Source organism: Micrasema longulum, unplaced genomic scaffold, assembly GCF_059751315.1.
Source record: "Micrasema longulum isolate JH-2025_06_02 unplaced genomic scaffold, ASM5975131v1 h1tg000723l, whole genome shotgun sequence".
NCBI lineage: Eukaryota > Metazoa > Arthropoda > Insecta > Trichoptera > Brachycentridae > Micrasema > Micrasema longulum.
The window spans coordinates 16,876-161,054 of NW_028277919.1; the positions used below are offsets into that span (position 1 = coordinate 16,876).

General features: G+C 32.4%; 1 protein-coding gene across 1 annotated transcript; it reads right to left on the minus strand.

The window, feature by feature from the left end:
* Window positions 1-1,140: 1,140 nt before the first annotated feature.
* LOC148279455 (uncharacterized) lies at window positions 1,141-92,495 on the minus strand. Its single transcript, XM_088229915.1, has 11 exons — window positions 92,198-92,495; window positions 28,553-28,701; window positions 18,664-18,790; window positions 16,374-16,517; window positions 13,977-14,096; window positions 13,163-13,325; window positions 11,249-11,510; window positions 9,583-9,721; window positions 3,977-4,116; window positions 3,115-3,312; window positions 1,141-1,578 (listed from the first exon to the last, which is right to left on the minus strand). Exons 2-11 carry the CDS (start codon window positions 28,668-28,670, stop codon window positions 1,424-1,426), a joined length of 1,566 nt encoding a protein of 521 aa, XP_088086041.1. The 5' UTR covers window positions 28,671-28,701; window positions 92,198-92,495; the 3' UTR covers window positions 1,141-1,423.
* Between the last annotated feature and the right edge of the window lie 51,684 nt (window positions 92,496-144,179).

Consider the following 144,179-nt stretch of genomic DNA (forward strand, 5'->3'; position numbering starts at 1 on the left):
ATGGTCACATGTGATGCTACACAGAAATATGCCATCGTATGTGGTAAAAAAAGCTTTAATTGTACAGCAACGGTGAAAACAGAACAGATATATAGTTTAATTCGTAAATAAAATCCAGTTTATAGAATAAGTAAATAATAAGTTATATTTTTTAACACATTTTGACAGCTGCCATCGTATGTCATTTCTATGATAACGAGGTGCACAGAAATAAATATCAACTGAGGAAATATGTACATCTCTTTCTTATGAGCCTGCCACACACTCGACGAGTGGCATGGGAAGTAGCGAGGAAAGGAGGCAGAGACGTAGTGTGGCAAAATTACTCGTCATGCCGCACATCATGCTCCTCGTCGTGCCTACCGCTCCCTATTTTGTCAGTTTTTTGAGCGCGAGTCAAAGGACCGGCAATATGAGCGCGAGTTGGTGGCCACATAATCGCGTGGTCGCAGTACGCATCGAGTGCTCGCACAAGACGCACGCGTCATTTTTTTAATTATGTATATTTCTTTGTATGATATTTTCGAAATTTAAAAAAATTATTTTTTTGGTTGTTTTACTTACAATATACATAAGAGGTGAAACAAAGTATTAAAAAAATAAAGGACAATTACATTGTAATGAAATACATATTAACAGTAAAAATAGTAATCAAAAAAACCCACAAAGGCATGGCCTGTTCGTGGGTAGACAAGAAATGTTTATTTATTTTAGCTCCTATAATAAATAGACAGGTATAATGTTTTTGTGTAATATAAGAAAGAGAAAAGAAAATATTCTGTAAAAGATTACAAGGTACTTTTTTATTTTATAGTAATTAAAAAAGGAAATAAAAAAATAATAAAAATATTCCATTATTCCATATTAAAATACATTGATATAAATAGCTGTACTAAAAATGCATAGCGCGCACACTGTCACAGTTTCATTGTCCATTGTATAGAAAGACAAATGACAAGTGCGGATCGTCGCGATTAATTGTGCGAGTAGAGCAGTGTGTGGGCGGAGAGGGCAACATCGGGCGAGAAGACAGCAGCGCGAGAAGCATGAGCATGAGCAGCGCACGGAGCATAGTGTGGCGGGGCTATTATATTAATGAATCACGTGTATTGTGATAAAGCACTGCATTTTTTAAATAAATTGTTGAGGGCCATGCGATATCTTAAATGTAGCCAGTATACGAGTAACGTGTCTAATTCTCATAAGTCAGTGGGTTCTAAGCCCTCGAAATATATAATTAGTTTATTAGAATAGATTACAATCGCCATATAAGTTGTTTTTACTTTGGTCAAGGAACACAATGTGATCCTCAAATTCTCCATTTATCAAATCCATCAAACAATTCATACTGTTTGGAGAGTATTTGGTTTGGAATACCAATATTTCTTAACTTAATATCAAATGCATTATAATTTTTTCTTGACTACAATCGGCTTGTTTCTGATAATCTGATTGCTCGGGGGTCTTCTGGAGCGAATGCAGAGTTGTCGTGACCGACAGCCTCCATTTTGTTGACCTTGTCTGGAGTCGGCTTCGGACCATCCATCAGGAACATTGTGAACAAGAAGATTATAGAACCTGAAAGGAGAGAAATATTATTTAGTTAAATATTTAAACGGCCAAAAAAGGCTGAAGGATTTTGTAAGATGTTGGAGATGACAAAAGTAATGATGTTGATGTTCGATGCGTATTTATTACATGGTGATAACTGAATCAAACTGGATGATAAGACTAGGCGAACACTGAACTGAATTGAACTATGTTATCATGCCCTGTTATCATTTTATAAGTCATGTTCTTTTGTTTTGCACGTCTCTATAGCGGGGATGAAGTTAATGTACTCCGGAGTTTTGTACTGGATTTGTCACCTGATTTTGTTATTTAGAGTAAATGACCTGTGTGTAAATAAGTTGATCTTGCACAAAACAATGTATTGTATTACACAAAAGATGCTAAGTTTCTTTCTTCAGTCAACGTTCTTGATTTCTGGTAAAATAATTTGGCGCTTGTGGGCTTGTATTACAAAGTTTATGTTTATAAGAAAAAAAAGATGCAACTATAGTGTACTTAAATGATTATTCTGCATTTAGGAAGATTAAGAATACAGTTTGGTGCGTACTAACAGAACCAGAACCCCTGACTGTGTTAGACTAAATGGCTATTCTAAAATAAAAATCATAAGAAAGAAAATCGACTGGAGATAAGTCTGCGTCGTTGTGTAGAGGTTAGGGTGTTTGCCTACTATTGTTGAGGTCTTGAAATATTGGTTTTAATGGTGGTTCTACCCTGCAATATTTCATTCTTTTCTTCGAACAGAGTTAAGAAAATAATGAAATATTGTCTTTAACAAGTCTTTTATGTAGGTAATTTTATATGTAAGTCACGCCTGTTCCGGGGAAACTAAAAGATACTTGACTCCGATGGTACAGAAACGTTAACATATGGAATTACCATCAAGTGGTTAGACTTGCGCTGGATATCTCCACTCAAGTGAGAGCTCGAGGTCGTCCACAAGCCACCTGGTGGACCAATATTGAAAGAGACTTGAGGAATGAGCAACTGACCGGTGAGATGACACAAGATGGAAAGAATTGGAGATTGCGTACCAAAAGAGTAAACCCCAGATGAACGGGGAAGAGACAAGAAAGAAGATGAATCAGTATGTAAGCGTGGAACGTCGAAGAGAAAGCTCTCTGTTCTAAGTTTTTTTTCTGATGGGAGTTTCCTTGCTAAGCAATAAATTCATACAAGGCTAATATTTTCTTATGCAGGTATGTTCCTTCTAACACTGTTTTGACTACTGTATGAGTATCATGTGGAAGGTTTGGCTGTGCACTTCTCCGCATGTTTGCTTGATGAATAGGAAACTACAGAAAACACATGTATATATTTACTGTACAACTTATATTTGCTTATAAAGATATGTTCCTTGTAACTGCTCTAACTATCATGTGAGGATCTGGCGGAAGATTCGACTGTGTGGTGATGTTGTGGTGAAATGGACTTCTCCCCATATTTGCTTAATTAATAGTAAACCACAGCTTAATATAATATATGCCAAGGGAATGAATGATTTGTTTGTTTTTGACATTGAAGAATAGTTGCTTAACTTACTGATGCCGTAGAAACCGGCGTAGAAGATCATGAGTGACTCCCTGTAGCCGATGGCCTTGGAGACAGGTTCTACGACGATAGGAAGGTTCCCTCCGATGTTGTTCATGACGAAGAGGAATATACCGACTGTTGTAGAGCGCACTCCCAGTGGAACGATCTCTACCAAGATGGCGAACACTATTCCGAACCACATCTCCGCTGTTTAAAAAAAAAACCAACTATTTAAGACTCTATTAAAATTGTGTAAATTATTTTACTATTTTATGATTTGACCTATTAACTCATGTCAATTATTTAATTTTTTTATGATTTTTCCTACTAACTTATGTCAATAATTTTATTTATGAGTTATTTTACCCATGAATTCGCGAAGATTATTTTCCTTATAGAATATCTAACCTATGAACTCATGCAAATTATTTCACTAATAATCAATGATTTTACATTAATACGTAAAATAAGAGTGCGTCAATTCTCACGTAAATTTTTTTTTACTCATCTTATCGTTTAGATTTTAGATCTATATAGATATAGATATCATATAGATTTTATTTCTAGCAAGTTGGAACACGAATACAAAAACAAAGTCATAAATTTGTTTAAAATAACTGAAATAAAAATAGAAAAACTTTTGTGGTGTGGTCATAAATTCAAATAGAGATAAATATTTTTTTTTGCGTAATTGAGTAATTTATAAGGCTTAATACGGTAGCTTTAATAATAATTAAAAATGTTTAACATGTAAATAAATAATAAACATCAAATTGGATTGTTACAAACAAATTTTAGTTCGTAGAGGGAGAGATATTATTTGATAAGATATATTTATCTTTCAAGAGAGGAGTAGAATTGAGACACTTACCGAAGAAGTATGAAATGGCCAAGGTGATCATAGCCCATAGGGGCCCAAAGGCAACGGACCCAAAAGCGGGTAAAGTTGAGATCAGCTGAGAAATGGCCAAAACTGCTACTCGAGAGCGAATTCCTAATTTAGCCACAAATCTGTAAAAGAGACAAAACATTGATGTATTAACAAATCAAATCACAAAAACAATTAGGTATGTCTTGACAAAGCGCGTGACAAAAACATTTATGTCTTAACAAAGCAAGTGACAAAAACATTTGTCTTAACAAAGCAAGTGACAAAAATATTTATGTCTTAACAACCAAGTGACGAAAACATTTATGTCTTAACAGAGCAAGTGACAAAAACATTTATGCCTTAACAAAGCAAGTGATAAAAACATTTTCGTCTTAACAAAGCAAGTTATAAAAACATTTATGTCTTAATTCTTTACAAGCGGTAGTAAAAAAATAAATCCCTTGCGCGCGGTGATGTAACATCGTGTCACCTTAAGCAAAAGACTAAATATTCTAAAGTTCAGACATTTGAAAGAAAAACATGGAAACTTACTGTTTAGAATTTCCTTTTCCATAATTTATAAAAATGAACTTATAATTTAGGCCGGTTATAGAAACAAAAAAAACACAAATTCACCGTGTTCTTACACGTGTAAGTCCCACCACTGTCAATGACCGACTGAATCTGGTTTACACAAACACCGGCCACAGAACAGCGTCTCTCTTTCCTGTCATGAGTTTTATCTTCATGCTCTCTCTTATACAGATTTATTGCTGTATTGGCGTCACATTAATTCTTCGCATGGCAAAGATAAATATTTTGTAGCATTAAAATCCTATATACCTACCTATATAATTGAGGGTATTAGAAGCGAACTTAGAAATCTCCATTGAAGGAGTTACTGAGATATTTGTGGAAAACTTTGAAAAAATAATTGTGAAATTTCTAATTAAGCTTCACTAACTCAATGGAGAATGCTTATAGTCCTTAAAATGTATCATGATTAGAATGACAGTTGTCAGAAAAAGTGACGACATAACTTTGTAGTAACGTCAAAGGAGTTATTTATATTGACACACGAAAATCATCTGTATCTGGGCGTGTTAATTATTTTTTTTAATACAATGCTTGAAACATAAATCAACATTAATATTTAAAATCAGCTTCAAAACTAAAATAAACCTAATTATTAACGACGTTCTTACAAGGTTACATCATTTTTCAAAAACGTTAGAGATGGGACAAATTGATCAATGTAAATTAATCATTTGATGTTGTTCATGAAAAAAGTATAAATGTCTCATTTTTTTGGTGAATAACTGTGTTAAACACATTATAATAGTAAAATAAAATAAATAGAACAACTTTGTTTTTAACCACAATTTTTTTGTATAAATAAATAGATCAACTTTGTTTTTAACCACTAATTAAAATTAGTGGTTAAAAACAAAGTTGTTCTATTTATTTTATTATAATGAATAACCACAAAGTTAGTGCTTCAAATATAAAGTTTACATTATAATAGCCTTGTTTTTGCGTTTTTTATATAAATTTTCGGAAACAGAGTTTCATGATTGCATGAAATGACTGATAAAATCGATTTTATCAGTGATCAGTAATTTCCCATCCCTAATGAAATTAGTTTGACAGCTGTCAAGCTATATTTTAAGGACGATAGTTTGCGGTGTTAAGTAATATAATTGAAATCTGTTTTTGTAAGATTTAGAGGCGGTTTTAAATTAAATTATTGTTATCAAAAACATTTTTTACTTTGTGGTATGACATTTTACACTTATTTGTTTATAAATTTTGTATAAACCACTTAATTTTTTTAATTACACTTCGACCGGTTTCGAAGTTACTACCTCATCGTCAGGAATTTAATTAACTTATAATTACACGCGTTGCCATTTATATAATAAAATATTGTATGAAAGAGACAAATTACGGTTTTAAATTACGCTATTATTTAGGTAGGTAGATTTTTATGTATAGTTTATTTTGGCATCAATAACAAATTTTCCGTTTTTGGTGGAGATTTCTAAGTTTGCATCTGATACCCCCAACAATTGTGCAATAATAAAATTGCGTATTGAATAAATAAAAAATATATTCATCTATTTCATTTCTCATCGTCTACATATGTTATCTTTACATATATAATTATTCCGTACGTGTGATGTCACTGAACTCCTCTTAAACAGCTTAATCGATTTACGTGCGGTTTTCAGCGAATCATAGATTTTTGCGCTGCGCGTGTTCGAAAATATTAGAATTTCCAATCGAATTTGTAAAAAAAAAAGTTTGAAGCATAAATCTTTTTTTCATTGACCCACCAGAGTTACATTTGATGTGAATGCATATACAAAAAACGGAAGAATGTCGTTTTTTGTACATAAAAAATACTGTTTTTGAATGTTCACAAATAACATTCGCTTTTTGTGGATCCCTATCAGATTCTTTCCTTAAATTCCTTATAATTTCTACCCATTTATTTCTTTTTACTGGATTTTTGGTGATACTAAAATAATATTAACTGACATTCAGTACATTTTTGAAAATCGTATTCCTACATAACATGCACCCCTGTTGGTGAGAAGAGCAGAGTTTGACATTTGCAAAAAGAATTCTATATTTGAACATGAATTATTTGATGTTTTGAAATTAAATCATACAAAAATACCTAGGTACCTACTAAATAAAATTAATCATTTTTAGCAGTCAATAAGCCAACATTCAGGCAGGATAATGTCTGTCAGGTCCGCTGTATTTAATATAATTAAAATTATTGTCTTCGGTGTAAACATTTTTTTTTGTGTGTGCATGGGTGTCTACACTAATATACAAATAAATAGACAATATATTTTGTGCATACTGTTTGTTTACCCAATAAAATAAATCAATAATTCATAGAGGAATATTCACTTTCGAGTACCTACGTAGTACCTAATAACTCGAAAACACCGATTTTTTTGTTGTGTCTCTTCAGAAATACAAGTTAGATGTAGCTAGTTTAGGAAAAACGTGTCTATTCAGCAAACCTCAGTGGTTTAGTGTGTTTCATTCCAGTTCTTGCAAAAAACGTTTCCCATTTTTTGCATGTTTTGATAATGACTTGCGTAATTATTGATCTGATTCGATTCGCAGTGTATTGTTAATTTGAATAAATTTAAAACAAATGCAAAAAGTCTTTTATAATACATATTCCAATGTCGTAGGTAAATATGTTTTTACAAACCCAATTTTAATCGCAGATTATTTAAGCCAGCAACAACGAAAAAAGCGGATTAAGAATGTCGATTAAATTCATTGTTTCTTTGTTAAAACTGCCGACATTGCTAACATGAACATTGTATTTTATTAACATACTAGCTGACTCGACAGACGTTGTCCTGCCCGAACGTTGGCTTGCCTCGGGAAAATACTTTTTTGATAAGTAGGTACCTAGGTACCAGGGGCGAACCGTGTATAGAAGCGATTATGCACAGCTTACCATTATATTTGACTAACCATAATAATGTTTTATTGTAACTTTATTTACAGAAAAACAAATAAATAATTACCATTTATTTTTAATCATTTCCACCGTTCGTATTTTTATCCTAATATAAATATAAATATTAATAAAGCGCGTCAGCGCCTGCAGTGAGCCAAGAAACTAGCCGAATATTCCTTCTTATTTTTTCATACAAATAAGTATACTATATTTTGAATGTACTAACCCCAGTGCGGGTTTTTTCTCCTAGATTAAACTTGCAGATTACACAAATTATAAGATTCTAGATTTGGAAAACAGTATTTAAAACATTATTTCTTAATGGCTATTTTTCTTTGAGATGGTACTTTTGACATAAGACCATAATAACTTTCATGCGTCATTTTGCAGGACATATAGCGCTCCACGCAGCCGTTTTTAGCACTATTAATTACTAGAACAATGCGGCCAGTAGACATTTCAATTGAATACCTAATATCGACTGAATTCATAGTGGTTTTTTTTTATTTTTTATGAATTATATATTAAAGTAATGGATAGTATAATATAACGAAGTTACATCGTTTGAGTTGATTTCATGGATGAAAGTTGTTGTATCACACAGAATCACAGAAAAATATCAATTTATAGTATATATTACTTGCATTATATTATGTACCTCCTATGTAGGTACAAATATATATTATACTTTTTATAGCTTACCTGTAAATAAAATCACCATTCGCCACTGCTAGGTACTTGTTTATGGTTGAATTTCAAAAGATAAAATAAATATTTTTTCAAATATAGCATTCTTTTTGCAAACGTCAAACTCCGGTCGTCTCACCAACAAAGGGGTGTACTTATGTAGGAATACGATTTTTAAAAATGTATTGAAATTAATATTATTTTAGTGTTACCAAAAATCCAATAAAAAGAAATAAATGGGTAGAAATTATAAGAAAAGAATCTGATTGCGATCCACAAAAAACAAATGATGTTTGTAAACATTCAAAAACAAACTTTTTTGATACACAAAAAAACAACATATTTCCATTTTTTTGCAAATGCATTCTCCTTAAATGCAACCCTGGTAGATCGATGAATAAAACATTTATGCTCCTAACTTCTTTTTAAATATTCGATTAAAGATTTTAATATCTACGAACACGCACAGCGCAAAGATCTATATTTCTCTGAAAACCGCAGGTAAATCGGTTAAGCCGTTTAGGAGGAGTACGGTGACATCACACGTACAGATGAATTATATATAAAGAAGATACGGCAAAATTGACTTCTATAAAACTTATAATATGAACATATTTGGTTTAATATTTTTTTATTTATTTATTAACGGACATTTTTTTTTCAAGCCAATCAACAGGCTTAAGTAAGCCCCAATAGATTGGCATCAATGAGTAATACTTAATGTAAACATTCTTAAAATCTATTTAAATTAACAAAGTGTAATATTATCAAAAGGTATGAATATAGCATAATCTAGGTGGAAATGGCAAGTGTGACATCGCGAGTCAGGAGAGACAACACCGCTTGCTTCTTAAATGCCGGCCCTTGCTTTAGGAACACATCGAGATAAGTGAGATTTGTTCACTGTTCTGAGGATCCTTGGCAGAGGGGAACAAATCCGATCCGACTCTAGTTATGTTTATACCTCAATGTAAATTTGAGGTAATATTATTTTTAATTTTAATTAAAATCTAGTAAAATAAATAAATGACTCGAAATTATTAGGAATTTCAAGAAAGTATCAAATTGGGATACATAAAAATCGAATGTTGATTGACAACATTTGAATACAAACTTTTTATCGTTGACGTAAAAAATGATAATATTATTTACCTGATTGCATGAAAAATCATTAGCTCAAAGTCGGGAGATACTAACGGGAGTCTGGGAGAAGTACTAGAAACTTCGCTGTTCACGCGTGTGACGCGTAAAATTGTCTCTCTCGCTCCCGGATACACCTGTATTATCTGGGAGCAGCCTCCGAGTCAAACACACTAGTCTGGAATTCTAGTTCTGTTTCACACACACACACACACCCATAGCTGTATTCTTCATCCGTCTGGACACAGGCATGGACATGGCAGTAAGTATTTAAAATTCTTACTTATCAGACACGATGCCTCCCACTACGACGCCGATAGAGCCTACGCCCACAGTCACAGCAAACAGCCACCAGCCGAGATCCACGTCGGGGAAGTAATCTCTGTAGTACAGATCGGCATTGTAAGCGAAGCACATTCCGCCTAGAAGAAAAGTCTAAATATATATAAAATGTAAAATATATATTTAACAAGAATTTCAATAGTCTAGATCATAGAATTAAGAATAGTCCAGAAGCCTCATACGCGCATTAAACAGAAGGCCACCAAACTACTCTTAAACGAATAGTTTTACGTTTTGACCCATTAGTTTCTTTGTAGACGTTGTTCATTCGTTCGTACGCAACTCCCGATTTGAATTCAACTATGCCGTTTTGTGTCATTTTAAAGTGTAGAAATGTGCTGGTATCAAAAGGAAATATGATAAGATCACGTTTTATGTGTAAGTAGCAAATGCACTACTAATTTTTTTATCATTTTTCCACCTGTCAGATTGTCAAAGAAAACAAAATGGACATTTTGTTAGTGTTGCCAGGGTTGAGCATTTTTTTAGGATACTTTTTATTGATTAGAGTATTGGTTCTTTGCTCATCTATTACGAGAACTAACAAAAATTGGACCTTTCGGATTTAACAACGACGTGGTGGAAATTTGACCAACATTGTTTTTAAAACATCAAATATTATTAAACATGACAAAAATATTAGTTTAATACAAAATAAAATTTGTTTTATTTTTTAAGTTGAAAGTTCATTAATTCAATTACTCTTATTAAATGACCCTTTACTTATATGCTCTGTTGTGTCATTCACTGTTTCCGTGTGTACAATAAAAGTATAGAGAGTCTTTCAAATTGCTTTTTAAAAAATATCTTACATTTGTGGTTATATTTTTCGCGATCTGGCAACATGACGCGGCGACTTCAAGCATGCGCGCGGCGAAATTGGGACGAAGTGGGGGGATTTTTGGACACAGTCCGATGTATTCAAATAAGATTCCACACTACTTCTGGACTATGCTTAATTATAGAATTAGGGTTTAGATATTTATACTTTATTTCTTGTCATCCTGTTTGTTGGATTCATAATACATTGATCGATAACTAAATCATTTCACCTGAAATAGTGCGACGACTGTCAGCGTTTTATATTGAATACAATACAATATAATAAGAGCGATGTCCTACAGTACATTTACGCCAAAGAGACATGAACAAAGGAACGTGGCCTATAAAGAGACCACAGGGTGTGGCAACGCCCAGTCAGCCCAGCCAGTCTAAAGACTCAGCTCAACGCAGTCACTCAGTTCCAACAAATAGTTCAGGTGCAGTCAGTTCATCTTCTCATCGCCGTAACACTCGCGTGACATAATTCATTATTTGTATTCGCCATGTAATAAATACGCATTAAACAGCAACCTCGTGTCTTCTGTCAACCTCTAACTGGGGTAGAATCTCCATCAATCCTCATGCCTGTACTGTAGGAACACATCGCTTTTTGCGCCATCGCATATAAACATTTAACCTGTGCAGTTAAAAAACAAACATTAGGATGGACATTCAAATAAAAAAATTCCTGGTACGGTTCATACTACAATTTAGAACGCTATCTTTCTTGTACTCGGGTATATAATTTAACATAATTCAATCTGAGGTTAAAAGTGTAAAATTACCGCAATGCCTGATGGACGCAGCGATACATAGCAGCACGATTCTCGGCTGCATGAGTACTTTCCATATGGACACCTCCGCCTTGGGGGCATCGGCTTGCGAGGCCTGCAGGGCCTGCACCCCGTGGGCGCCCGGCGCCCCCGCCCCCGCGTGCGCGCTCTCCTCCCCTATGGCCAGGCGCGGGGGTTCCCGCAGTGTGAAGTACGTCAGGGCTGCTAGGATGAGGCCCACGACACCGGCCCCGAAGTAGGAGACTCGCCAGCTCTGGAAGAGAGAATGAGAAGATGACTAAAATGTGAAACTAATTATTCATACATGTCGTTTTTATCATTTTTTATTGAAAAATTAAATTTTTACGTTTATTTTCCATGGAAATATTACAAAACATGGTTTGCGGAAATTTTAAACTATATTAATTGTAACAAATACCATAACGATAAAATTAAGGTCATTTTCACAAAATGGTGTGCAAAACAAAAAATAAGATACGTTATTTTTTGTCGCGTAGGCCTATGTATTCTATGATTAAGAATAGTCCAGAAACCATACGCACATCAAACAGAAGGCGACTCAACTACTCATAAATATGTAGGTTAACGCTTTGACCCATTAGTTTCTTTGTAGACGTCGCTCAGTACGCAACTCCTGATTTGAATTCAACTATGCCGTGTTGTGTCCTTTTAAAGTGTAGAAATAATGCTAGGATCTTAAAGAAACTGCTAGGATCTTAAAGAAACAGGATGCAATAAATGTGTACCTATATAACAAATGTATTACTTAAAAATTGAATTATTTTTCCATCTGTCAGATTGTCGTAGAAACAAATGAATATTTCGTTAGTGTTGCCAGGGTAGTATTTTTTTTACCCTACTTTGCTCATCTAATGAGAGAATTAATAAAAAATGGATCTCGGATTAAACAATTCTGTGGTGGACATTTGACCGACATAATCTTCAAAACATCAAATATCATTTAACATGATATAGAAATATCCGTTTTATGTAAAATAAATTTTGTTTTACATTTTCAGTTTAAAGTTCATTAATTCAATTACTCTTATTTAATAACCCTTTACTTGTCTACTCTGTTGTGTCAATCGATATTTCCGCGTGCACAATAAATTGTACAGAAATTAACAGATTGCTTTTTGTGCTATGATTTTTTTTCCCACGAATGCGCTCGCCGAAAGTAGGGTAGTGTAGGGGAATTATTGGACACAGTTCAATGTATTCAAATATGATTCTACGCTCCTTCTAGACTATTCTCAATTCTATGCACGTAGGTTATTCAACTCTTGTAGAATGCCAGTACTTCTGTATGGGTGGAAATACACCTGATGCTTCTTACCAAAACTCAAAAAACGAAACTGAGTTTTGAGAGCTGGTACTCGAAGGGAATATTATTACCAACATTGAAGTCTTAAAACGGAAGCAGTAGCCTCCAATAACGAATGTCTTGAAGGTGTGACGGTGGGCCTGGCTTGATCATGTGCTGCGGAAGCCTCAGGAGAGCCAGAACCCAAGTTTCCTCTTCTTCACACCTGCGGTCGTCGATGACGATCTCGGGATTGCCGTGGCAGGAGGCGAGAGTGGTGGATAACGATAGGGTCTTCTGGAGGCGTCTGGTGATTTTTCACGTTTTCCAGTGTTCACGCTTTTTCTCATAATTATCCTTAGGAATGTTCCACCTAAGTATCTTTAAAAGCTGATACTACGTACTACTTTTTTTTGTATTATTACAAAAGCTTAGAGTCTAGCGCAGTTTTTAAAGTTACTCAGAAGTTAAGAAATTGGAGAAAAAAAAGAACTTGGAGGCAACTGGTGATGTCCAATGTCCATATGCTCCACTTAGAAGCGGTGCGGGAAAAGAATAGGAAAAGAAGAAAATGCTAATTAAATAACTAATTTTTCACTTACCAAACCCCAAGCGTTTATTTCAGGAACGTATCTTCCAACGGGGAAAGCAATACCATATCCTCCATAGATACCCCAGTTGAAGATGGACAAGACTAGCGCTCTCTTGTTGGCGGGGAAGATGTCTGACAATATTCCGGTCGCCAAGGGGTTGCATCCGGACTCCCTAAAATACCCAAATAATTCATAATCTTATTTCAATAAACATAAAACTACTAGTGGAGATTCGTAAATTAAAAATGAGCGTTGTAAAAGTTGGATTCATCGTTCCATTAATACATATTGACGCGCCGTGAGCCCTTTAAAATAATGACACTTAACTGATGCCCAAACGCTCAGTGAGTCGTTCTTTAACTGCCAGCTGGGCGTGTCGTGAGCTTGACTGAAAATGCCTGCTTGTGTCGTGAACGCGTGTAAAAACCGTTTGGTCAAACTATGTAAAAATAATGCGGTAACCTTTCAGATTAAGTGTTTGTTTATAAGTGATTGACAAACCTTAAAATAATTAATATTCAAATTAATATAAGTATTATTTATTTTATGTCAAACTACGCCTGGCGGCACAATAGCGAAGCTCTTACTGGCAGAGATGCATTGTAGGAATACGTTTTTGAAAATATAATAATATGACATAATATTATTTTTGCGTTCCCCAAAATCTTTAAAATTTGATGAAAAAATCAGATTGAGATCCATTAAAAACGTTTGTAAAGAATTACATTTGGATGACTCTCGGTTAATAACTACCGCGGCTAAAAATAGACAAATTTTAATACTAATGTTAATATTTAACTATTATTTATCATTTTATATTTACCCGGCAGCCATGATCATACGAAGGACTACAAGATGCCAGTACTCCTCTACTAATCCCATGAGGATGATAGCAATGGAGAAAACGAGTGTGCATACTGACAGTACTTTCACGCGATTATATCTGAAACACAATCAAAACGCCTGTTATTTAGGTTCACAATTGAATAGAACATTAAAAAAAATGTATTCATTAACACAGTTACATAATATGATACACGTTTTTTTTTCTATTATAATAAACTAAGTATATATTATTATATATTTAGTTATCTTATAACTGTAACTTTACAAAAAGAGACTAGCTCTTGTGCTTGAATTAAGACTAATACTATTACAGCTATTTAGTTGTTTGAAGTTATATAATTTCGAATACACACGAGAATTTTTTTTTTTACTAAACAAAGATAAAAACAGAATATAGTACTACAGTAATACTAATTAATATAGAATGCTGTTTTTACTCGGGTTCCATTTTGTTTTTACCTTAAATTTATTTAGTTGTTTAATTGTGTGAAATTTAGAAATTTTTATATTATTTTAGTGTCCGAATGACATTCATCTCAAATTAATTTATTTTTTCTTCTTTGTAAATTTGTATAATAGAATTTATTTTGTAAATAGTGTCTAATTCTAATTCTATGTACCACCTAGATTAAGCAGAACGTCTACAATATTTTATTGTCAAAATTCTCGAACGGTAGTTCAATATAACTCACCTATTGTTAGATTACAGAATACCGGGAATGAATATGCATCACATTTTGATATATTTAGTTTATCTCTGCCTAACTTAAAAATAAAGTGACCAACATATTTTTATCAAAAAGAGCAAATCATCTTCAGAAGATTGGGTTGGAATAGTTATAATTTGATTGATTAATGTATTTTGTTATTGTATAATTTCTTTAAAATATATATGTATTTCAAGTAATGAATAATGTGTACAGTACGAGTATATTAATATTTCATACTCGATTTTTTTTAATATTTTTATTTTTAAGCACTCTTTATACCACATATATGTAAATGGCAGAAATGCCGTATATAAATAAATAAATAAATAATGTGAGAACTTTAGATAATATATTTATTTTTGAGGGTTTCTTCAATTTTTTTCATTTTCTTTAAAAGTAATTTGATATTTAATCTTTGTACTATTTTAAAATTGTTTAATATGTTGGTATATCGTCGCTTTAGTTCGTTTTTCTCCAACATACCATTTTGAACAAAATTAAGTAAAGTGTAGGCACTGGAGTTCTGAGAAAGCCTTTATTTATAAAATTAAAATGATAAAAATATTTGAACAAAAATGTTTAAGGGGTTTTTTAACGAATTTTTTCTATGCCTATTCGTTAAAAAAAACTTTAAAGCTCTATTTCTGCAGATTTGCGTTTTGGTCTGTTGGACAAAAACGAACTGAAGCGACGATATGCACCACCATGTCCAAATGTTTGTACACCGAATTGGTTTAGCCAGATGAATCTCACCCACATGATAATGGTTTTAGCTTTTTTACTTCACAAAAGTCATCAGATGAAAGAGTTTAGGAAACGTGGAAGTTAAATAAAGGCAAAATGATGAATGTTAAACAGTGTGTAAAGTGGCCACTTAAATCAGCCAACGACAGGTTATAAGCCATGTAAATGCCTGGACTTCCATATTCCCTTCTCAAAAATGTTTTCCCTCTCTGTTGAAATAAATTTAAATATGAACAACTCCCTAGGGAAGAAATTCAGCCAGTCTGCAAGCATTTGGACATACTCAAACATTGTTAACTTACTATCTTAATCAGATCCCTTTGATTGCGTTTCTTCTCCGGTGGGAAACGAATTCCTACGCAGATGCGGGGCGAGAAATATCGAGGGCGAAGCCCTAGGGCTTCAACAATATAGTGGACTGTATTTTAAATTTAATATAAATAAATGAATATCATTCTATGCGGTATGCAGTGTTAATCAGTCACATCCCCAACAAATGAAATGAATCAGGAATGGAAGCCACTAACCTGCTTCGTTCTTAATGGAATTGCTTGAGTCCGATGGTTTCTTGAGAGCGGCACCAGCACTAGAGCCAACACCAATCTGATGCTCAACACTGGTGGTTGGTGGAAACAATGAGATTGATGCGGCACACGTTCAACGAAATAAACGCGAGATTCACTACCCGAAGTCTCAATGTGGCGGATGATCAAAGGGTACTGGCGGTGGGAAGTGTAAGGATGTGGGTAAAAGGATGTTGAGTTGTGACAGTAAACATTGTTAACAATGCATACCCACATAATTCGCAACCAATCTCTGTTACAATACATTAAATCTTAATTATTCCTGAGGGAGTGAAATCCAGCCTGTCTAAACATTTGGACATACTCAAAACGTTATTGATTAAAATTTGAACTTACTTATCAGCAACTACGCCCAGAATAACTCCAACAATAGTAAAGACAGCCATGTAAGCCGGCCCTGCCAGAATTTGGTAATCTATACCCAGTCCATTGTAATTCCATTCACAGTACCGTGTGCCATTGAATTCGAAGCTTTCACACCTGAAAAAGACATTATAGCAATCCAATTATGCACTTATTTTTCGATCAACATGGCTGCCATTCTGGACGGTATAGCGCGCATATAGAACGCTTTGTTATTGCTATTTAGTACGTAAAACGCGCTAAAAGAACGTTCAAAAAGTCAGTGGAAAAGTGGCCAAGTATAGAATGTCACTGGTTGCGCCACATGTACCATAAAAGCATACAACTTGAGACAGTTTTTAACTTCAACTGACTATATCTTTTTATATATTTAATATTACGCTTTCAAATTTTAACACAAATTTGAGTCTATGTGTCAGGTTACAGAAGCATACCACATGCGTGAACATATTAATATCCTTCATTCTTCTGTTGTTGTCCTAAATAAATAAATAAATTAAATAAAAATTAAATAAAATAAATTGGTAAATTGTTACCTGCAAATTGTTGCAAACATGAGACACAATAAGAAAGTCGTAGTTTACCATGTAGCATTTTACTGCTTTAACCATGAGACAAAAAAAATATATTAGGTTTCCACGAATAATATTGTAAATATGTGCATGAGCACAGTTAGAGAAATTTTCAGCTTTAAAAGCATAATATAATTTGAAATGCTTACGTCATCAAATAAAAAAAAACGATCAAAAACAAAATTAAACCTCTTTCAAAAATCGTAAAAAAAAAAAATTAAAACTCAAAATTGAGACTAGAGCAATAAACTAATATTAAAATACATGCACCATCTTCACAGTCTGTACTTTTCTGTAATAAAATAACTACTGAAACGTACCTATTTATAAAATAATAGAGTTTTCTTAACGTAACGTATTTAACATAAAACTTTCAGAAGCGATTTGAGACAATTTGAGACTTAGCAATTTAACTTAAAAAAAAAAAGATTCATTTCTGCTAATTTTTAGTTCCACTCTACCAGGCGCGTGCTGTGACTTTTATCAGTAAGGATGCTGACAAAGAATAATCATGTTCTTAATTTTCGTAGGTTCATTCACAATTATTTAATACGCTATATAAGTTGTTCATTAGAAGAATAATAATTAATAGTTGACAATGAATCAATTGTCAGAAAACACCTAAAACAAGACCCGAGACAATCGTTCTTAAATTGGGCCAAGTGTCAATAATGCGCTACTTCAAACATTATGATAAACGTTATTGGAGTCGTTTTTTCTTTGAACTATACAATTTGGATGCTTCTTGTCTCTCCGAGTCTCGAAAGAGAAATCTAAATCCTTATGAACCTAAAGCGCATGCGCGAAAATTTGTAACTAGACGCAACTCGACAAGCAGCATCCCGCGTATACAACAAATACTATCAAGAACAAGATACCTAGATATTCAGTACGTACGTTGATATAGGAAATACGCATAACAGGTAGTTGGGTATGTATACTAAAGATATTGTTTGAATCGCGTGCACATTCGTTCTCAGTTGAAATTTTAGGAATACATAATTATTTGAAGGTTTTATTTCGTTTTATAATATATTTTTTGTAAAATTCACGTTATTTATACACCGCATCCACAGAATCTATGGACAGAACGCGCCTGCACTCTACCAACCTGGAAGTGTCAAACATGGCGTTGACTTGTTTACGGAAAAGTGCCTCACGAGATCGTATTATTAAATCGATTAAAATCAATCCATTTTTTTAAACCAATAATAGAGTTTCGAGGCATGTGTAATTTAGAAATATATTTGAATTAAAAATCGATGTTAATTTCTCAATAAATACTACTTACTTTATCTAAATTTCCTCTTGACAGCAATTGTACGTTCACAAGCAAAAACTTTGGAAGGACACTGCCAGTGCTGCCTGAGTAGCAATGACACCACATGTAATATTATGTGCCGCGGAAGTTACGTCTCAAATTATATTCAAGTCTCATGTTTTATGTATTAACGGTACTCTATTTCTAAAGATGATACTCGTATATCACATCTGTTGTCATGTCATATTGAATTTGTTATTTTTGGAAAAAGAAAAATAGGCATATCCCTAATAGCATTTACTGTTGGTGATCAGAAGGCCTAACGTGACCCCACGTCACGCGTCGGTCGGTAAAACAGCAAATTAAATGGACCAAGATTTGACACAAGAATTATCGTATAAGATCTTAATTTTAATATGTTTATGCTTACACTTCACTCGAATTAGCGTCATCACACTGCGTAGGAACTTGAGTCGTGTAAAAGAGCTCTGATGCATTAAACTGGCAGGCAATATCTCCATATTTTAGGTCCACAGCCGTCACTTTCGAAGTAGTCCCTAGAAAAATAATGACAAAAACATATTTGAAGCAATTGATTCACTAAATGCGATCCCTCAGGCGAATGTACGGAAAAACAATGTATGATAGGTGCCCTAATGTCGAAATTAGAGCAGAATGCAAGGCTGAGTTAAGCATTATCGACAAAATTAAGAAAGGTCTTTTGCGATGGTTCGGTCATGTGGAGCGAATGAATGATGAAAGAACGGCTAAAAAGATTTATGATGCGAATGTGTCTGGTTGTAGAAGTCGAGGAAGGCCGAGAAAGACATGGCATGATCAAGTACAACAAATTCTTGAAAGTGGTCATGTGAAAAGTCGGAATAATCGACGTGCGTGCATGAGAAGATGTATGAATGTGAAGGGAGCAAAGGAAGTGTGCCAGGACAGAGTGGTGTGGCGTTCTATCCTCTCTGCCTACCCCTCCGGGGAAATGGCGTGATGGTTAGTTAGTTAGATTCACTAAAATATTATCATAATTTGAACACTTATTTGTTTATACATTTGTATAAACCACTTTAATTTTTTTAATTACACTTCGACCGGTTTCGATGTTACTACCTCATCGTCTAATTTAAGGGAATTTAGGGAAGGGATGAAGGAAATTTCGGAAGGGAATTTATAAATTAAATTGTTTAAATTGCCCAAATTTCAATATTGTAAAAACTCCACGTAAATTTAAAGTTGGAATCAAAGAACATATAAGTTGTCTGAGTAATAATAATTTTTCACAATTCGCTAATCATCTTATATCCGAAAACCATGAATTTAATCAAGAAACTGGTGTAGAAATTTTGCATGTCAATAAAAATGGTTTTCGTTTAGATAATTTAGAACGATTAGAAATTAATAAAGCCATTATTCAAAAACTTCAAATAAAAAATAATCAGTTAAATTCAACTTCGAGTCCTCTTTTGAAACTATTCCCGTTATGATTTATTTTATCTTCTTTCTCTCTTTTTCTTTCAATTTTCTGTCTCTTTCATACAATATTTTATTATAGAAATAGCAACGCGTGTAATTATAAGTTAGTTAAATTCTTGACGATTAGGTAGTAACCTCGTACCGGTCGAGGTGTAATTAAAAAAAATAAAGTGGTTTATACAAATTTATAAACAAATAAGTGAAAAATGTTTTTGATAACAATAATACATAATTTGAATATTAGATGTTTGCAACCTATACAACCTTATTGTATTTTCGAAATCAATATAGATAGATATTCTGAAGAAATGTTTTCAACATAAATGTAAAAAAGAAATTTGATACAAATACGTTGCTAGAAAAACGCGACACGTTTGGCCTTGTTAGTTGTGAAGTAAAGATTCGTGAAATAAATTTTAATGGTCAGGAACAAATAAACACGAATCGTGACGTATTCGGGGCGTGGCCAATGGAATTACCGTTTTTGCGGAATTCAAAATTACAAATTTAAAAGTATTTTTTATGTTACTAATGATTAGCAAAAAAAAATTTTTTACTCATAGTATTTCATACACTTTTATTACTTTAAAAAAAAAAGTGATATTTTTCAAAAATGTTTTGAGTATGTCCAAATGCTTGCAGAATCGCTGGATTTTCTCCCTAAGGAGTTGTTCATATTTAAATTTGTTGGAACAGAGGAGGAAAACGTTTTTGAGAAGTGTGTAAAGTGGCCACTTAAACCAGCTAATGACAGGCCATAAGCCCTGTAAATGTCTAGACTACCATATTCCCTTCTCAAAAACGTTTTCCCTCTCTGTTGCAACAAATTTTAATATGAACAACTCCTTAGGGAGAATATCCAGCCAGTCTGCAAGCATTTCAAGCATTTGGACATACTCAAAACATTGTTGAATTAACTACCTGGTATGAGAAAAAGTATGAAAAAGTGGAAAATTGTTTTCAGGCGTTGCCTAGTAGGTGAATTGGTTCAGCCGGATGAATCTCACCCACATGATAAAGGTTTCAGCTCTTACTTCACAAGAGTCAACAGATGGAAGAGTTAAGGAAATTTGTATGTTCAAACATAGGCAGAATGGTGAATGTTACACAGTGTGTCAAGTGGCCACTTAAACGTATTTAAATCAGTTGCCCCGTAATGTCAACACGACAAGTTCATTTTTTTCGCTCAAAAATCATTGCCCAAAAAAAAATATGTTCAAAACTCATTTATTTATCGTAGCTGCTCCAAATTTTATTTAATTTATCCCCATTTAGATATTCTTAATACAAAATTTTGCGACTTAAAAAAAAACTTTTTAAACACTGTAAAATGAAACATTTGTCAGTGTGTAATAAGTTTATGTTCCTTTAAATATTTGTATTTTATTATGATATCAAAATTTTGAATTGGTCAACTATATTATGAAAATCCCTCTCCTCCACTCCTCCACTCTATTTCCTCATCCCTTAACCTTCTTACGAGCTCTCTTTTTCTCTCGTCTTATATAATATATTATTTTTCTCTTTGATGTGTAACATGTTTTCTCATTACATTTGTGAAAAACTTTAACTGGATGTATGTACTTAAAATGGAAAGACCATATCAGTGAGCTAGTTAAACGAATTAGAAAATGTATTTACATATTTATTAGATTAAGGAATATTTTAAAAATCAATAATTTAAAAATAGCTTATTACTCAATTGTACAATCTTTGTTGCAATATGGTATTGTAGGATGGGGTGGTGCATATCCCAATATATTCAACCTTCTTAAAATAGTACAAAGATTAATTATTAAAGTAATTTTAAAGAAACCCTCAACATTCAACACGGAAAGTCTACATAAAATATTTAAGGTTCATACAGTAGACACTCTTTATAAAATAAATTATATTACACAAATATATAAAATAGAAAAAACAAAAGAATTTGAAATGAATAAGTCACTCAGATACCAACATAATATTAAAATTCCTAAGTTCCATACAAGTCATGGTCAAAATAGCTTTGTCTTTGAAGGTGTAAAAAATTATAATAATCTTCCTAATGAACTAAAAACTATTGATAATAATGTATCAATGAATACATTTAAAGTTAATCTAAAGAAATTTTTTGAACTCGGGTAAAAACAACATTAAATTTTGATTAGTTTGAATGTATTATTGTTTTCATGTACTCGTATTTAAAATTATATAAACTCTTATAAATAAACAACTAAAACAGTGTACGTCACTCTCCAAGCACAAGAGTAAGTCTCTTTTTTTGGAGAGTTACAGTGATAACATTTACTAGATGTGTAAAAGTAGATAAGTTTAGAATTTTACAAAAACTTGTACTTTTTATGAAATTTATGAATAAAAAAAATGTACTATTTTTTATATTCTTATATAACAACTGTTATTTTTCCTAAACAAAAAAAAACAGCTAATGACAGGTCATAAGCCCTGTAAATGCCTAGACTACCTATTCCCTTCTCAAAACCGTGATATTTCTCTATAATGCGTTTGGAAACGCACACGATAACAAACAAGATTTTGTAGTACAATAAACGATTAGTTTTTTTCTGTATGTATTTATATTTTTGACATGTTTAGAACACAATTTATTAGACGTACTCGTATCAGCCTAATGATGCTAGTAATTGGAATATGAATGAACTTATAAAAAATATCCAACAGTAAACGAAACGATCCGCCTTATCGTTTACCGCTTTTTTCCATTCATTGACCGCGTTTGTCTAATTAGGTAATTTTAACTTTGATTGAGTGACCCAATCAAGATGAAGCAAGTAACCTTGCCCGTAAACTTGAAATCATTATTGCCAGTCATTATTTAGAAATATTCTTGCTGTGTACGGATAGATCAGCGACTCAGTTATAACCAGGGCGCGCCTTACCGGTTTTATATAAACTGTTACAGAAATTAACAATCAAACAAACCATCAAGCCAGAGAGAATAGAACGCCATATCACAATATCTTTGCATACAGACTTCGCTTCTTCTTCATTCATACATCTAAAATTCAGGGGCGAACCGTGTATGGAAGCGATTATGCGCAGCTTACCATTATATTTGACTAACCATAATAATGTTTTACAGAAACTTTATTTACAGAAAAACAAATAAATAATTAACATTTATTTTAAATCATTTCCACCGATTGTATTTTTATCCTAATATAAATATAAATTTTAATAAAGCGCGCCCAGCGCCTGCGGTGAGCCAAGAAACTAGCCGATTATTCCAGCTTAGTTTTTCATACAAATAAGTATACAATGTTTTGAATGTATTAACCCCAGCGCGGGTTTTTTCTCTTAGATTAAACTTGCAGATTACACAAATTATTTGAAGATTCTTGATTTGGAAAACAGTATTTCAAACATTGTTTCTTAAGGACTATTTTTCTTTGATATGGTACTTTTGACATAAGACCATAATTACATTCATGCCTCATATTGCAGGACATATGGCGCTCCACGCGGCCGTTTTTAGCACTATGAATTACTAGAACAATTCGGCCAGTTAAAATTTAAATTGAATACCTAATATCGACTGAATTCATAGTGGTATTTTTTAATGAATTATGTTTTAAAGTAATGGATAATATATCGAAATAATATAATATATCTCGAAGTTAAAACGTTTGAGTTGATTTCATGGATGGGAGTTGTTGTATGACACAGAACCACAGAAAAATATCAATTTATAGTATATATTACTTACATTATATTATGTACCTACTATGTAGGTACAATTATGTAATATTTTTTATAGCTTACCTGTAAATAAAATCACCATTCGCCTCTGCTAAAATTATATAAACTCTTATAAATAAACAACTACAACAGTGTAAGTCACTCTCCAAGCACAAGAGTTAAATTCTTTTTTGGAGAGTTACAGTGATAACATTTACTAGATGTGTAAAAGTAGATATGTATAGAATTGAAAAAAAACATATATGTACCTTTTATGAAATTAATAATAAAAAATAAAAAACAAAATCTTCTCATGCACGCACGCCGATTATTTCTAGTCTTGACATGTCCATCTTAAGTACAAATTATCAAAATGGACTTGATCGTGCCATGTCTTTCTCGGTTTTCCTCGTTTTCTGCATCCATCAACATTCGCATCTTAGATCCTTTTAGCCGTTCTTTCGTTCTCCATTTGCTCTACATGTCCAAACCAACACAGCACCCCTTTCTTGATTCTGCCGATAATGCATGTCTCAGCCTTACACAGTTCACGGATCTCCACATTTGTGCACTTATCATACATAGTTTTACCACACGTCCGCCTGACAGATCGCACTTCGATATCATTAAGCCTAATTTCATCCCTGTTTTTCCATACTTCGCTCCCATATATCAGAGTTGGGACCGGGACTCCAATGTGAATTTCTAATTTTACCTCGCAAATCAACCTTGGCAAATATTATTTTATAGCGAGATATAATCAAAACTGTTTAACATTTAATTTATAATAAATTATATTACAATAATGAATTTTACTATAGTAGAACTCCAACTATCTGAATCGATTAAAACCAGACCCCATTCGGATAGTCAAAAATTCGGATGATTGGTTTTTTACCGAAAAAGGCGTCTATTTGGAGAGATTAAGCGTAGTTACAATTGTTGTAAATTAGTACAGTATGCACGTACCGTACTGTAAATGAAAGTCATTGCTTGCTGAAAGCGATTAGGATATTTGGAGTTCAGATAATTGAAGTTCTACTCTAACTACTTAAATACTTCTACTTCGAAAAAATATTATAAATAAAAAAATAAACCGTTATTATTTTTACATGCAACCGGTTTACCTTTTGTGTTATATTTTTTCCGTGAATTTTGCACGCCCTTGTTGGAGCGATGTCAGTTTTTTCTACTGTTTTTTTCTGTGGATTTGCAAAACGTCATGTCGTTTGACAGTACACGGATGTGCAAAAATAGCAATACAACGTTCTCGCTTCATCGGACCCGAGGAAGTGATTCAGGCGCTACACAAGGAGAGGTCATTTCTGGTCACGGTCAAAGAAACAACACTTAAGAGAAACTGTACGTAAATACTATGTCTACTCAATTTTTATTCACTGACGCGCCGCATAATATAAACAGGTTTTAACATAACATAACAGAGTCTCATCTTGCTGGAGGGTGTGATTCTATAAAATGCTGCGAATGCCCAGTTGCATTCCACCGCCAATACTACTGACTAGTCCAACTCGTAGGCGTCCACGTCACGAACTCCGGGCAATGGAATCACACTCATAACGGTGTGATCACAGCAAATAACGCGAAGATGAAAGGCGAGTTTCTGGCGCCTCCAAACCAGAACTATCCAGCTAAGGGAAGGTAACCCCGACAGAAAAATCCACCAGAGAAGGCAACGGGAAACCACTCTGGTCATCTTTTCCCAGGAATCACTATGGCAATCCAATAAGCAGTTTTCCTAGCTGTGGAATACAAGAGTAACGCAGGACCGAGATGCTTTCGCTGTAGTGATTGCCAACGTCGGGGGACCTGGCAAGGCGCCGCAAGAAGAAGAACATATCATATTCTTCTTGAGAAGCTAAAAGCTGTGGGGATTGCTGGTGGTTTTTTAAGCATGTATCTGATCAAGTTCTTTGTGTTAAAATTAAAGGAATGGTATCTTCTTTATTTATTGCCAATAGCGGTGTTGCACAGGGATCTCATTTGGGCCCTATATATATTTATTTTATTCATTAACAATATTGTTAATATATTCCACGATGTCAAAATACTCCTATTCACTGCTGATCTCGAGATATTCATATTTACTAAAACTTATTTCGATTGTTGGATTGTTCAAAGAAATTTGGATAAACTTGAGGCCTGGTGCACCAGAAATGCTCTCTTTCTTAACGTAGATAAGCGTCATGTAATGCGGTTTTTTTAAAATAAAAAATCCATTCGTTTTTCAATATAGCATGGGTATCATCTTTGATGATAAATTAACTTTTGTTCCCCATATGAATGAGATGGTAAATAGAGCCACAAAAACCCTAGGCTTTGTTATCAGAACAACAAGAGAGTTTACGTCTGTTGATGCATTAAACATATTGTACATGACCCTAGTGAGAAGCCAGTTAGAATATGGGTCCTCATTATGTTACCCATACAAACAGTGTGGAGAAGGTCCAATACAAGTTTTTAAGATTTATAAATTTCAAATTAAACATTCCAATTGAAGAGCTTAACTATAAATGTTTGATGAAGCAGTTAAAATTAATATGTATTAGTGATTAGTGATAGAAGGGAAATTTCACATTTAATGCTGCTTTTCAAGTTATTATATAATGTTCTGATAGTACAGAACTTTTGAATTGTGTGAATTTTTATGTGAGACAGCGTAGGACGAGACAAAATACTACCTTTTCTGATAATTTACATAGTTCAAACTATGCTAAATACTCACCTATTCCACGGCTCCACGTGTTAGCAAACAAACATGGAAACCAAGATTTATTTCATTTATCTTTGTACAAATTAAAATCATTACTTAATTATAAACATGTACTAAGTTTTATACTTGTTTTTACTGTTTATACTATGATACATCGCTTCTGTTACTTGAATAATTTTGGATTGAAACTCTTTAGTCGGCCTCGTGGTGTAATGGTCAGCGCGTTTGCCTACCATGCAAGAGGTCTCGTTTTTTTTTTTTTTTTTTTACAATAAACATAAAAGGTAAAACAGAGTATTAAAAAAATAAATCATAATTACATAGCTATGAAAGGCATATTAATAGTAAACATAGTAAACAAAAACATCCCACAAAGGCATGGCCTGTTCGCGAGTTTACAAGAAAATGTTGATGAATTTTTGCTCCTATAATAAATAATGGACAGTTCTTCATATTTTCAGTTTTCTTATTTAACATAAGAAAGAAAAAATAAAATATTATGTACAAATCATATGATTATTCGATTCCCGAGATAGTTAATTTATTAGATGTTTATTTAAAAGGGTGTTTTTACACTTAAAATATTTCATAGTCCCTGGACTGGTACCTGGAGCGTGAGACTGATCATCTTACCTTCATGTAACAAAAATGATCAAGATACACTGTGATTGGTGGCCTCCGTGGTGTAGTGGTCAAGACGCTTGACTCACGCACGGAAGGTTCCGGGTTCGATTCCCGGTGAGAACACAAACATCTAAAAGTGTGAATTTTCTCAAGCCTGGTTGTTCTGTAATGTAATTCACCACTGTAATTGGGCCTCCTGGCCTGTTGTGAAAAAAAAATTTAAAAAAATGAATCCAGTGCTCTTCCCTTTCCGCACCTAATGGTGATGATGATGATGACTTTATTTATTGTTAATTTGCTGCATACCTATGTTATATTTTCTTGTTTAATTTTCCTTTGTTATTTTATTTTATTTTCTGCTGATTTTATGTATCTATATTTTCATCACTTGTTTACAGGTGTTTTTGTATTTTTGTTCTTATGATTATTTTTTTATTTAATTTATTTTTTACTAGAAAAAATATTCCCACAGTGTAGGGCTAACGCCGATGGTAATAATACGCCATCGGCTTATAGAGTCACCCATACGGACAAAAACCATTATGTGATTGTCAACGACAAAGTTAGCTACAGTTTACAGCAATATAACGGGCCGCGTTTTCTCCGTTACACGTTTGTTGTTAAATTAAAAAGCAAACAAACAATTTAGAACGTTTTTGTTCTATGCAAAAGAGCTAAAAGACTTCTCTTTAGCGGGAGCGAATAATTACTCTTTCCAATTTAAAAATTGGAAAATTGTTTTCAGGCGTTGCCTAGAATGTGAAATAATTCGGTCAGATGAATCCCTTCATAAAAATAAAGATTTCAGCTCTTGACTTCACTAAAATCAACAAATGGAAGAATTGAAGAAATACGGATGTTCAAACATAGGCAAAATGGTGAATGTTACACAGCGTGTAAAGTGGCCACTTAAACCAGCCAATGACAGGTCATAAGCCCTGTAAATGCCTAGACTTCCATATTCCCTTATTTAAGGTATTCTCCATCCCTGTTGTAATTTATTGATCTTAATGACTCCCGAGGGGGTGAAATCCAATCTTTTGTCTATAATTATTTGGACAAACTCAAATATTGTAATAAAACCAACTGGTTCAAGAAGAAGTTTGAAAATTGGAAAATTGTGTTCAGGCGTTGCCTAGTATGTGAAATAATTCAGTCAGATGAATCTCTTCACACCAATAAAGGTTTCAGCTCTTTAACTTTACTCAAATCAACAAATGGAAGAATAGAAGAAATACGGATGTTTAAACATAGGCAAAATGGTGAATTATTTATTTATTTATTTTATTAGGTAAACAAACAGTATGTACACAAATATTGCCAATTTCTTTGTATATTAGTGTAAGAAACTCATGCACACACCAAAAAAAATGGTTTACACTTAATACAATAATTTAAATTATGTTCAATATGATAAATGTAAAAGAAACGAAATGAAAAAATATACAAATAATAATTAAGTTAAATGTCTGCTTCTCTCAAAATTTCTATAATTTTTGACCTAAATTTACATACATTGTCACAAAAAATATCAGCCTCGGTAAATATATTGTTATATTGGTCGCATATTCTAGGTATTGTAGATTGTTTAAAATAGTTTGTTGGCGCGTTTTTAGTGTAAAACAGAAAATTTTGTCTACAGTGTGTAAAGTAGCCACTTAAACCAGCCGATGACAGGTCATAAGCCCCATAAATGTCTAGACTTTCATATTCCCTTTATTAAGGTATTCTTTATCACTGTTGTAATTTGTTAATTACTGTAAGGTTAAATGAGTGGTTTACAAACCTATGAGGTAATGTCCCAATTCTCCGAGAATGTATCCGATGGATACGATGGCGAGGACATACGAGGAGTAATACGAGCGAAGCTTCTCCTTTAGTTTACTTGTCAAACCGACTGCCATGGTGCTGGACAACGAGGATACTGCCTCAGATCTGTGGACAAAAAAAACATTATTTTATTAAATTTCAGATGAATGGGCAATTATATTTTTTTATTAGCTAATAAATTAATCTAAAAAATCACAAGCCGATCGGTACTATTCTTATTAAAATATGTTAAAAAATAAGGGAGATATAAAGGATTAAGTTCTAGTAATTTGAATGGTGACAAAACAAACAATTCATGACGTCATCGCGTATGACGTCTTTGGATGTTTTGTGACGTCATCAGATTTTTTTTCATCAATGTATAGATTTTATAGAGTATTTTAGATAGTATCCTTTTTCTATGTGTCGTTTGTTTACATTTATGGATTTATGCGTCCTGTCACTTATCAAACATTACGAGTTGTGATTTATAATTTGCATGGTAAATTGATAATTCAATTTATCATTATCATAATAAATTAATATTTAGAAGAGGTTGAAAACCATAAAATAATAAAAGAAATTCGAGATGTAAGGTGTAATTCGTTTTCACTTTCATCTGTCAGTTCCTGGAACTGGAGTGTGGAGTGGGTAAGGGGGGGGGTTTAAGATAATATGCATGGACAACTCTCCTTATATTTCTGTCTGTGGCCTGTGGCATTACCAATATTAAAATGAATGCATTACTCGTAAATTTCTGTGATAAAATTTATTACCAACTTACGAAACGATCGTTTTCGAAAGACCTTATTTTCTAAACGAAAATAATAAATGAAAATATTCATTATAAGGGCTTATATAAACACTAGGAGAATCTTTAAAAAATCCGAGTGATAATACCCTATTACAGGCAATATCGCGGGGTAATTCCTATAACCAGTACCCGTATTCCAATATCAAGTGATCATCAGTAGCGAACGGTGACTTTTTTGGTCGGTAAGTTATATTTTTTTCATATAAATGATAAAGTTAAGGCTTTATTTTCTATGGTTTTGTGTGAAAATAACTTCATCTCTCCGCTTCGCTTGGTGAGAACAGAATATGGAATACCTACTTTAAAAAATTAAAATAATTATAAGTAGTAATTCACCAATTAAACTTAAACAGCAATTAATACCTTTCCAAAATACGTAAGAATATTCTCCGTTATTTTAATACAGTACACGAGTGATTAACAATGCTTAAAGCAGTTAATGTATAAATATAAATATTCTTTTTTGCAAACGTCAAACTACGCCTAGCGGCACAATTGCGAATTCCTTATGTTCCAGTTATGCGCTGATGGGAATTCGTTTTTAAAATATAATAAACGTGAGTAACAATTGTCTTTTCTTTCCTAAAAATCGAATGAAAAGAAATAAATAGGTCAAATTATAAGGAATTCAAGGAAAGAACCTGATTAGGATCCACCAAAAACTGATTGTTAAAATAAAAATAAGTATCCTTCAATGTTTGGTGGTGACAGGTGCCGTGGCGCAGTTGATTAGACGGCCAACTGTAAAACTTGCGTCTCGGGTTCGATTCCCGCCAGTTGCAAGATAAAAATCCAAGAAAGATTTTTTCTCAATTGGTCTGGGTGTTGTGGTATACTTTTCATTACCTCCTTCCATATCCCCTCTATCCCACCTGCTGACAAGCCTTAAAATAGAGGCTTAGCGGGTTATTCCTTTAAAAAATATATATGCATGCTCGTTGAATGCGGCCCTGAGCTGGTATTCCGAACGCGTTTACAGCGCACTATAATGCGTATTTAGTACGTAAAAATGCGCTTTACCGCGCTATAATTTCGTTTAGAATACCAGCCTTGGTATAAACAAATAGTACTTATCTATGGGTACGCTTCTGTATATCTACTTATTAACATATTTTACCCTAAAGAGCGTGTCTATTTATGTCTGTCAATTCTTAAAATATATAGGAAAATCGTGGTATTCAGTTACACTCTCCTAAGAAATACATAGTTAGCTTGTGATATTTGAGGTATTTAAAACAAGGTCTTCAAATGTAGTGTATTGAGTTTTGTACTACTCTGAAAATTTCTCCAAAAAAAATTAATTAAAAATATTCTGAACACTTTCCTACCCCCTAGAGAGCGTTTAGATTCGCACTGCTGATCGAATATTTTGTCTTTTTAGGGTGCTTCCGTGTAGGATGGATTCATTACGATGTTTCAGATATCTTTGGGGAGCCGTTTTCAGGGTGAAAAGTTTAGGAAATGTTAGCACAAGTTGCGTCTGTTTTTTTCCAAACGAAGAGAAAAAGAAGACCCAACAAAAAATAACGATAAATTATTTTATAATCCACCGAATCTTCACCGTACACTGTGCAAATATCGTGAGCATTTTTATTTCCTCGACTAAACGCGACAGGAGGTGTCGAAAATGCTCACATTCGTCTATTTGATATTCCATTTTGAAGTCTTGAAATCAAATAAAATAATGAACACCACCCAAAAGAAAACCCTAAATCTTATAGAGCAAACTTTTTCTTACGGATAACGTATAATATTTTTAATTTTATTTTACTTATGGTATTTATTTTTTAATTTGGGAAAAAAACGAACAAAACTAGTGGTAACACCCATTCCATTACTATTTGGCAAGCGCACTAACATGCTGTTGACAGATTGCAATGTTTAAGGAGTAAACCGTATTTATGATAAATAAATTTTGATTAAACTTTAATAAGGGAGCTTGCATAGCTTTTAAACCGGTTGGTAACCAAATATATGAGGGTAAAAAAAGCAATCTTAGAAACCCCCATTAAAGGAGTTACTGAGATATTTGCGAAAAACTTTTAATAAAAGGATTGTGAGATTTCTAATTACTCTTCACTAACTCAATGGAGAATGCTAAGTTTGCGGTGTCAAGTAATATAATTAAAAGTTACTTTTGCAAGATTCAGAGACGGTTTTGAATAACGCTATTGTTTAGATAGGTAGGATTTTATGTTAAGTTTATTTTGGCATCAATAACTATTTTTCCGTTTTTGATGGAGATTTCTAAGTTTTCTTCTCTCTCATATATTAAGTGTTTAGAAAACAAGTAATACTACAACTACCATCACGTCATTTCTCCGTAGGGGTAGGCAGAGAGAATAGACCGTCACACACGTCTATCATGGCATATATTCCTAGCTTCTTCCACATTCATACATCTTGTCAAACATGCTCTTCGGTTCTGTCTGCTTTTGACATGACCAGAGTTAAGATTTTGGTTGATCTGATCATTCCACGTCTTCCTTGGTCATCCTCGTCTCACATTTCCACCATGGTATGGTCATTTTTGCCATATATGCTTGTTTTTTTTTTTTTTGCACCACAACAGACCAGGAGGCCCAATTACAGTGGTGAATTACATCACAAAACACCCAGGCTTGAGAAAAACAAAATTGTAATTTTTGTGTTCTCACCGGGAATCGAACCCGGAACCTTCCGTACGTGAGTCAAGCGTCTGCACCACTGCACTATGGAGGCCGCCTTTTACCATACTTTCGTCGTCAATTCTTCATTTCTTAATCTTATCAATAATACTTGACTCAGATTTACGCTCTCCCCTGATTTCATCATTCTTAAGTCTGTCATACATTTTATTTTTGAAAAACAAATATTTGCGTTCTTATGATTTACCCAAACATTTAATTTTGAGGGCCATTTTCAACGAGTTGTAAATAACTCACTATTAGATAATAGAATCGAGTTGGGGTAGAGTGGGATTTGAACCACGGACCTTTGGTCCGTGAGTCCGAGACACTAGCCACAGGACCTCAACCCGATTAAAATTTATCTCGCGCATATTTGTCTAAGAGATCGCATTTCAACAACGTTCAATCGGCTTTCATCCTTCATCTGCCAGTTCCACATATTTTTATATTTATTAAAACTTTTAAATTTATTTATTAGAAAAAATAATACATGCGATACATTCCAAAGAATTTTTACCTATCTTCAGTGAAGATATCTTCTTTTTCTTCTCCAGCTTTGTTCTCTTAACTGCTGGATAAAGGCCTTTTCCATGTGTCATCATTCCTTCCTATCACCCGGTTTTATCATCCAAGTTTTACCGCCTGTCGAGGCAAAATCATGGACCCTTAGAGTGCTTAGATATTATTGAATTTGTTCCTCCCTTAATGTATTTGATTCAAAACTTTATTTTTTAAAAATATTTTTATTAGAACTACTTTAATTAAATATGTATCACTATCCCGTTATTCTCCTGTCTCTATTCCTTACAGGCATTATAAGGGTAATATCTTCAACAAAATCAATCCTTTTTCCTATTTTCTCCTAATCTTTTATCCCAATCTTTTCTTATCCTTTTCATTCCTCCTTACGCTTTGGGAACGAAATCATAATTATTTAATTTAACTCTCTCGTATATTAAAAAAATATTTTTATAAACTCATACATATTTTAAATCTGTTCATGTCGACAAAAATTATGATATAGTGTTGAAAAACTTTATTTGGATTCATACATTAAATATATATATTTTCCATTGTTTTTCCAAATAAATAAAAACTTATGTATTTGTTTCATTAACTGAAATAGATGTTCATGTTAAATTTCTTACATGCTAGATTAAACTTGTGTAACATGCGTTGTCAATCATCTTCTTATTCTGTCGCCATGGTTGTGTCGTCTGCCATGTGATGTTAACGACCTTATCTCCCTTAGTCCTTGTTTTTTTTTCAATTTGTAACATCTTTAATCATCAATGCAGATTGATGATTAAAGATAAACCAACTTGTCCTTTTTTAAAATCATTTTTTTTTTTTTTTGTTTTTATATAAAAATGCCCATAATGATTAAATTTTTTGCACGATTTGTGTGCTTATTGTATGAAACCGCCATAAACTTTTTAAAATTCATTTTCGTTAACCTACTGTACATTATTTAAAATGTTTATTTCTACACTATTTATTTTTTGTATGGTAAAAGGCACTGCCGTATAAATAAATATTTATTATTTTTGTAACAGAGAAGGAAAACATTTATAATGAAGGAATATGGAAGTCTAGGCATTTACAGGGTTAATGACCTGTCGTTGGCTGGTTTAAGTGGCCACTTTACACACTGTGTAACATTCACCATTCTGCCTATGTTTAAACATCCACATTTCCTCAACTCTTTCATCTGTTGAATTTTGTGAAGTAAAACAGCTAAAACCTTTATCATGTAGGTGAGATTCATCCGGCTGAACCAATTCACCTACTAGGCAACGCCTGAAAACATTTTTCCAATTTTTATACTTCTTCTTTTACCAATGTTGAAATGTTACACAGTGTATAAAGTGACCACTTAAACCAGCTAACGACAGGTTGTAAGCCCTATAAATGCCTAAATTTCCATATTCCCTTATCATAAATGTTCTCTCTCTCTCTGTTTCAACAAATTTAGATCTAGATAACTCCCTAGGGAGGAAATCCAGCCAGTGTTCAAATATATTGACATACTTAAAACATTGTTGAAATAAATATTTATTTGTGTTTGAAAATAACAAAGATTATCGAAAAAAACGTCGGATATCGAACCCGAGACTTCTTGCACGGTAGACAGATGCGCTGACCGTTTCACCTCGATGCGGAAAAAAATAATAACAAATATTAAAAACGATAAATAATCAATTATCAAGTGGTATTTTTTATTCAAAAGATTTAATAATAATTTATGAATTACATTACATTTGCTTTACAGAATTTATTTCATAAGCTTATATCTTTGCATTTTTTGTTTTATATGCTTACTGTTTTTTCTTGTATACCTTTGTTATTATTGTTTTTTTTTTACTTTGCAAAACTTTTTAGGATATCCTTTCCAACTAATTTCACATATTTTTTCTGTATATTCTGTGTTTATTCTTTAGTATGTTAGCGTGCATTTTTTTTATAAATGCCTTTTGGGCGTTGATGAACAAAATAAATAAATAAATTACGTTAAAACTAATTTTGTTTAACATATTCATAGGTTTTACAAATATTTACCGTCGAAAAAAACCCGTTAGTTAAAAACGTATTGCATTTCAAGTTCAAGAGAAGTTTCAAGGTTTTAACTATATCAAGAGTTGCTGGAGAAACCCAGTTACTGGCCTTAAAGCTTAAAGTTATTTCTGTCGGCCCTTTTCTTGGAAGGCGATAAGGAAAGTCAACAAGTAACTATTGCACAAATTCAATAATAAGCAACAAGCCGGCACTTTTAGTAATAAATAATAAAATTATTAGTTTATGGCATTGTTGCTATTTTAATAAAGTTATTAGATTCATAAAAATGTTTATCTTGCCATACGAATATTATGCTATGTACACGATACAAATTTGTTTGTTTGTCAAATGTAGTCCTAAAAATCCTTTCACTGCGACTTGATTAAATTCAAGTAGTTAATAACCTTGAAATAAGCAGTGTTAATTGCAGAATTGCGGGATTACTATTTTGATGACTTATTTAAATGACGTCGGACTAACGGAACTTCCTAAAATAATGATAATAGTAACATAAATTGATGTTATTCATTTTTTATAAAACTAGCATGTAACAGTCGGCAATCACCGTTTCTGTTTCTGTTTTAGTTTAAGTTTTCGTTTTCGCTTTTGCTTTCATTTTTGTTTTTTGTTTGTTTTTGTTATTTTTTTTGTTTCTGTTTCTGTTTTTTGTTTGTTTTAGTTTATGTATTTGTTAAGGTTTTAGTTTTTGTTTACGCTTTCGCTTTCGTTTTCATGTTTGTTTTTGTTTATGTATGTTTTTGTTTTTGTTTGTTTCTGTTTTTTTTTTGTTTTTGTTTGTTTCTGTTTTTTTTTTGTTTTTGTTTGTGTTTACGTATTTCTTTTTGTTTTAGTTTTTGTTTTCACTTTCGCTTTCGTTTTTGTTTTCGTTTTTGTTTATGTTTCTTTTTGTTTTCGTTTTCATTTTGTTTTTGTTTTTATTTCTGTTTTTGTTTTTGTTTATGTATTTGTTTTTGTTTTAGTTTTTATTTTCGTTTTTGTTTTTGTTTTTTGGTTGTTTTTGTTTTTTGTTTGTTTTTTGTTTATTTTTGTTTTCTTTTTCATTTTTGTTTCTGTTTTTGTTTTTGTTTTTTTATTTGTATTCACGTATTTGTTTTTATTTTAGTTTTTGTTTTCACTTTCGCTTTGGTTTTTATTTCGTTTTTCTTTTCTTTTTTTTTTTTGCTTTTTTTTGTTTTCGCGTTTGTTTTTGTTTTTATTTTTATTTTTGTTTTTGTTTTTGTTTTTGTTTTTGTTTTTGTTTTTGTTTTTGTTTTTGTTTTTGTTTTTGTTTTTGTTTTTGTTTTTGTTTTTGTTTTTGTTTTTGTTTTTGTTTTTGTTTTTGTTTTTGTTTTTGTTTTTGTTTTTGTTTTTGTTTTTGTTTTTGTTTTTGTTTTTGTTTTTGTTTTTGTTTTTGTTTTTGTTTTTGTTTTTGTTTTTGTTTTTGTTTTTGTTTTTGTTTTTGTTTTTGTTTTTGTTTTTGTTTTTGTTTTTGTTTTTGTTTTTGTTTTTGTTTTTGTTTTTGTTTTTGTTTTTGTTTTTGTTTTTGTTTTTGTTTTTGTTTTTGTTTTTGTTTTTGTTTTTGTTTTTGTTTTTGTTTTTGTTTTTGTTTTTGTTTTTGTTTTTGTTTTTGTTTTCGTTTTTGTTTTTTGTATGTTTTTGTTTTTTGTTTATTTTTGTTTTCTTTTTAATTTTTGTTTCTGTTTTAGTTTTTTGTTTGTGTTCACGTATTTGTTTTTGTTTTCACTTTCGCTTTCGTTTTTGTTTTCGTTCTTTCGTTTTCGCACAAGGTAGGTAATTGCATTAATTGTTGTAGGGTTCGGTGGCAAAGAAAATAACGATAACGCATCCCGCGAACCAGACTAATTTCGAGCGTTCATCTGCCATCGGGCAAGTGGCGCGACCAACAACTATTTTTTATTTCGGAACTTTTGCATCAACCTATTATTTTTAAGCTGGTATTTTTCTACAGGCAGGTACAATCTAATGTAAATATATGTAGTCAGGTGTAGGTCGTTACTCGGTACCGAAGAATGCCAGTAGAATTTGTTGAAGTATTTTTTGTCTATTTAATTGGAATGTGATCCAATATATTATCGGTTGCCTTGAAATATCTCCACTAAGGAAATACCATGTCTTAAACACAATGTGCACGTTGTTACTTCTTACAAAGCTGTCTTATTACAAATATAATTATTATTAAGAGGTTTATTGGTTTGTTATAATGCATAGAAACATTATTTCTGTGTCTGGGCGGATAAAGAACCAGAATCCTGGACGGGAGTTTTCGACTCGATGGCTACTGTCAGGTTACGATTCTGAGAAAAGAAATCGAGCCGAAAAATGTTCGCCTCGAAAGATAGAGGTTGGGGCGTATGCCCTAGATGCTTGAGGTCCCTGGGCCGCGATGATGGGAAGCTAAGGACGTCATACCTTCATCATGACGGTATAGTTTAAGGTCAATTCCCTAGAGCGAAGATACACTCCCGACTCTCTACCTTTAAGTTTTGGGTAGGTACATCGAAATGTACCAAGGGGACGCGTACGTCACGGTGCTCATATCAACGCACTGAAGTGACATACATTCATAATGACGTCATAGTGAAAGAAAAATTCTCCCGAGCTGCTTTTGACTCATGACTTGTATGAAGCCTACCCTTACGGGGAAACGGCGTGATGATTTGTGTCGATCTGTAGCTCAATCACAAATAACGATCAACGTGCTTAAAACAAGCTAAATATTTGAGCGATCACAATGAACAATAATGAACATGCTTAAGGTATCGCAGTCATAAGTCAACGCTCGTGTCGGTTTGTTTTTTGTTTTCTTTGTAAATAAATACAGTTCACTGGCGAAAAATCGGCGTTTACGATAAAAAATAATACAATATGCAATAATTTGCAAAAAGTAAGGAGTATCTACTACAAAAAAGTGAAAATTAAATTACAATTACTATGGCGACCGCTTTTCTTGACATTTGGCTTGCCAACCGCCGGCTTAATGCAATAAAAAGCATGATAAATAATGAATAAATAACTTAAAATAGCAGTTTTCTAATATTTTCCATATTAACACCGGTAAAATTCAAATATGTGATTGCGCAGCAGGATTATACGTCGCAAAACATTAATATTTTGACAATTTAAATTAAGCGTTCACGGATTTTCCACTGTGATCGCGAATACGATAAACAACCACGGTGAGAAATTGTTATCGCGTCGCTAATTAGTACGTCGATAGTTATTTGTGATTGAGCCACTGAAATCGGTTGACATAATTTATGGTTTAGTGCTGAAGGCATTGGAGTATTTTAATTAGCGTACGACAAACTTTGAGTTCGATAAAATAGTATTATTTATTCACAGCTTTATAATGATTTAATTTAAATACACCTTTGCACTTTTAGCAATTATGTATCACCTTGAAAATAAATGCCCGTTAATAATTTATTTAGGTATCAAATAAATCGAAAACATTACTAGAATTATTATAAATAATGTATTTGTTTATTTGAAATCATTTTATTTGCATAGCCATATATTATATTACAATATACTAAACCATTTATTTATATTTATATATGATTATATTATTAAGTGTTTTTTTCATATTTTTTACTATTTTAATATAACACTTGTACAAAAGTTTATTAAAAAATACCACAAAGACATTCGGTAGATATTTCCATTGTGATTGAAATGTCAACACTGAGTACTGGCCGATTCCTATTAAAATGAAAAATGCCAAAAATGGTCACTTCGAACGCCACATGTCCTATGTGATGCATAATATGGCAACGGTATTATATTGAAGAAAAATAGTTGTTCAGAAATAATGTTCGAATTACTATGTAGTTTCCAAATAGAGAATCGATAAATAATATTTGTAATCTGCAAGTTTGTTTTAGTATTAAAAAACGTCACTAGGTTAAAGACGTAAAATATAGTGTACTATTTTGTATGGAGAAATAAGCTGAGGTAATCGACTAGTTTCATCGTTCATTGAGAACGAGCTGGGCGTTGTGCGTGCTTTATAGATATTTTATGCCGTGTTTAAATGCTTCCAGACTGGCTGGATTTTCTCCCTAGGGAGTTATGTATATATTAATTTATTTCAACAGAGAGGGAAAACATTATTGATAAGGTAATTTGGAAGTTTAGTTATCACTTATGTGGACGATTCGCCTTTGCCATAAAGCCTCTTATAATTTCAAAGAAATACCATAAACCACATGAAATAATTAATGTACATAAATAATGCACTAAAATATTTTATTATTTAATTTGTTTTTTACATTTATTCTTAAATTGTTTAAACTTCCTACTGAATATCTTTATGTATATAATTCCTTTGTGCGTGTGATGTCACTGAACTCCTTCTAAACGGCTAAACCGATTTACGTGCGGTTTTCAACGAAACGTAGATCTTTGCGCTACGCTTGTTCGTAGATATTAAAATTTTCAATCGAATCCGTAAAAAAAAGTTAGAAGCATGAATATTTTTTTCATCGGTCTACCAGGGTTGCATTCGAGGAGAATGCATTTACAAAAAAATGGAAAGATGTTGTTTTTTTGTGTATAAAAAAGTACGTTTTTGAATGTTTACAAACATCATTTGTTTTTTGCGGATCCCAATCAGATTTTTTCCTTAAATTCCTAATAATTTCTATCCATTTTTTTAACTGGATTTTTGGTAATACTAAAATAATATTAAATTCAATTAAAAAAAATAGCATTCCCATATAAGTACACCCTTCTGTTGGTGAGAAGACCGATGTTTGAAGTTTTCAAAAAGAATGCTATCTTTAAAAAAATATTTATTTTATGTTTTGGAAATCAACCATAAACAAGTACCTAGGTACCAGTGGCGTGCGGTGACTTTTGAAACTGGGTATGCGGTCATAAGAAGGTAAAAAACAAATTAAAATCTAAAAAAAAAATCATTTTTTTTTACATTATTAACTTTTTTATTTTTTTTAAATGAAGAAATATTTGCGTTCTTATGATTTACCCAAATAATTAATTTTGAGGGCCATTTTTAACGAGTTGTAAATAACTCACTATTAGAAAATCGGAATCAAGTTGGGGTAGAGTGGGATTCGAATCACGGACCTTTGATCTGTGAGTCCGAGATACTAGCCACAGGACCACAACTTGATTATTTGATAAACATAATATCGTATGCTTTAGAACAGCAGTTTCCATTTTTTGTCTATGGAACCTTAATTATTATTGGTCACTTTTTTTGTGGAACCCCATCTCTATAGTAAAAATGTTAACTGACAAAAATAAAACCCCTGAAACAAAATTGCGAATTTCTCAGATAAGTTCAAAGTCTTATACTAAGGGGTAGGCAGAGAGGATAGAACGCCATACCACTATTTCCTGGCGTACTTTCCACGCACGCCGATTAAAAATAATCTATAAAACTAAATATCCTGTTAATAATAATAATAATAACGTTCCTTTTAATTAAATGGAAGACCACTAAAACTTCTCTTCAGTAAAGATTCAATTAGGCAATCTCAATCAATTTCAAGGCAGTCCACATTCATTGCTTCCCTGAACGGCCATATTAGGGATTATGATATAAAAAAACAAATAACTAAAAATAAAAAACAAAAATAATAATTCAGACTGCAATTTTGGAGTTAAAAATGTAAAAGTTATCGCGATAAGCTATATTATACGTGAATAAAAAAAACACTGAACTCAAAAATAATTTTAAATTACGTTGTTTGGGCATAATAAAAACCGGAAGTCAACATTGTGAGTTCTAACAACGCTGTTTTACAGTAAATAAACTATAAAAAATTTAATTAGGTAATTATTGTTTTTTTACAGATTGAAATTCTCATTTGGTTACATAATTATAATATTTTGAAAATTATATTCACAGAATTCTTTTTCCTGAATATTTTACTCAATTTAGTTAACAGTTTTAATTATAAACATAAAGAAATGTAGAAAACCACAAAAAAGTCTTTACTCCGAAAAATGGAAAAGTATTTTAAAAAGAATTTTTATTACTTGGTAGGTAATCTTATCCTCATACAAAAGCAAAATCCGAACAGCATGCACAGTTGGTAGTGTAGGTTGATAAAACAGTGTAAAACACTCCAATACATGGGCGGAATTAGCGGTTTCAGTTCTAATGCGCTTGCGCTAACTATTCAAAATCCCAGGAGCATTTTGAGCGTATGCGCATCTAATATTTTATATTGGTTCGTTAAGCTAGGGTTTCCTAGGACAGCGGTGCCCGTATTTTAACGGTCGTAGTGAACAGTGATGCGGTGGACAGCCGTCGTAACGGTGACTAGAGAATGGTTTCCTATAAAAACGGTGTTGATATCACCGTTAAAAAATAAAACCACTCTCTAGTCACCGCTACGACGGCTGCCTACCGCATCACCGTTCACTACGGCCGTTAAGATACGGGCACCGCTGTCCTAGGAAACCCTAGCTTAAGTCGGCTGCGGTCAGCCGTAATGCGCGATTGGTTGTTGCCGATTTTAGGGGCGATTACGTTTCATAATTACGTCAATAATCTATGATTAAAATACTTGATGTTTTTTATTTTTATTATTTTAAATCTTGAAATAGGGCACACATAAACATATTCTTATGTTAGATCTAATAATTAGAGTGTACATATATTTCATTTACAAGTTATGTACCTACTACCTACACAGTTTTCCAGTATTAGAGGCATGCGCCGCATGTATCGCATGTATGGACGACACGCCACTGCTAGGTACCTACTTAAATTCAATATTTGAATATCAACCATTTTTAGTTATGGAATAAAATCACAAACAAGTACCTAGGTACCTATTTATCAATGTAAAGTCTTTTTCCAACGCTCGGGCAGAACAACGTCTGTCGGATCCGCTAGTGTTATATAATTTTTAGGTTTTTTTTTTTTTAAATCTTGGGTAAAATGTTTTTTTTAAATTTTTTTATATTAAGCCCAATATGTTAATTTTAGAATTTTTTGTTAAAGGTAGGTTTGCCGTTTATGTTAATAAAATTATATAAATAAAATGCTCTTAAGTAACAATTTCTGTAAAATGATGAGAAAAATTACGATGGATTTTGCACAACACCCCCAGCCAACTATTCCATAGATTGGATTGAAACAGAGCAAAATACCTACTTCTAAGAGTGCCAATATCCAGAATGTCTAAGAAAGCGGAATATTGAAATATGTATTTGCAAAAATTTCACAATCTCTGTGTTTAAATTAACTATAATTTTTCGTTAAAATCTTTGGTTACGCCACATTTACTTTGTTGGATTTTTTTGCTGCCTACTGGGACCTGGTTAAGATATTGCGATTTTTACTGTGGGTGGCAACACATCTTTGTCTCTGGCCCAACATATTCAAATGTATAGAACAAAAGAACATAACCGAACTGTCAGTGTGCATGTGCTTTGATAATTCTCACTTCTCACCGCGTCGCGAATCAGTTACTTTTGCGATTAATAATTCATTTAATCCAATGTGTCGTGTAATAATAATTAAAAAACCACGTCAAGTGCCCCTCTTTATGACTCCAGGATCTGATCTGATCCTGACTGCTGCGAGACAAGTTCCAAACAATAAGGCACCAAAACCCCAGTGAAAGGTAGGAAATTGCATTAATTATATTAGAGTTCGGTGGGAAAGCATACAAATAACACATTCCGCAAACCAGACAATTACGAACGTTCATCTGCCAACAGGCAAGTGGCGTGATCAATCTTTATATGACATTAAAAAAAAAACACATTTACAAAGCAAAAAATAATAATAATATCAAAAACATCAAAAAATATTTATTCATTGTCCCTCCCTCCCATCCCAGTAGTACAATGTACTATGCATATTTTCCAATTTCAGTTTTTTGTTCCATCTATCTATGTAGGTAAGCCCGTACCAAGATATATGCAAGATATATGCAAGTTGTATGTGTATGGTATGGTATCGGTAGAGTTTCTCACTCGCAGGCAGCACTGCAAGGAGCGACAGCAAGGCGGCCCACGATCACTCACTAAAATATTTTTATATTCACCCGAATGATAGCGGACCATCACCGCTATAACCGCTCACCATATCTAGTAAAAATTAATGATACACAAATAAAATAAAATACATCAAATCTCCATCTTAGAACAGGCTGAGTCATGTTAGATAGAGACTGTACTAACCAAAGGACGCTTCGAATTCACTAGTTTTTTATAGGTTCCCTGGTATTAATATGTATACTTATTTATGCAATTAATTTATAAAATATATATACTATTTTTCAAGGGCATTATCCCTTGTCCAAGAGCCACATCACCACAGCTCTTGAAAAGCTCTATAGTGCTTTCATATCTCTAATTGATTGAATATATTTTAAATAAGGAAATATAAAAATTCATCATCATCATCATCATTCCCTTTCCGCACATAATGGTTCATGGGGTACTGCATTGGTACACCAATATCAGCGTATCTTGATCATTTTTGTTACATGAAGGTAAGATGATGAGTCTTATGCTTCAGGTACCAGTCCAGCAGGGGCGAACTGTGTATAGAAGCGATTATGCACAACTTACCATTACATTTGACTAACCATAATAATGTTTTATTGTAACTTTATTTACAGAAAAACAAATAAATAATTACCATTTATTTTAAATCATTTCCACCGTTTGTATTTTTATCCTAATATAAACATAAATTTTAATAAAGCGCGTCAGCGCCTGTACTGAGCCAAGAAACTAGCCGAATATTCCTTCTTATTTTTTCATACAAATAAGTATACTATATTTTGAATGTACTAACCCCAGTGCGGGTTTTTTCTCCTAGATTAAACTTGCAGATTACACAAATTATAAGATTCTAGATTTGGAAAACAGTATTTAAAACATTATTTCTTAATGACTATTTTTCTTTGAGATGGTACTTTTGACATACGACCATAGTTACTTTCATGCGTCATATTGCAGGGCATATAGCACTCCAGGCGGCCGTTTTTAGCACTAGTAATCACTAGAACAATGCGGCCAGTCGAAATTTCAATTGGATACCTAATATCGACTGAATTTATAGTGGTATTTTTTTATATTTTTTTTTATGAATTATATATTAAAGTAATGGATAATATATCTTTATAATATAATATATCACGAAGTTACATCGTTTGAGTTATTTCATGGATGAGAGTTGTTGTATCACACAGAAGCACAGAAAAATATCAATTTATAGTATATATTACTTACAGTATATTATGTACCTCCTATGTAGCTACAAATATATATATATATTATATTTTGTATAGCTTACCTGTAAATAAAATCACCATCACCCTTTTAAATAAATATTAAAATTACGTTTTGTAAATATTTATGAAATATATGAAATATATTATGAATAAGGAATGTTGATTATTCAAATGAATCGTGTTGTAATTATGCATTGGGGGTAATGATAATTCCAAATTCAGGATACCACGTAATATAAATTATCATTTAAATATTATATTGAACGTCTCAGAATTACTTCAATTTATTCAAACGAATACGTTTACTTCTTGAGTTCGACCTAACCCAAATATAAATTTATAATATAAATTAAATACTTAAATAATTAGACAATCATGAAACGCTTAGTTTATTCATGATCGCAAAACAACGACGCATATGATTTTCTTTAATTTTGCACGAGGGCGTGAGCGGCTTAACTTTTATTTAAAATTAGAACACGAGAACACATGAGATGTCTCAACAATAACAATTTTTCGGAATTTGCAGAACATATCGTGGTAATACAAGTAAAAGTGGCCATTTGCAAAAATAACGAAATTGAGATTATTGACTTTTTGACATGGTATTAGCATAATGCTTGACTGGTAAAAATGCCAAGTCGATCCGACACTCTAAAAAGAATTTGATTTGTAAAATATGTGACCACTTGATAGAAGCTCACAGATTTTTGACAAGTAAAACTGACCAACACACATAGTCACTTTTATTAGTAAATTTAAGATCTAAAGAATTGACCAAGTAACAGTTAGTCAATTTTACTTGTAGGTGATGTCACCAGTGAAGAGTTAGTTAGAGTTAGTAGTCAGTAGCCAATAAGTTAGTATACGTTTTGTATTTGACAGATACGGTTTTTTATATAAAAAGTTTATTTAAAAAAATATTCTTTAGATTATTACGTAACACTTCTTAATTATTTGTTCTTTTTCATTTGTTTTATATTTCTGTGTTTATTTAACCTTCATAAATATAAAAAAATGGATCATTGAAATAAAAAATCCCAAAAATATAATTTATAGTTATTAAATAAAATACTACCTCCCTCAATGAACGAAACTATAATGATTATCTGCCAAATTTCATGAAAAATTTTACAGATAAAATTGACTTAAGTTTTTTAATTATTTTTTTTTTATATAAAAGTGATAATGTTTTTTCAATACGTTTATACTTTACAATAAAGTTTAAAGTACCGTTCATATAATGTAAAATTACCAACCACCTACTTGAAAAATCTGATCTTTGAGAAGCAATTGAACTCTAGAAAAACACTAAAATGGCTCCCCTGAACCTTATTGATTTTGTCACTTGGTCAAATTCTCTTGTATGCCCACGATATTTAAACAAATAAATATTAATTAAATTTTGAAGATGGATTAGAAATATAACACTTAAATAATAAAACTCACCAATGAAATAATTTAGAAATTCTCGAAATAAAAAAAGCCGTAAAACAAAATTTAAATATTATAAATAATCAATTAAACTTAAGTCAAAGCCCTATTTTTAATATTTTCCCTGTAAAGTCTAACCTTACCTATAACAATATAACCCCCTCCTCTATTCTTATCGACACCCACTGTTCACTGTTTATTTTACGTATGTAATGTATATTTAGTGGAGGTGGGTTGCGCACGGATCGATGAGTGGATCAAGCCAAATAGGTAAAATTTGTGTACTGTATATGAAATTTGGTCTACAGGTCGATATAAATTGGTTATGTTTTTTTATGATTATTTTAGTTTTCACCGCCCATTATGTTAATGATAATTAGGTTTAATAGATTATTTAGGTTTTTTTATTTTTTATTATTATTTATTTATTATATATATATACGGCCTAAGCCAATTACAACAGTTACATGAAGAAACATAAATGCAAGAAACTGAACAAAAAAAACATAAAACTATTTAGCAAAGATAAACGAGGGCAAAACAATAATTGTATACAATATATTTAAAAAAAAAATGAAAGACTTTGAGCTAAACCATGCCAATCCAACTTCATCCCACACTGTTTAGTCGCGAAGAGATCTACGAAAAGCCGGAAGATCTATCCCAAAAAATTCCAAGTCGTGTGATGAATTGACTAATCTACACATTCTGGACCAATGTCCATTGGGGCATAAAAACCAAAGTTGCTCTTAGAAGATTTTATAAATAGCAGATTTTGACTTCTGGTGACACGGTTGGGAACATGAAAAGAAATTGATCGCAACAGAGATGGGACATCACTTAAAGCATTAAGTATTTTGAAAATGCATATAAAGTCCATCTCAGTTCTACGTCTCTCCAATGAAGACAGATTAAGAGATGATTATGTTGACTTTGTTAAATAACTAATTTAAGGCATGTTTCACTTTTTGTAAAATGTTTCCCTCGGCACGGGACACCCTAGTGAGGGAACATTATTCTGTATAAAAAAAGAGTCCAAACATTGTAAAAGTATTAATAAATAATAAATAAATCAGTAGTCAGATGGCAGAAGGGACCATCTGTATTTTTGTCTATGTTTAAGTTTTCAAAAGTTTTAAATAATATTTCAGTAAATACACGCAGAAAAAAAAATCAGCGTCATTTAGAATAGTAATTTATTGTTGAAAAACAACACCTAAATATATTAGTTTGTGGATTAAAGTCATGAAATTGAGACGTATTTCAGCTCTCTTGAACATTTTTGAAAATTACAGATGGTCCCTTCTGCCATCTGACTACCGAAATATAACCCCGAAGAGGGCAACGTGAGTTGCCGAAACTAGTCGTTTGTGACAATAAAAAAAGTGGTTCATAAAACAAAGTAATTTTATTTATACCTTTAAAATATAACGATGAACTACAAAGTAAGTGCTACAAACATCCAAAATAAAAATACACTTAAAAAAAAAATTCAGTCAGACCCTTTGCACACCTCAAAGTCAGATTATCTCAGAATATGTTCTTCAGAGATATCTCACTGTTGCTTTGGGCTAGCGATATTTATAATAACAAGTTTAACATTTAAAAAATTTAAGTACCACTAAAAAAAAAACTAAACAAATTAACTATAAAATAATGTAAAACCTAATTTAAAAATGTTAATTTACATTTAGTCTTAAGTATTGTATAAGTACGCAAATTAGAAAATAAATGGTTTAGCAAACGGTCTCGTTATAATATGAGATAAGTCTCATTTACCGGTGTCAATATTATAATTAACGAATTATATCAAACGACATTGGCATTTATGTGTTTTACATAATCTGCACTTAGCGACTGTATTTATTTCATAAACATAGGTATCAATAATCAATTAAAATAGAGCATAAGATGTGCCAAAAGTCAAAACACATGGCAGTAATCCATCCATACATAATTGGTGGGAAAAACTAATTACCACGCCGATGCGGGGCGCGAAATAGCGGGGGACGAAGCCCCAGGGCTTCTCCGATATTAGTGAGCGGAGTGGACTGAAATGAAATTAAATGAAAATAAGTGAGTATCCTCGATTTGCGGTATGCAGTGTCAATCGGTCACAACCCCAACAAATGAGATGGTTGAGGAGGGAATGCAACTAACCCTATCATCGCTTTTGATGGACTTGTCGGATCTAACTTGACACTTGCGAGTGGCGCTAACACAAGAGCAGGCCCTGATCTGGAGCTCAGCACTGGTGGTTGGTGGAAAAAAAGTTTATGACGCGGCACACGTTCAACAAAATAAACGCGCGATGTACGACACGAGGTCTTAGTGTGGCGGGTGATCAAAGGATACTGAGGTGGGAAGTAAACAGTGGTTGTGGGTAAAAAGGATTTAGAAGTTGTGACAATACTTGGCCAATGCATACCCACATAATTTGCAACCAATATTATAAATGCGGTGCGTTTGTCTGTTTGTGTGGGTTTCCTTCACGTCGTAACGGAGCAACCGATCAACGTGTTTTTTTTGCAAAAAGATAGTCGAAGAAATGCCAAGTGTCACAAGTTACTTTTTACCCCAAAAAATATACCCTCCCTCGGAAAAACACGAGTGTAAGATGATAAAAATGTCAACGGTTTCCTATCAATTAAAATAGTCCTTCGGAAATAATGTACGAAATACTAGTTTCCAAAGTGAGAATATATATAATTCAAATAATATTTTTAATCTGCAAGCTTTTTTAAGTACTAAAAAAACGTGTCTAGGTTGGAGACGTAAAATACGGTGTACTTTTTTGTATGGAGGAATATAGGAATATCGAGGAATAAGCTTTTTTTTTAATTCTGTTTCGTGATAAATAATTCATTTTTATTATCAAACAAAATAACAAAATAGTTGTCATGTGGCACTCGATACTTAATAAACTTGTTCTTTGTGGTTATCAACTTGTATATCTATTGATAGTGGTTTTCTATTGCATTGAATCTGAATGTCATAATAAAGCTAATTCTCTAATAATAGAGTTTTGCATCACTTAAGGTAGGATGTCACGAGTATAATTGTGCCAGTCTGGCTTTAGTTGTGATATCCTGATATACACGGTTTTTCAGGGCCAGACTGCGAAACTTCAGAGGAACATTCCTCATGGTAAGCTTGAAATAAAACAATTTTTTCCAAAAAGTAATTTAATTAAAAGGGAAAATATATGATCTCAAAATGGAGTAAATTTTTAATTTCTCAGACTTGCATCTCTTCCGTCAACACCCCCCTCCCCGACAAACAAAATTGCGATAAAAACGTATTTGACTAACGAAGCGATACACACCAGACGCGGACAAGGGATGCGGCTGGGTAGGAGAGCGGTAGGGGTTTGTGGAGAAGAACTTTTTTGAACCCGAGTAAAAACAGCATTGTATTTAATTTAGTATTACTGTATCAGTATTTTCTGTTTTTCTCTGAATTTTATACAATTTTTTTTTTCATGTGTATTTGAAATGATATAATTTCATATTAATAAATAACTGTAATAGTGTAAGTCATTCTCCAAGCACAAGACCTAGTATCTTTTTTGAAAAGTTATAACATTAACTCAGTATATAAAAGTAGATTGTAGTATAAAAAACGTGTATCATATTATGTAACGAAATTAATTATTCTTCAATTTTAATTGTATTATTTTTCTCTATTTTCTTACTTAAAAAAAAAACAAATTTAAACCATTTTATCTGGTTTTGTTGAGTTTTTTTTTCTATCTTATTAATAATATTTTTCAAAGCATCAAAAACAAAATAATATACGTAAAATAAGTATATATGGCAAAAATGAACGGCAAAGTGAGATGAGGACGGCCAAGGAAGACGTGACATGATCAGATCAACCAAAATCTTAAGTCTGGTCATGTCAAAAGCAGACAAAACCGAAGGGCATGTATGACAAGATGTATGAATGTGGAAGAAGCTAGGAATGTATGCCAGGATAGACGTGTGTGGCGGTCCATTCTCTCTGCCTACCCCTACGGGGAAATGGCGTGATGGTAGTAGTAGAAGTAGTAGCATTATTTTATACGTATACATTATTATGTATATTATTACTCTTTTATTTGATTATTAATTAATACTAATGTCTAAGCACCCGAAGACAAACTATGATTTAACAGTTTATCGGGACAAAATATATTTTAATACTTTATTTTATTTATATAATGCATTAATGTTGTAGTAATGTGTATAATTTATTGAATGGAGACTTTGAAAAAAAAAAAAGAATTTATTTCTTTCTCACATTGAAAAAATAATTGAAGTTTTACCCATTATCTTTCGCTTGGCATAGCTTGAATTTTTTGCAACAAATAGTAATAAATAATCATACAGGAATAGATTCCGGGAGATTTAAGCTACGTTCCGGGAGTCGGGAGATTAAAAATGGTTGAAGATGAATAAACTTAAGATGAATACAGATAACTAAGTTTATGAACATAGGAAATAAAAAAATTCCTATTTCACCAACAATAATGATGGATGCAGAAATATTAAAGGAAGTGAAAGAGATAAAATATTTGGGGATTATAATAGATTCTAGATTGACTTTTTCCCAGAATACAAGATATGTGACAAATAAGATAGCAAGGGAGGTTTCTCTTATGGGAAGAGTCAGAAGATATATAACTGCAGATTCGTACAGGATGATTTATAACTTCATAATTGTACCTCATATAAATTATTGTAGTAGTATTTTGTTTTTGGCAACTGAAGGGGAAAAAAATAAACTTACTGTTCTGAAAAACAGGGCTATGAGAGTAATTTTGAAAAAAAAATAAAAACACCAGAATAAAGTCGATGCTGAAACAAGCAAAAATTATGACAGTACGTCAACTAATATATTTTAATGTAATGTTTTTTGTTCATAAAATGATTCATGGTTATACCTCAAAAGAGTTGACTCAAAAGGTTTTTTCTAATCAATGTGAACATGTATATAAAACAAGAAATAAACATGAAGTAAAACTACCATTTCGTAGGAAAACAAGTACACAGAACTCATTGATGCACCGAGCTGTACAGTTATATTATAAGGAAATACCATTGGAAATAAGAGAGCAAAAAAAAATTATTTCATTTAAATGTCAATAAAAAAAAACACGTGTTTAGCAGATGAATTTTAAAAAGTAATCTTATTCGTGTTGGCTTTATAGAAGTTTCCTTTTTAAGTGTACGTATATCGTTTAGAAATGTTAATAATTAGTATATGTTTTAATAATAATTAGAAATAAGTTAATATTAGGACATTCATTTATTATGTTTGTACTATTTAAAGACAAAATATTTTTTTTATTTTTAAATATGATTTGGAGGGAGTTGGCAACCCAAGCCTAGTTGCAGCTGCGCAGCGCCAATGCGTCCAATGCGCAAAATTTGGTGCTGACAAAATAATGATGACGATAAATGGTCATGATTGATCTTAGACTGTTAGCATTTCGTTATCTCCTTTATCATGTGATGGTGATTTTGAAATTTACATATTGCCAATTACATAATACAATGTATTGTATTTATGTACAAAATATGACGCCTTACAGTCTCTTTTTACATTAACGATATTGAATTATGTGACAATAACTTACAAGACACTTACTTGTAAAGGTCCCATTTAACGCCGTCGATGAGGAAGTTCAGTGGTTTTTAAAATTTTTTTTATTTGTTAATAGACTGTTAAACTAAGTAAAAATTTATTTAAAAAAAAATTATATATCGTATTATCGGCGCTACGATTTTTCAAAGTTTTGTATTTCTGAAATAACTCCGCGTGTAACGTCAGAGGTTCATTTCCGCTTATTCTCATTCAGTTCTTCCCATTGGTCCAGAAGCGACAAGCAGACCGGAAATCTTCCATAGCTCTCAGATCATAGGTTGATTCACATGAACCAGTGACGTCATTTAAAGTAGTGCGTTTTTATCAAAATATTTTTTATTATTTTTTCTGTACATTTTCAAGAAACTTTGCCGTGCAATTTAATGCTCTAATTTTTACCCCGCATAAGAAAAAAATAATTGTATCCAATTTCCCGTAGGGCTGAAGTTCCTCATTGTAGTAGATAGTAGAAAATGACAAACTGAATGAAATGAAATATTTGAGTGTAATGGTGGCAGGGGCGAACCGTGTATAGAAGCGATTATGCACTATTTGACTAATTATAATAATGTTTTATTGTAACTTTATTTACAGACAAACAAATAAATAATTACCATTTATTTTAAATCATTTCTACCGTTTGAATTGTTATCCTAATATAAATATAAATATTAATAAAGCGCGCCCAGCGCCTGCGGTGAGCCAAGAAACTAGCCGATTATTCCAGCTTATTTTTTCATACAAATAAGCATACAAATTTTGCTGAAACCTTTATTGTTGTGAAAAGATTCATCTGACTGAATTATTTCACATACTAGGCAACGCCTGAAAACAATTTTCCATTTTTTTAAACTTCTTCTTGGACCAGTTGGTTTTATTACAATATTTGAGTTTGTCTAAATGTTTGTAGACAAAAGACTGAATTTCACACCCTCGGGAGTCGTTAAGATTAATTCAGTCAAATGAATCTCTTCACAACAATAAAGGTTTCAGCTCTTTAACTTCTATAAAATCAACAAATTGAAGAAATATGGATGTTCAAACATAGGCAAAATGGTGAATGTTACACAGTGTGTAAAGTGGCCACTTAAATCAGCCATTGGCAGGTCAAAAGCCCTGTAAATGCCTAGACTTCCATATTCCCTGATTTAAGGTATTCTTATTCCCTGTTGTAATTTGTTAATCTTAACGACTCCCGAGGGGGTGAAATCCAGTCTTTTGTCTACAAACATTTGGACAAACTCAAATATTCTAATAAGTTCGTAATGTTTAAAACTGTCTGAACATTTTGTTAATTATCTCTTGTCTTCTTGTTTATTCTCACATGGAAAAATATTTAAAAAAAAGTATATTTTAAAGTGTCCTCGGCACGGGTAACCCCAGTGAGGTCACCTTTTTTTTATTATAAACCATAGTTTATAATGGAAAAAAATATGAATAATAAAAAAAAACTTTGAAAAGCGTTCTGAAATAAAAAACCGACACACAAGTGTGTGTAAATTGGATGTTAAATTAATTGAAATTAAAAAAATACGAGTATAAGCAAAAAATATTTGACATTACGATGATGTTTGTGAATATAATTATTATTTATTTTTTTAAATATTGAATTTTGGAAAAAAAAATATCAAAGCCAACATGAACATGATCGCAGTACCAGAGAACAGGTAAAAATTAGACTCCCATTTAGAAAAAAGACGAAGTCAAAAAAATATTTTTTTATAAGGCGGTAAAAAAATATTATGAAATCTGAAAACAAAAATTACAAAATTCAAACAGGAGGTCAAGAAACACGTATTAAATAACTAACATATGAAATATATGTACATTGTTATTATTAGATAACACATACGAATATATTTATGTGTGCGTGCGTACTCTATTCCAAGATTCAAAATTTCATTGGTCGGGTTGTGGTCCCGTGGCTAGTGTCTCGGACTCACGGCTCAAAGGTCCGTGGCTCGAATCCCACTCTACCCCGACTTGGTTCCCATTTTCCACTAGTGAGTTATTTACAACTCGTCGAAAATGGCCTTCAAAATTTGGGTATATAGTAAGAACGAAAATATTTCTTTAAAAAAAATAAAAAAATCTAATGAAACATAGCTGAAACCGAGCGACGTTTATAACTACAGTCGTCTAAATAAATAAATAAAAAAGTAAATATAAATAAAAATTACTGCACCCGATAACAATAATATGTCATAATATGGTAGCTTTCTGTATAACTACGTTCAATTGTCCACTGGTTTTCGAAGCACGGTATATTTTTAAACTAGTGCGTATTTATATATCTAGATTTTTCTAGTGTGACTTCAAGGTCAAGTTAACAATTTCACAATAAAATAATCAATTTTAATTGGAATTATAATGAACATTGAATAAAGCTATTAGACAGAATACTCCATTATCCTTAGATATTTTTATATTTTATTCGTAGTCTATTGTGACCGCGTGATAATCTTCTTATTGATGAAATCTCCTTCGTGCTAACGTTAGATCGCATTCGTTAATGTAATAGATCTTCATATTTTCCTCAACCTTACCTGTGGTGCATAGGGCATTGCATTGGATATCTAGTGAAGAAGTTCAGTGGTACGAAAAATTGGATTTAATAATGTTTTCTTATTTGCGGTAAAAATTGGAGCATTTAATTGTAACGCGAAGTTTCTTGAAATTGTATGAAAAAAAATAATAGAAATGCTTGAAATAAAAATTAACTACATGGAAACGTCATAGGTTCTTGTGAAGTAATCAAATGTAGCGTTGTTATGTGTATGTGGTAGATTATTTTCAACGTTCAGTGTATTTTGACAGCTACGGGGCTCTACATGATTTTATTTAAAAATATAAATAAATGCTTTGAATGCCAGCACAACTCGCTGACGACAACTTTACTCGTGACGGCACGGGCGAAGTATTTAAAAAAATACAAACGTTAAAAAAGTAGAGCGATGATAATACGATACATAAAAACATTTAAATAAACAATTTCTCAGTTTGATAGGCTATCGACAAATAGTAAAAATATTTTTAAAACATTGAATTTTCTCACTGCAGCGTATCTAGATAATTGCTTTTACATGGAAGGTAAGGTTATCAGCCTTACGCCGGTGCCACTGCAGGAACAGTGAAATATTGCAGTGTAGAACCACCTTTAAAATTAATATTTCACGTCCACCCCGCCAGGAATCGAACCCAGGACATCAAGCATGGTAGGCGAATGCACCGACCACTAAACAATTTCCCGCAGCACCGAACTTCCTCATTACGTTGCTACGTCGCCATAGACTAACGCGCTTTTGGTAGCATTATTTTGAGTGACAGATTCTTCGTTATTTCATTTCTATTGCTCCGAGCAACAAAAAATAAATTGTTTCTCCGAAAGGGGCGCTAATTCTAGGTGTTAGAGAACTCAATAAATCAAGGCCCGAAGGGCCAACGAACTAAGACCCGTAGGGCCGAATTTTCTAGCATGTAACACTTCTTTGTAATCTTTTGTTTTTTTTGTAATTTTCGTACAGAAATACAATTTTATACTGACGATAAATAATTCACAAAGTCAAGGCATATAATAAATATTCTTGTGTGACCTTGATTGCATCTACCTATAAATAATAATAAATTCATAAAAATCTCAAATTAACACCGACTCAATCAATTTGAGATGAATATTATAAATCACGCATTTAAATTTGCGTAGTCAAGTACTGGCGAGATTCTTATAACCCAGAGGTTTATAAATTAGGGCCCGCGGGCCAGAACCGTCCTTTGTAATGTTTTTAGGCGAAACAAATATCGATATGCCCGTTAACTGTAATACCATGGCCATCATCATTATTACCCTATTTATCAATGACATTCCATATATATTTATATTTTTTATGGATATAGCCACTCCACTGACCCACAGGCACGTTACGGAGTGTCAGTGTATTATTTATTTTTACGTAATTGTACCTAATTTCACATCAATTGTGTAAAAATTCAAAAGAAATGAAAATTTTTAAAAATTAAAACATATCTACATCAATAAAACGAAAAGGGATTTTCAAGAAACTATAATTACATTCTTTTATATGAAACATATTCCTCAGCTTCCTGTCTAGTCTTTTTAGCAATCCATTTATGTACTCTAGCTTTGAAAATATTGTTTTTCATTTTGTTCGCCAATATGTCGTTACTTAAAAAGTTGTATAGCTTAGGGGTCAGAAAAGAATAACGCCTTTGTCCGTAATTTGTTTTTTCTTTGGGAGCAGAAGTATTGTCTTTTGTCTTTGCCTAGTGTCGTAAATTTGTTGTCCGTCATTATGTCTGTCAGGATTTTGATGGAAATGTCTTAAAATTGTCTTTATGTATATTTGTATTATGTCTAGTACTGGAAATTCTGTAAAAAGTCTGTCTGTAGAGTATTGGTAGGGCTTTTTGTTAGCTACTCTTAGTAAGGCTTTTTGGGCTTTTATTAATGGCTCTAATGTACTTTTATTTGTTCCTCCCCATCCTATTATTCCGTAACTAATAGTTGATGGTGCTTGAGCATAGTATACATTAATTGAAGTTGCTTTGTTTAGGATGTTTCTAATGTTTTATATATATTTAAAGCTTTTTTTATACATATTTTTTTTCTTTTTCTTCTTGCCGTGCCTTGTCAGGTTCCTCCGACGTTGGCGATCACTACAGCGGAAGCATCTCGGTCCTAGGCCACTCTTATATTCGCAGCCAGGACAACTGCTTATTGAATGTACTCGCCGTAGTGATTCCTGGGGCTCAATCACAAATAACTATCGACGTGCTAATAAGCGTTGTGATAACAATTTCTCATAATGGTTGTTTATCGTATTTGCGATTACAATGGAACATCCGAGAACACCCAATATTAAATGCCAAAACATTTACGTTTCGCGACGTATAATCCTGCTGGGCAATCACATATTTAAATTTCACCGGTGTAAATATGGAAAATATTCAAAAACTGCAATTTTTATTTATTTATTTATTATGTTATTTATTGCATTTAGCCGACGGTTGGCAAGCCAAATGTCCAGAAAAGCAGTCGCCATAGTAATTGTAATTTAATATTCACCTTTTGTATCAGATACTCCTTACTATTTTGCAAATGCGACATATTGTTTCATTTTTTCATAGTAAAAGCCGATTTTTCGCCAGTGAACTGTATTTACTTACGAGGAAAACAAAAAAACGAACCGACACGCGCGTTGAATTAGAGATTACACACGCGTTGGCTTATGAATGCGATAACGTGATCGCTCAAATGTTTAGCATGTTTTTAGCACGTCGATAGTTATTTGTGATTGAGCCACTGGGAAAAGATGACCAGAGTAGTTTCCCGTTGCCTTCTCTGGTGGATTTTCAGTCGGGGTTACCTTCCCATAGCTGATTGGTTCTGGTTTGGAGGCGCCAGAAACTCGCCTTTCATCCTCTCGTTATCTGCTGTGATCACACAGTTATGAGTGTGATCCCATTGCCCAGGGTTCGCGACGTGGACGCTAACGAGTTGGACTAGTCAGTAGCAGTGGCGAGCCGTGATTTATTTTATAGGTAATCTATTAAAAATGTTCATTAATTTGTACTACATATAAGTACTTACAAAACATGTAAGTAATGTAATTATAAATGACTATTTTTTGTGGTTCTGTGAAAATCAACTCAAACAACAATTATTATTAACCACGCGATAAACGTAGCTTTATTCTACACTATTTTAATACAATACTTGTACAAAAGTTTATTAACAAATACCACAATGACATTCCGCAGATATTTCCATTGTGATCTGTCATTGACAGTACTGTCAAGACTTGAGCACTGGCCGATTTCTTTTAAAATAAATAATGCCTAAAACGGCCACTGCGAACGCCACCTGGCCTATGTGATACATAATATGTCAACGGTATCCGATCAAAGAAAAATAGTCCTTCGGAAATAATGTTCGAAATACTATTTTCCAAATAGTGAATCTTCTAAAAATATTTGTAATCTGCAAGTTTGTTTTAGTACTAAAAAAGCCGACTTGGGTTAAAGACGAAAAATACAGTGTACTTTTTTGTATGGAAGAATAAGCTGAGGTAATCGGCTAGTTTCATCGTTCAGTAAGAATGGGCTAAGCGCACTTCATAGATATTTTTTTGAAGAAAGATATAAACGGTGATTTATAATAAATAACAATTACTTTATTTATTTTTCCATAAACATGATTACTATAAATTACTATTATTAAAAGTCAAATATAATGGTAAGCTGTGCATAATCGCTTACTTTGACGATTCGCCCCTGGTCAGTAGTGTTGCCGGTGGAATGCAACTGGGCATTCGCAGAATTTTATAGAATCACACCTTCCAGCATCACTGCGACCCTACCTCTTATATTTGATATGCAATTTCTCACGTTTACTAATTTTTAAATTGATAACTCGTTTAAGAAAATGTATTTTTACTGTTCACCCAATTTTAATTTCAATGTAGGTACTGTTATTTTCTAAATGCACTGTTTGTAAAAACTGTTGTTTTTTTACCCAAATAAATAAATTAATAACGGTGCATTGTACTCGTAAACCAATCGCTGGTTATTTCGGTGATTTTTGTTGCTTATTTTATTTACTACAATGAATTTGGATTTAGATTTATTTATTTATGACAAAATATAAGGTTTTTTAAACTTTACATATTACATTACATATTTTATTTGTACGAAATATACCCAAACAGCAAAAGTGCTGGTATGAGGGGATATTATATATAATAACAACAATCTACAACCGGTAATTCAAAACTTGAAAATAAAAAATCTGCCCAATAGTGAAGATATTTGTCAGTCTTATTCGCTAGATTAGAGCAGTTTAAAAAAAAACTTAAATTTTAAAATAATAATGTAAATGATAAATTAAGTAAAACATTACACTAGGTTCTTTTTGAATTATTTTTTTTAACAGATATGAAGCTGTTATTAATATCTATTTACGAGTATAATTTGGATGCCAAATTTCAAAAAATGCTTGTCCAATTTCATCGGTTTAGAGTTGGCAACACTGCCGTGTAGAGTATTTTGTGAACTATAATTGTGAACCTAATTAATTTTTCAATAAAGAATACCCATATCGAATTTTGTAATTAAAAAATGATTTAAAAAATATTATTTCATTAAAAATCCCTTCCTAAAAATCTCTTAGTCCAAGAGTTTTTTGCCTGAGAAAACGTCCCTTAGTCCTTTAAATACTTTTAAAAAATCCCTAAGTCCTGATCTTAGGCTTAAGTCATAAGTCTAAAATAATTTTGTAACTAAACATGTAATAATTTTGTATTTTTTTATCTTAAAATAAAGAAGAAGAAAAACTTTACAATACGTATTATAGACTTTCCGAAATTCTGTCATTTAACATTTCAGGAACAAAATAAACACATCAACTTGAAATATCTCAGAAATACAAAAATGGACTTAGGCATTTTTAAAAATTGGGCATTCATTTGGACATTGGCAAGCTCATCCGGCTGAGCCATTTCACCGACTAGGCAACGTTTGAAAATATTTTTTCTATTTGTATCCTTCTTATACCAGTTTGTTTAATTAACATTGTTTTGAGTACGTCCAAATGTTTGTAAACATTATTGCTAAATTGTATGTTTATTTCCATAACTTATGGAAAAAGAATTTTTAAGCAGGATGTATGCATGTTTTTTTTTCAAATGCCGAAATTTTAGAATATTACGTCTTTTGCTTGTGGAAACACGATGTTACATCGCCGCGCGCAAAGTAATTATTTACCACGGTCGAAGAGGTAAAAAGTTAGGTAACACCTGCTCTAATCTGTTAGATTTGATACTTTCAACCATACCATGGGCAAGCGTTGGCCCAGCCAAGGTCAACCGATACAAACAATGATAGCTTTTGTTTTTTTTTAGTTCCATATTTTGCCGCCACTTACAGAGTTCACTTTGGCAACACGTGTTCGCCAATTCGCAAATTTATTGAAAGACCATAACCCGTTTTCCAAGGACGCAAGTTTAAAGTTATGCTCTTTTTTGGGGTTGCCATGCCGTGTGTCGTGGGACGAGTTTTTGAGCAGTAAAAATTGTTTATTACATTTTTTATTACCGCTAAAACCAAATTGTGTCAGACATCATCATCATCATCATTGCCTTTTCGCACCTAATGGTGCATAAGGCACGGAATTAGCCCACCAATCACGGCGTATCTTGATAATTTTTGTTACATGAAGGTAAGATGTTTAGTCTCACGCATCAGGTACCAGTCCATGGACTATGAAATATTTTTAGTGAAAAAACACCCTTTTACATGAATATTTCATATCAACCATGTGGGGAATCGAACCCGAGACCTCTTGCATGGTGGGCAAACGCGCTGATCTTTACACCACGAGGCAGACAGACAGTGTCAGACACCATTCAATATTTATTTCATTTTTGTTTATTTTTTAGTATAATAATAATAATAATAATAACAGTAATATTTGGCTGATTTATATAGCGCCATTTTTGTAAAAAATAACCTCAAGGGCGCTTTACAATTGTATGCCTAAACTTACATTCTAACTAAACTAAAGTGATATATTATATTTCCAGATTTAAAATTGAGAAGTGGGATTTTAGTTGGGATCTGAACTGACTGGGACTGTCGATAATTCTTAAGTTTGAAGGCAATTGGTTCCAAGCAGAGGGGCCGGCGGCGGCAAAAGCACGATCTCCAAATCTAGTGTTTGGGGAGCGCCGGATTTCGACAAGTTTTCCTCTGACTGAATCAAATGCTGACCTAAGAATAGATTTACTTTGACATTTATTTTCCCCCTAATACAAAGGTCCGATAGGTATTTTGGAGCCATTTCTGTTGATTTTATTTAATAATTGATTCAGAATGGAATCCAATTAAAATCGAATTGTCTTTTCAATTCGTAATTTTACGATATTTATTATGTATTTGTTGTTTAAAAAGTTTTCCAATTCTTTTTTTCTCTTTTTTTAAGGAATAACCCGCCAAGCCTCTATTTTGAGGCTTGTCAGCAGGTGGGATAGAGGGGATATGGAAGGAGGTAATGAAAAGTACACCACAACACCCAGATCAATTGAGAAAAAATCTTTTTTGGATTTTTCTCTTGCAACTGGCAGGAAACAAACCCGCGACGCTAGTTTTACAATTGCCCGTCTAGCCAACTGCGCCACGGCGCCTGTTTTGAATGTAATTTTGATATTTGATTAATTAATGATTAATTTAAATTTGTTTATCAATGTTTGAGTTTGTCCAAATGCTTGCAGACTTAGCTCCTTCTCAACAATGTTTTACCTCTCTGTTGAAACAAATTTAAATATGAATAACTCCCTAGGAAGGAAATCCAGCCAGTCTGCAAGCATTCGGACAAACTCAAACATTGTTGAATTAACTACCTGGTAAAAGAAGAAGTATAAAAATTGGAAAATTGTTTTCAGGCGTTGGTTAGGAGGTGATTTGGTGCCGGATAAATCTCACCCGCATAATAAAGGTTTTAGCTCCCTTACTTCACAAAAGTCAACAGATGGAAGAGTTGAGGAAATGTGGATGTTTAAACATGGGCAGAATGGTGAATGTTACACAGTGTGTAAAGTGGCCACTTAAACCAGCCAATGACAGGTCATAAGCCCTGCAAATGCCTAGACTTCCATATTCCCTTCTCAACAATGTTTTCCCTCTCTGTTGAAATAAATTTAAATGCAAATTTGTTTAGTTTAGAATAATTATCTATTGCACAGGTGATTTATTTCTGATTTTCAGACTAACTTTCAATTTTCAACCATTATTTTTAATTTCCCCGCATGAAACGTCCGCGGGACTGTTAACGTATTTTGAATTTATTTATTTATTTAAACGCCTTTTAGGCTTTTACATGTTTTACAAACATATATACAAATAAAGACAGACGTGTATTTTACAAAGAAGTAGCAAAAAATATACAAATGAGTTTTAGAAGAAAAATATCAAAAATATCATCTTTACATATTAGTATAAAAGTGGAAAGAACAGAAGTGCATTTTTAAATATGAAGACAGAAATGCATTTTACACAAAGAAATGAGCGAAAATAAAAATGAATAAGGAAGAGAAAGAAAAATAAAAATTAAATAAAAATTTTTAAAAAATCATTACATATTAGTAGAAAATATATGAGGATACATAATAATACATACATGTATTGCAGTGGAGAACAGAAGTACATTTTTGCGTATAGGTTGTATTAAAATACAACAACAACAACAAACCATCACGCCGTTTCCCCGTAGGGGTAGGCAGAGAGGATAGAACGCCATAACACTCTATCTTGGCATACAGACCTCGCTTCCTCTACATTCATACATCTTCTTGTGCACGCACGCCGATTATTCCTACTTTTGACATGGTCCACCTTCAAGTATTTGATGGACTTGATCGTGCCATGTCTTTCTCGGTCTTCCTCGTTTTCTGCATCCATCAACATTTGCATCGTAGATCCTTTTAGTCGTTCTTTCGCTGTCCATTCGCTCTACATGTCCAAACCAACGCAGCACCCCTTTCTTAATTCTGTCAAAAATGCTGTTGTATTAAAATAATCTTAAAATTAGAAGAAGTTAGAAAAATACTTATTTAGAATACATTTATAAGTCAATAAACGGTAAACAATTGAAATCAACATAGTATTATTTAGGTATTACAATTTGAATTTATACTGCTATGTTTTATGTTTTTTGGTAAATAACTCGAATCCACGAAGATTGGCGGTTTCCGCGAAGGGATCCGCCCCTCGGGGCGTCTGCAGTCGTTCGGGGAAAAATCGGCCGGCCGGATTTAGGCGCGCAAAAGCTTAAATCTGGCCGTCGCGAGGTGAAAAAGACGATTCCGGGCGCACCCGGGGGCCCATCTCGCTGCTGTCTTCACTGATCACCATTTTTCAAATCTATACAATTCGGCATTAAAAACATGCGTACTTTTTGCACTTTTAATTTTCCATAGATTTTGAGCGAGCCGTATCAAACTAACCTGATTCAAGACTATTTTGATTTTGAACGACCGCGACCGTATCAAATTCCTATGCGGTTGAGTCTGGTGAGTTCTATCTGAGAAAATCGACAAGCTTTAGATTTTTTACCCACCTGATTTTACACGAATTAATTTCGTAATTTTCATAACTTCAATGCTCGTAAAATCCAGGCAAATTCAGTGCCCAGAGCCAGCCCTTTAAGGCTGTAGTCTGGTAAAACGAACGCAAAATTAGGAAATCATACGATTTTGCCATTTTAAAACGAATGTTTTTTTTTGATCGCGCAATAATAAAAAAACAAAAAAAAACATAAATTAGATAAAAACAATATTTTTTAAAGGTATTTCTGTTAAAAAATATACTACAATGTTACTATATTCAATTGTCTATAAAGTAAGATCAAAGTTATTTTTATTTACAATATTTTGAGTTTGTCCAAATTTTTGTAGACAAGGACTGGATTCATCTCCCTGGGGAGCTGTTAACATTAACATATTACAACAGAGATGAAGAACATTTAAGAGAAGGTGATATAGAAGTCTAGGCATGTTACACAGTGTGTAAAGTTCAAATATAGGCAGAATGGTGAATGTTACACAGTGTGTAAAGTGGCCACTTAAACCAGTCATTGACAGGTCATAAGCCCTGTAGATGCCTAGACTTCTATATTACCTTCCCTTAAATGTTCTTCATCTCTGTTGTAATATGTTAATATAAACAGCTCCCCAGGGAGTTGAATCCAGTCCTTGTCTACAAAAATTTGGACAAACTCAAAATATTGTTGTTTAAACACAAAAATAATTATGTATACATACATATATAATTTGGAGAAAATACAAAAATTGATATCAAACTTTCGATTGTGTTCATTTAATCTATATACGAGTATGTACTCAAATCTAGCAAAAACAAAGCATTGCCGGGTTCAGCTGGCCAAAAATTAAACAATGTGTTGTGATGAAAACGTAAAAATGGTTTATATTTCACCCTTTTCCCGACGCAACTGGCCAAGTAGAATATTAACTTTGAATTCCTTCCGAAACGTCGCCAATGAATGCCTAAGACACACGGCATAACAGCTCAGAAGTACGCTATCCCTACCTGGATAGTCAGAAAACTGGTTTTTACTTTAGACCTAATTATATACAAAAGCTTTTATGTATGTGTGTGACGCTACACACCAATATACGTCCACAATAATTACGAGTGAGTAAGTATTTGTATACGTATACTATTTTACGCACGAAAGTAACCTTTGTAATGTTCTAGAGCAGTTCTTTCCACCAGGGTTGCAAAAATGTAGTCTTGTATTTATATATATTATGTGTGTACATAATATGTGTAAAAAATGTTGTCATTTTAACTTCATATTTACCAAATGTCAGTGACTCTCATTTCCATTGATTGTTATTTACAATACTCTGTTATTTACTTGTTCTAATGATATTTTTGTAATTAGTGATTGAATTTATGTTTTTCAATTATTTGTATTGTAAAAGACCCCCGAGCGTTAACGTATACAATAAGATAATCACTGATCTCTGAGATTATGATCCTGTCCAGGGCCCCGATTTTAAAGGGAAGTCAACAGAGTTATCTTCGACTGTCGAGACAGAAAAACATTTATTTGTGTACGTAAATGAGTATATTTCCATAAACATTTAAAATATCTTCGTCAGTAACCCACAATTGAACATGTTTAGAAGAAAAACGTGTATGAATATTCTGCTTTTCATACAGAAAACTTAATTTAAGTTTGTAGATAAAATTGAAGATAAATGTTAACTTCCCATTAAAATCTGGACCTTGATCCTGATCAGCCTGTCTATAATAATGGACAGAGGATCGAGGAAGTCGACAGATTTAAATACCTGGGAGTTTACATAACTGAGGATGGAAGCATGCACAAAGAGCTCGCAACCCGCCTAGGAATTGCTTAAGCAACTTTTAACACGATGCGTGTTGTCTGGAACTCTAGTCTATACTGGGTCAAAAATTCAATGTTTATTATTCAACTCTTGTATAATGCCAGTACTCCTATATGGGTGCGAATCTTCACACCTTACCGAAGCTCAGAATACCAAACTTCTGAGTTTTGAGAGTAAGTGCTTGAGGAGAATATAAGGTAAAAGGCGGTTCGATTTTATGACTAACATTGAAGTCCGAGAACGGATGCAGCAGCCTTCTATAACAAGCGTCTTGAGGATGCGGCGGTGGATCTGGCTTGGATACGTACTGCGCATGCCTCAGGAGAGCTTAAACTCAAGTTGCCTTTTCTTTAAACCTGGGGGCCAGCGCCATCTTAAAAGGCCGTCGATGACAATATTTCGACTTTATTCGGCGGAACTAAGGGGCGCTGGATTGACGTGAGAGGTGACGAAAGTGCTGGCTGGTAATAAGGTCTCCTGGAGGCAACTAGTGGTGTCCACATGCACTAATTAATTATTTATTTATTTTTACATAAACGGCTTAAATTGCTTCTTACATATATTGAACATAAATATGAAAAAAAAAATACGTATATAAATACATAACAAAAAATTATAAAATTGCATAACTCTAACAATAGTAACAAGTAGGTAAATACACAAAATCAACTAAAAATATTAACGAAATAAATAGACTAATATGAAAAAGCAAAAAAGGAAAACATTTTTAAATATAAATAAAAGTTTAAGAATTATATTGCGAGAGAAAAAAGACATCAGACTCGTTTTATAACTATCAATTCCAAAACCAAATATATCAGCCTTGTTCTCATTCTGATTACCATATCTGTGGAGCCTAGGGATAGGCGAGTGTTGTGATAGTTGGTCCTAGAACTTGCAGAACAAAAAAGAGATCTGTGGCGGGTATATCGACCAGGTACACGAAAACACATCAACTCCAACAAATCTGGACCGTCAAAGAATGACTTGATCACTTTATAAAGTGATATTAGGTCAGTTAGGATTCTTCTATCGGAAAGTTTTAATTGCGGATGTGGAAAAGAAAACAAGAAAAAAAAGGAATAATAATGTAATATTATACGAAATTAAATATTCCTTGGGCATCACAATAGCAATTTTGGCATTTAAGAGCCTTTTTGAACAATGATCAGGCTGGTGAATACATATAAATGACAAAATTAAGTACTAGAAGAGGACGTCTTGTTAATTTGCGTTACACTTTTTGTTACAACTATTTGTTTTACATGCAGTGTTTAACGTTTGTTTTTTTTTTATATATCTTTGAATTAAGCTTAAATTGGACCATGCGTGTTAATTAATTAATAAATAGAATCAAACCTAGTCATGTCGAAAATTGAAATCAGACACAATGGAAGGCCATGATGACAAGATGTATCTATAGAAGACCTGTTAAAGGCTAGCTATGTATGTTAAGATCTTTCCTGCCTATCCTTACTGGAAAATAGAGCGATGTTTTGTAAAAGCTCGTTGTGTGTTAGTAAATAAATCGAATAAATTGATCGGGTTGTGGTCCTGTGGCTAGTGTCTCGGACTCACGGACCAAAGGACTGTGGTTCGAATCCCACTCTACCCCAACTTGATTCCATTTTCTAATAGTGAGTTATTTACAACTCGTTGAAAATGGCCTTCAAAATTAAATATTTGGGTAAATCATAAGAACGCAAATATTTATTTAAAAAAAAAAAAAATATATATATATATATATATATATATAAAATGACGATGTTGCGGAAGCACATGTGGTGTCGCGGAGCATGAGACTGATAAAATCTGGTAAAGTCTTCAATGAACTCAATTAAGAACCGAAATCGTTAGTTATAAAACAGGGCCTCATGCATCATTGATGGTGATGATGACACATAATTAATCGTATTGTAAACCCCTTAAAATAAACAAAAACAATATAATTCGATATTCAATATTAAATCGATATTTTCAATCGATAGTGAAGTTTTCCGGCAGTACGTCACTATTGAAAATGGCCCTCAAAATTAAATATTTGGGTAAATCATAAGAACGAAAATATTTCTTTTTTTTTTTAAAAATAAAAAAATAATTGATTTGGACATCCCTGATTTTTGAAGGACGCAGAATAAAGTTTCAAGTGAGTTCTCTCGACCGCTAATACATCGCAATGAACTCTTGAAGGATAATATACAGGGATGGTACCTTCGAGGCTAGTGCTGATGCCTACACACCTATACACGAATATAATATCTATACCACAAGTCACTCCGTTTTGTAGTGTAATGCAGTTAGAACCGTAAGTCCAAACCATTACAGTATAATGCTAGAATTATGAAAATGTTTGAAAATTTCTAAATTAAAAAAAAACTGTAAATATATTTTAGAATTATGAATATATATTTTTGGAAATCGATTATACGTTTTTTCAAAAAATAAAATATTTTGTATTTCTTGAAGCATTTAATGAATGAAAAAGTTTCAATGACATTAAAATGAATGCCCCAGAACGTTGTTTAAAGAAATGCCGAAATACATAAAAAATAAATAAATTTAAAAACCTTAAATAAAAAAAATGTTAAGCGTTTGTATGTAAAAATACTTGTTTAGATTATTAAAAAATCGTTTAAATAATATAATTCATTAAGACAACAAGTGTAGTATAAAATAAGTGTATAAATGTAAAATATTGTTTTGCAAAAAAAAATGTTTTCTAGTAGGTACATCCCCAACTGTTTAAAATGTATTTTTCAATGCTTTTTACTGATATTAAAAATTTGAATATTGTTTTTAGTATGCGAAATAAACTGAGTGCCGTATATTCTAAAAAAATACATTGTATAGTAAGTACTTGAGCGAAAATATTGCCATAATTAAAATGGACTTTTTTTAGTTCAGCATGCAAAAACGTACCAAAATTTTCTTTACACACAATTAACGGTACATTTCGTAGAAATATTGACATATTTGTGGTTTTTAAAGAAAAAATACCATATACAATATTTGAGTTTGGCCAAATATTTACAGATAAAAGACTGGATTTTATCAGCTAGGGAGTCGTGTGAAATAATTCGATCAGATTAATCTCTTCACGACAATAAAGGTTTCAGCTCTTTAACTTCAATAAAATCAACATATGGTGAATGTTATATAGTGGTTTAGGTGGCCAATGACAGGTCAAGCCCTGTAAATGCCTACTCTTCCATATTCCCTTCTCTTAAATGTTCTCCGCCCCTGTTGTAATTTGTTAAAAATGTCGATGTTTATTATTTTGGGAAGGAATGTAGTTTTTTTTGCTGATAGTGCTGTGTGAGTAAATGCTTTCGCCAAAAACACGTTTTTTTTTAGTAATGCCACTGTAATTTCAGGGGTAAAATATTTATTTATTTTATTGGGGATTTTCGCGTTTTTTATATTTTATCAGTACGTACCAGGAAACTTGAAAGTATTTCATTAACGTTGAAATACTGTTACATAAAATTTGTGTTTTTTTTTGTACAAGATTTTTGCGTCGCTGTATAGAGTCCGTTTTTGCAAATCATGTTTAGCCCGCGGGATAAAGAAATACGCTTCACGTATATTTAGTAGAGACGAATAATTTTTAACGTGACCATCCAGCGAACATAAAAAGTTGCCTTGCCCATTGCCTAGACTCCGGTCAACAAATAAGTACCTACCTTAATATCATGGTAGACGCGATACCTGCAGCTCAATCACCAATAACTATCGACGTGCTAATAAGCGACGTGATAACAATTTCTCAACGTGGTTGTTTATCGTATTCGCGATCATAATGGAACATCCGTGAACACCTAATATTAAATGTCAAAATGTTTACATTTCGCGGCGTATAATCTTACTGCGCAATCATATATTTGAATTTCACCGGTGTAAATATGGAAAATATTTTAAAACTGCCATTTTTATTTATTTATTGTTTCCTATGCTAATTATTGCATTAAGCCGGCGGTTGGCGAGCCAAATGTCAAGAAAAGCAGCCGCCATAGTAATTGTAATTTAATTTTCACTTTTTTGTGTTAGATACTCATAACTATTTTACAAATGCAATATATGGTATTATGTTTTATAGTAAACACTGATTTTTCACTAATTAACTGTATTTATTTACGAGGAAAACAAAAAACAAACTGACACGAGCATTAACTTCGAGATTACATACGCGTTGACTTATGACTGCGATAACTTAAGCATGTTCATTGTGATTGCTCAAATGCTTAGCATGTTTTTAATCACGTCGATAGTTATTTGTGATTGTGCTACTGATACGCGATTATTGCCGACTTAAATTCGATATAATTTATGGACACCTACGCGAAAATCCAAAATGTGACAGCGGGTCACATAGTAATTTGTGTGACTTTTAGTAACAATTTTATTCCAGGGTTATTCTGATGAAGTTTAAATTTATCTTCAGTTTTGTCTACAAAGTAAAAATAAGTTTTCTGTATGAAAAATATAATATGGTTACAATTTTTTTTTCTACAAATGTTTAATTACTGGTTACCGCCAAAGATACTTTGAATTTTCATACAAATATACACACTTTTGTACAACAATAACGATATTACTTTATACTATCTCAGTATATACCGATAAAGATAGCCAATTATAATCGCGGCCCAGCTCGATTGGGCGGGTGTCGCAATGCAGAACCAGCCAAATAACCAGTGTCAAACAGAAAATTTTAAAATAACAGTAAAAACTTTATTCGTACAAAAATTTTTATATTGTAATATGAAACAAATACATTTAAAAAACAAAAGGACTTGAAGATAATTAAACTAAAAATAAAAAGTAGAAAATAATCCAACAATGTTTGAGTATGTCCAAATGCTTGCCGACTGGCTGGATTTCCTCCCTAAGGAGTTATTCATATTTAAATTTATTGCAACAGTGAGGGAAAACGTTATTGAGAAGGGAATATGGAAGTCAAGGCATTTTCAGGGCTTATGACCTGTCATTGGCTGGTTTAAGTGGCCTCTTTACACACTGTGAAACATTCACCATTATTCCCATGTTTAAACACCCACATTTTTTTCATTGTTTTCAGGCGTTGCGTAGTATGTGAAATAATTCGATCAAATAAATCTCTTCACAACAATAAAGGTTTCAGATTTTTAACTTCACTAAAATCAACAGTTGGTTTGCAGAAATATTGACGTTCAAACATACGCAAAATGGTGAATGTTACACAGTGTGTAAACCAGCCAGCGACAGGTCATAAGCCCTGTAAATGCCTAGACTTCCACATTCCCTCCTCTAAAACATTCTCCGTCTCTGTTGTAATTTGTTGATACACATTTTTGTTCAGAAATTTCGATTTTACTTTGTAGACAATTGAGGGTATATAACTCTTTTAATTTCTCATTGTAATCGAGGCGGGGTTTAGAATCTCGCACGAGTGTTTCGACTCGGTGGCGACTCTGCAATAAACCCGCCAATGTACAGAAACTGAAATAAACGTAATTAAAGTATGAATATTCTTGAAGAAATTTCTCCTGTGTTGTTAAGAATCGGTGTAGATTAAACAACTCATTTATATTATGGAAAAGTGGGCCAATCTTTGTTAACATGTGATCTAAAATAGAAAATGGTGAGTGATTTATTTTACATTGATAAAGAGCCCAGACCACCTACTCTGTTTTTAATGCATATAAAAGCAATTTTATACATATAAATGTATTCTTGTTTGTAAAATTAGAAAATTCAGAATTTAATTTATTTAAAATTAATGACAGAAGAATAATATCTGATCTGGTTTTTTTGCATAAACTTGTAAATAATCTTTTTGACGTTCCTGATTTGGCCAATGGCATCATATTCATTTAAAATTTCATCAATTCTTTGTTCTGTTGAACAGACACACCCAGGTGGCCAAAATTTAAATGTATTTGCCATCAACTTTATCAAACTTATTTATTTATTAAGGAAATCATCCCGTCTTTATATAAATACAAGGTACAAAAGAACAATTAAAAAAATAAGTCCAATTAAACGTAGTTAATCAAAAAGCTAAAAGCTTTTGGTAGTATCATACATGATAAATATAGCGCAGGAAATTGGTAAAATAAACCAAAGTAGGGAACAAAATGCCGAACACTCCTCTAGTGGAACGGAAGGCCTGTTGACTACTGCCAACAGGCCGGCTTCTCCTGAAGAGTTTTAAGTGGTTTCCTCTCCACGTGAGCAAATGCTGAGAAGTTCCTGATTAGCCCACATTAATATATCCCTCCTGATCCCAATAGTTTAGATAAATTTTAAGATATTTAATAGCAGAAAAATCCACTTTTTGAAATATAAACCTTGTATATTATAAGCAAGGTAAATAATAAAGCAATTCCCATATAAAAAAATAAAAAAAATCAAAAAGCAATATAAGTTATAGAAAAATGAAACTGAGATAATAGCACCTAAAAAACAAATCTCCACAACAGTTGGAATGTTTTTGACTTTAACAAATGATAAACAAGGAATATATTAGTTTTTTTTTACATTACAAACAAGAATTTAATTATGTATTTGACCAATTTTAATGATTTTTAAATTCGTTAAGATTTTCTAGTCCTGTGGGTGTTTTCTGCAAATTGAGAAATACCGTTTTTGCGATTGATACCATTTTCAGAAATTGATTAAAACAATTTTTCGTATGAAACCGGTCTGGCTGTTTTTAGCAGAACATAGAATTGACCTTACTGCACACGATAACATCAATATCTCATTTTTTCAAAATTGTGGACTGGCCGCTTTCTGCATAACTACGTTCAATTACAGATTTCACACTAATTTAACTAAAATTAAAGTAGAATAATCCAAATTAAAAAGCATGTTATGCATCAGTAGCGTCTTTGATACCAAATTTCTAGTGAATTACAGATTTGAAGGATAAGTATAATATGCGTAAATGTGTTAAAACAGCGCACTAAATTTGGTGAACGCGCATTTGCGGTCGAAGCTGTGAAAGTGAAGTGATGTTTCGGAAAAAACTTAAAACCCACTTGTTCTCTAAATCATTTGAATAAATCCGTAGCACGTGACAACAAAATAAATTATTTTAATTAAATTACAAATTTAAAAGCTTCAATTAAATTAACTTAACAATAGAATCACCATGTAAAGCGCCCTTGAGGTATTTTATTACGAAAATGGCGCTATATAAGTTATCCATAATAAATAAATAAATAAAATAACACAGTATTTCAGAAACGTTGTGTTTTTCGTTAAAGTTATATTGAATTCAATTTAATTAAATGTATATTTTTAAATTGCGAACATCTCAAAACGAATTAAGTTGGACAAGACTTTTGAAATGGTCGAATTCATTTAAAATAAATAGTAACTGCTTCTACATATTATAAGTTCACGTCTCTGTATTGACGTACTGAATATTTCTTGATTGGATAATTTGTCCAGAGATCAAAGTGTTAATTTAGAGCAAAAATGGCGGGTGTTGTCTATGACAAAAAGAAAAATGGATATCTTTTTATGGCGGCAAAAAATATCCACAAAAGAACCGCAATAAAATGGCTTCCGTCCCTGGCCTTGAAACGGATCATTATTTTTGTTTGTTTTTCTGCCTGCTTGTTGCAAGTTTCACGGGCAGGCTTCGGGAATTTTCGACGGATAATTAAAGGAATGTTTTTTTTTTCATCAGCGATATTATTTAGCACATCCAAGTGCTCGTAGACAAGTAAGTTCTGAATTCAATCAGTCACGAATTTGATCAAGGTTTACTTATATTTTTGATTTGATTTGTCCAATATTTTCAACAGAAAAAGTAAAGCTCTAATGTGCATGTTTCTGAATGAACAGAATGTTTTAAAGTGTGAACTTCATAATAAAATAGTATTATTATTCTTAAAGTCTTGCAATTATAACAATTGATTATTATTATTTTTTTAATTCTATTTTATTGGAAAGACTGATAGCTTTAACCACGTTTGCCTACTTTACAAGGCATCAGGTTTTCGACGTCCTGGACTCCAGTGCTGATCAATCATCGGCAGTTCGTGTCAGAACTACGGGCCGCGAACCTGACTTGAAAGGATGCACCGAAGCTGGCAGCCGATAGAGATGTCTAGAGGATCTCCGTGTATACCATAATATATGCTCCAACTAGGATGCGGTCATAGAATAATGACTAAAAAATAAGTAAAAATATTATTTTTATTTGTACTATGTTTTCACTACAATTTTTACTATGTTTTAACTACATTTTAAACTGTTTTTACTTACATTTTTACCATATTTTAACTGCATTTTTCCTATGTTTTTACTACATATTTTACTATGTTTTTACTCCATTTTTTACTATGTTTTTCACTTTATCCACTACCTTTATAATAGTTCTTATATATTGATTACAGTTTTCAAAATATTTTTTTGACTGTCTTAGAACGTGGTAAATTAACCTAGTTAAATAGTCAACGAAACCTCGTATACATTGTTATTTGGTCTATGCAATATAATATGATAATAAATAAATAAATTTTTAAATAAACAATGTTTTGAGTATGTCCAAATGCTTGCTGACTGGCTGGATTTTCTCCCTAGGGAGTTGTTTATATTGAAATTTGTTGTAACAGAGAGGAAAAACCTTTTCAATAAGGGAATATGAGAGTCTAGGCACTTACAGGGCTTATTACCTGTCATTGGCTGGTTTACACACTGTATAACATTCATCATTTTGCGTATGTTTGAACGTCAATATTTCTTCAAACCAACTGTTGATTCTAGTGAAGTTAAAGATCTGAAACCTTTATTGTTGTGAAAATATTCATTTGATTGAATTATTTCACATACTGATTTTTTTTTATTATTAACTTCTACTTGTACCAGTTGGTTCTGTACAATATTTTGAGTCTATCCAAATGTTTGTAGATGAAATACTAGATTTAATCTTTAACTTCACTAAAATCAACAGATGGAAGAATTGAAGAAATACGGATGATCAAACATAGGGAAAATGGTGAATGTTACACAGCGTGTAATGTGGCCACTTAAACCAGCTAGCTTTTACAACGTAGTTAATTCAACAATGTTTTAAGTACGTCCAAATGCTTGCAAACTGGCTAGATTTTCTCCCTAGGGACTAGTTCATATTTAAATTTGTTGCAGCAGAAAGGGAACACATTTTTGAGAAGGGAATATGGGAGTCTAGGCACTTACAGGGCTTATGATTTTTCATTGGCTGTTTTAGCTGGCCACTTGACAGCCAATGACAGGTCATAAGCCCCGTTAGTGCCAAGACTCCCATATTTCCTTCTCGTAAATATTTCTCTCTCTGTTGCAACAAATTTAAAAATAATTTTTCACAACAAAAATATTTAATTTACAATTACAATTTTTTTGGCATTTTGGTAGATCATGGAATGATTACTTAGCATCTTGCTCTTGCGTAGCAATGAAAACAAATTCCACACCATGAGATGCACCAAAGCAGTGCCCAATACACCATTAGATGCAGAAAAGTAAATAATGAGTGTCTAAAGTACGAATCTTGGAAAATACAAGATTAGGAATATATGCATAGACCGATTTTAATATATTCAGCAAAAAATAATCAAACGCCCTATTGTTTTAAAGTAAGTACTTAAACACAACTCATTGTGAAAAGTCACGCGTGAAGTTTCGCTAAAGGAGCAAAAACTTGGAATAAATTACACGCTCTGCTTACCCCGAAGGAGACTTGATACCGCGGTGGAAACGTTTCGATGTAATACGATATTGCGAAGGCCTTACTAACCTTCACCTTACAAGTTAGATAATAATGCTCGTGTTACGAACTGCAAGAATAAGTAAACTTAATTATGAATAACATATTTAGGGCTTGTAACGGGGTTTGTTCACTAATAATTAACTAGTGCCTCGATTATGAACGCTATCTTCATCTGTATATATCGAGACGGTATACTTAACTTCTGTACTATCTGTATCTTACCTCGGTATGTTCTACCTACTTGTCATATCGACATCATATGATCGAAACAAGCCAATGTAATGACCGCAAACAATTAGTCCGCTTTCTTTACGTCATTAACATTTCAAATAGTTTTCATTTATATTTTAAATAGGCTCCTGTAATAAAAAGTGCTTACTTCCAAGCGATTATAAACTCCAATAAATCCCAATTCAAGCAAAAAATGCTCGCTTGAACATGAATTTTGCATGACTTTTGGAAATCACCTAGGCGGTACGCTTAACGATCGTCTGTATGTATCTCCCGATCGACTACAAAGCCGGGTCTTTTAACGTCTCGATACATATACTCGGAAAGATAGTAAAACAGTTGGAAAAAATATAATAACCAATTTTTTTTTGAGTGGTCACTTTCTGACGGATATAATCTGTGTCTGACGCCTAGATACTCTTATTTGTAAATAGGATAGAACCTAGTGACATTATTTTCACATCTAGGCGTTCGTTTTATTAAAGTGACAGTTATGTCGGAATTTAATTAAACTTCGAAACTTACTTATTTCTCTCACATATTTTTAATAGGCTTTTAAGAAAAATAGTGCCAATCATAATTAACGGAAAAATTGCTCGGTGGAACAAAATTCTTGACACTTTTAAGGCGTAGACAGTAAACGTACCGAGGGGTTCTAGACCCGTCGGTATAAAATGATAAAATGATGTACTTACATCAAAACTTGATGGTGGGGGTTTCGGTACTTTACCTCTGTAGTCGGTCGGGAGACTTTTTTCTTTAACTATGACGTGATACTGAAGCTATGTCATTTCAGATCGTAGATATGTGTACCTTGACGTACGCTTCCCCTTGATTCATATCGATGTACCTACCCAAAACTTGAAGGTGGGGGGGGGGGTTGGTAGTATATCTTTATAATCGCTAGAGGGAATTTATCTTCATCTATACCATCAAGGAGAAGGTATGACGTCTTTATTTTCCTATTATAATCGAGGCCCAGAGCTGCTTTACTGAACGTTCTCACGGACGTAGAGAACGCTTTTATACCGCGTATTTAGGACGAAGCTACGCGCCATAAAATGCGTTTTCTATGCGTTTGAGCAAACATGGCGGAAAATTTTCATTTTCTCAAATAACAATTGGTCGCCATTGCCAATTGTTTTACGACAGTAAACATGTCAGCGGATAACCCCCTATTCCTAGTTTTTTCTGTATTTGATTTTACAAGTCGCAACAATTATCAAAAACTACTTGTTGAGGTGTCCGCGCGTTCAATTTTACCGTTCTTTCCAAAATAGAAAAGTTAGTCTGAATATTTTTTATTTAATACTGCCATAAAAAAATAACTGTCGTGATCAAATACCTAGGGATATTTTCTTTATTTTTCAGTACTTTTTTTAGCGTTTCATTAGTAAAGTTTTAAGGTTAACCTTTTCCGTACTGTCCTAAAAAATATCCGCGCGTTACGATGCTGTGTAGTCATTACACATGCCAAAATGAGAGATTTTCAATCGGCAAAATCATAGGCAATTGTTTCAATTATGTATAATTGACGTAAAAAGTGATAACATTTTTAATCTAATGAGGAACTTCAGCCCTACGGGAAATTGGATACAAAAAATGTTTTCTTACGCGGGGTAAAAATTAGAGCATTAAATTGTACTGCAAAGTTTCTTGAAAATGTACAGAAAAAATAATAAAAAATATTTTGATAAAAACGCACTGCTTTAAATGACGTCACTGGTTCATGTGAATCAACCTATGATCTGAGAGCTATGGAAGATTTCCGGTCTGCTTGTCGCTTCTGGACCAATAGGAAGAACTGAATGTGAATAAGCGGATATGAACCTCTGACGTCACACGCGGAGTTATTTCAGAAATACAAAACTTTAAAAAATCGTAGCGCCGATAATACGATATGTAAAAATTAAAAAAAAAAAAAATTGACTTAGTTTAACAGTCTATTAACAAATAAAAAATTTGAAAAAAACCACTGAACTTCCTCATTGATAAAAACGCTAAAAAATCATAAGCTCACACACTTAACGCGTGCGAAAAGACTGCCTCTGACGAAAGTCAGGAAGCTACAGGCGTTTTAGAAATTTTGCAAACAAGATTCGACGAATTGTCACATTTTCAATAAAATTTAGCAGTTCATTTTAGATATCAAATTGAAAATACACCTAAAAACCAAAAAAATATTACCCAAAAAATATAAATATTGGATTAAAACGATTCGCCAATAAGCCGATCAGTTTTCAAAGTAAAAAGGTGGTCAAACCATCCATTTTATTAAAAGCATTAAACGATCAAAGGGGAAAAAGTTACGAATAAAATATAAATTTTCCTTTTCTCAATTATAATATGCAAAGCATATAAAAATGAGATCATCGAGATAAGCGAAGCGTCGAAATTAGTAAAAGATATTTGCCGATTAAATTAGGCCCAAAGTTCTGGATTTTCGAGCATGCATCCCATATTTGTATCGAATTATTTTCTTTATTTGTGTCCTGTTCTCTGTAACTGAGTTAGACTGTACCAACTACATAGTTACCTTTAGCAATTAAAAACAATGAAACTGGATAGTTCGTAAATGACTATTAGATTCGCGCTAGACAAACACTTTTTTGTGCCGAGGATTACTGTAATTATTATTTATCACTTAAATAAATAAATACTGCCGGGTTATTAAATAATAATCGTTAATAGTAAATGAAGACACAAAAATATATTTTATGAATTAACTTTCACACATGTTTAAGTCGATTTATCAAATAATCCAAATAAAATAGAATCGGGTTGTAATCCCGTGGCCAGTGTCTTGGACTCACGGCTTAAAGGTCCGTGGTTCGAATCCCAATCTACCTTAACTTTTATATATACCAACTTGTAAAAACAATTATACCACGAATTCATTCATTAGACGTACCTGTAGAATTCATAATGGACTCAGTATTGATGTAGACATTTTTAACTGCACGTTGCATCTGTTCAGAAAATTTCTTCATGGAGTTGATTATTTGGGATAGTTGCTGAATGTGCATCTTGACTGGTTTGTGCTTTGTATATGTGCCGCATGTAGTGTATATGTTTGTGTATGTTTTATATGTACGTTCGTGTGTGTGTGCGTGGATGGCTCGGGGTGTGCATTCGGTATTTTTATTTATTACCAATGATAACCTCCATGGAAAATGCAAATGTTAACAATTATTATTTTCTTACTTGAGTTTCTTATTTATTTATTTTATTGTCACATTTAATGTTTAAATCTTTTGCATAATTTATGAAAACTTAATTGGACTTTTTATGATAGAAAACCGTTGTTTTTAATATTTTTTTGTATGACTGTATGTTTTCTGAATAAAATAAAATAAAAAATAAATCAAACAAAAAAATTAGTAGTTTTTATTTTTTTATTATTCCGAATTTCGGCACCTTTACTGTCTCAATAGTTTTTATTAGATAATTAAATATAATATATTCTTTCAAGGCCGTGCGTGCACAGGAAGGTTTTTGCGAACATAGCTGGCCAGTCCTAAACCAGTTTGTGGCAAAAAACCTACAGCGCGCAGCCGTTTCCTTGAACTATGAATTAAATTCTTCGGCAGGTACTTAAAAAAGTTCCTAGAACCCGAATGTAATGTTATATATTATAATGATTGACCAGTCACAAGTATCGCTTTTAGCCATATATTTTATAACATGGATATCATTGAAGACAAATCTCAAAAGAAATCGAGTTTGTGAATTGGAAAAACCAAGTTAAAGCGCATACTAACATTTTGACAAACCCAACATATTTAACATTGTGACTGTAGTCAGATAAACAGCAAATAAGGCATATTATTTTGTTATTTTAAAACTACGTTCTTTGAAATAAATAGTATTTTTAAAAAAATAAAGTCGAATGGAGTAAAATAAAGGAAATTATTAACATATAAACAAAGAATATTTTACAATACAATGATATTTGTTCATAAAATTATAAACTCTAATAAAAAAACAGAATTTTGGAAAAAAATAGATCGGAACCAGCATGAACACGATCACAATACTAGAGAAAAGAACAAAATTAGACTTCCATTTAGGAAAAAGGCAAAGTCACAAAATTCAATTTTATTTAAAGCAATTAAAAAGTATTACGAAATGGAAAAAAATATTTATGAAGAAAAAAACATATCCAAATTTAAAATAATGGTCAAGACATATGTGATAAACAATTTATAAATTAAATATATTTTCAATGTTATTATTAGAACACACATAACAATATGTATGATATGTGTGCCCTACTTTAAGATTTAAATAAATAAAAATAAATAAATAAAATGGCATACTATATTAGTATTTAAGTTTTCCTAAAAATATTCTGTAAAACTCCTCATAAAAAGACAAAAAATATTATTTCGATAAAAAGGATTTGAACTACATAGAATTTAAGAAAAATCGCGCTAATTAAATATGCTTGCTATTCTTTTTAAAAACCAAAATTCAAGTTTTTTCTTTTCAATTTAACAATTTTAAATTAATGAGGGTCTTTGAAACATCCGAAAAAAAAATTGCCACTTATTTAGTAGCAGACAAAATATTTTTATACGTACGATTTTGAAATTAACGAAAACGGTTCATTGCATTGGCCACGCCCCTAATACGTCACGTTTAGTGTAAATTATAAACTTTGTTTATGACCGTTTAAATTTAAATTTAACATCGTCATGAATCTTGCCGTTACAACTATCAAGTCCAAACATGTCGCGTTTTTGCTGGGACATATTTTTTTTTTTTTTATATTTTTTTTATTTATTAATAAAACATATAAGACATGAATATCATGATATTATATTCCCAGGAGTTGTACGAGAAAACTCATTTGGGACGGTACATAAAAAAAATAGTACATTTCTTGTAACAATACATAGTATACATTTAAACAATAAAAATTTTAACAAATTTTAACAATCTATGAACTTAATATTAAAAAAGGAAAGAAAACATTTAAACAATCTGTGAACTTAATATTAAAGAAGAAAATAAAAACATTCAAACAATCTGTGAACTTAATATTAAAAAAGAAAAGAAAAACATTTAAACATTCTGTGAAATTAATATTAAAAAAGAAAATAAAAACATTTAAACATTCTGTGCACTTAATATTAAAAAAAGAAAAGAAAAACATTTAAACCTTAAACACAATATATAGACTATTCACAGAAACTGAGCTAAAAACTATCACTTTCAAAAAGATTCAAGAAATAGGTCTTCATTTCTGGTCTTTGAGATTTACCACTCGACATTTCATTTTTAAGGTTATCAGGCAGTTTTTTAAATTGTATACGACCAATGTATTCCAGAGACCTTTTGCCGAACTTCGTGGAACAAAATTTAGAAATGTGGAGATTTTTTGCATGTCGTGTATTATAGTTGTGAATTTCATGATTAAATGTAAGTTTTAAATTTGTGTGAGCAGAAAAGTTTATGATGTTTGAAATAGTGTTAGTGATGTCATACAGTGCCATTACCTTGAAAGGAAGTATTTTTGTGTTACAATAAATATCCTTGACATGGGAATCCCATTTCAAACCAAGAATGCTTCTCAGAGCTCGGTTTTGAAGAACTTGAATCTCAGAGATCTGGTTTTTGTTAGCGAAACCCCAAATACAGCATAAATAGGATAGGTGAGAATGTATCATAGCGTAATAGACGGCAAACAAAACAGAGTGAGGAAGCAGACCACGAAGTCTATGCAAAACGCCAGTTACGGGTACTATTTTGATTTAACATGTTCATATTGGTATTTCCATGAAAGTTGAGAGTCAATATATAGTCCTAAGTATTTAGTAACATTGGTCTTTTCAATATAGCCAGTTCCTAGAGAAATATTAATTTTCAAATCCTGTTTGTTCCCAAAAATCATATATGATGTTTTTTTTCATATTCAAACTTAATTTGTTTAATCGCATCCAGTCGGCAAGACTATCAATTTTTAAATGATTTATTTTTTAAAGTTATGTATGAAACATTTATTCACACTATTAATTGATTTTGGAATTATATTGATTTCGGAAATACAATTAATTTTTCTATATCCATTTTATGTATTTTTATATTCGGTATTCGTAGTATGTGATATTTCCTTATTTTGTTGCAATCAATTGCTTTCCACGTCACCAGATGTCAAAATCTGATGACCACGGAAATAATCCAATGGCGTCAAAAATCACAGGATTTATAGAGATAATTTTATGGACAAATAAATTTTCAACGCCTATTTATCACTAATACAAACATAACTCTAAAACTTTTAGGTGTGTGGGAGTGAATAAAATGAATTGAAGTTATTTTAATATAAGGATGTATTAAATCATAGTTTGATTACGCCTATGACTAATATTATTAATATTTAATTAAATATAATAATAATAATGACAAAGTTACAAAGTAATATATCTATTTAAAGTCAGTAGCGTGTAAAATAAATAAAACAATGCTTTAATTAATTTTTAATAAAAGATTACTCTAAATACTTTTGAACTTTGTCAAAACATTTTTTTGATTCATAATATTTTATTTATTTTTTATTTTTTAATTCGACAAAGATACATACTAGAAAACGTACAATTTGAAAGCATGCGTCGATACAATTTTACATGCATATATATATTTAATTATAGAATTACACAAAATAGATTTATATATTAAGATGTAATACATATTTTTGAATATTTTTTTATACCGGATACAATGCAATAAAAAATAAGTTGCACGTGTGTACTTATTAAATAAGATTTATTCCTAAGAGATTATTCGCAAAAATGAGAGAGTATCATGAAAAATGATAGTTTTATTGTTTCGGCAGTATATATTATATTCCCGACACATGCGGGCCATAGGTGTGTAGTATGTAGCATTATTTGAAAAAAAAGCAGTTTAAATATTTCCCGACGTCTGAGTGTTCTCAATCCCGCATTTATGTGTATTTTATTAAGGACGTTAGTCTCTACTTTGTAGTTTAATATTTTATACAGAAATTTTATATCGAAAACAACGCGGCTTTTTATCAGAGAATTAAAATGAAAACAAGTTAGAAGTTGATGATATTTTTACGCCACAATTATTTTTTTGGTGATTTTGTATTTTTGGATTTCCAGCTTTAATGTTTACTTACGACGTTTTTTGTTGGATTTATTTTGACTCATACGAAAACATGACTTATTACTTAAATATAATGGTTCTATCAAGAACTCTTAATAAATAATACATGTAAAATTTCGTCATATAACAATATTTATTCTTATTTTAAGATAAATAATAAAAAATATTTTTCAATTCATATATACTTCTTCTTGGATCAAGTGGATTTATCAACAACGTTTTGAGTTTGTCCAAATTTTTGTTGACAAGGACTGGATTTAATCCCCTAGAGAGCTGTGAAAAATATTTTTAGGCGTTGCCTAGTATGCAGGTGAAATAATTCAATTATACGAATCTCACCCGCAGCAATAAAGGTTTCAGCTTTTTAACTTAACAAACGTCAACAGATGGAAGAATCGAAGGAATGCAGATGTTCAAATATTGGCAGAATGGTGAATGTTAAAAAGTGTGGCCACTTAAACCAGCCAATGACAGGTCGTAAGCCCTGTGAATGCTTAGATTTCTATATTATCTTCTCTAAAATGTTCTTCATCTCTGTTATAAAGTAAAATTATGTTTTCTGTTCGAAAAATAGAATATGCATACTGTTAACGAAACGGCGGACTGTAAATGAAAAACGAATTTCTTTCAGTTTTGTGATTTGGGAATATTTGAGAAAGGATAGGAACATGGAATGGATACCTACCTTAATATTTTATTTATTTTATTTATTTATTCTCACTCTTTATCAAAATACAATTCCATGTTCACTTTGCCCAGCAAACAAGGGTACATACCCCGTTCCAAGCTAGGCAATTACATTTTAATATATTATAATAGTTAACAAATTAACATAGAGCACAGACAAACAAAATATAAACTTATTCGGATACACATATTGATTCATATACATACAGACATACACATATATACACACATATATGTATAAATATACACATATATACATATGTACATACACACACACGTACATACACTCATGCGCATACACATACATACATTCATAAAAACATAGACAATTTATTTATGCGAAACTTCACGGTTGTCATCTATAAATGTATTTTTTTAAAATTATTCCTTATTTTTTATATGATCTGAATGTTCTTTAATTTCTGGCACTGGGTGACAAAATGAACTATAAATTGTAACAATGTTTTCCACGACGCGCGAGATTCCAACCACTTTTTATCCAATTTCATGTGAAGTCAAAAATGTTGTTTGGTTTTTGTTCTAAATCCGAATCTTCTAATTTTGCATTTCTTCTATCTTGATGTAGGTAGGTACCATAAGGATGGGTCAAGGGAAGGATGGGAACGAAAGGTAATCGGCCAGGAATAGTATCGATAAATGCTGTTATTTACTCAACACATACATTTTTTTTCTAAACTCGTTCAATTACTGGTCACCCCGGATATAACTACTGGACATTTTGACCACTTTTGGTTGTTTCTCTGTCCAAGATTATCTTTGTTCATTGCTCCGTCACTGGACATATAAATTTAATCGAAGTATCACATTATTTTACTGGGTATCGTGAATCGAAGGACCTTGAGTTCGATAGATACAGGTTGTGGGTAGATTCATGCCTTCATAATATCTAATAATTATCCCGTGTGAGTTGATAAAACGTATAAACCATCTTATACAAGATTCATTAACACTGCATTTTTTACAATGTATGTATTTTATGCATAATCAAAGAGACGCGGACATTAAAATGCAATATTATTATAATTATTATGTAATAATATTCAAATGTTTAACATGGTATTCTGTTATAATTAATTAATACAGCGTAGCTTTGATTGAAAAATTAAACCTACCATGAAATCGACCTAATGTTGTACGGCAATGAGGAACTTCAGCAAGCTGTTTCAACTCTCTTAGGCCCAAAAAATCAGGCCTTGTTGAGAATAATGACTTTTAACCTCAAAACTAGAGGCGAGCTATAAAAAACAATATCGCGCTTTGAAACTTGAAAAGTCAGTGCATATAATGAGTCAGTGAAAATAATATCACGTCAGCGTTCGTGTTATATGGGTCGAATAACAGGCTATCAAAATACTGGCCAAAAACTTACTTTTTGTATTTTTTTCCGTCTATATGTCGTATACACACAACTATTCCCAGTAGACTGCTGTCGTCGACTTCATCAAGTGGCACGTCAAAAGAACAATAAATGCGTGATGTTGACATTTGGTATCGATCATAAATTTATCGAAATCGCCACTGTTTCAACTCTCCTCTGTTACAATTCTCCTCGGTCTCCCCTACGACAAAATTTCGTACAAAAAAAACATTTTATTAAATAAAAAAGAATTTCTTTAAACGACGTCACTGGTCAATGAATAAACCAATGGAAAGAGAGTTATGGAAGATTTTCGGCTTGCTTGCCGAAAATTGACCAATGGACAGAACTGATCGAGAATAAGTGGAAGAGAACCTCTGACGTCACACGCGGGGTTATTTCAGAAACAAAAAACGTTAAAAAACAATTGCGCTAAAAATACGATATAAAAATATCGAAAAAAATTTTTTTTTTAGGTTAGTTTAATGGTCTTATATCAAATTTTAAAAAAAATTAAAAAACCACAGAACTTCCTCATTAATATTGGCAAATCATTGACATCCTTATTTAGTCTATTTGGTGTTAACATAAAGAAACTCCAAAAGTAAAACAAAATTGTAAAGGAAAGAAAATTTTGCCTTTACGTAACATAAATTATTTTATTTGATTATGAGGCTACAAAATGAAATGTTAAATAGACTAAAGTGAGCATTTTCAACATCTAATTCTGTTTTATTTAATCGGAGAAATAAAGCTGCCAAAGGCTGCTCGCGATATTTGAGCAGTACGCGGTGAAGATGCTATAAATTACTTACTAATTTGTTGTAATTTTTCTGTTGAGTCCTCTTGTTTTCTTCATTTGGAAAAAGGACACATCCTTGGTAAAACATAAAATTGAGTATATTAAAAAATCAATATAAACGGATTCTTTAAATTTCGCCTTGTTATAATTTTATCTTCATCGGTACATATCGAGGCGTATAAAGTAACATCGATATTTATGTACGAAAGTGTGTACTATATTGTATAAAGTTTTTAAGTATCTTCGTCGGTAACCTATAATTGAAACTGTTTAAAAAAAATATAGATGAGGGGGTATTTGAAGAAAACTTAGAAATTTCCACCAAAAACGGAAAATCGGTTATTGATGTCGAAATAAACTATACATAAAAACCCTATATTCAATAATAGCGTAAATGAAAACCGTTTCTAAATTTTGCAAAAAACATATTTTAATTATACTACTTGACACGCAAACTTAGCGTTTTCCATTGAGTTAGTGAAGCATAATTAGAAATCTCACAATGCTTTTTTCAAAGGTTTTTGCAAATATCTCAGTTAACTCCACTCCACTCCTTCAATGGAGTTCGGAATTATACATATTCTAATTTTATTACTTTTTTATTTTTTTTAAATTTTATTAACATAAACGGCAAATCTGCCTTTTACAAACATTTATAATACTAACACATTTGGCTTAATATAAGAATTATAAAAACCAAAAATTATACAAGATTTATACTAAAAAAAATAAGCTAAAAATTATTTAGCATATTCAGTAAAAAGTTTAAATAATAAAACATTCTACAGTAATACAACAAGGAAATCATAAGTACTGTTTCATACAGCTGGGCAAAGTGAACAAAAAATAATATAATAAATATAATTACCACTCACCATCTTTAAATAAGTTCAAAAGGTTTGTTCTATAGGGACAATACCCTACATATTTTCATACAGATAACTCAATTTCACTTTGTATATAAAATTAAAGATAAATGTCGAATTTCCTTTGGAATACGGGCACTAGTTAACAGAGTTATCTTCGAATGTCTATAAAAAAAATCGATATTTGAGTACGAAAATGAGTTTATTTGCATAAACATTTAAAGTATCTTCGTCGGTAACTTATAATTGAACACGTTTAAAAGAAAAACTTGAATGCATATTCTGCTTTTCATATAGAAAACTTAATTTTACTTTGTAGATAAAATTGACGATAAATCTTAACTTCCTATTGTTATCGAGGCTCTGAAATTAGTAATTTAGTCAAAAACATTCGTAATGGATTCTTGTTCTATTTAACGCACAGAAGTGTATTCTTTATTTCGCCCGGACGCGGGAAAATGATTGGAAATTACAATTCCTTTATGTATTATTGTAACAATATTACAACACGGAACCAACTGCTTAATTTATTGATTTTAATATATTTTCTTACTATCTTACAATCGGTATTTCTAATAGCCTCGGGCGTGGTTTAGATCCGGGATAGAACTCTGTTCTATTTTATTCAGGTACATTCGGTTCGGTGCATTTGTCACAAAGCTCCGTTTTACTTTGTTAGTTATGTACATATTTGAAATTGTCATTTTAATTATGTCAAGTTACGTATAGAGCACAGTTTTTCAGTCGATAGCAAGCAGGGAAATATTATTTATCAACAATGTTTTGAGTTTGTCCAAATTTTTGGGGACAAGAACTGGATGAAACTCCCTGGGGAGCTGTTTATATTAACATATTACAAAGGAAATATTTTTGATAAATCCACCTGGTCTATGAAGAAGTTTGGAAATTTAAAAAAATAACATTTTCAGGCGTTGCCTAGTATTTAGGTGAAATAATTTAAGTTGAATCTCACCCGCATAAATAAAATTTTCAGCTCTTTAACTTAACAAACATCAACAGATGAAAGAATTGAAGGAATATAGATGATTAAATATGGGCAAAATTGTGAATGTTACACAGTGTGTAAATTGGTCACTTAAACCAGCCATTGACAGGTCATAAGCTCTGTAGATGCCTAGACTTCTATATTACCTTCTTTTAAATATTATTTATTTTTAAAGCATAAACTTTGTGGTCAAACATTTAAACTAATTTTGGTAAATATAAGTATATAACCATTTACCACCTTTTTACGTACCCCTACCCATCTCTTCGTCAGGACAGTCACTACACCAACATGCTAATACTAAAATATATACATTTTATATTATGCCAATTAAATTGTAATGATTGCGATTCAATATACATTGGAAAAACTAAAAAAAACTTTAAGATTAGAGTCGAATAACACTTAAGGTGTCTAAATAATAATAACTTTTCTGAATTCACAAACCATCTGATAGAAAATTGTCATAATTTCAATAACGACACTGGATTAAAAGTACCTCACGTTGAAAATAAAATATTAAAATTAGACAACTTAAACATCTTAGAAATTTAAAAAGCGATTCATAATAAGAAATCATTGATAACTAAATAAACAATATTTATTTTAGTCCACTCCTGTCTAGCTTCAAAAATAATCCCTTAAAATTACCACCCTTTAAGTGAAAAAAAAGACTTGATTTATTGGCTTGAGTTTGACAGTTGCAAAAAGAATTCTATATTTGAAAATTAATTATTTCAATTTTAGAATTCAATCCTAAACAAGTACTTAGGTACAGGTCATCAATGAAAAGTCTTTTTCCAAGGTTTAGCAGGCAAGCCAACGTTCTGGCAGGACAACGTCTGTTGGGTCCACAAGTATATATCTATTTTTATATATCTTTAAAATGTATGCTTTTAATTTACTCATTTTTTGTATAAATTACATGTAAAAGCCTTATGGGTGTGGAAAAATAAATAAAATATAAATAATTAAATACCTTGTTAAAGAAGCTTGTGAAGCTTTGAAAAAAAAATAAGTGGTTAAAAATAAAGATGTTTTATAATTAGTCGGCCTCATGGTGCAATAGTTAGCGCGCTTACCTACCACGCAAGAGGTCTCGGGTTCGATTCCCGACATGGTGGATATGAAATATTTATTTGAAAAGGTTTTCACAATACAATATTTCATGGCCTGGTACTTTAAGTGTAAGACTGATCATCTTACCTTTATGTAACAAAAAAAATGATCAAGATATGCTGTGATTGGTGTACTAATGCAGTACCCTATGCACCATTAGGTGCGAAAAGGGAATGACGAAGATGATAATTATTGTATTTTTAAAAAAATATTTGGGATTCTGAAGCCTTTTTAACTATCAAATGTGTAAAAAAGTATTTTTCGTTCACCCAAGTAAGGTTAAACATTCACATTTCCTAAACTCTTCCATGTGTCGACTTTTATTTATTATTTATTTATTTATTTTAATATATTTGGAAAATCAACAGTTCTACATACATACTTATAGTAAACAAACAGATATAGTGTACAAACTCAGAACTAATAACAGATTTCCACAAAGTATACAAAATTACTAAAGAAATTATATTATTATTTATATTTAAATCATTAACTTTGTGGTCAAACATTTAACTAAATGTTATTAAATATTTGTATATAACCACTTACCTATAAAACCTATTAAGCTTATCTCCTCCCTCCATCCCCTCTACTTTTTTCATTAATTCTCAAACAAGAGAATATTTTCATAATTTAATAATAATAATAATAATTAAAGTTTATTAACAAAAATAACAATAACTTTATCTATTACATAAACACTTAGGTAATAGATTTCTCTGGATCATGTCTAGTCTGCCTAACTAAGTACAACCTGTTTTAAGGCAGACATTTTTATGCAAAAATAAACAATAACATTACTACCTACTTGAAAATACTAAACAGTTATACAATATTAATTTATTAGGAATTTATTTTTAGTAAATTTTCCGATTTTTCTCGACCTAAATCCAGTAACCATTTTTTTTCAAATTTGATAAATTGAATCCGGGTCATGGTTTTGCAATGTTCGGGTAACAGATTGAATATTTTGGGGCCCAGAAACCTGAAATTTCTTTGCCCGAATTCAGAGTTTGTGATAGACCCCATGACCCATTCTCTAGTTTGACTTCTGGTAGTGTGGGAGTGTTCCTTTTGGGATTTGATAGAATAATTTACTTGCACAAACATTATAATTCTAAAAATATATAATTGCCTTATATCTAAGATCTCGAATTCCTCAAATAACTTGACGCTGGGGTACCTAAGGGCTTTTTAAAAATTATTTTAACTATTGATTTTTGAGCAGATTCGAGAGGTTTTAATATCGATTTATTAGTGCCTCCCCATCCTATTATGCCATAAGTTATAATTGATTTACAAAAAATAAAATATAGTTGTTTGAGTTTAGTTAGGGATAAGATGTTACATAGATGCATTATTACTTATATTTAAATTAGTATATAACGACGCTGGGGTACCTGAAGGGTGCAATCAGTGCATGTTTGTCCTAATCTGTGCATGAGCCTAAAAAAATAATATTCAGTTGATCAATCATCAAACAAACTTTCAATATAGTAATTTATATGATGTTCCACTGTAATGGTCACCCTATTAAACCTATTAAGCTTATCCCCTCCCTCCATCCCCTCTACTTTTTTCATTAATTCTCAAACAAGAGAATATTTTCATAATTTAATCAGTGCATGTTTGTCCTAATCAGTGCATGTGCTTATTAAAATGCATGTCGTGTTGGTTTAATATTTTTGTGCAACAACTATGGTGAAGGTGTATAGTGGGTTTTGCATGTTGGTTTAATTGGTTTCCTACGTACGTCTCGAAACCGGTAGACATAGAAAAGTCGGTAAGTGGTTATATACATATATTTAATAACATTTGGGAAAATCTATTTCATATTAAATAAATACATATAAGTTTATACATATAAAAATGTTATTATCATGTACTCGTAAATATTTTTTGATAATCAAAGAATTTTTTTTTTTTTTTTAGGAACAGTAAGTAAAAGAGCTGAAACTTTTATTGATTCGCGTGAGATTCATGTGGCTGAAACATTTTGCCTACTAGACAACGCCTGAAAATATTTTTTAATGTTTTGTGCTACTTATGCCGGTTAGTTCTTCCTCAAAATAAATTGTCAGAATCACGTGCGTATTAGTTCCTACAGTTTACTGCTGAATCCACTTTTCATAATTAATTTATTAGAAAGTAATGTGTTCTCGAAATCGCAGATTATAATCTTCCGTAGAAAGAGAAAATTAGGCATGGAATCAACTCGTTTGTGTTTACTAAAATGACCTTGTTTAGAAAATGAAACAAAACGTGTGCTGAACTCAATCTTGGCAAACAATTTCTTCGCACGAGCGATGTTGACTGAGCGGTAAAAAACTTCAATAAACGCATCTGGATGAGCACACAAATCGTAAGACTGATCACCTTACATTCCTGCAACAAATGATCGAGATATTCGGCATATCTTTTTTATTAAAATTAAAAATATACTTCACATAATTTCATGTAATATTCCCAAGGAGTTTAAAAAAAAAATATTATTAAGAGACGTGCAGATAACAATTATTTACAGACGTATTTAAAAAAAACCCCAAAAAATTAAAAATTATTTTAAACAATTTTTTTATATTCTAAGCTATTATAAGCATGAAAAGGTATAAATATGTATTGTATGTAATACGAGGTAAAAAGCATGAGGTATTAAAAATTACATCATATACGTAATGCAGCTTAAATGTATGTCAACAATATTTTGAGTTTGTCCAAATTTTTGTAGACAAGGACTGGATTCAACTCCCTGGGGAGCTGTTTATATTAACATATTACAACAGAGATGAAGAACATTTAAGAGAAGGTAATATAGAAGTCCAGGCATCTACAGGGCTTATGACCTGTCAAATATGTTAATATAAACAGCTCCCCAGGGAGTTGAATCCAGTCCTTATCTACAAAAATTTGGACAAATTCAAAATATTATTGATAAATTACCTGGTCCATGAAGAAGTATAGAAATTGAAAAAATAATATTTTCAGGCGTTGCCTAGTATGTAGGTGAAATAATTCAATTAGTTGAATCTCACCTGCATAAATAAAGGTTTCAGCTCTTTAACTTCACAAACATCAACAGATGAAAGAATTGAAGGAATATAGATGTTCAAATATGGGCAGAATGGTGAATGTTACACAGTGTGTAAAGTGGCCACTTAAACCTGCCTTTGCCAGGTCATAAGCCCTGTAGATGCCTAGACTTCTAAATTACCTTCTCTTAAATGTTCTTCATCTCTGTTGTAATATGTTAATTAAATGTATGTGTTTAAATATAAAAAAATACAAATAACTAATACAAATTAAAAGAGTATTTTAAAAAAATATATATTTTACATAATACGAGCTAAAAGAAAAAGTATGAGATAAAATCATAAAAATTACATACATTATACAGTTAAAAGAATATTGTTTTTTTTTTCAAATTAACAAAGGATGCAAGGCTAAAGGGATTTTGCGTATTATGCTATTAAAATCTATAACCTACTTTAACTGCCCGTCAAAACAATGTGTAAGGACAAAATGTTCAAAAAGGCTATAAAAAAATGGATAATGGAGCTGGGTAGAAGTAACATGGATTGTCTCATTCGCCCAAACTAATATTCAATCACCTGCTTCACAAACGTATAGTTTGTGTGTGTTATGATTTTATTATTTTCTTGTGCGCTTTAAAATATGAATAATATAAGTATACATAAATAAAATATAAACATAAATACGAAGTGTTTAAAACTGTCAGAACATTTGGTTATTTCCATGTATATTTTGTCTTCTTTGTATATTCTCACATGTAAAAGAAATAAATATATATTTACATATATATATCGTTAAGGGTCCTTGGCATGTGTAACCCCAGTGAGGTTACATTATTTTTATTTTAAATTATTGTTTATAATGTAAAAAAATAAAAAACTAAAAAAATAAATAAACATACTCGATACAAGCAAAAAGATGTATGCATTAATATGATGCATTTTATTAAACAATGCAATGCCCTATGTACCATTGAATGCGGATAAGACATTGATGATGATATATACCTCGTGCGGTAGTCGGCACCGTGGCATAATGATCAGCGCGTTTGACTACCATGCAAGAGGTCTCGGGTTCGATTCCCGACATGGTTGATATGAAACTTGTATTTAATTTTCTTAAACTTTTATTTTATCGATATATTTAAGATTTTTTATATTTTTAAATAAACATTTTTATGATTAAACTTCTTAGATTTTCACGGTCGTTAAGATTCACAATAAGTTTTTCTAGGTTATTATGCCGTGTGTCGTTCGTACTTTTTACCGACGTTTCGGATCGCGTTACAGCGTCCATCATCAGGGTTGATGTTGCACAACAAACATTTTTATATTGTGTTACCAAAATATTTAAAGAGAGAAATTCCTGCAAACATTAAAGGAATTAAAAGAAGGTAAAAATAAAAATTCAAAGGGTTTTTTCAGACTAGAATATTTCATAGTCCCCGGACTGGTACTTGAAGCGTAAGACTGATCATCTAACCGTCACGTAACAAAAGGGATCAAGATACGCTTCGATTGGTGTACCAATGCAGTGCCCTATGCACCATTCAGTGCAAAAAGGGAATGCTGATGATGATGATATGAAACTTTTGTGGTGGGTAAGTAATAAGTTGATAAGTTTATAGTGTCTCCGGTTAAATTATTTTTAATATAAGCAGATCAAAGCGGATATTATAATCTCATTATTGGGGACACGCTTGTCAATCATATTTATAATTACAATCAAAATTATACATCAAAATACATCTAAGACAAATCTTATCAGTCATAAACCTATAAATAAATTAGAATTAAATTTAGAGTAGGTGAGTTTAAATTTTTGTATTTAAATTCAGAACATTTTCGAGTGACTTTTTATTTAAATTTGTCTTACTTTTTAGGCAAGGATTTATATTATCTTTGATTTTTCATTTTTATACACATGCCCATTAAAAATTACAAAAAAAGAAAAAAAAACGGTTTATCTTTTGTAAGTCTTTATCGAATACATGACTTTATAACATCTAATTCTTACTTTTTTAAACCATGAAGACGTTTTATGCTATAATGGCCCTAAATTATATGATGGTATATATAAATTATGGAAACACGTTTATTAAAAAAATATATATGCTAAAAATATCTTGTATTTTGCTTAATGTAGCACGTCGGTACAGCACTGTTTGCAGAGAACAGTACAGTCTTTTGAGAGTTAAAAAGCCTATATTTTATAAGAGGTCTAAAAAAATGCACAGTATTTGAAAAGTATTTTAGTACAAAATTATAGGCACTAAAATACACTAATTTTAATTTTGTTTAAGTTCAAAATATGAAATTTTAATTAAAAACTTACCCTTATTTAAAAAAATTGATTGCACTTAAACCTGGAGCTTAAAGCACACCACAAAATCACCAACAGAATTATCACAAAACATAAATAAAATTATTGAAAATAATTCGATTCGCAGTCCATAAAAAAGGGATAAAATCGTTTTTTTGGGTAGGTACTTTTAAAGTACGTACGCACAACCCTAGAGGATTTTTTTATCTATGATGTTTGTACCTATATTCCCGGCGATTTGAGTTTGAATTCGAATTTGGAGCCCCCCTGTTGCGGCTTGACCGCGGTCACTGGTGGCTAGAGTGTGACTGTGGTTGGTCGGGAGCTTATTCTGTACTGTGATAGCTTCCGTCCGCCATTTTGCTGTCACGGTCTGCCTGTGGTTAAACCCCAGCCGGCGCAGGCCCTGTTTATAATGTGTTGCTGTTGACAGCTCTAGTAAACGGAAAATCTCGATGGTTTCGGAGGAATTAGTTGCAGCGCGAATTCTCAAAAGTTAACCGGTAAAATGCATGATAAATATTGCAATTCTTGTTTGGTACTTTCACTTTTGTACGTTGTTTTCAAAAATATTGTAAATACGATAAAATACTATTCAATGATACAAAAAAAACAAAAAGTTTATATTTGAAGCACTAACTTTGTGGTTATTCATTATAATATGCAGAGACATATGAAAAACTCTATAAAACATTTGTTCGTCCCCAGCTAGAATACTGTACTTCTATTTGGTCACCTTACTATAATGTAAGTATTAATAGACTAGAAAGGGTCCAACAAAAACATTTTAAGCAGGTCGAGTACCGGTTAAACATTAACTTCTCTAACCATGCTGAAATTATGCAGTACCATGGAATAAAATCTCTTAAAAATCGAAGAATAATGTTAGACAAGTTATTTTTATTCAAATTAATAAAACATTTAATTGATTCTCCTAACCTACTTGAAAGGCTTCCGTTCCGTGTGCCATCTAGACCAACAAGACAAAATCTTCTGTTTTACACTGAAAACGCGTCAACAAACTATTTTAAACAATCTACAATACCTCGAATATGCGACCAATATAACATTAGATTTACCGACGCTGATATTTTTTGTGACAATGTATGTAAACTTAGGTCCAAAATTATAGAAATTTTGAGAGAAGCAGATATTTAACTAAAGTTAATACATATTTTTAAATGTTAAAAATATGTATTTAAGAATAAATTCTTAAATACGTATTTTTTCATCTCGTTTCTTTTACATTTATTATATTAAACATAATTTAAATTATTGTATTAAGTGTAAACAATTTTTTGGTGTGTGCATGAGTTTCTTACACTAATATACAAAGAAATTGGCAATATTTGTGTACATACTGTTTGTTTACCAGATAAAATAAATAAATAAAGTAAAATAAATAAAACAGCTTTGTTTTTAACCACTATTTTTTTTCCACCGACCGGTTTCAAAGCAAACAAGCTTCTTCGTCAAGGTTTACGTAACTAATGAATTAATTCCTATTTTATTTTTATCATGTTCACTAAATACTACATGTGGACCTAATAAATAAAGTTTTTTTTTTCTCTTACAAGGGTGATAATTTGATATCAATATTTTCGAAGCTAGACAGGAGAGGACTAAAAGAAATATTGTCTATTTGGCTATTGATTAATTTTTTATTTTATGAATCACTTTTTTAATTTCTAAAATGTTTAAGTTGTCTAGATTTTATATTTTATTTTCAACATGAAGTACTTTTAATCCAGTGTCTTAAATGAAGTTATGATTATTTTCTATCAGATGATTTGCGAATTCAGAAAAGTGATTATTATTTAAGCATCTTAAGTGTTCTTTTACTCTAATATTAAAGTTTATTTTAGTTTTCCCAATGTAGATTGAATCGTAATCATTACAATTTAATTGGTTTATCCCAGATTTATTATATTTATGGACTTTGTCTTTGTAGAAAGCCGGTTTAATGTTCGATGGTAGGGAGTTAGATAATTCATTAGTTACGTAAACCTTAACGAAGAAGCTTGTTTGTTTTGAAACCGGTCGGTGGAAAAAAAAATAGTGGTTAAAAACAAAGTTGTTTTATTTATTTTATCAAAAAAAAATTAACGTTTTGGGAACAATACTTTCATAAAAAAGAGAGGAGAGGATGGGGGGGTTTGAATACAGTATTAGTATTTTTGTAAAACTCTATGGTGAAGGTGTAGGCATGGCAAAGGCGAATCGTCCAAACAAGCGATTATGCACAGCTCATTGACACTATTTAACTGTCGACAATATTTTTTTAAAGAAATTATGTTTGTGGAAAAACAAATAAAATAATAGCCAGTTATTATAAATCCCCACCACCGTTTATATCTTACTTCAAAAAAAATCATAAAGCGCGCCCAGCGCCCAGCCCGTTCTCAGTGAACTATGAAACTAGCCGATTGCCTCAGCTTATTCCTCCATGCAAAAAAGTACACGATATTTTACATTTTTAACCCAGTCGCGGTATTTTAGTACTAAAACAAGCTGGCAGATTATAAATAATATTTGAAGATTCACTTTTTGGAAACTAGTATTTCGATATTTTTTTTAGGATACTGTTGACATATTATGTATCATATTCACATAGGACATGTGGCGTTCGAAGTGGCCATTTTTGGCATGATTCATTTTAAAAGGAATTGGCCAGTGCTCAGTGTTCACATTTCAATCATAATGGAAATATCTACTGAATGTCATTATGGTATTATTTAATAAACTTGTGTACCTACAAGTTTTGTATTAAAATAGTGAAGAAAAAAGCAACGCATGTCACGTGGTTAATAATAATTGTTGTTTGAGTTGATTTATAATCATATCTTTAACTATATAATTCTTCTGTACGTGTGAATAAAATAATATTAACTGACATAAAATACATTTTTGAAAATCACATTCATGAAAAAAGTGCACCCCTGTTGGCGAGAAGAGCCGAGTTTGACATTTGCAAAAAGAATTCTACATTTGAAAATGATTTATTTAATGTTTTAGAATTCAACCATAAACAAGTACCTAGGGACCTACTTATCAATGGAGAGTCTTTTTCCAATGCAATGGCAGGCAAGCGAACGTTCGGGCAAGACAACGTCCGTCAGGTCCATTAGTTACTTATATATCATGTAATTATACGTAGGTACAAATTGATGAACATTTTTAAAGATTACTTATAAAGATAATCACTACTCGCCATAGAGGTATAGTGGAATTCGCACATTAGTTTAATTAGCGTCCTGATGAAGAGATGGGTATGTCTCCAAACCGGTTGACATAGAAAAGTCGGTAAGTTATTATATACTAGCATTTGCGAAATTTGGAAGCTGTTTATAATTTGTGAATTTAAAAAAAGCTGTAAAAGGTGCGCTTGAAAACGGGAATCGGGTCAATAGAGCGTAGAGCGAACCTCGGATCTCTGATCCTTCAGATCGCTACATTACCACCGGACTACAATCTGGCTTATATTTAAAAAAAATAAATTAATTATTATTATGAATACAGTCACGGAGATGATAAAACCAACATTTACTGAAGGTTTTCAATTGACGTGAGAGCATTGCGTAATTATAATATTATTTATCGTGAATGTTAGCGATTTGATGGCAAAGACCCCATTTCAAAAACACGAAGATGCTTAACCTGACTTCTTGACTATTATCTACAGTAAAAATATGTTGTAATTCGAAATAAATAAAGAGGTGCCTTGTAATGCCCAGAGGTATTTTTTATATTTAAATTGATTTAGTTTATTTACCGACGCCTAACTGATCAGGCAAATCATCATCATCAGTGGCTGTACAGCCCGTTGTGGGCCCTGAGACCTCCTCCAGAATCTGTCTCTATGCCTCCCTGCACCCCGCGGCTCTTCTCCAGTTCGTCAGGTCAATCTCTCTGTCACTTCCACATTATCCAGCCATCTTAATTTTGGTCTGCCTCTGCTTCGTCTGCCTTCTGGAGTGGTATAAATAATATTTTTTTGACCAGGCGAATAGAGGTGTTATAATAAAATAAAATCAAAGAGTATTTTTTTTTTTTACAAAAAAAATCAATGACGCTGATGTGTGTTTACATATATTTGTGCTGACACGGAAAAAGGGCATAAGTCGGGTTTTTTGCCCAATTGAGTTTTAAAATATAATTTAATACTTCAATATTCCCGTTTCAAAAATATTTTTCCTCTCTGTCGTAGCAAATTTAGATCTTAATAACTCTCTTAGGAGGAAATCTAGCCAGTCTGCAAACATTTTAATATACTCAAAACATTGTTTAAAAAAACATTTTTTTGATTTTTTCTCGCAACTGGCGGGAATCGAACCCGCGACGTCAGTTTCACAGTTGGCCGTCTAACCAACTGCGCCACGGCGCGGGGTCTGCTTAGAATAATTTTATTCTTAACACAAACAAACAAATCATCACGCAGTTTCCCCGTAGGAGTAGACAGAGAGGATAGAAGCCATATCACTTTGTATTTAAATACAGACCTCGAATCCTCTTCATTCATACATCTTCTCATGCACGCACGCCGATTATTCCTACTCTTGACATGTTCATCTTCAAGTATCTGATGGACTTGATCGTGCCATGTCTTTCTCAGTCTTCCTCGTTTTCTGCATCCATCAACATTCGCGTCGTAGATCTTTTTTGCCGTTCTTTCGCTGTCCATTCGCTCTACATGTCCAAACCAACGCAGCACCCCTTTCTTCATTCTGTCGATAATGCAAGTCTCACCCTCTCACAGTTCACGAATCTCGACATTTGCGCACCTATCATACATCGTTTTACCACACATTTGCCAGAGGGATCGCATTTCGACAATATTTAACCTACTTTCATCATTATTTTTCCAATTCCATACTTCGCTACCATACATTAGAGATGGCAAGAGAACTCCATTGTGAACTGCTAGTTTAGCCTCCCGCGACAAACATTTGTTTGCCAAAGTAGATTTCAGTGCACCGTTCACCCTGTTCCCGGCATTCGCCCTCCTTTTCATCCCTAGTAAATATACTTCCCAGATACACATATTCTTCTACCTGATTCAGAATATCTCCGTTCACACTGACCTCACATTAAGTTATATTTTCATCCCCTAAAAAAACATCACTTTCGATTTATCAACATTCATAAGCAAATCGCTTTTCTTGCATACATCATTATTCTTAGTCTGCAAACAAATCTCTATCTTGATTTTTTTTGTAACAAATTGTCTTCTTTCATGTGACCACTGAATCATATTTATTTATAATTACTCTCACTCTGTCGTTCCCAACAATTACAATTTAGTAAAAATCATTTGCTTTTAATGACGACAGCTTAATGTGTAATTAACCACAAACTTCCTTTATCAAGGTGAAGTTTACTAAAAAATATTCCAGATCGATATGATAAAAAAAAAAAATTCATGGGTTTTCCAGAGCACTGTCACAACTTGCGTTGTTCGAAATATTTAGTTATGTGTCAAATATTTCCAATTCGTCACTAATTAGTAGGTATTAACTTATTTTTAAAAAAAGAAGGAAAAAACGGCCAATTAAATGAAATAATAATATTCTTAAAGAAAAAAATAATAAAAAAAGTATATCATGCTATATTGTACACTATGGTAGTTGATTTTTTTTAAATATAGCTTTTTCAAATTTTATAGATGACTTAAAATACAACAATGTTTGATTATGTCCAAATGCTTGCAGACTGGCTGGATTTCCTCCCTAGGGAGTTGTTCATATTTAAATTTATTTCAACTGAGAGGGAAAAAAAATTGAGAAGGGAATATGGAAGTCTAGGCATTTACAGGGCTTATGACCTGTCATTGGCTGGTTTAAGTGGCCACTTTGCACACCGTGTAACATTCACCATTCTGCCTATGTTTGAACATCCACATTTCCTCAACTCTTCCATCTGTTGACTTTTGTGAAGTAAAAGAGCTGAAACCTTTATCACGTGGGTGAGATTCATCCGGCTGAACCAAATCCCCTACTAGGCAACGCCTGAAAACAATTTTTCAATTTTTATACTTCTTCTTGTACCAGGTAGTAATTCAACAATGTTTGATTATGTCCAAAAGATTATGTAAAGTGGCCACTTAAACCAGCCAATGACAGGTCATAAGCCCTGTAAATGCCTAGACTTCCATATTCCCTTCTCAATTTTTTTTCCCTCTCTGTTGAAATAAATTTAAATACTTAAAATACTGTTATTCTTTCTTTTTCCGCTGCTGCTTTTATATTTTGAAACAAAAATGAATCATTTTGGAATTACCTTTAAAAATAATAAATTGCCTTTCTTTATCATCATCATCATTCACTTTCCACACCTCATGGTGCATAGGGCACTCCATTGGTACACCAATCGCAGCGAATCTTGATCATTTTTATAACATGCAGGTAAGATGATCAGTCTTACGCTTCAGGTACCAGTCCAGGGACGATGAAATATTCTAGTGTGGAAACACAATTTTTTGAATAAATATTTCATTTCAACCATGTTGCGAATCGAACCCGAGATCGCTTGCGTGGTAGGCAGACGCGCTGACCATTACACCACGAGTCTCAATCTCTTTTGACTATTTATCCTATGAAGACCTAAAATTTTACGTCATACCTATTGTTCAAATTGATTGATTTAAACAAGCCATCACGCCGTTTCCAAGTAGAAGTAGGCAAGAGAGGATAGAACGCCATATTACTCTCTTTTTGTATATAGACCTCGAATTCACATATCTTCTCGTGCACGCGCGCCGATTAATCCGACTTTTGACATGTCCATTTTCAAGCATTTGACGAATTTAGGCATGCCATGTCTTTTTCGGTTTTCATCAATTTTTATTGCTTCTCTTACCATAATATATTTTAATTTTTTGAAAATGGTTTTAAAATTAACTTAAATTTATTGTGTTTTACAGTTGCTTCTCATCTATGCTTTTTTTTATCCCTTAAAATATTAATGTATTTTTGCCTTTCTGAAAATGTTTTTTTTTGCATTTCAGTATGTTCTTTAATTCTTATTTATTTTTAATTCTTACTTATTAATTACTTTTAGTAAGTTTTTTTTTCATTTCAATAATATTATTTCCATTTATGCAAATACTAACTAGGAACTGTTGAATTAACTTTTTTACTTTGATTTTAATTTTTAAACTACTTTCATTCATGTTTTTTCTCCTTACAATATTATTGAACTTGGAAAATAAAAATAGTTAACTGATAACCTTAGCATGTAATATAATATGGAAACTTCACTGGTCCATTAGAGATAAATCTAATTTTGTATAATATAAAACTATGTAGTTGTGCTGTATGTTTCCTGAATAAAAAAAAATAATAAAAAATATCTAACTTATTTCGCTTACCGCCCATTTTGAGAATGAAAAAAGTTGTTTTTTCTGTTGCGAATCTTAAAGACAGCTATTGCAATTATTATTTTTAAACGTGCCATTTCGTATTTCTGAGATCAATTTTACATTTAAAGAGAGCCCTTTCAATAAGAATAATTGAACCACGTCAATTTTTATTGAAATTAAAACAAAGTATTTTAAAGCTTATTTATTTTATTTTATTTGGGAAATCAACAGTTCTACATACATATTTTTAGTAAACAAACAGATATAGTTTATAAACTCAGAACTAATAACAGATTTCCACATAGTATACAAAGTTAGTAAAGAAAATATATTACATATCAAATAAATACATACAATTTATACATGTAAAAATGTTATTTTCATGTACTCAATAATCAAAGATTTTTAAAATATTAATTTTAAGAACATTAAGTTACTGTAAATTGGGCGGGATAAGGACAAAATGCTTGAAGAGAGGATAAGGAGGGGAGGGGAGATGTACATATTTATTGTTATAATGTCTACTAAGTTACATAATACATTTTTAATGTAAATTTTAAATCTGACAGAGTGATGTTTGTGTAATCTATATTTTTAAATTTTGTATTGTACATTGAAAAAGTCTTACGAAAAAAAGCATTTTTAACATACGATATTTTACTTATTGATACATGAAACAGGTGGTACCGTCTACAAATCCTGGCTAGCACATGTATTGTTATTAAACCAAGCAGCTCTGTACAGTCAACCATTCCTGTCATAAATTTATCTAATATGATCTTCTTCGTCAGCCTTCTGTGCTCCACTGCTGTATATAGACCTCTTCCATATGCTTCCATTTCTTTCGTTCGGTAGCTTGCAGCCGATTTTTATCCTCCCGCAACAACTATGTCGTCGGACCATCTTTTTAGAGGTTCCGACGCCTCTCTTATTCTCCCAAGGTCTCCATCTTAACATTTTAGAGGTCCCATCTTGTGGGGTCTTGTCTCGTAACATGTCCTGCCTATTTCCACTTCCGCCTTGCTACGCTATTCAAGATATTCGAAATTCTGGTTCCGTTCCTGAATTCCTAATTTCTTAGTCTGTCTTTTAGGCGTATATCAAGCATGGATCTTTCCATGGATCGCAGTGTGCATTTGAGCTTTTCTACATTTCTTTTTGTAAAGGCCATAGTCTCTAATGCATATGTAGTCACTGGCAGTATACATTATTCATGTGTTTTCCTTTTCAGAAAAATCGGAATCTCTTTATTTTCTAGTATGTTTCTGTATGGTGTTGAGTAAATAACAGCATTTATCGATACTATTCCTGGCCGATTACTTTTCGTTCCCATCCTTCCTTTGACCAATCCTTATGGTACCTACCTAACCTCAAGATGGAAGATATTCAAAATTAGAAGATTCGGATTTAGAACAAAAACTAAACAACATTTTTGACTTCACATAAAATCGGATAAAAAAGTGGTTGGAATCGTCGCGCGTCGTGGAAAACATTGGTATAGTTTATAGTTCATTTTGTAATCCAGTGCCAGAAATTGAAGAACATTCAGATCATATTCAGACCCTCTCCCTCTTTCATTCCCACACGCACATGTATCCTCTCCCTCATTCATTCACGCATACACACATTCACATACACATGAATACAAACGTCACACAAATACAATTACTAAACTTCTTTTCTTATATATTATGTGTCATTATATTTACAGTGGATTTTTTTAATTGGCTTTAGTATTGTTAAGATTTTTCTAATTATTTTGTTTATGTTATAGCTGTAAAAATCCCAAATAAAATGAAATAAATAAATAAATAAATATTAAAGGTAGGTATCCATTCCATGTTCCTATCCTTTCTCAAATATTTCCCAATCACAAAACTGAATGAAATTCGATTTTCATTTACAGTCCTCCTTTTCGTTAACAGTAGGTGATTTGTCTTGGGCCCATGTAAGAACGCTTTAGATACCTGTTTTAAGCTATCTATTTCTGGCACGGCTTATCTGGCAAGAGCCTATTCATGCACAACTTCCGGCAGCTTATTCATTTTCCGGACTGATAATAAATACCATATACATAGAGGTTTAGCACCCTTGAGGTATTTTGCACAAAAAAATGTTCTATAAAATCTTGTATTATATCGAACTTAATTTAAGCATTGAAAATTCCTTAAGTATTGGGTGTAGACATACATTGTGTGTGATTTTTATTCCAAGTGAAAAGAACAATAGGAAAATAATACAATGAATTAGTCAAAATTGTATTCTCCTTCATTTTTTAGAAAAAAATAGTGAATAATTCATAGCATCTTAACCATACACTGCGCAAATATTGCGAGAAGCTTTGCCAGCTTTATTGCCTCGGTTGAGCGCGAACAGAATGAGGTTTCGAAAATGCTCACTTTCGCCTATTTAACATTCCATTTTGAAGGCTTGTAATTAAATAAAATAATATATCTAACGTAAAAGCAAACGCATTATCTTGCAGAGCATAAAAAAAACCGAAGCGAGTCGAATTGGATTGGATTATCATTTAATTAAGCAATAATATGAAATAATCAGAAATAACATACCTATCTTGCCCATACACAGGTATATGTCAGTGGCGAATCGTTAATATAAGCGATAATTCGCAGCTTTACATTTTTATTGTCATCGATACAAAACTATTTATGTATTTTTCTCGCTAGTTATTGACCGCTCGAGGGTACCTGGAATAGCTAAGCATCTAGGGTGTCTGTTTGCCATGCAGAGGGCCGGTGTTCGAATCCATAACATAACGCATTTCTTTCAATAATTTTTATGTTTCTTTATTTTCAATTATTTAAATTATAAAAACTACTTGTTTTTTAAGAAGAACTTTGTGTTAAATTTGGAAATGTTTTAATTATAACTTAAAACCGCAAGCGACATAAATATTAAATGCAGTATTTTTTTAAATTTATTTCAACAGAGAGGGAAAATTTTTTCGGAGAAGGGAATATGGAAGTCTAGGCATTTACAGGGCTTACGACCTGTCATTGGCTGGTTTAAGTGGCCACTTTACACACTGTGTAACATTTACCATTCTGCCCATGTTTGAACATCCACATTTCCTAAACTCTTCCATCTGTTGACTTTTGTGAAGTAAAAGAGCTGAAACCTTTATCACGTGGGTGAGATTCATCCGGCTGAACCAAATCACCTACTAGGCAACTTAGCAAATTAACAACTTAATATTACAACTTAATAACAACTTAATAACTAACTTAAATTAACAACTAGGCAAATTTAAAAACAACATTGTCACAATTGTCAAAGCTAAACATGTCGCGTTTTTGTAGAGACATTTTTTGACAATTTTACTTATACTTTAAAAATACAATTAATTTTTCTAAGTACATTTGACATATTTTTATCGGTATTCGTAGTATGCGATATTTTCCTATTGGCTAAGGCCGTATAGCATTTATTTATTTGGGAAAAAAACGGCAGTTTACATATATTGCATATATAACATATTCAATATACATTTTCCACAGTGATAAAAGATTTATTAAGTACATTATAAGTATCAAAATACAAGTAGTTTAAAAATTGAGAAATTTTAAGCATTCAGAAGTTGCAAATAAAAAATAAAATATAAATAAATATGTGTATATACTCGTATGTAGTAATAAAAATAAAGTAAATAAAACTAAAATAAATTTAAAGAATAAGAAATACAAAAATAAATATAAAGTACCTACCACTGGCGGACCCGAAAGACGTTGTTCTGCTCAAACGCTGTGTTGCCTGCTATAAGCTGGCTCGGCAAACGCTAAATCTCGAAAAATTCGAATTTTCAATAAACTATATACTAAGTGACATTTGACATTGAGATCGTAGCACCACCTACTGGGTCTAATTGTGAATCTTAACCATCTAGGGACGTAATGAAGAAATAAGGGCAAACGTCATTTATTTTTACCTTGTGATTGGCTAAGAGTCTTCGTTGTGCTTAAATCAATATTGTGCAAAAATCACTGCTCTGGTGCCATAATCGAGCAAGAAAATACAGGCATACGTGTAAATAAAGAAAAGTCAGACCACGTTTTACCATAATCCCTCTAAAATTATGACAATTAACTCATGTCCAAGCGAATTTAGTCATTTTTTAACTGCCAGCCGGGTTTTGACGCGAGCTTGACATTTAATTCAAAACCATAAGAAATAAAAAAAAAAGCCTTTGCGTTATGAAAGCGTGCTAAAACTGTCCAAATTAAAGGGAAGAATGTTGTTTGTAAACGTACAAAAACATTTTTTTTATCACTAAAAAACAACATTCTTCCATTTTTTATTTATGCATTCTCGCCGAATGTAACCTTGGTAGGTCAATGAAAATATTATTTATGCTCCTTACTTTTTTTTACAGATTATACTAAAAATTTTAATATCTACGAACACGCGCAGTGCAAATATCTACATTTCTCTAAAAACTCCACGTAAATCGGTTAAACCGTTTAGGAGGAATTGAGTGACATCATACGTACAGAATTTTTTTATATCTAAAGATAACTAAAGATGATAAATACTGAAAATCGTCATATTTCAAAATACGACTATTGTAAAAAGCTGCCCTTTTGCTTAGACGGCAATATATCACATGATGGAAACAGACAACTGATATAATATTTGACAATATGAGAATTTATTTTTAAGTTTTTTCTGTGAACTAGACATTGAGTTGCATTGAGAACTTTGTTCTTGAGAATTTATTGTATTACGTAATTGGAGGCCACATGAAAATTATAATATAATCTAAGTGAATTAATTAATTTACCGTGTTTAAAGAAATCACCATGAAACTCTTATATAATTTACAAATTACAGCGAAGTGTAATTATCTGTTACTTAATGGATACTTAAGGAAAAACAGCACGCTAGGAATTTGATTTCTCAATCGAGACTTACTGGAAATGCATTAACTAAATCAAAATAGCGAAGTCACAGAATTCAATTTTATATCATCATCATATCCTGCACCATATCCGCACCTAGTGGTGCATAGGGCATTATATTGCTGCATATGTAGCTTGCCCTCCACATACCGCACACTGCATCTGAGGATCTAATCTCGTGTCCTTAGCGGTTTTTTAAATGAATTAATAGGCTATCAAACTACGCCTATTTTAAAAAAAACAAATAAATTCATTATTTTGTAATTTTGAAATTTCTCCTCTCGTGACGTCACAAGTTCTCGTCGGTGAGTTCTGCTAATTGGCTACCTGGAAACCGCAAATCTATCACAATTAGTTTTTTCAGAGGAACTTGTGGCGTAGTTTAAAGTAGTTAATTTTTATTGATTTTTTCATACAAATACTATGAGGATACAGTCAAATAAAAATTACAACAAATCTGTGAATAATATGTTCTACTTCACTTATTAATGGCATCCTCACCGTACACTGCGCAAACGTCGCGAGCAGCTTTTGCAGTTTTATTTCCTCGATTGAACGCGAACAGAAGGAGGTGTCGAAAATGCTCATTTTCGTCTTCTTGTCATTCCACTTTAAATCCTCGTAATCAAATAAAATAATATATTTAACTACGAACACAAGATCTTGTAAAGCAGATTTTTTTCTTTTGAATAACGTTTATTAACCGTTTGGCTTACTTTAGGTGCTCATTTGAAAAAAAACAGACACAACTTAACTTAACAGATAAATCGTATGCAACCATACAAATATTATTGTTACCGGAGGAAGGTCAAATCTACTATTATCAATAATCAAAATTTCCTTAAGCGAGCAAAAATCACTACCTTAATATCAATGGTTTTGCCTATAATTTTATATCTATACCTTCTGGTGTACCTCAGGGTTCTCACCTAGGCCCTTTACTTTTTAATGCTTAGGCTTATGACATAAACAAATGTTTTGAGTATTGTAAATTCATCTCTTTTACTGATGACATAAAAAATTTACGCCTGCATTAAATCTCACACCATGACTGTGCAAAAATGCAAAAAGATCTGGACATGCCTTTTCAGCATTGCAATATTTACTGGAGTAAGATATTAGTAAATGTCACTCATTTTGTATCTCGCGCAAACAAACGGCGATCAGCTTTCCTTACTCCTTAATATATTGTTAGACATTGAATATTACAACCAGAATAATCTCCTTAAAAAAAAAGAAAATACGATTCTATAAAAAAGGGTTTCAACTAAAATAATAAAAAAGAACATTACCGTAGGCATAATTTTACGTAGAAATAAATGAAAATGTCCCAAAATTTTGGTGATAAAAAATGGTTGTATTTCTTTTCAAAAACAACAAACTAAAATTTTGTTTACGTTATTTTAATGTTTAATTTATTATCGTTAAATTATTACGACAAATTTTGGTTCAATACTGAGTTTTTTATAAAAATTTATAAAAATTGAGACACCAATGTTTAGTCTAATTTTGAAATGGCGTAATCTGCCGGCCGAAAAGTAATTATATTTTAGTTATATAAAAATATTTTTTAAAAACCTTTGAAAATTATTGCATTTTTTTTTTTTGCTTTATTTTAAAAAAACATTCGTTATAAAATGGCAAAATCGTATGATTTCCTCATTTTTCGTGCGTTTTACACGAATACACCCTTAAATTTTAAACTTGGTTTATGACTGTTTAAATTTAAGTAGAACATCGTCACAATGGTCAAAACTAAACATGTCGCGTTTTTGTAGACATTTTTTTACAATTTTATTTTTTAAATTATGTCCATATTGATATTGAAAATACAATTAAGTTTTCTAAATCTATTTTACATATTTTTATCGGCATTCGTAATACCTCAAATACGACTTATAACTAGTTCCAACAAAAAATATTTTAACAGATCGACTATTGGTTAAACCTTAACTTCTCTAACTATGCAGAAAGTATACAGTACCATGGAATAAAGTCTCTTCAAAATCGAAGAATAATGTTAGACTAGTTATTTTTATATAATTTAGTCAATAATAAAATTGATTCCCCTTATCTACTTGAAAGACTTCCATTCCGTGTGCCATCTAGACCGACAAGACAACATCTTCTGTTTTACACAGAAAATGCGTCAACAAACTATTTGAAACATTCTACAATACCTAGAATATGCGACCAATATAACAAAAGATTTACCGGAGCTGATATTTTTTATGACAATGTATGTAAATTTAGACGAAAAAATCATTGAAATTTTTAGAGAAGCAGATATGTAACTTTATAACTATTTACATATTTTTTCATTTCTTTTCTTTTACATTTAATATATTTAACATAATTGAAATTATTGTAAACATTTTTTTGGTGTGTGCATGAGTATCCTACACCAATATACAAAAAAAAATAATCAATATTTGTGTACATACTGTTTATTTACCTAATAAAATAAACGAATAAACCTTTTCTCCGTATAATAATCGTGAGTTTTTCTTCCTACCGAAGAAATAAATTTCCCGCTTAATTTTAAGTCCTCTGGGAGAGTAATTAGTTCTGTATTTTTCCGCAGTACATTAGCGCCATATGACGCATGCGCACTGCCAAACAAAAACAAATTGATCCTGCGAGGGGTAGACATTACCTCTGTGTGTTTTTTCCTGCACAAAATCATAATAAACCATGTGAATCGTTTATAAATTTACCAGTGCTGTGTTAAAACATATTAAATCAACTAAACGAGTGATTTTAGCAACGTTTTCCTAAAGAAAAAGACGTCATTTCGATTGTGGAAAACACGTTGTCCTCAGGTAAAATATTTGCATTATATATATAGTTTTCTACCTTTAAAGGTATGTTTTTCTTCAATTGTGTATTGGAAAATAGCCAACAACATCATATTTAAATGGTGTGTCATTTTTATTGCATTTTATCGCAGTTCTTTAACAGGTTTTCATTAGATATTTATATAAATGAAATAGAGATTTGTGAATGATGCAACAAAAAAAGAAAATACGGTTATTTATTTTCAATGATATGTGATTCTTAAAAGAACAACAAATATCATTATAAATGGTTTAAGCGAGGTGATTTGGAACATTAACTTTTTTTCTTGTCAAACCAACAAACAAGAATCATTATATAAACGTTTTATTATATAAACAAATATATTAATTATTTCAATAATTTATTTAATGATTACGACAAGAGTTTTTTACAACTCGGTATTCGGTATTCGCTTGAAAATGAATTTTTCTGGAAAGGGATTTTTTTGATTCGTGTTTTGACGCTTGAAAAATCTTTGTTTGATAAATTACACCTCACCTCAAGCATTAAGGTAATCTTATTTATAATTTAAATATAGTTTATGATTTTCTTTTATATTTCATAAGCATCCAATAAAAATTATTACCCCTCAATATACATAAAAAAATATTGTGTTTTGAAAAAAGACTACAGGACTTTGATATTTTTTTATGCCTGTTTTTAGTGTTTTTTTTCAAGTAATCGATGCGTCTCAATACTGGCATAAAATTTTTAAGAAACCTAAATCATAGGGCGAATATCGTGTTTTGAAAAAACGATCCTGAATTAAGGTACATTTACAATGTTATTCATCTCTGTTGTAATGTACTGATAGTAGTAACTCCCAAAGGGCGTTTCATCCAGTTCATGTCTACAAAAATAAAATACTAATAATTATAATGACAGGATAAAAGCCCTGTAAATGCCTGGACTTCCACATTCCCCTCTAAAGAATTTTCTTCATCTCCATTTTGATATGTTGTTTTTTAATTTTTTTTTATAGCGATTTGAATCGCATGATTTTCATAATTGTTATTAGATTACAGCCTTAATGGCTAAATAATTGAGATGGGGATTTAAGTACACATAATATGTCACTCGTCTATTTCTATAACTACTTACAATGAATTTGCGCCAAGAGTTGTCACTTACAAACTTGAATTATATCGTCAATTAGCATATAAGGTGGTTTCCCGAACGAATTTCATAATTGCAAAAGATATTCTTAAAACAGGTTTGTTGGTCGCATAATATACGCGAATCGTTATTCAATATTCAAAGCATTAACTTTATGGTTAAATATTCGGCAAATGTTAGTAAATATTTGTATGGGAGAAGGGGGCTAGAGTGGACATTTTGTCATAAAATATAAATGTCAGAGAGATTGTAATTATAGGTACACCCGCCAAACTGCTAGAAATTTAAAAATTAGGATGAAAGATCATCGTCAAGCGCCTACATTAGGGTGGGTCGATGATGTATGAAGTTTTTTAGTTTTTAGACATCAAAGTAAAAGGGGTCTAAAGTGCATTTTGCATTTTGGATCACATTGAACGTAAAAATTATTAAAAAAAATATTCCGTACTACTTTTGGCCCTCAACCGAGGTTTGAAGTTTATCACTGCCTGAACATTTTGTTAATTCTATATTGATAAAAAAATATTGGTTTTCAAAGATATAATTCAATCACATTACAAATTCGAACACGTTTTAAAACTACTGAAATGCAAAAAGTTTACACTCCGCGGAACTGATTCCGTTGAGCGCCTGGCTAATATTGACAAAAAAAATGGCTAATTAAAACAATTGGTCCCATTTATTTACAAAACAAATTGCGACTTACGCCCTTAGAGGCTTATTTAATAATGTTTAATGCACATTATAAAATTTAATTGAACTGATTTTCTTACTTAAATACGAAATGACAGCCGGTTTAGAGCAAAAAATCGTCTTTTTCGGAAACTTCAAGCTTTGGTTGAGAGCCAAAAGTAGTATCGAATATTAAAAAAAATATTTTTTGCATTCCGAGTAATCCAAAAGGCAACTTTTTAGAACCCTTTTATTTCAAAATTAGGAAAAAAAAATATCGACCCATCCTAGCCTATATCCAATACCTTCTCGGAATTCGCCAATCTCATAATGGAATCGAATCATTCTTTTGATTAATTTGAAATAAAACTCCTTCATTCTACAAACGACCAAATAATAAAAAGCTTAGAGAATCTAGAAATACAAACGAAAAAAAATGCTAATTAATTGTATTATATTAAAAAATCCTTCACCATTAGTAACAATATTCCTATTTTATAAACCCCGTGCTTTCCCTAAAAACGCGTGTGAAGCGTGACTTTTTGCCGTATTTACATATGAAATACGCGCGATAAAAGTGTTTTCTACGGCCGCGAGAGCGTTTGGATTATCACGTTTGGCCACTGTTGCACTCCATTCCATTTCCAATGCCTGCGAATGTAGAGACTTTGGAGATCAAAATAACATTTTTTTTGGATGTCCGGGAGGCGAACAATATTACATATTTTATTTATGTTTTTTATAACCTTTCCAATTTATGTATCTCAAATTCTTTCTTGAAAAAAAGCTTATTAATGCATTATACTTATGACAATATTTTGAGTTTGTCCAAATATTTGTAGACAAAAGAATAGATTTTACCCCTTTTAACTCTTGTGTGGCTGTGATGTCACACTAGTCGACATAGGATACAAGGCTTGATATATATATTTTATTTTTAAAAATGATGAATTTGTATATTTTGTAATCTTCAAATGGACATGTTCACATCCGATTTGGAAAGTAAAATTTATACAAATATACTAAATGTTAATACAAAAAATATTATCATTGCTTCATGAAGAATGAATGTCCGCTAATCCAGCAACACATCTATACAGATACCTTATACAAAAGAGAGCACGGAGATACAAGTCATAACGAGGAAGACAGAGACGCTCTTCTGCGGTGGGTGTTGTCTAAAACAGATTCAGTTTTTTATCGGTTGATGACAGTGATGGGGGACGCACGCGCGTTACATGAGCTTGTGATTTTTAATTTATTTTGCTATAACAGGGCTAAATTGTACGTTTAATTGCTTAAATTATGTAGAAGAAATTATGAAACAGTATGTCTGCATGTTTATTTTTTAAATGTCTGAACTTTAGAATATTAAGTCTTTTACTAGTGGTAACACGATGTTACATCACCGCGCGCAAAGGTATTATTTACCACAGCATTTTAAGAGTTAAGATTAACAAATTACAACAGGGATATTAACAGAGTAGTTTCCCGTTGCCTTCTCTGTGCCTCGATTATGAACGCTATCTTCATCTGTATATATCGAGACGGTATACTTAACTTCTGTACTATCTGTATCTTACCTCGGTATGTTCTTCGGTAATTTTCCGTAGGGCTAAAGTTCCTCATTGTTGAGGGCAACGCAATATTTCCTTTGGTTTAGATGTAGCTATTCTATAGGCAATTTGAGAAGAAACTTTTGACGTTTACATGCTCACTAAGTTCAGTAAATATTGACAGTTAAGTGTAGGAAACAAATGTTTGCAGTCGTCGCAATAGTGACGTACTGTCGGAAAACATCACTATCGATTGACAATATCGATTTATATTGTTTTTGTTTATTTTATGTCATTATCACCATCAATGATGCATGGGGCCCTGTTTTATAACTCACGATTTCGGTTCTTAATTGAGTTTATTGGAGACTTTACCAGATTTTATCAGTTTCATAGTCCGCGACACCACATGTGCTTCCGTAACATCGCCATTTTATAAACATGTTACTTTAACATAAATAAAATAGTATAATATATAATAAAACAAATATAAAGCAATGAAATACATAAAAATTGAAGAAATCGAATAGTGGTATTTTTTTCACTTGTATTATAAAAATACAGAATTGCTTCTAATAGTTTTGTAGATTGATTGAAGAAATCTTTTAGTAGTATTTTTTCACTTGTAATTAAAAAATGCAGAATTATTTCCGTTGGTTTTGTAAAATGAATTGAGAAACCGCTGTGTAAGATTTAACCTTTATTGTAAAAATCTACAAATGTTTAAAATAGTTTTGTAAATTTAATTAAGTAATATTTTTGTTCAACGTATATTATTCGAATAAGAAGTATCTTATTATTAATATTTAAAGCATTAACTTTGTGATCAAACAATTTACTAAATGTTATTAAATATTTGTATATACCCACTTACCGACTTTTCTATGTCTACCGGTTTCGAGACGTACGTATCAGGTGTTTACCAATTAAAATGCAATTCTTGTCCTTCAGTTTACGTTGGAAGAACGTCAAGAATTTTGATATTCGTGTTAAAGAACATATGAGGTGTCTTCTCAATAATAGTTTCTCTGAATTCGCAAATCACCTAATCAATTTAAATCATGACTTTAATAAAAATACTGGAGTTAAAATCTTACATACAAATAATGAAGGGTTAAAATTAAATAATATGGAAATATTTCACATAAGGAAAGCTTTAAAAAATAATGTTCCTTTGATCAATAATCAAACAAACTTTCAATATAGTAATTTATACGATGTTCCACTGTAATGGTCACCCTATAAAACCTATTAAGCTTATCCCCTCTCACCATCGCTTCTACTTTTTTCATTAATTCTCAACAAGAGAATATTTTCATAATTTAATCAGTGCATGTTTGTCCGAATCAGTGCACGTGCTTATTAAAATGCATGTCGTGCTAGTTTTATATTTTTGTGCAACAACTATGGTGAAGGTGTATAGTGGGTTTTGCATGTTGGTTTAATTGGTGTCCTGACGAAGAGACGGGTACGTCTCGAAACTGGTAGACATAGAAACTCGGTAAGTGGTTATATATAAGTATCCTATTATATTAAAATGTTTGATTTGAAATCAAGGAAGATTTTGTTTCCAGAGATATATATTAAAATGTTAAATCAAGGTGTTTATAAAGGATATATATTTATGTACTTATGAAATTTATAAAGCAATAAGCTTTATTTGCTGTACCGACATTGTGACGCTTCATTAGGAAGCAGACTTGGTTATATAGTGTTCCGGCGGGTATTATTCAAATAGATAATGTATTTTGGCTTTTCAAATTTTGGTATAGCATTAAGTTATTTTTGTCTCTATCAGGATCCATATTTTAAAAAGATTAGAATAAGCAAATGTTCAATTTGAAAAATGTGTTTTAATTCGAGGATATGTGTGGTGCATAGGTCACCTGTGATGGAAGGGATTTGCCTTGGTAAAAGGTTTTATGGTCTCATGTTTTACTCGGCTCAGCTGGTCGGTGGATGAAAAAGTTCGGGTGGGTGCTTCGCCCCTCGGAACTTCTTCATTACAATGGCAATTCTATGGCAATTTCTTTCCACCCATGTATGTATCTTTTGATATTTATTTATGGTTTTTTAGTACAACATTTTGACCAATCTCTTCTTTTGACCAGTCTGTTTTTGGTTGGCAGGAAGCTATTGCTTTTAACAATAAGTCCGCCAAAGTACTTATTCTTTGTACTTGAAGTTTTAAAAAAAGAGAGCGGGGGATAAAAAGGAAGGAGATCATAAAAACTCAAATATTCAGGAAGTGACATTTCATATGTGATTTAAATAAAATAAAGAATGGGAGTCTCTGACATTAATGTGTAGATTATTCTACAATCGAGCACTTACTACTTTGAAAGAGAAGACAAAAAAGTTAGAGCGGTGAATGGGTATTGAAAGGGTTTTCTCGTTTCTAGAACGAAGAGATAGCCCATGCTGTGATAGAAGAAGGTTGGAAGAGCTCTCTCAGATAAACAGGCGAAGTGGGATAAATTAAAATTATGTGAAAAAAATATAGAATGTAAATGTTTCTTCTATGCCTGATACTGAGCCAGTGTAGTTGCGTGCGATGTTCGGTTATGTCGTCAAATTTACGTCAATGGAAAAAATGATTATTTTTATTATGCATTTTAATTGTTTTTGGGTAAATGAAATCCTTGATTTCCATGGACATTGCAACTTAAATACACGAATCCTGCGTATGCATAAGAGCGTAAGCGTTAAGACATTATTTTATAGCGGTGTTAATCCGTATTTTGTTATTGATAAAGCACATTTATTGTCTGCGGTCGATTGGATCGATAAATCGCTATCAAGGTGATATTTTAATATAATATAATATATATTTTTAATTAATTAAAACCTTGTGTAAACAGTATTACCATATGTACCCACGTATAAGATTCGAAATGGAAGGTTCACGACACATCAATCTTTAAGGTTGTAGTCGAGTAAGGAAATCATTTGATTTTGTTATTTAAAACACCGTTCTTTTAAAATCACAGCAATAGAAAAATTTGTAAATAGATCTGTGCTTTAGGACAATGTCGTAAATCACAACATTAAGACTGTAGTCTGGTAAAACGAACGCAAAATTAAGAAATCATACTATGTTTTTTTTAAATCGCGCAATAATAAAAAAATTAAAAAAACATAAATAAGATAAAAACAATGTTTTTTTAAGGTATTTCTGTTAAAAAATATACTTAAAAGTTTTATGTGCTAAGTGAAGAAAATCTAGACATTTATTCACAAAAGTTGCCCAGGTTTTATTTATAAATTTGCACCGTGTCGCAGTCGGTCACGGCGCAAACCAAAAAACTGAGCGTTTTAAAAGATTTTTAAAAAAATATCATAATATACTTGAATATACAAAAATTGGTACTAAATTTACAAAATCCAGTCCCCGGCCAAAATTAGTATATCATACGATTTTACCATTTAAAACTAATGTTTTTTTCAAATTGCGCCACAAAATTTTTAAAAGGTATTTCTGTTGAAAAATATATTTAAAAGTTTTATATAACTAAAATATAATTACTTTTAGACCGGCAGATTATGCCATTTTAAATTTAGACTATACTTAGGTATCTGTGATTTCAATAAAAACTAAGTATTGAACACAAATTTTTATCATAATTTAAAGATAATAATTTGACAATGAAAGTGGCAGAAGCCAAACTTTATTTTTTGATTTTGAAAAGATTTTACAAGCATTTCAAATCTCATACATTTTTCTGACATTTTTTTTATTTCTACGTAAAATTATGCCTTCGGTAATACTTTAAAAAAAATAATATTGAAATACTTTAGTTGAAACCATTTTTTATAGAATTTTATACTTTAAAAAAAATAAGATAATCATGGTTGTAATATTTAATATAAAATAACATCTTATTTACGTTTTTATGACCTTTATACCGGCCCTTACGATAGTAAATCGTTTTCGGTAATTTTAAATTTAATTTATGTTTTTTTATTTTTTTATTATTGCGCGATTAAAACAACGTTCGTTTCAAAATGACAAAATCGTATAATGTCTTAATTTTGCTTTCGTTTTACCAGACTACAGCCTTAAGACAAAGTGATTTCACGGGTATTTTGTGACTTAATAATTAACTATTTTTGGTGTTTGAAACTATTTTTAATAAAAAAAAAACGCTTCTACATATTTATTTATTTATTTATTTATTTATTTGTTTATTTATGTACGGCATTTCTGCCATTTACATATATGTGGTATAAAGAGCGCTTAAAAATAATAATATTAAAAAAAATTCTAGTATGAAATATTAATATACTCGTACTGTACACATTATTAATTACTTGAAATACATATATATTTTAAAGAAATCATACAATAACAAAATACTTTAATCAATCAAATTATAACTATTCCAACCCAATCTTCTGAAGATGATTTGCTATTTTTGATAAAAATATGTTGGTCACTTTATTTTTTAAGTTAGGCAGAGATAAACTAAATATATCAAAATGTGATGCATATCCATTCTCAGTATTCTGTAATCTAACAAAATATTGTAGATGTTCTGCTTAATCTAGGTGGTACATAGAATGAAATCAATTTCAGTAGATCAGGGGTATCAAACATTGGTTTTATTATTTATGTATGTACCAATTTTATAATATTGCACCTTTAGAACGAAAACGATTTAACTCAAAAGAACCTTAAAATGAGTTGAGATTATTTATTTATTTATTTTATTACGTAAACAAACAGTATGTACACACATATTGCCAATTTCTTTGTATATTAGTGTAAGAAACTCACGCACACATCAAAAAAATTGTTTACACTTAATACAATCATTTAAATTATGTTCAATATAATAAATGTAAAAGAAACGAAATGAAAAAATATGTAAATAACAATAAAGTGAAATATCTGCTTCTCTCAAAATTTCTATAATTTTTGACCTTAATTTACATACATTGTCACAAAAAATATCAGCCTCGGTAAATCTATTGTTATATTGGTCGCATATTCAAGGTATTGTAGATTGTTTAAAATGGTTTGTTGACGCGATTTCTGTGTAAAACAGAAGATTTTGTCTTGTCGGTCTAGATGGGACACGGAGTCTTTCAAGTAGGTTAGGAGAATAAATTTAATTATTTATTAATTTGAATAAAAAAAACCGGTCAAACATTATTCTTCGATTTTTAAGAGAGTTTATTCCATGGTACTGCATAATTTCAGCTTAAAAAACGACTTCAGTCAATATTATTTTTAAAATAATTAGGTACTGAGACATATTTATATGAGGATAACAGGGATATAATCTTTATACGCAACTTTAGTTCCAATGCCTGGGTCAGGTAACTAGAACTGGCTTTACGAGTCACTTCCGGTCTGACCCACTTCCGGTAATTTACATCCGGTAACCATCTATCAGATGTTACTCTGGAAAAGACCCTTACTAATCATGCTAGCATTACCATGGGAAATGAGAGTGGAGACCCTTTTTTAAATTTTTGTATTTTCCAAAACGAACATTAAAATAAATATCTTTATCCGTTTTTCATAGTTAAGATTTTTTCACACTGGTAAAAAACATTTCTGAGAAGTGTGTTTTAAGTTCTAGGCATTTACAGGGCTTATTTTATTTTATTTTTTTATTTTTATTTTTTAAGGAAAAACAACAGTTCTTATATAAGAATACAAAATATAAAAAATAGTACATACATCCAGTCAAAGTTTTTCACAAATATAATGAGAGAACATGTTACACAGAAAAGAGAAAATAATATATTATATAAGACATGAAAAAAAAAGAGCTTGTAAGAAGGTTAGGGGATGAGGAAATAGAGTGGAGGTGTGGAGGAGAGGGATTTTCATAATATAGTTGACCAATTCAAAAATTTGATATCATAATAAAATACACATATTTAAAGGAACATAAACTTATTACACACTGACAAATGTTTCATTTTACAGTGTTTAAAAAAGTTTTTTTTTTAAGTCGCAAAATTTTGTAAAAAAAAATATCTAAATGGGGACAAAGTAAATAAAATTTGGAGCAGCTACGATAAATAAACGAGTTTTGAACATATTTTTTTTTTTGACAAATTATAAAAAAAAAGAACTTGTCGTGTTGACTTTACGGGACAATTGATTGAAATACGCTCTAAGAGCTATGGACTATCGATAAAATTGTTTAAAATTTTGAAGAGGAAAGACAGGTCAGAAATGCTTCAACGTTTAGAAAGGGAAGTTAAACTATGAAAGGAAGAAGAGTCTTCATACGAGTCAAAATATGTACGTGATTTACGATCCAGAAGTTTAAGGAATCTATTCTGTATTTTATCTAGTTGTGATACATAAATTGTATATCGAGGATTTCAAACAACAGATGTCATCTCAAAATGGCTGCGAACGTATGCATTAAATGAGATTTTGGGGGATGCGGTTGTTTTTAATGGTTAAGTGGTGCGTATAATAAAGCCCAGATTTCTGTAAGCCATAATTATAGACGCCTGAATATGGTAATCAAATAAGAGTTTTTCATTTATAATCACACCTAAATCTCTCAGCTCGTTTTTCCTGACAAGACAATTACCGTTAATTTCATAGTTGAAAATATTTTTTTAAATGTTTCTAGTGAACGAAATAACGAAACATTTATCAGTGTGTAAGAATAGCTGGTTATAGTAACAAAAATCCGCTAGTTTATTTAGGTCGTATTGTAATTCCCAACAATTATTTTTTTACTTAATTTTTAAAAATAATTTAGTATCGTCAGCAAACCTGAGAAAATTAGCATGTTTTATAAACTTGGCAATGTCATTTATGCAAATCAAAAATAATAGAGGTCCTAAGTGGGATCCTTGAGGAACACCAGATGGAATGTAGATGCTATTTGAGTTAAACCCTAACACAGATACTGTTTGGCTTCTATTTTTGATATATGATATAAGCCATCTGTACAAATCACCTTGTATTCCCATTTCCCAATATGAATTATCATTCCACATGAAATCACATTGTACACGGATACATTCAATATTGTCACTCTAACTTATAAAACTCGTAAATCCCCAAATGATCAAAAATGACATTTTTGATCATTCTGTAAGGGCTTCAATTTTTTAAACGATTTAAATTCAAGAGTCTTTATTCAAAACATCACTTTGTTATACTCCAGTTATACTGGCAGTTTGAATTAAAACACATGAATTTTTAATGAAACATAGTTTTTATCGGCCTGGTGGTGTAATGGTCAGCACATTTGCCTACCATGCAAGAGGTCTCGGGTTCGATTCCCGACATGGTTGATATGAAATATGTATTTAAAAGGGTCTTTTTACGCTAGAATATTTCATAGTCCCTGCTAAGACTGATCATTTTACCTCCATGTAACAAAAATGATCAAGATACGCTGCGACGGGTGTACCAATGCAGTGCCCTATGCACTATTGGGTGCGGAAAGGGAATGATTATGATGAGTTTTTTTTCAAATTATAGCAAAATAATATATATATAAAAAACAGGTAACGTTTATTTTTACGAATAAAAATATTCAACGTAATCAAACTAACAATATATTTTTTAAATGGCATTTAAGTTAGTATTTTAATCATTTATTCTGAAAATAAAACTTTGTTATTATTTTATTTTTTTAACTTTTTGTAAATAATGTTATTTGTCGATTGGCGGGCTAATTGCCAAATGGCAATTTATTCCAACCAACCTGTAAAATAAAAGTTTAATTTTTTAAATTCAAGTTACAGAACATATTCAATAGAAAAAAAAGATTAAAAAGTTAAAGATATATAAAAATAGAAATAAACGTATTTGTTTATAAATTACCTTAAATCAAAACTATTACTCAATGGGATAAAGGAAAAAAGAGGAAAGAGGAAAAAGGAAAGGAGGAGAGATTAAGGGAGAGAAAGGAGATGTTTCTTCAGACGTGATTTAAACAGAGATAATATAGTAACATTATTAGTGTTACACATTTTTTATTATTTTACAAGAACACTACTACAGTTTCGGGAGAGCACTCCTCCCATCGACGGGTGATATAAAACTAATATAGTAAACACAGAATATTGTTCACAATGTCATAGAATTTAAACAAAAAATAAACATATAAAGTTTATATTTGAAGCACTAACTTTGTGGTTATTCATTATAATAAAATAAATAGAACAACTTTGTTTTTAACCACTAATTTTTATTTTTCACCGACCGGTTGCAAAGCAAACGAGCTTCTTTGTCAAGGTTCACGTAACTTATTTAAAAAATAAACAAATTAATCAGTGAAACTTAGAGCAGGGGGTTTTTTTATTCCACTTATCTGTCTTAGGAGTTAGCATATGGATGGATAGTCATCTAAATTACAGATATGAAAACATGATCAATGAGGGAAAGAACGTCAAATAAAATTTATTTCTTAAAATTTAGCACATATGTGGAAGTTACAATAATTAAGTCTAAGATAGAATTGTCTAACACTAATAACAAAGTTTTATTAACAAATTACAACAGAGATGGAGAATACCTTAAAAATGGAATACGGAAGTCTAGGCATTTACGGGGCTTATGACCTGTCATTGGCTGGTTTAAGTGGCATAGCTGTTGTAATTTGTTAATCTCAATAGGTAATAAAGCACATGGCATAACAATGAATGTAAATATTGATGGTAAAATTATTGAAAGGGTTGATGAAATGAAATACTTAGGAATTATTCTTGACTCCAGATTAAATTTAACATCACACTTTGAATATATACATAAGAAAATTTCAAAAAAGATTTTCTTCCTAGGAAGAATTCGAAAAAAAATAAATAAAAAGAGTGCAGAACTTATATACAAAACAATAATTGCCCCTCATTGGGACTATTGCTCTACTTTATTATATTTAGCTAACGAGGGAGACATAAACAAGTTTGAAATACTACAAAATAGAGCAATGAGAATTATACTGAAAAAAAGCAAATATAATAGTGTTGAAAAAATGAGAAAACAATTGAACTGGATAGGAATAAAGAAAAGACTATTGTATAATGTATTTGTATTTATAAATAAAGTGTTTAATAATCTCATGCCAAAGTATTTTATAAGTGAAATTATATTAAATAGAAATGTACATAAATATAGGACAAGAAATAGAAATAGGATAAGACTACCACTTAAGAAAAAAACAAAATCACAAAATAGCTTAATGTATAAAGGGTTAAAACTGTATGATGAGATGCCTGAAAGTATAAAGAATGAAAGAAAACTTACGGATTTAAAAAAAAAATGTTATGTTTATTGTAATAATGTAGTCATGTAAGAAATATTTAATAAGTATTTGTTATAATTGTAAATATATTAGTTAATATACAATGTAATATTAACTAACTTAAGTAAATAAATAAAAAAATAAAATTACTCCCGAGGGGGTAAAATCCAGTCTTTTGTCTATAAACATTTGGACAAACTCAAATATTGTAATAAAACCAACTGGTCCAAGAAGAAGTTTTAAAATTGGGAAATTGTTTTCAGGCGTTGCCTAGTATGTGAAATAGTTCAGTCAGATGAATCGCTTCACAACAATAAAGGTTTCAGCTCTTTAACTTCACTTAAATCAACAAATGCTAGAATTGAAGAAATACGCATGTTTAAACATTGGCAGAATGGTGAGTGTTACACAGTGTGTAAAGTGGCCACCTTAACCAGCCAATGACAGGTCATAAGCCCTGTTAATTCCTAGACTTACATATTCTCTTTTTAAGGTATTCTCCATCCCTGTTGTAATTTGTTAATCTTAATGACTCCCGAGGGAGTGAAATCCAGTCTTTTGACTACAAACATTTTGAAAAACTCAAATATTGTAACAAAGTTTTATTTTCATAATAATTTATAATGAAGTGTTACGAAGGGAATGCTGATTCTATTAATAATATTAGATATTAGTATCATTATTATGGGTTAAAAACATTAAATTACTGCATGGGTAGGTATTTAATGTACAACCTTCCAGTTGGCGAAATAAGAGTTGGATTTAGTTATAGCTAATTGAATTCTGATTCAGAATCAATAAATAACTAAAAAATGGAATAATGTGAGTTGCGGCGCACGGCATGGCAGTGGTATACTTCGAGTTTTGTTCATTTTGTCGAGTGTCAATAGCAGAAGTCGATCTATTAATCTCACTAAAAGGTTTTTGGGCAGAGACAGCTCGCGAATTGGCTTTTGCTTCGAGAAAGAAAATTTCTGCACACCGAACATAAATCCACATTTGACGTCCAAAAACCACATGCTCCGTACGCTAAAAAACAACTCCTATTTTTCGTCGCTCAGTAAAAAAGGATACAAAAAATCTGATCTTTCAGTCTGAAATGTAATGTTTTCTAAACTAGATTGAAATTTATTCCAATAAAGAGGATTTTTTTTTTAGAAGGGAATATGAAAGTTTCGGCGTTTACGGAGCCTGTGATCTGTCATTGGCTTGTGCAAGTGGCCACTTACACACTGTGTGACATTCATTATTCTGTCTATATTTAAACGACCACAATTAGTGATCGACCGAAACAAGATCTTTAGTTGAAACTAGTTCAGTTAATATATAAATACAGCAGAGTTATTTAAAAGATACATTATTAAACAATGTTTGAGTATGTCCAAATGCTTGCAGACTGGCTGGATTTCCTCCCTAGGGAGTTATTCATTTTAATTATTTTTTTTAAATATGGAAGGCTAGGCATTTACAGGGCTAATTACGTGTCATTGGCTGGTTTAAGTGGCTACTTTACACATACTGTGTAACATTTACAATTCTGCCCATGTTTGAACATCCACATTCTCTCGAGTCTTCCATCTGTTGACTTTTGTGAAGAAAAAGAGCTGAAACCTTTATAACGTGGGTGAGATTCATCCGGCTGAACCAAATCACCTACTAGGCAACGCCTGAAAACAATTTTCCAATTTTTATACTTCTTTTACCAGGTAGTAATTCAACAATGTTTGAGTATGTCCAAATGCTTGCAGAGTGGCTGGATTTCCTCCCTAGGGAGTTATTCATATTTAAATTTATTTCAACAGAGAGGGAAAACACTATTTTACATTACAAAAGTCAACAGATGGAAAAGTCGAGGAAATGTGAATGTTCAAACATGGGCAGAATGGTGAATGTTACACAGTGTGTAAAGTGGCCACTTAAACCAGCCAACGACAGGTCATAAGCCCTGTAAATGGCTAGACTCCCTTATTTCCTTCTCAAAAATGTTTTCCCTCTCTGTTGAAATAATTTTAAAGTTCACTCATTTTTCTTAAGATAAAACTTACCAACAGGGCAATAATGCCTTGTCTCTTCTCAATCACATATAATAATTATGTCTTTTATACATTTTTTTTCCTTATATCACGTATATAATATGTAATTTATGTTTTGATCATACTTTTTATATATTATTTTAATCAACTTATTAAATACTTGTTTATATACCAATCCATTAGGGTTTATCAAAAAACCTTTCTATTGGTTTAAAATAAAAAATAAATAAAAAAAACGCCCAAAGTTAGCCATGTTATTGTTAAACCACATGAGTTCATTAAAATACACGATAAAACAGAGTTAAAGAGCATTTGTTTCGTTGTTATTTTTTATGCATGGGTTATAATGCAACACTTTTTTAATGTACGCTGTAGGAACTTTAAATTTTAAACTAAAAAAGAAAAATATAAGAACTATAAACTAAATGCCACAGGTCAAATGCAAAATTAAATTTTAAAAGAGTAACTTGTTTACTGACGAAAAATCATTGCTTTTTTGTACAAGTGAAACCTATAGGAAGACCCACGGTCTTAAACACGGTTTCGGGTGTGTGATGGAATGTACTTGCTCACTTTTCTGAAGTAAAAAAACTGAAATATTTATTGATGTGGGCGAGATTCGCCTAGCTGAAATATTTCATTTCTTAGGCGAAGCCTAAAAACACTTTTTAAATTTCATTTTAAACCCTGTTTTGCATCTTCGTTGCGTTGTATATTGTGGTGCAAAAATAAATAAATAAATAAAATATAGTATACTTATTTGTTTGAAAAAATAAGCTGGAATAATCGACTAGTTTCTTGGCTCACCGCAGGCGCTGGGCGCGCTTTATTAAAATTTATATTAATGTTAGGATAAAAATACAAACGGTGGAAATGATTTAAAATAAATGTTAATTATTTATTTGTTTTTCTGTATATAAAGTTTCTGTAAAACATTATTATGGTTGGTCTAATATAATGGTATGCTGCGCATAATCGCTTCTATACACGGTTCGCCCCTGATATGTATGCATATGTGTGTATGTATATGTATATATGTATCAATTTGTGTAAACTAGTAAGTTTATACTTTATTTGTCTGTTCTTTTTTTTAACTTGTAAATAATTATCACGTTTTAAAATGTAAGTACCTAGCTTGGAACGAGGTACGTACCCTTGTTAGCTGGGCAAAGTGTACAAAAAATGTATGTAACATGATAATATGTATAAATAAATAAACTTATGACAAAATAGCAACTATTTTTTCAGAATTTTCGAAAAAAATAAATCTCCGTTCTGGCGTAACTAAGCCAGATACAAGAGCATAGATTAGAGCACTTTGTAGAACTATTTTCAGGGAGTTAGGCCTTACCTGTAACTCAAAAATGACGATTTTGACCTTAGGACAAGATAGAACTTGAGTAACGACATGTATTCTCTGTTTTAAATACAGATCATTGAGGACAGTGATAAATATTATGCATTTACAGATTTAAATACAGATCATTGAGGACAGTGATAAAAATTATGCATTTACAGCTGGCAGTTAGGAGGTTAGTGTTAATTATTATTGATTTAACAAATCATATAATAGCACGATAAGTCTTATAATTAAAAACTAACATCTTGGTATTATTTGAACAGATTATAAAATAAAGTTAGTCAGGAAACTGTGTTGGAAATGCAAATTGCGTAAAGTAATAATTGTTTCAATGTCACAGTAATCGTTTTAGTAATTAAATATATATTTCAAGCAGAACAGACCTGTGCAATCAGAATCGAAAACATTTCAATTTTATTCAGAAGAAAAAAATAGCAAAACAGATATTTTTACTAAACGTAGAACTCAGTAGAATTTTGTCTCGAAATCTGTTATATTAAGTGGCAAGCATTTTGCGGTGCGGCGCCGGCGCGGTGAACTCAAACATATGGTAACGAGTGTAGTGTCCATATGACCGCGCGGGCGCGGCAAGGCGCAAAACGCCGCAAAACGCTCGCCACTATAGTCAAGCACAACAGTTTGTCAACGGGTGCTAAAGCATATTTTTTTTTTACAATATTTTTTGTTTGTCCAAATGTTTGTAGGCACACTGAATTTTTCTTCCTAGGGATTTATCAAGATGTAAATGGTGTATATATATATATATACATATATGCACACATACATACACATAAATATACCCATGCGCATACACATATCTATACATACATAGCTAAAATATACAAAATTTAATCAGTATATGCGAAACTTCATGATCGCCTTTTGTATTTTTTTAATTATTCTTTATTTTAATATTTTATAATTTTATATTTTGTTGTATTATTAAGAGTTGCATTATCAATTCTATTATGTTGTATGTTTAACAAAAGTCCAAGTTTTTGTAGACAAGGACTGGATTCAACCCCTTAGGGAGTTGGACGGGGGTTGGTATACAGATAAAACCCTCTAAATGATAAAATTTTAGACAAGTTAAAAATGCATTCACATGTCATTTTAGAGCTTTATCAACTGATAAAATCCCTTGGAGTAATATCACGCCATTGACTAAGACTTGCTCATACGAAAAAAAACCCTTCTTCGACATTATCTTATCTTATCATTTCATAGTAATTGTAATTTAATTTTCACTTTTTTGTAGTAGATACTCCTTACCATTTTGCAAATGCAATATATTCTATTATTTTTAAAAGTAAACGCAGATTTTTACTAGTGAACTGTATTTATTTACGAGGAAAACAAAAAACAAACCGACACGAGCGTTGATTTAGAGATTACACACGAGTTGACTTATGACTGCGATAACTTAAGCTTGTTCATTATTGTGCATTGTGATTGTTCAAATGCTTAGCATGTTTTTAAGCATGTCGATAGTTATTTGTGATTGGAGCTACTGGGGTGCTATTCAAAACCACTCTGGCGGCAAAATAAAGCAGCTTTTCTCATGTATTTTGTATGTAAATACACGAGATAATACGGCCACGAGAGCGTTTGGAATACCAGCTCTGAATTAGTGAAATACCCATAATCCTCTGACGTTTAGTTTTAAAGTTAGCAAGCATGAAAAAGCCTTTTTTTGTTGACGCTAAACCAGCATCAATAAATGATAATAGTATACATATTATTTGATTTCCATGGAATATGAGGTGTAGAAGTTATTTGAGGCGAAGTAAAAGTGAAGTGGTTGACATTGGGGGGAGAGAGTGAAGGGACACTAGTTCGTGTCCTTCCTGTGTCCATTGTGGATAAGGAAACAATGTCGCGTAGTACTTCTCGTATTTCACTTCCTATTGCGGAACAAGATATCTATTTATTTATTTTTATAGAAACATACAGTCAACGATTATTAAATTATATAATAAAGACAAGGCTGAAAGACATCCTCAAATGTGCGTTCATAGTCCATGATCGATGTCACACACGAGATGACATATTTCACCTGAAATAGAGCGACGACCTATGACGTAAGTCATCGCTCTCTATAGAATCCAATACAACAATTTATGCAACTTTAACAGTATTGCATAGAAAGACGAGAGCATCATCTTGTAGTATATAAACATTGTCCCTACCAAAGAGAAATGAACAACAAAGGAACGTGGCCAATAAAGAGACCACAGGGCGCAGTCAACGCTCAGTTCAGTCCAGTAAAATTCTCTTCCCATCATCGCCGCTACGCTCGCGTTACAAAACCAAGTGCTGTATCTTATTTGCCATGTAATAAATACGCATTAAACAGCAACCTCGTGTCTTCTCTAAATCTCTAACTGGGTTAGGAGCTCCACCAACTCTCAACAATCAAAATCCTTCATATATATGTAAGAGGGTGTGTTTTTGGGTATTTGTATGGTAGAAAGTGTTCAAGTGTGCGTAAGCGTGTGCATCATCAAAAAGTAAGTGGGAGTGTATCGCAGCCAGATAGAACAAGTCGTAATTTATTTTTAAATAAATTAAGTGGCACGTGAAATATACCAAAATATAAAAAAAAAACAATTTGAACAAGAACGATAGAGGAAAAAGTGCTTGGTATAATAAGTGCTACAGACTAGCAGATGGCGTAAATATTTGTTTCGTGTCACGCGGAAGAGGACATTAAAATTAATTTTGGAAAGAAGTTTTAAGAGTCTAATTTATTATTCAATAATTTATATATTCAGATATTTTGCGTCTGTTTGGAAGGGTAAAATATCAATTTTATTGAGTGACTTTTTATTTTATACTAGCGGAACAGACTGACGTTGTCTATTAGCTTGAATTTTTTGAAAATAGATAAGTAGGTACCTAGATACTTGTTTATGATTGAATTGAAACACAAAAAAACATCCTACTATTTTTTTTGTATATGCATTAACGTCGAATGCAACCCTCGCAGGTCGATGAAAAAAAGATTCATGCTTCTAACTTTTTTTTGACAGATTCGATTGAAAATTTGAATACATACGAACACGCGCAGATCAAAGATCTACATTTCGCTGAAAATCGTACGTAAATCGGCTAAGCCGTTTAGCAGGAGTTCAGTGACGTCACACGTATAGAAGAATTATGTATATAAAAATAGCCCCAAAATTTTACATAACACCTATTGTTATGGAATTGATTCAAACAAACAATCACGCCGTTTCAACGTAGGGGTAGGCAGAGAGGGTAGAACGCCATATCACTCTCTCTTTGTAAACACACCTCGCATTCATGTATTTTCTCATGCACCCACGCCGATTATTCCGACTTTCGACATGTCCATTTTCAAGTACTTGTTGAATTTGGGCATTCCATGTCTTTTTCGGGTTTCATCGATTTTACGTGTAAGCAAACGCTACGACTACTACACCACGAGGCCTAAAATCGGTAAATAGGGCGTTGACTTGAGATTTTCTGCAAAAAGAGTAAGTAATAAAATTTGTGAATAATTGAAGGAGATTAGATTCTATTGACCCTTATAAAACTAGTTATATTTGATAATTAAATAATAAACAATAAAAAAATTGAGGGTGCAATTTGCAAACTCGGCAAAATCTATCATTCTTTATTTAGAGCAAATTACAAAAAAAAATATACAATGGCAGCTTCAATTTTTTTTTACATTTCCAATTTTATTATAGCCAGTTAATATTTTATATGTAGCTAGTTATGAAATAATCATGATTATAATGTCAAGAAACAATAGTGAAATAATTTATTTAAATTTGGAGATTACCAAAATTGCAATACTAAATAATTTGAAGGTTGAATTTTCATAAACATAGCCGTATTTTGAACTGACAATGAAAACGCGCACACAATGTTTTAATATAGGCAGATTGGTAAATGTTACACGGTGAGTAAAGTGGCCAGTTAAACCAGCCAGTAACACGTCATAAGCCCGGTCAATGCCTAGACTTCCACATTCCCTTCTTAAAAATGATGTCCATCTCTGTTGCAACAAATTTAGATGGCAATAACTCCCTCGGGAGGAAATCCACCCAGTCTAAAGACTTTGGACACACTCAAAACATCGCTGGTTAAAAAAAGACATTTAAAACTTCAAAATTAATGCAAGAAACGTCGTAAAGATTTGATTTCAATTTAATTCAGAATATATGTATGAATACATTCTTTTCTGTTAATATTTCTTGCGGTGAATTCGATCAACAAGTGACTTGTTTGGAAAGCTGGTTCTCTCGAACCCATAGTAACTCGGCTCGGAACGCACTGAATTATTCATTTTGCGACCGACCCCTTAATCCCACCCCGGTGACCCAACCCCAGCTACTTGCTTATTCTAGAAACAACGTATCCTTCTAATAACATAAACTGCCTTCTGAACAAATCAGCGGCATTCAGAGACGTTGGATATCGACTGAATTGAAATTAAAAGAACGCTTTGAACATAAAATGTATAATTTGATCAACTGAGAGGGAAACCGTTTTTGAGGAGGGAGTAAATAAGTATCGGATTAGCCAATGACCGGTCGCGAGCTTGGTAAATGCTTAAAATGATGTATTCCTAACTCAAAAATGTTTTTCTTCTCAGTTTCATCAAATTTCAATCTTGCGGAGTGAAATCCAACCTTGTCTACAAACATTAATTATATAAATATTAAAAATAATGCTTTACAAAAATCGCACTTTTCCCTCTTTCCAATTGTTCCAAGAATCTAAACTTTTAGACATAAGACGAATATATTGTTTTCAATGTTTAAAAAATATATTTTAAAACCAACATTTATTTACAAGTTATTCAAATAGATGAAGTCAAAGAAGGAATCGTGTGTTAGAAATACCACATTGTAAAACGAGGCTCGCACAGAGACATGCATATCTTTTTTACTGATAATATTTCATTGATTCCAAACTTTCAAAAGGTTCCTTCTTTTAAAAAACACGCAGTATCCTGAATTCAAACTAAAGATATGAACTCTTTTTTCTATGAAATATTTTGTTGCCCTTTAATAATAAGGAATATTTTTAGGTTTTTTTTATATTTTTTATTTCCTTTTTTAATTACTACACAAAAAAATATCTTTTCATCTTTTACAGAATACTTTATTTTATCTTTCTTATGTTACACAAAAATATTATAACTGTCTATTTATTATAGGAGCAAAAATTCATTAACATTTTCTTGTATACCCACGAACAGGCCATGCCTTTGTGGGATTTTTTGCTTACTATTTTTACTATTAATATGTATTTCATTGCTATGTAATTATCTTTTATTTTTTTAATACTCTGTTTAACCTCTTATGTTTATTGTAAAAAAACAAAAAATTAAAAACAAATTTTTTTTTTTTGCTTATTGAAGACGAAAAGACAGAAAACTCATTTAGGAGAATCCGGACTGTTGACAAACATTGCCAGACTTTTCGTTCCACTTAAAGATTGTTCAGGATTTGTATCCTATTCTTATATATTTCGACAGCTGCCTTTACTATTTTACCATATATGAGGGTTCATAGTCCATAATCGATGACACACACGTGCTAAAACATTTCACATGAAATAGTGCGATGACCGATGAAGCAATCTCGCAAGGTTGACAGTCCTCTCACCGACGCAAACCCTGCACAACAATGTCACTCCACGACGGCATTGTTTTCAACAACCTACGTTGACCTGCACAAGCATCAACGTCCAAAAACCATTTTATCGACTCGATAACATCATCGGAGCATCTTACATGCATCATATCCCACCTTCGCAAGTCATGGAAAGAATATTCATAACGCATGCACACATTCGGTTTGCCCAGAACTCTTCGATCTCCAACAACGACTACTCTTTGCCACGAAAAACGCGTCATCTCACTTTGGAGATACCTGTCAATCTACAGTGAGATATTTTTCGTCATTGATCATCTGACAAACAACAGCTGGATATCCATCCACGGATGGCTTCTGTGTTTAAACTTTAGTGATAACGAATCATAGATTTACGAATCATCGATAGTCCCAGTTAGTTCAGATCCCAACTAAAATCCTACTTCTTTGGACTATCATACCTTCAATTTTAAATCTGGGAATAAAATATATCACTTAAGTTTAGTTACAAAAAAAAACAGTAATTTCCATTATGCATTGTTTTTACTTTTTCGATGGATAATCATTTCAAACACTGCAACGCTGGACTTTCCAACAGTTTATTTCACACCAGAGCGCCACACCACGATTTTTAGCCTCGTCAACACTCATGGTACTAGCCAAAATTGACAATGAATTCAAGAACAAATTTGTGATCACATTACCTGAATGTCTAACATCAGCAGTGCTTCGCACTAAGATACAAGTGTCCTATAGGACTTAGAAGGACCTAGAAGATTTTTATAAAAAAGAAAACAATCTTCAACGGTTAATCCATGTATCGTGAGATCACCTCATTGGAAGGGGGGTACTGTGGTGTTCATAGTCCATAATCAACGACAAAGACGTGCTGAAACATTTCACCTGAAATAGTGCGATGACCGATGAAGCAATGTCATAGTTTTCTATAGAATCCAATACAACGAATTATGCAACTCTAACAGTATTGCACAGACAGACAAAAGTATCATTCTGCAGTAAATTAACACCATTCCTATCAACGAAATATGAACAACAAAGGAACGCGGTCTATAAAGAGACCACAGGGCGCAGTCAACGCCCAGTTCAGTCCAGTAAAATTCGGTCAGTCAGTTACTCAGTTCCAGCATTTAGTTCAAGTGCAGTCCCTTCAACTCCTCATCGCTGTAATACTCGCGCGACACTATTCACTATTTATTCGCCATGTAATAAATACGCATTAAACAGCTACCTCGTTTCTTCTGTCAATCTCTAACTGGGCTAGGAGCTCCAACTCTCAACAACCTAAACCGACATGTATGATGTTACCCCATGTGATAAGTCCTTATGGCACATTACGGTTGCAATACCTTCCAAGTTCTCATTCAGACTTCTACATCGCGTCTCTAGTTTCATGCTCCAAGCTTAAAAACGGACAATGCATCAGGAAATGACGGATATCTTGTGGTGTCTCGTCATCACATAAATAGCTGTTGATTTCTGAGAGCAAAGTGGTGAAGATAGCTAAAACAATGTTTATAAAACGAACAAATAAGTATAAAAGTGTGGAGGTGAAATGCAGATTGAAATAGCCCTTAGCAGATTCAGCAATTTACATCTCAGGCAGATAATGGTGAAATTTTATGTTTCGTATGTTGTATGGCTCAGAAACCTGGATTTTCAAAGTACACGCTTTGAACCGGTCGGGAAGATTTGAGAGGTGGCTTCTCAAAAGAATGCTTCGTAAACCGCGGACAGATTTGGTCAGCAAAGTGATAAGTTGATAAAAGGTGATAAGTTGTATACAAATTGAGAGAAAAAGAGGATATATCGAAAATAATTACATCTAATAAGTTGGTTGCAAATTATGTGGGTATGCATTGTTAAAAATGTTTATTGTCACAACTCAGCATCCTTTTTTGTACCCACAACATCTGTTCACTTCCCACCTCAGTATCCTTTGATCACCTGCCACATTAAGACCTGGGGTAGTAAATCGCGCGTTTATTTTGTTGAACGTGTGCCGCATCATAGACTTTGTTTCCACCAACCACCAGTGTTGATCATCAGATTGGTGTTTGCCATAGTGCTGGTGCCGCTTGCAAGTGACCACCAGACCCAAGCAATTCCATCAAGAACAAACCAGATTATCCATTCCTGATTCATTTCATTTGTTGGGGTTGTGAGTGATTGACACTGCATACCGCATAGAAGGATATTCATTTATTTATATTAAATTTAAAATACAGTCCACTATATCGTAGAAGCCCTAGGGCTTCGCCCCCGCTATTTCTTACCCCGCATCCGCGTGGAAATTCGTTTCCACCATAAGTCAATAGTATTTTACACATTATTTGGAAAAAAATATTGGGCTCAACAAAAGGAAGATCTTGTAGATGAAATAATTAATCAAGTAGTTGAAATACAAGTCTGGTGATGTCGCGAGAGCGATAAAACCGATTATTAAACTAACCTGTTATTTAAACATTTTATTCATTTAATTTCGATTGTTTCAGGGGTCTGTTTAGACGACTTGTAAAGGGGTTTTCTTGGCACTCCGAATATGACTAGTAATTTGATATTACCTCAAGTCAAATCTCGTTAGGGTTGCTACGATTCTCAGTAGAAGGGTGTTTGGAGGAGAGGAGGCATCTTACCAAATATCTTCGTTTATGAAATTTTCCTTCTGCTTCGAATTTTCGCTTTGTCTGGTAAAAATAGACTAATAATTATAATAACACGCATATTTTTATTATTTTAAAATATTGAAAAATACTCATCATTAAAATTCATTGGTATATAAAAACATTTGAGTTTGTAAGTGAAAATTCTTGATGGAAGTTCATTGTAATTTATTATAGAAATAAAAGACGAGTGATACTTTAGTCCACAAATTTGGAATATCCAGTGACCGGTTTCATCACTTTCGTGACATCTTCGAGACTGGTATCTTTATTAAGGAGTTCAATGTATTTATAAGGTAAGGATAGATAATTCAAAATGATTTGAAAGTAAATGAAATAAAATTCAACAATGTTTGAGTATGTCCAAATGCTTGCAGACTGGCTGGATTTCCTCCCTAGGGAGTTATTCATATGTAAATAAATTTATTTCAACAGAGAGGGAAAACATTTTTGAGAAGGCGATATGGAAGTCTAGGCATTTACAGGGCTTATGACTTGTCATTGGCTGGTTTAAGTGGCCACTTTACACGCACTGTGTAACATTTACCATTCTGTCCATGTTTCAACATCCACATTTCCTCAACTCTTCCATCTTTTGACTTTTGTGAAGTAAATGAGCTGAAACCTTTATCACGTGGGTGAGATTCATCCGGCTGAACCAAATCACCTACTAGGCAATGCCTGATGAACTTCAGCCAGATGAATCTCACCCACGTGATAGAGGTTTCAGCTCATTTACTTCACAAAAGTCAACAGATGGAAGAGTTTAGGAAATGTGAAAATGAAAAGTCATAAGCCCTGTAAAGGATTAAAGTAATACTCGTCTTTTATTTCAATAATAAATCATTGGTATATATTCAACAATGTTTTGAGTATGTCCAAATGCTTGCAGACTGGTTGGATTTTCTCTTAGGGAGTTGTTCATATTTTAATTTGTTGCAACAGAGAGAGAAAACATTTTTAAGAAGGGGAATATGGGAGTCTAGGCATTACAGGGCTTATGACCTGTCATTGGCTGGTGTAAGTCAAATATTTGAGGTATTTTATTTTTTCATTTACTTTAAACATTTTTTTTATTGCGTGTTTCTTTATATGTTGATATGCCATGTATTTTTAATGGTGTTTTTGTTCCGTACAAGTGCCAACCTCAGAACGATTAAAATTTTTAATCAATCAAGATTAAAGAAAAATTGCTCGGTGCAACAAAATTATTGACACTTTTAATGCGTAGATAAACGTATCGAGGGGTTCTAGACTCGTCGCTATAAACCGATGACTTACATCAAGGCTTGATGGTGGGGGTATCGGTAGTATACCTTTGTAGTCGGTCGGGAGACTTTTTATCTTAAACTATGACGTTGACTGAAGCTATGTCATTTAAGAGCGTAGATATGTGTACCGTGACGTACGCTTCCCCTTGTTTCATATCGATGTACCTACCTTGAAGGTGGGGGGTCAGTAGTATATCTTTATAATCGCTAGAGGGAATTTATCTTCAACTATACCGCCAAGGTGAAGTTATGACGTCTTTGTCTTTCCATCATAATCGAGACTCTGACGTCACTGCGACCTGTGAAGATCTATTGTGACGGGTCCCCGTGAATAATACGTACTTACACATGTATATACGAGTATATGTGTTTTTTATTTTTTACATTTTTATATATTTTTAAATTTGGATTTTTGGCCGCAGCGTTCGTAACAATTTTACATCGATCGATAAGGTGGTTGATAGGTTACCTCATTAAGGTTTTAAAAAACAGGTAATTTAAAAAAAATCATTGTTCAATAAGTCCACTTATATTCACTACACATTGTCACATACATTCAATACTCACACACCTATACACATATACACACACCCTAAATATATATACTCACCCTTAATAACATGAACAATCATAAAACTGATACACTAAAACAAGTACTTAGCATAAATATTATTTTGTTATAATAAAAGTTATCCTCATAATGTAATTGAAACACATTTTATGTATATATTTCTACCGACATATTGAGACCATTGTATAAATTCTATAATGTGTTTTGTTTTTATGAGAAAAACTAAATAAAGCCTTTTAAGAGTCAATAAAATAAGTCATGCAGTAGTTGTTAGCCGATATACTTCTTATTTTTCCCTGCTTCCATCAGGTGTTCCTCAAGGTAGCCACCCAAAGCTACTTCAATATCTACGTTCTTTTTATCGGGGAAATGCTTTTCTTATTGAAAATAATTCACTTATACTGATGGCATGAATGTGTAGGTACTTGAATATTGACAGTCTGAAATATTTATAATACGATGGAAATCAATCCACCCTGTATTTTTGTCGTGTTTATTTTTACGTCGCGTTGTCTGGAATTGGCCTATGGCCTATTTCAGATATTATTATCTGTATGTGGTTAGGGGTCGCCTAACCACCCATAAAAGCTTTCGGCTCCAGGTATCCACAAAGGTAATGTGGATCAATATGTTCCGAAATACACGATTAGGTCTGCCTAATTCATGCAAAAATTAGCATCCATTTGTTCAGGCGAGGGATGTTTAGCAATCGGATTGACTTTTCGTAACAATAATTAAACTTAATAACTCTAAATAAAACTAATATTTAAAACGCTAACTTTCTGACTTTCTAAACACATGTTCAACAATATTTTGAGTTTGTCCAAATTTTTGCAGACAAGGACGGAATTCAACTCCCGAAGAAGCTGTTAATATTAACATATGTTACACATTATGTAAAGTGGTCACTTAAACCGGCCAATGACAGGTCATAAACCCTGTAAATGCCTAGACTTCTCTATTCCCTTATTTAAGGTATTCTCCATCCCTGTTGTAATTTTTTGATATTATAACAGAGATGAATAATATTTTAGAGAAGGTAACATATAAGGGTCTGGGCATCTACAGGGCTTATGACCTATCATTGGCTGATTTAATTAGTCACTTTACACACTGTGTAACATTCATCATTCTGCCCATATTTGAACACATACATTTCTTTAATTCTTTCATCTGTTGGTGTTTGTGAAGTTAAAGAGCTAAATCCTTTATTTATGCGGGTGAGATTCGGATTTTTTCAATTTCTATACCTCTTCATGTACCAGGTGGATTTATAAAAAATATTTAGAGTTTGTCCAAATTTTTGTAGACATGGACTGGATTGCACTCCCCGGGGAGCTGTTAATATTGACATATTATACCAGAGATGAAAACATTTTAGAGATGATAATATTATAGAAGTCTAGGCATCAACAGGACTTATGACCTGTCAATGGCTGGTTTAAGTGGCCACTTTACACACTGTAACATTCACCATTCTGCCCATATTTTAACATCTATATTCCTTCAATTCTTTCATCTTCATCTCTGTTGTAATATGTTAATATTAACACCTCCCCAGGGAGTTGAATCCAGTCCTTGTCTACAAAAATTTTGACAAATACAAATATATTGTTGGTAATTAGTATGTTTATTACGTACTGGCAACGTGTTCTCTACCCCCAACGTGTTCAGAAAAGCATTTACAAAGAGTAAAATCCAGCGCTTGTCTAAAAAGTTTGGACGTACCTACTTGATATCTTGTTGATTTAGTATTATCCCTTTTTCCGGATGCATTTTACTCAATTTGTTTGATTTTAGAGGCGTGATGGGTGTGCACAGCGGGCGCAGCGGTGGGTAGCCGCGGCCCCTCGCCCCCTCGCCCTAGGGCAGGGCATGGCTACAGGGGGCGCCCCCAGCGCGCACTATGGGCAGCCTGCCCGAGCTCCGCCACCTGGACAGCCCCCCGCCGGCCCCGAGGAGGTCGTTCGGTGAGTCCGCCATAACCTGGCTCCGGCGCATCTGTCGGACCTTTCTGAAAGTAAAAATACCAAGACCAATGCTGAATTTTGAGGAAATTTTAGAACCAAGTCAGATTCTTTTCACCTTTTCCAATGATCCTCAAAACAACTGTTGATTAACAAAATCTCCGTAAATAGTAGTATATGTGTTCCTGCAGCAAAAGCAAGCATTGAAAAAGCAACTGGTGTTATCACTCCTGTATATACGTCCTGTAACTCAATCACAAATAACTATCGACGTGCTAATGAGTGACGTGATAACAATTTCTCACCATGGTTGTTTATCGTATTCGCGATCATAATACAACATTCGTGAACACCTAATATTACATGTCAAAATATTTACGTTTCGCGACGTATAATCCTGCTGCGCAATCACATATTTGAATTTCACCTGTGTAAATATGGAAAATTTTCCAAAACTGTTTTTTTTTATTTATCACGCTATTTATTGCATTTAGCCGGCGGTTGGCAAGCCAAATGTCAAGAAAAGCAGTCGACATAGTAATTGTAATTTAGTTTTCACTTTTTTGTATTAGATACTCCTTACTATTTTACAAATGCAATATATATTATTATTTTTTATACTAAATGCCGATTTTTCGCCAGTGAACTGTATTTATTTACGAGGAAAACAAAAAACAAACCGACACGAGCGTCGACTTAGAGATTACACAAGTGTCGACTTATGACTGCGATAACTTAAGCATGTTCATTATTGGTCATTTGATCGCTCAAATGCTTAGCGTGTTTTTTAGCACGTCAATAGTGTGCTAAAAATAGATAGTCGATAGTAGCAGTCGATATTTGTGATTGAGCTACTGACATAAAGATAACACATTTGCCATGTCTGTCTAGATCGTGCCATTACCATACGTTTTTAAGAATGTTTAGGCTAAATTCAGACAGTTAACTTATATCCATAGAATTAAGAATAGCCCAGAAACCGCATACGCGCATCAAACAGAAGACGACTAAACTACTCTTTAAGGAGAAGTTTTACGTTTTGACCCATTAGTTTCGTTGTAAACGTCGCGCGTCACTCAGTACGCAACTCCCGATTTGAATTCAACCATACCGTGTTGTGTCGTTTCAAAGTGTGAAAATATTGCTGGAATCTTAAAAAAACACGATGGGATTACATTTCATGTGTAAGTAGCAAATGCACGTGTAAGTAGCAAATGCATAACTTAAAAATTTAATTATTTTTCCATCTATCAGATTGTCAAAGAAAACAAAATGGACATTTTGTTAGTGTTGCTAGGGTAGTAAAATTTTTTACGCTTCTTTGCTCATCTAATGAGAGAAGTAATGAAAATTGGATCTCTCGGATGAAATAACGCCGTGGTGATATTATCTTTAAACCATCAAATATTATTTAACACGACATAAAAATATCTGTTTTATGTAAACTAAAATTTATTTATTTAATTACTCTTATTAAATGACCCTTTACTTATCTACCCTGCTGTGTCAATCAAGGTTTCCGCGTGTACAATATAATTTTAGATAAATTAACAAATCGGTTTTTCTTACATTTGGGTTATGATTATATTTTTCGAGATCTGCCAAGATTACGCATGCGCGCGGCGAAAGTAGGGTATAGTGGAGGGTTGTTTGGACACAGTCCGATGAATTCAAATATGATTCTACGCTCTTTCTGGACTATTCTTAATTCCATGCTTGTATCATTAATGACAATCCATTAGGGCTTTCGTAAGCCAAAGTGAAATATTGTACCTATGATTTCAGGGGCCGCTGCTGGTCTTCAAGTTCGGCAGACGAACGGGCGTGGGGGAACCAGACTTGACCGGGGACAAACGTTGACTCCAGCTCTATTGGAGGTATTTTATTAAGATTTTTAGAGAAAATAACAGTAATACAAGTTAGATAAAAACGTTGACAATAAGTTAGAAAAGAAAGCTATAATAAATCAAAGGAAAGTATTTGTATCTAGCACGCTGGCACACGTTCTGGCACATACGCTGGCGCGCGGTCCGTCTGTTGTCGGTTTTTCAACACACGCCAAAGGACGCTGGTCGAGAGCTGCCATCGCATCCACACGTTGGCCCAGCTTTTGGTGCGCTATGAACTACCGTAGAGGGCGCACCCGATTTTTTGTGCGTCTTTGACGTTTGCGCATTGGGCTGCGCTGACAGTGAACGTATGGGCAGTGTAGCGATTTCGTTGTCAAATATAAAGGGTTTTCCAATAGAGACGCTCAAACTTTGACAGTGCATAATGTCAAACTTAGAAGTTATAATGTTGGGCAAACAACCATGGAAAGTTTCAGTGTTGAATAATGCGTTCAAATCATTAAACTGTACGGTCTAAATGAGTGCTCAGTTCGAGGTACGTTTTGGAAGCAAAATCATCTTCAGCGTCGAGGCCCATTTATGGATGAATGGCCATATAAACAAGCAAAATCGTCGCATTTGAGGAATAACAATCCACATTGATCAATCAGTTGCAAATACATCCAGAAAGTCATTGTTTGGTGTGGATTTTGGTTTGGCGAGGTCATTGGCTCATGCCTCTTCCAAAATGAAGCTTGCATAGCTCAGCAAGTCGATAAGAACCAATTTTTGGTGGTAGGTTTGGAATTGGAAGATATAAATCTTAACAACATGTGGTTCCAACAAGATGGCGCTACGTGCTACACAGCACATGCAACAATTGGTCTTTTGCACGACAAATTCAACAGCATGGTTATTTTATTTTATTTTATATTTTATTTATTTTGAATACAAACAGATGTACAGGTTAAATTAATTTTTTTTTAAAAACCAAATAAAATGTATACATAGTAGGGCCTGCCATCCAATTATATGTTTTTACTAAATAATACTGTAATAAAGCGACGACGGCTTGAAATTTAAACTATATAAATAATAAATATACTATATATTAAAATAAGATAAATATGGACAGAACAAGGAGATAGTGGAAAGGAAAAGAAGGAAATTGATAAGGAGTGGTAAAGGATGATTGAAGGAAAGTCAGAGTGGAAAATTGCATTTGATTTAATGATTAAATGAATTATGAATGAAGATCATGGAATCAAGCCTATTAATTCTCTTCTGTACATATTGTTATCGCGCGTTTTGGCGACGTCAACTGGGCACCGAGATCGTGTGATTTAACGACATTAGACTTTTTCTTGTGGGGCTACGTTAAATCACTGGTCTATGCGAATAAACCGCAGATGATTGATGCCTATAAAAGCAATTATAAATAATGTCATCAATGATATCGAGCCCAATTTATGCAGCCGAGTCATCATAAATAAAACCTTTCGGATACAAGCCGCCACGAAAAAACCGCCTCGATATTATATTCCATTCATAATGTTATTGAATACTCTTGTGGGGGTCATAGTCCATTGATCGAAGACACTCGTGCTAAATAATTCACCTGAAATTATAGTGCGAAGACCGATAAAGCAAAGTCATCGTTTTCTATAGAATCCAATACAACATATTATGCAACTCTAACAGTATGGCACATAAAGACGGGAGCATCGTCCTACAGAACATTAACATCGTCTCTACCATGAAGAAATGAACAACAAAGGAACGTGGCCTATAAAGAGACCACAGGGCGCACTCAATGCTTAGTTCAGTTCAGCATCAGTCAACCCAACAAGTCCAGCTCAGCCGGTCCGAAGACTAAGCTCAACGCAGTCACTCAGTTCTAGCACGTAGTTCAAGTGCAGTCTCTTCAACCCATCATCGTCGCTACGCTCGCGCTACTCAACCAAGTGCTGTATCTTATTCGCCATGAAATAAATACAGATGAAACAGCAACCTCGTGTCTTCTGTTAATCTCTAACTGGGTTAGGAGCTCCACCATACCCAGCAACAAGCAAAATCCCACACGCTTTCAAATAAAAATTTAAAAATACAATATCCCATACAAAATTCGTTATATTTATATTTTAAGTTTGAGCCCACTAAATGGAATACCCTTTGTTCCTCTAAAATATCCAGATCCATGCCGCCCGGCGGCGCGAGTCGTGCGCCTCGTCCGTGGGCGCGGCGTCCGTGCGGCGGCTCGTGCGCGGCGGCGCCGCCGCGGCCCGCCCGGGCGCGGGCGCGCGCTCGCCGTGCGGCCGCCGCGCGCTGGCCGCGTGCGCCGCGCGCGCGCTGGCGGCCGCCGCGCTGCTGCCGCTGCAGGCCCTGCAGGTCGGTACAGCTAGGACTTTGCCCGCAGTTACAGGGACTTCGCATTTGTTTGTTGAGGTTTCCATATTCGGGAGGAACGGATCCATGCTGGTCGGGGCGCGGAACTCATGTCTGTGCCGTCTTTGTCCCGATCTAACGAAAGATGGGGGTAAAGCTAGGGTTTCCTAGGACAGCGGTGCCCGTATTTTAACGGCCGTAGTGAACGGTGATGCGGTGAACAGCCGTCGTAACGATGACTAGAGTGTGGTTTCCTAGGAAAACGGGGTTATCAACACCGTTTCCCTAGGAAACCACTCTCTAGATGACGTTACGACGGCTTCCCACCGCATCACCGTTCACTACGGCCGTTAAGATACGGGCACCGCTGTCCTAGGAAACCCTAGCTTAATTGATCCTTTACTAAACAGGAGTTACCGGACGTGTCGGGGGCCTGATGTTTTTGATTGCGGGTGCCCCTGTGAGTGGACATCTTTCTCTGAGGACCTTCCTAAGCACGGAATATACGTCTCCTTTATTGCTTTTACTTGATGAGGTAAAATTCTTCAATAATTACAGTTTAAGTAGGTTTGAGCGGTGGCAAAGGTTGGTTTGCAACCAGTTATCTTTGGGTAAGTCTGCTGCTTTCTGGTCAGCTGCCGGTGACTGGCCTCAAGTGTCGCCTGGGAGCGTCCTGGTGCTCCAGAGAGTAGTAACTAACGCTTCCTATCACTGTCGACATAAAGGGGTTTGAAATGGGTGAAGGATTTGTTTATATATTTTATTTACGCTTTCCCTTGTCCCTACCTTGTAGACGATGAGGGGGGGTAAAGCGACAGTGAAAGGGACATTGAAAGTTGTAAATGTAAATATTTGTTCGCGCTTTTCCTTACTGAATTTAGGTTAGTAACGGATGAAATATATTCAATTCGTAATGAAAAATAATAATTTTTTGTTTTGCTCCTGAATAAATACAGTTCATTGGCGAAAAATCGGATTTTACCATAAAAAAGAATACAAAATATTGCATTTGCAAAATAATAAAAAGTATCTAATACAAAAAAAATCATTACAATTACTAAAGCGACTGCTTTTCTTGAGATTGGGCTTGCCAACCGCTGGCTTAATGCAATGAATAGCGTGATAAATAATCAATAAATAAATAAAAATACCAGTTTTGGAATATTTAACATATTTATACCGGTGAAATTCTAATATGTGATTGCGCAGCAGGATTATACGTCGCGAAACGTAAATATTTTGACATTTAATATTAGGTGTTTACGGATGTTCCATTGTGATCGCGAATACGATAAACAACCATGGTGAAAAATTATTTTCACGTCGCTTATTAGCACCTTATATGTGATTAAGCGACTGGAAACATAAAGGCTGCCCTCGAACGATTACATTGTGATAGAACAATGCGTTTTTCTCTACCACAGGATTAACAATTCTTTTAATATCTTTTGGCAAATGTCTCGTTGTTTAAACAATATCAAAGATATGTTTAGAAACTTTAGAAAGTGATAACTTTTATCGTCAAACCAGACAGAGGCATATTATTTCACAATCTAGTTTTAAAGTATCTTGAGTTCGTTTGAACCACGCTCAACGGCTAACTTGCGAAAACCGGGTCTTAAGGTTATTCATTTCACTAGTCCTACAAACGAGTATTGACAGTTTGGCTTACAGTAAAGACTCTCCCGATTCTATCACTAGAGGCCCAAGTCTTGATGAGGGGGTATTGATGAATGGGAACTTATAGGCTCTCAGATCTAAATATTTTTACAGGGTTCTCTAGGGGCTTGGCCTCCTGGCGCGCCCCTCCTGGCAGGGCTGCACGGGGCCGCCGCTCTATCGGCGCTCGGAGCCCCCGCCCTTCTTAGGGCTATGCCCCCCGCCCGGCTGCTGACTGTCTCCTACCTTCTGATGGCTGTCTTCATGGTGGCGCACGTTTATCCTAAGGTAGGCATTCAAATTAAAAGCAGTGATAGATCTAATTCTTTAGGAATTTTTTAAAACATTTTAAGTTTGGCACCGAAACAAAAATGAAAAAATACTCACCCTCTTTAAAAAATAATCAAAATGTCGATTAAAACAAATATTTTACTTCTGATTGTTCCAGAACAATCCAGTCAAACACTACTATTTAAAGTTGAGCATATTCGACAGTACGATGTTTTAGCTTATAAATACATATAATAATAAAAACTAACGTAATACCTTAGTCTAATTTGTAATAAACTACTTTTTTCTCTTTTACTTTATTAAAATCGCCATCTATCTGAATTTATTCCACATCATTTCATTACCAGCATTAGATAATACTCGTTTAATGTCACCGCTTGATTATGATTGGGTTCAATTTACAAGAACCTTTCATAGATGCCGCTATCAATCTCCATCGATTCGACTAATTTGTTAGTAAATTAATCGTAAGGCATCTTAAATTAAATATCGATTTGTAAAGTGTGCTAGAAAAGCAACATAGTTATATCTGTCGCTTCCGGATTTGATTCCCGGTAAAACAAACGTTACCCCACTCTACCCCAACTTGATTTCCATTTTCTAATAGTGAGTTATTTACAACTCGTAGAAAATGGCCACAAAAATTGAAATATTTGGGGTAAATTATAAGAGCGCTAATATTTTTTTAATTTTTTATTTATTTCTTAAGTTAGCTTATATTAAAACTAATATAAACTATTATGTACATTTACATCATCTATATATATTTACATTTCCTTACAGTAACTTATACATTTATTTTTAAATTCTTTCAGACACTTTTCATTCTTCATACATTCAGGCATCTCATCATACATTTTTAAACCCTTATACATCAAACAATTTTGCGACTCAGCTCTTTTCAATAATGGTAGTCTTATTTTATCCTTTTGTCTAGTAGCATATTCATGTCAATTTTTGTTTAAGACAACTTTATCCTTAAAATATTTTGGTAATTTATCGTGAAAAAATTTATGTATAAATATCAACATATTAAATTTAAGTCTCCTTCTTACAGATAACCATTTTAGTTCATCTAAATACGTTTTTTCTCTGGCCTTGGCCAGTTGTGGTGAATTAAAAACAATTTTAAAAAATCGTAATATCAGTCTTTTCCGATGACCTATGAGGAAGTTCAGTCCTATGGGAAATTTTATTTAAAAATAGTTTTCCTTTTTTTGTATTTATTTTTATTTGAGTAGGTAAACATGAACAGAAAAATATAAAAGGAAAAATAATGAAACCCACTAAACCGCGAAACCGCGAAACCGGCTTGTCAGCAGGTTTTTTATTTTTCCTTTGCAAAGAAAAACGTTAGAGAAATGATATGATATTAAAAATTTATATAAACATTATTAAGAACTAAAAGCATACGTATTTTTGCACAAAATTTATATACAAAAAGTTAAATAGATGATTGCTAACATAAAATAATAATCAATATAAAGCCTTGATATATATGAGCCATTTAATTATTTTTTCCTTAAAAGTGTTATCAACATTTTCTTTTAAGATCTGCTTAGGAATTTTGTTAAAATTTTTAGTAATTGTATAATGAAGTGTTCTTTGGCCAAACTTGTTAACATACCTCGGTACGGACAAGCCTTCACTTTGTGCTAGCCTTGTATTATGTGTATGTAAATACCTTTTCTGGTAGATACCATCAAATCTATATCTAGTAATAAATTTGAGCCATAGAATAGCATTTACGGACAGGCACCCTTGCTTTTTAAAAAGTTCGGGTACCTCTACCTTATCAATTCTCACACGCAGTAATCATTTGAGCATATAATTGTACGGCGCAGTTTCTCGAGAATGTACGAAAATGAATTAAAATTCATTTTAATTAAAATCGAACTACTTTGAAACGCCACAAGTTCTAGTAAACAGCTGTTCAGAATACCCAATCAATTACGTGTTTTAATATATTTCCGGTATCCGGAAAGCCATGTTGAGAGTGTTTTTATATGTAAGGGGTTTAATTTTAAAATGTCAGGACAACTCACCAACGACAACTAGTGACGTTACGGGCGGAGTAATTAAAAAAATACAGAACTTTATCACGGCGTTGATAAAAGATACATAAAAAAAAATATTTAAAAAAAATTGGGTAATTTTGATAGTCATAAAACAAATATTAAAAACAAAAAAAAACACTGCATTTCTAAACTTATTAACGTTTATGATTATTAATGTTTATGATTTAAGAAACTCATAAAAATAGAGATTGTATATTTTTTAATATTTCAGCTGTACATCTTAATACCAGCATACCTCGCTGCTGGGATCTGTTGGACTCCATTGATGCTGGCTCACGACGCTGTTCTTGGAGAACTGGCCACTGAGGGCAATAATTCACAGGCAGCTCTTCCAATCGGTCTCCACGCCCCTTCCAGGCAGAATTCAGAGCGTCAGACTATTCTTCGTCGCCTCACCAGAGCGTCCAGAGCAGCGCGAGACTTTGGGCTGCTCCTGGCGGCACTCTTCTTCCCGCTCATTCCCTCGACCCTGGACTCGAGCCCCAACATTCTGGGGGACTTCAACAACACGGCGTGCTTGCTGTCTCCGCCGTGCAGTTCGGAGCTTT

Bases quoted from the DNA above. Each gene is read 5' to 3' on its own strand.
- LOC148279455 (XM_088229915.1), bottom strand. From the start codon at position 28,670: ATGGCAGTCGGTTTGACAAGTAAACTAAAGGAGAAGCTTCGCTCGTAT. The intron at 14,097-16,373 runs GTAAGTTCAAAT...ATTGTGTTTCAG, and splicing joins CTGGGCGTAGTTGCTGATAA to ATATAATCGCGTGAAAGTAC. The intron at 13,326-13,976 runs GTAAATATAAAA...TGGGTATTTTAG, and splicing joins CGTATGATCATGGCTGCCGG to GGAGTCCGGATGCAACCCCT.